Source organism: Ixodes scapularis, unplaced genomic scaffold (assembly GCF_016920785.2).
Source record: "Ixodes scapularis isolate PalLabHiFi unplaced genomic scaffold, ASM1692078v2 PGA_scaffold11__112_contigs__length_91849675, whole genome shotgun sequence".
Lineage (NCBI taxonomy): Eukaryota > Metazoa > Arthropoda > Arachnida > Ixodida > Ixodidae > Ixodes > Ixodes scapularis.
This window is the reverse complement of record NW_024609837.1, coordinates 24,103,938-24,241,829: the sequence shown is the minus strand read 5'-3', so window position 1 is coordinate 24,241,829 and position 137,892 is coordinate 24,103,938. Positions and strand designations below refer to the sequence as shown.

The 137,892-nt window shown below is 46.8% G+C and overlaps 3 protein-coding genes and 2 long non-coding RNA genes across 5 annotated transcripts; 3 read left to right on the top strand and 2 right to left on the bottom strand.

Moving 5' to 3' along the window:
* Window positions 1-9,226: 9,226 nt before the first annotated feature.
* On the top strand, window positions 9,227-16,699 carry LOC121835002. The gene is made up of 3 exons (XR_006077422.1): window positions 9,227-9,718; window positions 10,135-10,298; window positions 16,505-16,699. It is a non-coding gene; the product is annotated as an uncharacterized LOC121835002 (long non-coding RNA).
* An 11,960-nt stretch (window positions 16,700-28,659) lies between these two features.
* LOC115314367 lies at window positions 28,660-45,788 on the bottom strand. Its single transcript, XR_005716435.3, has 4 exons — window positions 45,339-45,788; window positions 39,115-41,944; window positions 31,063-31,197; window positions 28,660-28,766 (listed from the first exon to the last, which is right to left on the bottom strand). It is a non-coding gene; the product is annotated as an uncharacterized LOC115314367 (long non-coding RNA).
* Window positions 45,789-46,219: 431 nt separating this feature from the next.
* LOC121835001 (28S ribosomal protein S11, mitochondrial-like) lies at window positions 46,220-52,194 on the top strand. The gene is made up of 6 exons (XM_042288846.1): window positions 46,220-46,562; window positions 49,027-49,154; window positions 49,955-49,980; window positions 50,075-50,149; window positions 50,324-50,389; window positions 51,984-52,194. Exons 1-6 carry the CDS (start codon window positions 46,321-46,323, stop codon window positions 52,089-52,091), a joined length of 645 nt encoding a protein of 214 aa, XP_042144780.1. The 5' UTR covers window positions 46,220-46,320; the 3' UTR covers window positions 52,092-52,194.
* A 239-nt stretch (window positions 52,195-52,433) lies between these two features.
* On the top strand, window positions 52,434-102,431 carry LOC8029103 (chromodomain-helicase-DNA-binding protein 1). Its single transcript, XM_029994895.4, has 32 exons — window positions 52,434-52,966; window positions 64,414-64,940; window positions 65,317-65,375; window positions 66,175-66,435; window positions 67,223-67,362; window positions 68,355-68,577; window positions 69,290-69,390; window positions 73,022-73,203; window positions 73,907-74,034; window positions 74,805-75,021; window positions 76,320-76,409; window positions 77,255-77,445; window positions 78,133-78,321; window positions 79,046-79,205; window positions 79,746-79,970; window positions 80,438-80,587; window positions 81,384-81,532; window positions 82,144-82,243; window positions 83,217-83,303; window positions 84,311-84,508; window positions 86,917-87,134; window positions 89,066-89,446; window positions 90,283-90,475; window positions 91,388-91,486; window positions 92,705-92,977; window positions 94,020-94,160; window positions 94,789-94,967; window positions 95,576-95,738; window positions 96,188-96,471; window positions 97,134-97,316; window positions 97,889-98,005; window positions 99,916-102,431. The coding sequence occupies exons 2-32, from the start codon at window positions 64,443-64,445 to the stop codon at window positions 100,199-100,201; spliced, it is 5,865 nt and encodes a 1,954-aa protein (XP_029850755.2). The 5' UTR covers window positions 52,434-52,966; window positions 64,414-64,442; the 3' UTR covers window positions 100,202-102,431.
* A 24,005-nt stretch (window positions 102,432-126,436) lies between these two features.
* Window positions 126,437-135,032, bottom strand: LOC120844605 (cyclin-dependent kinase 1-like). Its single transcript, XM_040216467.1, has 4 exons — window positions 134,992-135,032; window positions 134,748-134,906; window positions 127,513-127,636; window positions 126,437-126,541 (listed from the first exon to the last, which is right to left on the bottom strand). Exons 1-4 carry the CDS (start codon window positions 135,030-135,032, stop codon window positions 126,437-126,439), a joined length of 429 nt encoding a protein of 142 aa, XP_040072401.1.
* Between the last annotated feature and the right edge of the window lie 2,860 nt (window positions 135,033-137,892).

Here is a 137,892-nt window from a genome sequence, read left to right as displayed (position 1 = left end):
ACTCGTCGGCAAGGTGTCAACGTGCTGGTCACATCTCGGCATTGGAGGAACCTGCGAGACGTTGTTGGTCGGAGCGCACCAGCGGTCAGATATGGCCGGAACGGATGGCACTTGTTTCAATGTGGGCATTGTCTGTGCTGTCCTGTGGTAACTGTAAACCTGTTCTTTTTTTGTTTGTGTGTGTGTGTGTTTTGCAAGGAAAACCTCGATGGAGGTTGACCTTTGTTTTTACGGCATAGTTTGTTATTTCTAGTTTTACCTGTAGAGTTCTGTTTGCTCACCATTGGCTCATATTTTCAAGACCGTTTAAGATTTTGTTTCTTTAATATATCTCACTTTTTTTTTTTTTTCGTGTTACTTGCTGAAAAGTTAGGTTCTCCAACGATCTGCTTTGTACCAGGCGTTTTCACTCGTCTTATTATCCCCATCCTTTTTTATGTGCTTCAACTTTACCTTTTTCGAGTAAACACACATCTTTTACTTTTTTCTGTTTTAGATCTTACCATCTCTTTCTACGCACATTCTGACTGGGCAGTGGCGTAGTTTTGCAAGGGAGCTAAGGTGGCTGGGACGTCCATGAATTGGGGAGGGGAAAGGGGGGTCAAAGTGCATGTGTATATATTATAGTGTACACTGGATTTCGGGGGAAAGGGGGGGGGGGGTGTGGAAGCCCCGTAAGCCTCATAAGTCTCCCCCCTGGATATGCCACTGTGACTGCGTAACAAGAGACGCTCCAGATGTATTGGTGGTTTGCTCATAATTTACTCCCTCTACTTCTTGTACTACCTGAACATCCCATTGCCTAAGTCCAATCAAACCAATCTACAAAAGAAAAAAAGGTAATGTTTGGCATTTGAATAACCACGATTCAATCAGATGTTTGCTCAAAACAACCGTTTCCATTCTTTTCACCAACGGTACGTCATCCCATTCTCAAGATCTCGCCAGAGGTGTGTTCGGACATCATTTGCTAAATGCCATCCAAAATCTGACATTTTCTCGGTAATTTCTCTTGTCCTTACAGCATGAAATCCTCAAAACAAAATCACCCTTCTCTTTTTCTTGCACCGTAAGCTTCTTCACGGTTCATCTGATTGGCAAAAACTTGTCTCTTTGATCACATCTGTGTCCCCCTTCCTGTAAAGTGAATGTATCCGTCTAGTAGTGCCTTGTGGTGCCTTGAATGGGCTGAAGAGTGTGTTCAGGCTCAAGTACTGGGGAAGTCTTTGTTGTAGGTTTTTTTTTCATCTGGGGTTTGTTTTTGTGTTGACGTACCTTGTACCTGCAATCCTTTCTTACCTCATATCTCAACCAACCAAATCCACGGGGACCCCCAAATGTCTTCCGGCACCTCCCACGAGCGGACGTGGGCCAATTCTAGTTGCGTTTTCCTCCCCCGTCATTTTGTGTTGATGAGAGCTTGTCGAAGGCATTTCCTGGCATGATTGAGCTGATCTTGCTTCTAGCTTTGTAGCATTCCTGATTGCCCGTTTAGCAGGAATGGAAGCGGTGTCTATGCTTTGTCTGCAAGCAGCTACGGCTGCACTTATATTGAGGTTGCTTGCGTTAGCTAAAGTTAGCTTTGCGGGTAAGCTGAGAGTCAGTTTTGCGCTTAGCAGATTTCGTCTAGGGTTTTCTGCCAGAGCTTAGAAGCTGGATCGTGTATACTACATACCAGTGAGCTTCAGTGACTGGTGCATCGAGGGGCACCCCTGTATTTAACTTATTCAACTGTATTTAAAAGCACAATAGTTAGGTTTATTGCTGTTGCATTTTTGCCTTTGTTGGCATATGCTATCTTCTGTGAGCATGTAAAGATTTTGTGGCTGACGAGTGCTAATAAAGCTAAAAGCTGACAAAATGGAAATACTCCGGGGTAATATTAGTCATAGCACTTGATTGAATGACTCAATTCGATTATTCTTTACTTTCAAATGTTTTTTTAAATCCTTTTTTTACTTGCTGGAGTATGGCAAGGTTGTTTTGAATGATTGCATTGTTTATTGCTTTTAATGAGTTGAGGATGCTAGTTTTATCTCCATTGATTTGTTTTGTTTCTTGTATATAGTGTACAATAATAATTATACAAATGTGTTGCATGAAGTGATTGTGTTTTGTTATATTTGTTCTGCTCCGACAAAAGGCTCTCGCATTGCTTTCGTTTTTGCACCAACGCGATAAAAAAGTATTGATGTAATGGCAAGCCTGTACTTACACCACTATATTTGTATATATATATCTATCATATGAACACACTAACTACTGATCCCATAGATTCCCTTCCTATAAGATGGTAATCCAGCGGTGTGTTCTGGAGGGCACCTAATTTATATGCCAAAAATAAAAAGTTGTTGGATGCAACTGTTTGTTCTGTTGTGTTGTCTCGGTACTGTGACGTTGAATTGCGAAAAAGCTTGATTGCCATCGGAGGCATTCTGTAAACTGTTTGGGTGACTGAACTATAGTGGTATTTATAACTAAAAATTAGCAAAAATATGCCAGTAAAGTAAGCCATCATTCAGTCGAGCGACGACTTACCGAAATAACACCGCAAGACTTTTTTTTTTTATTACTATATTTTGTTTTATCTTACGTCTGGACGCAGCGGACGGTACGAGCTACCCTAGCCAATCCCACTCTGTGGACGTAGCCCGTGATACGCTTTCCGCACGTCGCAGTGTCCACTATTCAAGGTCATGTGACACTCACATGGCCTTGTATTGGCTCCGATGGCTCGTACAATCCGCTGCGCTCGGACGTAAGGTGAAATGGAGTATAAGTTTTAGTAGATCGTTCCGATACCCGATAGCCTGCTTTCGCGCATGCAATATCATCATCGAAGCACACAAACATCTACTGGGTGTTTCAAGGAGTGGCCAGGCTCTTTAAATCGACCGCAAAATTAGGTTTAGCCGAAAGGGATGATCAAGTACTGCATTGGCCACAGATATCGGAAAAGCTCGCGCCGCTTCTGAGTCGAAAAGATCGTTTGCTAAGGACGCCGGCTCTCGGCGCCGTATGCTCGTTCGTTGGCGCAGTTGGCATCGCGACAGCTTGCGCCATCTCTTGTCTCTTGTGCGAAACGGCGCCGTATTGTTTGAAGACCGATGGCTTCGCTGCGTTTCCATAGGAGCTAAGCCTTTTTCTCTCTTTGCTTCTTCCTCAGGTAAGTTCGCTCTTCACAAATTTTGCAAAAAAAAAAAAAAAAAAAATGCACCATCAAGGCTCGTTTACACTTGCAACCGAGTACGCCCGAGAGAGACCAGACCGTTTTTAAGCCTCTTCGACGTCTTAGAACCAGCCCCGTTTTTAAGCCTCTTTCAACGTCTTAGCACCATCCGGTTCTAAGACGTCGCAAGAGGCTTAAAAACTGGTCTGGTCTCTTTTGGTCGTACTCGGTTCCAAGAGTTTGAACGGACCTTCAGTGGGCAACAAAGAGCCTGGCCACTCCTTGATACACGTAGCTTATTTAGTGGCACTAGATACACCCAGTATCTTTTGAAATTGCCAAACCAGCGCCGAGAGCAAGACGGTGGCGCCGTCCGGTGGCCACATGTGCAACTACATTGTCTTCGCGCGCTTCGGGATCTTGGAGGCGGCTTCCTCCGATTCGAGATCCCTTCGTGCTGTCTTCGTGCGGAAATCGGTCGCTGCATCAGTGGTCGCCTCTTTCGGAGGCGCAGTGGGGGTCGGGACGACGGGTGTATCAACCCACCTGGCCCACCCGTACAAACCGCTTCGCGGCGCCCCGCCGTCCCCCGCTGCACCTGCGGAAAGGGATTGGGAGACCCGCGGATCTCTGAGGCCGTGTTTTCAGCTTACTGTTGTATTCAATTTAAAATTTTTCGCAAGTTCTATATATACTACCTAGATGGCGCCACTGTCCACCATTGAGCCCGTGCTGTCAGGGTCGCGTCCCCGTGGCGCGAGAATTACTACACATACTCTTGCGTAGCTTTGAATACGAACACTGAACATGTATTTGTGGAAACTCTGCATCATGTTTCGAGAATATGTTGTCTGAATACGAGAAACATTCAATTTCTTTCCAGCACTTGGAATAAAAGGTTTAACGATGATTAGTGAGACCCCCTGGACTAGAAAGTTGATTTCGCGACAATAATAAATTACGCATCGCCGATCTGCTGACAGAATGAATCTTCCAAATGCAGCAATAGCGGCCCGCACCAACGTGCATATAAATAAATAAAAATATAAAAAAATTACCTGCGAAAAAGATTTTCGCGTTTTATTCTTTTTTTTTTTTGTGATAGCAAATTATGGGGTTTTTTGGTTAAATTTTTGGTGTAGCGGTTCAAAAGGTTGGAAAGATTTCGAATTTTCTATATCGTAAAATTCGACGGAAATAGAATTTTCGGCCTTGTTAAACTAAGAAGTTCGACGCTTTTCGAACCGCCAAACTTATTACGCTAAAAAAAATCGATCCTTTTCGAACTTCCGAATTTATTACACTGCAAAACTCGATACTTGTCGAACTTCCGAACTTGATAGACCAAACATTCAATGATTTTTTAACTTTCGTACTTCTTTCACTAAAAAGGTCGAAGCTTTTCGAACTTTCGACCTTCCTACGCTCAGGAATACGATGATTTTTTAACTTTCTTACTTCTTACACTAAAAAGGTCGAAGCTTTTCGAACTTTTGACCTTCCTACGCTCAGGAATATGATAATTTTCGAGCTTTCAACCTTATTTATCAAGAGAATTCGAAAGGTTTTGAACTTTCGAATCCTGCAAAGTCAAAAGTTCGACGAACTTCGACATTTTAGGGTAAAAGTTCTATGTTCGTCGAGCTTCGAAAGACCGGCGGACGGTTTCATTTAAATTTAAAATGTGAGGTACATTCGTAATTTTTTTCTTGAAGTTTTACATGCGGTGCTGCGTTCCTTACAAAAGACAATGCCGTTTATTTCAATGTTCTGAGGAAGGGCGATGGGTTTTGACGATTGTCGTTTGTGCCATTTATGTTAGAGACGTAGAGATGTTAAACTTTTTAAGAATGATCTATGTATAGCCTAGGTAAGTGTTGTCGTAAGATGTGATTATTGTTAGTCAAAATGAGTTTCTAAGAAATGTCCAAACATGTAACTACAGGCAATTATGCGCTAAACTTTTTTTTTTGTCTAAGTTGTTTGGGGTATCGCATTTAAATTAACACCACAGACAGTACATATTATTGCCATTTGCAGAATACAAAATAATATATATATATATTTTTTTTTTTCACATTAAGGAATAAATTAACTCCTGGGAGAACATTTCTAATATTGTTCAAATTCGGCACGTCATTAAAAAAAATTTTTTTTTTCGCTTTACGTTTTTCTGACGTGTTTCTTATAGCCTGTACACATTTTGGTAGGAGAAACTTGTTTCGAAGTTTTTAGCCTCTGAATATGCAAGAATACAACACTTCCGGCCAATTCTTGATAGTTTTTTTTTCTCCAGTTTTTTATCCCCGCATTCATTGTTATGTTTATTTGTTTATTTTTATTAATGGCACAGTTATTTATGTTGAAAAGACATAGCTTTGAACTTCCGAACCACTAAACATTTGACAAGTAGTGCCTTCTGACAACCAGTTTCCGACAATTAATGACCATCTACGCGATCTTTTATGCAGTGAAGAGCGACATATGCATAAATAATTTCAGATTAAGATAAGCTCGACCTGGCCCTCTTTCCCCGTATTGTTTTCTTTAACAGTCCGAAATATCTGGAAGGAGGAAAGGGGGGCTGGAGGGGGGTTTCTCATAACCGGGTAACCAAAAAACTTCGATTCAAAGCTGCCACTGAATAACGATTTTTTTATTATTTTTTTAAATCTTGATTATTACCCGTACTGACCGGCATGACGTTAGCATTTGGGTCTCGGGAGTAAAGTTCAATGGACCTGAACCGGAAGAAAAGAGGGCACCGGGGGGTGGGGGCTGCTGTCACAAATTTATAGATCTGAAGTTGTTTCATAACATTTGTCCCGATTAACCTCGATTTCTTGCCTGGCACTGAAAATAAACACTAAAAAACACCAATTACAAAAAAAATAAATAAAAATTTTTCGCAGACATGTAACGCAAAACGTGCGATGTTTTGTCAAGCGAAGAAGCATAGGCAGGTTAGCATTAGAATTTCGGAGGAGAACACGAAAGTAGTTTGGCATCGAGAAAACTTCAAAATTGAACTTTGACCAAAAACGATACCGAAAAGGAGGACATCCAGCAAAACTGTACAATCATAATCCATAACATAAAAGTTTGAACTGAAAACGAAGGAACCGCAAACGCAAGCTTAAATTTGAATGCAGTTATGTATATCAAGACAATTTAGATGAGCTAACAACGGGGTAAAAGAAGCCGAAAGGAAGATGGCGGATGGTAAAAGCTAGAGCCACTAAATGAGCTGCGCTTAGAGTATCGGCACTGCGTTCCCCGACGTTGTTGTGGGCGCCGCCATTTTGGCTCGTATGCAGAGCAGACACAACTGCCGATCGTCCTGATTCACAAGGGAGGCTTCCTCAGCTTTAGAGTTGGTGTTAGGAAGGTCATTTAAGATTGCTTTGCTCTGTCGCGAACTGTTTAAACATTTGTAGAGGGCGGAGAAGCGTTTCCTGTGATTTCAGATAAAGCTTCAGATAACTGGCAACCATGATTTTAAGACACAATATGGCGAAGTGTCGTTACTCTGAAGCGTAGCTTATTTAGTGGCACTAGTAAAAGCCAAGGGAAATCACCAGCACTCATCATGTACTGACAAAAACAGGAAAATAAAGGAAAAATAACTGTCCGATGAGATAGCTCTTAGCTGTTTCTGTAGGCGAATCAACGTAAAAAGTTTACCGGGGCGCATAATACTACCTGAAAAAAAGGTTAAAAAACTATAAAAAAATAAAATAATTCTTATTTATTTGATATAAATCGGATTACTTTGATTTAAATGCGAAATCATGAATGTCGTTCTTGCGCTTCCTTAGTTCGTCTGCGGTGTACTGGCGTGGGCGGCCACGTTTCGCTACTGCCGAAGTTGCTTTGGGGCCGTGTTTGCACTGTAGTTTGTCCGCTGCTCCAGGTTTCAACTGGTCAGTTGTACCTAAATGAATTGTTCCAGCCGTAAAAGTCGGCGACAAAACGGAGCTACGGCCAGCAGTATTGGTTCCTCTAGAATTCCGGCAATCATTGGGAACCGGGACTCGAGCAATCGGCTCGCCGGCGTCATGAAAGGTTCCGACGGATACGCCGGCACAATCTCGAACAGGAGGGTAAGGACGGAAGCAGAACGCGGCAAATTCTGGGAGCTAACATCTCCGGTCCTGAGAGAAACAACGAGAAAAAAAGCGACAAAAGAGCAGAGAAAGAAAGCAGACGAAGGGTTAGGCTGCTGCGACATGTTGCTCGGTGGCTTGTCAACTTTATTTAATTCTGTCAATGCGCGATTTCGGTGTTTTTCTGCAAAGTAAGAGAGAACAACAAGGTTCATACCTTACAGTGATGTCTTGTCGCCGTGCGTGGAGTGACTAAGTGGTTCTCGACAGAAAAGCTTCGTACCCTAACTAAGGGTTTGTGGACAGCACTTCGTGTCAGGTGAGGTACCTTTTTGCTGTTGCCTAGGACAAGAAAATATTCTGAAATGTGGTTATACAAAGGCGGCTCTCTGCCTCTATGACGCTTCTCCTGCCGCATTCGGCGTCAAGGCCCTGATAGCAGACGACAACGTTGGTTTCGATTTCGAATCTAACCGAAAATGACGTCAGCTGAAAAATGTTTAGGCTAGGTGGCGCAAGCTACCGTTTGATGCCTAAAGACAGGGGCCATTATTAGGAGCAACTTATCCTCAGCTTATCCTGAACTTATCCATGGATTAAAACCATAGAGTTATTATAATGCACGCTAGAGGTTCAACTGGCGCTAGTGTCTATGCGACTTCCGGGAGGCAAATTGAAGCAGACAGCAACCAGTCTACTTTTGCGGTGCTCCTGTGCATTCCTATGGGAAAACGCGCGTGAATTTTGTCTCGTCACCGGAAAATAACATGAATAACTTTTATTACTTCGGTTGTACCGGATAGTATGTACCTTTATTAATATTGTAAAAGTGTAATTGCTTTAATTACAGCATTTTTCTTTACTATTGAACGATGTTACGCTTCGCTATATTTCAAGCCCAAACCTCTGTTCTATGGCAGGTATGTAATAACGAGCGACGCTTCTGAGCTAAATAACGATCGAAAGAAATGTAGAGTGTGTTCAAGGTTCGCTAGCATTCCGGTGGCGCTTATATATTGCTAATATGCCCGTCCTGTCACTCTATGAATATGACTCCGTCGTGCATCTTTACGATCGGTTACCATTCGAATGTAAAAAAATAAAGTACGTGGGCTACAAAATTAAGGTGTGTCTTTTTATTATTTCCTATGGCAGGCAGTTTTTATCGGGCACCTGTTCTCTGACTTCTCCCTACTTGTAAAGATTTGAAGCGAGCGGTTGATGATTTGAACCCAGAACGATGCATCTTCGCACATTATCACGAGCAGAAAGAATAAAGCAGTACTTATTTATTGCAAATCGGACTATATTACGTGGCTTTCAATATATTTTTATCGCTTGTATGCACGAGGAGTTACTTATCCAGTGTTACTGCGCAGTTTTTGCCGTTTCTGTTGGTTTTCCACATGTCCTTCGTTTGGCGGAAAGCGCCGACGCCTGCCGACGCCGTGTTCGCGCTAACAGTGTCCGACAGTGCACACAAATATATGTACGAAACGGTTTTAGCACCGTTTTTCATGCTACGAATTTCAAATAAAAACGCCGTAACTGACCAATTATTTCGTCTGCGTGACCGAAAAATGTTTCAATGTGCCTAGTACGTACGAAATATTCGTGATATTTGCTCTTGTAATCGAGCGCAGCGAGAAAATGCACCCGGAAGTCATTACCGGAAGTCAATTTCAGACTGGTTGCAAAAAGCATTACCGGAAGTCAATTTCAGACTGGTTGCTGTCTGCTTCAATTTGCAGCAGCACACTAGCTCCACAGAGCCGTATATACGGCTCTGTAGCTCCAGTTGAACCTCTAGCGTACATTATAATGCGAGCGCCTATCCAGAGATCTGCCCGTGCCTAGATCTGGGGACAACGCCAGCGTAGGGAAAACCGCCCGTAGGGAATCCGTTCGGGTGGTGGTGATGATGATGATAATTATGTCATATAACACCTGAGACTGTGGTTGAAGAAATTGGAAACATTTTAGTAGAAAGATCGGACACAAAAAGGGACGTCTCAAACCCAGCTAACTGGTTTATTTCTCGACCATCCTATATCATGATAGCTTCACGAATGACTTGCCCACTGGCGCCACACTGGCCTCGCTGTTTTCGACGGTTCTCAGGTTGCCGGGGCGGCTTGTTTGAACTGTTTGAACCACAGGTTTGAACTGTTTCAACGGGAATCATGGCAAATCCACTTGGAGGCTTATTTAAACCAAAGTCCCGCTGGCGGGAAAAGATAACGGACGGAGCAGCACTGCGTGGCCTCGCAATCCCAGCGACCCGACGAGCTCGCGAAGTGGTGCTTGGAAAACGACCCTCCCAAAGCCGACGACGCGCACTCGCACGTACATGCGCAAGCGATCACCTCTGTGGACAGCGAAGAAACATCGTCGCACTGTGACAACTTTGTTGGCGTTCGTTTCATAAAACCCGTTCTATAAGGTATGTGTTCAATCTTCATTATTTTACCTGCGCGGTAGAACCGGCCAATATCTGAAAGCTAAATCAGCCTGCGCGTTAAAATCGTGAAAACACGGCAAAGCGAATCTGCTGCGTCCTCAACTCCTTTTACCGTGACACTGGATGTCTTAGCAAAGTCTTGTGTGTTTATCGCATCATAAATGCAAATGTGCCGTGTCCGCAATCCGCGGTATCAGTTCCCGTTTTATCTGGTTTGTAGCGGATAGCCCAGTGGCTTATCGCGTTTTTTTAAATACATTTTGCTGTCGTATTCCCAAGGCTAGCCCACCCCATGTTTTTCCCAATTTATCTCTTCATTTTGGGTGGGCATCCTTACGGGATTTTACGGTAGTTTTGCTTTGTCCTATGCATAAGTCAATGTCCTTTCCACTTTTCAGGAGCTTGTGTCCACCCTGAAAAGCCTGACGAGCCACGTGCTCGTATTCAAGCTGGTGCCACGAGGTGGGCCTTTCGGGCATGCCAGGGAGGAGGAGAGGCTGTCCCTGAACCGCCTACTAGTACGGAAGGTGTTGCCCTCGGCGTTACCATCGTGAATGTCGACGTAAGTGCATGGAACTTTCACCCCTGGTGCACTGTCCTTTTGAGTTACATGTGACATGCCCCTTGTGACGAGATGTGATCTTCCGTGTTATTGGTAGCCAGGCATTCATGATGCCTCTGGAATGCTGTTCATTGAGTAACAAGGTTGGGCAGATATAACCTAAAAAGCATTTGAAATGATGAATACTGGAATACACAGCAGTGACAGCTAAAGTACTGATACTAAAATACATTTATAAAAAGAGCATTGCAAAACAACTCAAATATGTGTGACCAAAAAAATAGGTGACAAGGTATCTTTAAATACGTTTTATTTGAAGGAGAAATCCTGATACTGAAATATGGGGGGCAGTCAGTTCATTGAACGACGTTTCATTGACAGTTCATTTCATCGACAGTTTGTTACATCGACAGCTCAGATAAGCTTTTTTTCTGTAGTGACTCCCCGCAGAATGTTGCCGCTAAGCAGCTTGAGTGGGTGGCCCCACTGATCTCTACTATAGGGGGCTGGATGGCGCTTAGCTGCTGTCCGAGCCTGGCGCAAGTGAAGCCACCGGAAGTTTGATTCTTGTCCCAAAAGTCGGGCGTGCGCTGGTCTTCCTAGTGCATTCAGTCGATATTTTGGACCATGCTTTTTTGTGTCTTTGATTGGGTTTTAATACTCCCGTTCTGGATTAAATTCCGAGAATGAGGCATTTGAACTTGAGACATATTCACAACTTTATCAACTAGAATCTCAAAATGTTTACATTGAATGGCTTCCCATGATGCTTCTCGGGTCTGCATGCGCTCTTAATGCGCAACAAGCAGGCTCTCTTGAGGGAACAAGCGAAAATCCAGCGCCCTTGACGCTTTTCGAACCAGCACTCGGAAGGGTTACAAAGCCTGCCAAGCGCTCACTTCTGGGACAAGCCGCTCACCTCTGGTGGCTTCATACTTGTTTGCTCAATGCACCATCCAGCCCCCCGTAGTGGAGATCAGTGGGTGGGCCAGGTATGTTAATATTTCTGTAGTGAGCCGTCACAGACGGTCGCTGCGAAATGACGTAGACGGGCGGGCCGGGTAAGTTAATGCGTGCCCCAGTGACATGCACAACGAAACATCAGAACACCGTACAATTAGTGGAACGATTGTCGATGGCATGTCAGTGTCGACGAAATGTATGTCAATATGTCGTTTGATTAAAAGTTGTCGATGAGATGTCTGTCAATGAAACAAAACAGATCCCAAAATGTAGGTTGCCACAGTAGCGGGGTTTGCTGTAAAATGAAGCAAAAAATAATAGTCTGGGTGCAGCGAGCTTCATATTTTGTCACAGGTGTGTTGCAGTGGTGGATGTTACCATGTGAAAGTTAAAGGCACTGATTTGTTTGTGCAAAAAATTGGAAGAATATATGCAAGATTTTCAGTTATCGGTCGAGGGTTGTGTTTCGTTCTCATGTTGAGAGATGGCACAGCACATCACGGAAAGTAGACCGCACTGTGGAGCAACGGGTCTATGGCAGGGTGTCTCGACCCCAATTGCGTTTTTCTGTTGTGGCTTTCATGTCTGCGTGCATGGCTATATTGTCACAAATAACAAATGGTGAGGCGGCGAATAACTGACAAAACCAAACGTTTAACGGGGCAAACTTGTGCCCAAAACAATATAGAGAAAGGCTAGTGTCGCAGGCGTCGAAGCAGCAGGATTGAGCGCTAGGAAGAGACTGACTTCGCTCGCCATGCGGAGTCCCTTTTGTAGTCGCGTGGGCCTCTGGAACATTCGGCCTAGACATTTCGGTGCGTAGAACATTCGTAGCTTGATCAGAAAAGAAATTTCTCGAATTTGCGAGAACGCCAAGTAGAAGGAATAAATAAAAGAACATTCCGCTGCCTGGAATCAAACCCAAATCTTCTGCGCTACAATCAAGTGCAGTAACCATTTGGCCACGTACACGCTCGCTCAGCGACGTGCGTGGCAATATTAGAAGAAAGCTGTGTTACAGCAAGATTATCTTCAGCCTCGTCGGACTCGCCATCACGGGTTTTTCTAATTGCAGCACGTTGCTCCATCTCCCAACAGAAGCACCAAACACTGCTTTCGGCCATCTGCGTCCTGACGCAGGTTGCTGATGCTTTGCAAAAACAAAGCTGCACCTTTCGATTCCACAAGGTAACACCCATCACTAATGTAGTTTGACAGAACCTTCAAGCTTGCCTTGTGCAGGTGTTACTCTTTCCAGAGAATTCTACAGCTAGCTCCGCTACTGGTATCACATTATGCATACTTTGAGATATTCTAAATGTCATATTCTGTGTTATTGACAACCAGGTATTCATGATACCAAGAAAGATCACTCCAGCCATATATATTACTTTTTTACATATAGTATGCAAGCAACACAGACCAAAAGAACAATTGCTACACTCACTTGCATTTGTGGATGAGCTTTTCAAATGATGTCCAATCAGTTAGCACCTGTCGATTTGGGCGGAGGGCCGTGGAGCATTATGTTAGCGCCTGTAAATACGCTCTCGACAGTTGCCGATAAAAATGGTGTTCTGTGGTTTGTTTGTCTTCTAATCTTTGTCCATGCTTTACGCATTGCTTCTTTTACTATGGTCAACCAGCGTGCACAATTGTCAATGCTAACTTCATCTCCACATCAGTTTTTGGTCCTCCTAAATTATCTTGAGGTGTCTCCATGCTCTGATATGGTGAAGTTGCCTTTTCAGTAATGATCTGTGACGTCACGATGGAAGGAATCGCTGTTCTCTTATCTATTGATAGTATTTGAAAGCATAAACTCTGCTCCCCTGCATCGATATGGCACGAAAGTGCAGAGCACACCTGTAAAGCTTGTGCTTGCAGTGCCTTAGATGTTCAGAATCTAGATGAAGTTTCATGGAAAACATTTGTTATTCTTTTAAAATAGAAAATAGCATCTCCTGTTGATTAACCTTATAATGCTTTACATTTTTTAAGCAGACCTTATATGAAACAGTTTCTTATATTTATTATTCTATCATAAAGATAATTCACACTGTTTTTATTCACTGACCTTGTTGCAAACCTTGCAAAAGGAACAAAACAGTATGTGATGAGGTGCACTCGTCATAAACCACAAAATGGCAGATACTCATGGCAAGCTGCGCTTATCATAAGCCGTTAAGATTTTCCGTAATCAATTAATTATACCCTGAGGGTCCTCATGTACAAAGACAGAATGTTCTGATCAGATCCTGGTCTGCAAGGTAACAAAGCCTCGGTGGCCTCTTCACAACAGTCTCCACTCATCTAAAGCAAAAAAAAAAGGCTTTATTTTTAGTTTCCAGTTTATTGATTAATTGAAAACATTAAGGAGCTACATTGAGTTTTGATTGTACTTTTATACCACAAACGCACCCAAAATGAATTTTACTTAGTAAATATAAATACAGTAAAACCTCGTTATAACAAAGTTGAAGGAGCGGTCGTAATTGTTTCGTTATAACCATTAGTTTGTTATAGCCAATGTCCATTTCTTCCCAGTATTAGCAAGCAAGGGGAATTATGATTGCTTTGTTATATCCATTAGTTTGTTATATCCCGTTTTGTTATAACGAGGTTTTACTGTAACCTATAACTAGGCCGTATAATCCTCCGGTGTTTATTTATGAGAAAAATCGGCGGATGTTTTTCATTGTTTATTTATTTTTCAAGCATTGGTGTCTTTTGACCAGAGTTGGGCCAAAGTACTTAATGTACTTGGGAATACAAATGCTGGGATACATCAAAATAGCTAAAATAGTGATACTTATATATATCTGTAAAAATGTATTGTGATATGCATCGGAAATACATTTTAACAAGGAGCAAAATGTATTTGGAAATACAAATGCAGGAATACCTCTTAGAGATGGCAGAAATACAGATACTGAAATACATTTTTCCAATTTGCTTGAGGTGCCAACTGTCATATCATAGGCAACAAATTAGCCAGGAGGTGCAATGAAAATCATTCTTGCTTTGTCTGTTGTTTTACACTGAAGCGATACAAAAGAAAGACATGCAAGTGCCAAACTCGATTACACTTGAGGAGCAGGAGCTTCTCAAATAGCCCACCTGTGAGCCATTGCCCATTCAAACGCAACATCATGTTGGCAAAAAAAAAATAGCTGCTCAACAGTTGGTTTATATTAAATCAAAGAAACATTACTTTCACAGCTGGGAACCACATTTCTTCACTAAGAAATGCGCCGCTCACAGCACATTTCTTATCTTCGCAGAATAGAAAGAGGTCGCATAGACAAATATTTCTGGGAATTGGAATGAACGTTGGTCAGCATAGTAACAATGCCCCAGCGTCCCCTTAAAAAAAAAAAAAAAAAAGTCAAGATTTTTTTTTGGGGGGGGTGGGGGGGGTGGCAGAAGCATGGTGGAAAACATTCTTCAGTTTTGCAGAATAAAGAAGGGGGTTGCTAAGATCCGACGCAAATAGTTCCGAACAAACCTAGGTTCGCATGTTAGCAAATGCACAGCATACCCCTCATAACGCCCTCTGGCCTTCTCTAGCAAAACAAAAAAAGTTGTCATCTTCTTTATCCAGAGGTGGGGGTTATTTCTCAAGAAATGTAACGAAATACATCCCATCTTGATTGTATTGCGGTACTGAGAAACATCCCAAATGCATTTCGATACAGAAGTACAGATAGTGGTGAAAAAAAAAAGTGTTGCAATACAGAACTACAGACACTAAATGTATTTCTGAAATACTATTGCAATACATTTGTATTGCGATACTGCACAACCCTGCTTTCGACTTGTTGTATGATGTAGACTCTAAAAACAGCGATGATCGGTGAAAAAAAAATTGGTTTGGGACAAGTTGCTTTTTTATCTGCCGTCCTCTGACATGAACCAACAAGGGCGTTGTGACTGTTGGTAGTAACCGTCTAACCCACCTCTCGGGCCCTTGTGCTCCAAGGTCAGCGATCCCACTGATTGGAGACCCCAGTTTGCTTAATTCTTGGTAGCAAAACAGGCTCAGCAAATGCCTAGAATTAGGGGTTTCAACCAAAATAGTAATCGCCTAGCGCCAAATCGTCCCCAAAAACGGTGTTTTTCTGTTATAACCGATTTTGCATTTTCGTCATCGGCTGATGTTTCTCAGTATTTTTAGGTTAAAACTGGAAAGTCACAACCTACCGATAACTTGGGTTCTGTGTTTTCTGAGTATTTTTTTTCTCGAATTTGAGGGTACTTGTTTTTTTTGGGGGGGTGGTAATTTTTTGTGCAGATTCAGTGTTTTTTGTGTAAATTGGTTATGACTTCAACCAATTTACACAAAAACACAGAATCTTTGGAAAAAATTAAACATCGAAAAAGAAATACCCCCGAATTCGAGCAAAAAAAGTTAACTCCGAAAACACTGAACAAGATCAGCGTTTTCGGTTCTTATTTATTTTTTTTTTGAATTCGGCATACATTTATTGGTTTTTATTTCGAAATCCAATATTTGGTTTTTATCAGTTAATATACGCCATAAAATTTATCTTTTTTCTTTTTCAGTGAAATGTATCCTATTACACCTGTTCTTTTATAAGCACTCAGCGATGGATACAGTTGTAGACAGGTCAAAAAAGCATGTGTTTAGGTCAGTAAGTTCCTTGAAAGTTCGAAAATCCAAAAAAATAGGTAATTATGTCAGGAATATAACAAGATAGATTAAAAAAAGAGTATACCATTTGTGAAAGTAACATGTATAGAAGGCAGTTTTAAACTCTGACAGAGTTTGAAACTGCCTCTATGCATTGGGAAGTTCTGAAACATTTTTGATAAGAAACTATTCAAATCACTTCTTAAAATCACAGTGAACTTGGCACACGAGGACCGGTCCCCAAGGAGAACAGAAATTTAACTCAGAAGGCGAGCCCGAGTACTGCACCTTGATGTCTGTGTTTACAGTTAGATCCTCCCCTGACTAAACGAAAGTGGACCCCAATAATAAGCAACCAGCCCCATAAAACATTTGCAATGAGTTAACAACCCCCACTCCCTGCACGTACACACCCACACACGAAAAAATATAGCTGCACAATTAGTTCTAAAATACTGACCCCTACCTAAACCTATAATGTTCATTGGCTGCTTCCAAGTTAGACACGTGTGTCCTGTGTGGTTCCAAGGAGTGGTCACAACCCAGCTTTGTTTTATGCTATGAATTAATTCATTCGCTGATGTTTCAGTACCTCTTCTCAACCGAGGCAACATGGTCAACCTCGACAAGCTGGCTACCGACCAGTACCACGTGTGCCGTGTCCGCGGCATCCAGCGTCTTGCATTTGCGCTCGGCAAGGCACTCGCAAAACTTTAAGGTAATTCTATCTTTGGTGGGTGCTGTGCCCCATTCTAACTGTTGTGTCCAGAAGTAGACACACGGAACGACGAGGAAGAAGCGAGCTCGAGCGACCGACGCGAGCCAGCGAGCCAGCCGAACGCTGCCGTCTGCCGATACCGGAATCACCCTGATTGTAAATAGTTGTTCTATATGTACTAAAGGTTTATTCGTAACGGCTGCGAGTACTCCATGGTCTTAGAAACACAACAAAGTGGCGACGAGGAATCAACCTAGACCTGATCTACCAGGGCAAGAATCGACCGAACCAGGTACTGTGCATCATGGACGACCTATCGCGTTCGATTGGACCTTATGAGGAAGGAACAAGCTGGGACGAGTACGAGGAACGCCTTCAAGAGTATTTCGAGTTGCAAAAAGAAAATATCAAGACCAGTCGGATGAAAGTTTCTGTTTTGATCACTGCCATCGGACAGAAAACTTACTCCAGACTTCGGGATCTTTCGTCTCCTGAGCAACCGAGCAACCGAGCAGTACAACTCCTAAGTCGATTCTACTCGCCTAAGCGGTTAGTGATAGCCGAGCGCTTCAAATTTGGAAAGCGGGATCAAAGATCAGGTGAACCTTCAACCACGTATTTGGCAGAACTAAGACGGCTGGCGGAGACCTGTCAATTTGGAGACAAACTCGAGGAGCAACTGCGCGACCGATTTGTTTGTGGTCTCAATCACACGATGGCCCAGAAGCAGTGCCTGACAATTGAAAATCTGACTCTGACACGAGCTGTGGAATTAGTAGCGGGATTGGAAGCGGCTGAGGATCAAATGAAAATTCTCAAGGATGCGCGCGCCACCGCTGAAGACGAGGTGAAACAACTAGCAAGTACAAGCGCTGCCTGCTGGCGTTGTCTCAAAACCAACCACACTCCTCAAGATTGCCGCTACAAGGGCTACGACTGTGACGCATGTGGACAAAAGGGTCACCTGCGGAAAGCCTGCAAAAACAGCAGCGTGCAACAAAGAGGGAAAACGTCAAATCAGCGTGGAAAAGGCAAACGCAAGGGACCAGCCGAGAAAGGAAAAGGAGCGGTGCAACAGTTGAAAAAGGAAGAGAGAGCGGACGAATATTTAGTCCTGCGAACAAACGCGGAAATACTGACTGTACCACCCCTCAAGAAAAGCGTCTTTATTAATGAAGTGACTCTGGAGATGGAGGTGGACACCGGAGCTACGGTGACAGTGATTCCAAAGCGGCTGCAAGGAAAACTGAAGATTCGCACGCTGGAGCCTTTCAGGACCAAGCTTCGCACTTGCTCAGGACAAAGCTTGAACGTCTGTGGTACTGCGGATGTCCAGGTCACAAGCAATCAGAAGACCTGGACGCTGCCACTAGTCGTGATTAATGCAGAGGTGCCACCACTGTTGGGAAGAAATTGGATACAAGTCCTGGACGAGACATGGATGCCAGCACTCCAGGTGAATACTGTGAAAGATGCGCATTGCTTGGAAGGCATCCTGGCCGAGTGTCAAGAACTTTTCAAAGAGGAACTAGGGTGCTTCAAAGGAGTTGAAGTCAATCTGCAGCTGAAGCCAGACGCCCAACCAAAGTTCATGAAAAGCCGGAAAGTTCCCTATGCACTCCAGCATCTGATCGAAACACAGTTAGATGACATGGTAAAAAGAGACGTCATCGAGCCAATAAACTACAGTGAATGGGCAACGCCTACAGTCAACATTCCAAAACGAGAAAAAGAGGTCCGGATCTGTGGCGACTACAAGCTCACGGTAAATCCACAACTTGAAGTGGACCAGTACACTCTGCCAACAGCCAGTGATTTGTTCACGACTTTGAACGGTGGGCAGAAGTTCACTAAGTTGGATTTAAGACACGCCTACGAGCAACTGGTGTTGAATGAGAAGTCTCGCCAGTACGTCACCATACACACGCATAAGGGACTCTACAGATACAAGCGTCTACCTTATGGGATCGCCTCCGCCCCTGCTATCTTCCAGAAACAAATGGAGATACTATTGGGAGGGATTCCAGGTGTCTGCGTGTTCCTGGACGACGTTTTGGTAACCGCAGAGGACGATACAACGCACTTAGAGAGACTGCACGAAGTACTAACGCGCATGAAGGATCGTGGACTTCGGCTAGCGAAAAAGAAGTGCCTGTTCATGAAAGACAAGGTGGACTACCTGGGACATACAGTTAGCGGTTCTGGAATAAGCACAATGAGGAAAAAGGTCCAGGCTGTACAGGAAGCACCGGTTCCCAAGAATGTGAGCGAGCTACGATCGTTCTTGGGACTTGTAAACTACTACGGACGTTTCGTGCCCAAGTTGTCTACGATTCTAAAGCCGCTCACGCTTCTGCTGCATGAAGACATGCCGTGGAACTGGTCACCAGAGTGCGACAGGAGATTCCAGGAACTCAAGGGAATCTTGAGCAGAGCCCCAGTGTTGGCTCACTATGATCCAGAGCTACCACTGATTTTGTCTTGCGACGCTTCCCCAGTAGGAGTTGGAGCCGTGTTAGCGCACGTGTATCCGGACAAGACAGAGCGTCCTATTGCTTATGCATCAAGGACACTTGCTCGAGCAGAGGAAAATTATGCTCAACTGGAGAAGGAAGCTCTAGCGATCGTCTTTGGAGTGAAGAGATTCCATGACTACATATATGGACGTAACTTCATCTTGGTAACCGACAACAAGCCGTTGGCAACCATCCTTGGACCCAAGAAAGGCATTCCAACAATAGCAGCTGCAAGATTGCAACGTTGGGCAATGCTTTTGTCAGCATACCAATATACAATGGTCTGCAAGAAATCAGAAGACAATCTCAACGCCGATGCCCTATCTCGCCTGCCAATTGATGGACAAGAAGAAAAGGTGAACGACTATGCCACAAGTTTTTACATGGGACAGCTAGACCTGTGTCCAGTAGACACGAAGACCCTGCAGGAGGCAGGAGAGAAAGACCAACTGTACACCAAGGCACTGAAATTCACTCAAACCGGATGGCCTGAGAACGTAAGTCCAGATATGGAAGTATACTTCAAGAGGAAGTTGGAACTTACGGTGGAGGAAGAATGCTTATTGTGGGGCCGAAGAGTTGTTATTCCAGAGGCATGCCGAGAAAGAGTACTGCACGAGCTTCATGCGGTACATGACGGCATTGTGCGCATGAAGAGTCTGGCAAGACTGCATGCTTGGTGGCCCAACATAGACAATGACATTGTCAGAACAGTCGAAGAGTGTTCTCTGTGTCAGAAGTTTCGGAACCAACCAGTTCAAGAGTATTTCCACTGGCCGACACCCGAACAACCCTGGGAAAGACTGCATATTGATTTTGCTGGCCCGTTCCTAGGGGAAAGGTTTCTAGTTGTCACCGACGCCTTTTCTAAGTGGCTAGAAGTGGAAATAATGTCGAGCACGATTGCGGAGAAAGTCGTGGAAGCTTTGCGGAAGTTGTTCGCACTGCATGGACTACCGCGAACTATTGTCTCGGACAATGGACCACCCTTTCATTCTGAGGTTTTCGAAGAATTTTTGAGGGGAAATGGAATCCAACACAAGTTTTGTGCTCCGTTTCATCCCGCAACGAATGGTGCAGCCGAACGAGCAGTACAAGTGCTCAAGCAAGGACTGCGGAAACAGACCGAAGGGTCATTACAAACGAAGCTTTCCCGAGTTCTGATGGCTTATCGTTGCACACCACACACATCCACTGGTTTCGCACCATCAGAACTGTTGTTCAAGCGGAGATTTAGAACGAGATTGGATCTACTTCACCCAGAGAAGTTATCGGAGTTTCAAGCTCAGAAAGAACCGAAAAGGAAGTTTGAAGAGGGAGACGGGGTTTTGGTGCGAGACTACCGAAAGGCAAAGAGAAGTTGGATTCCAGGCACGATTCTGAAGTGTCTTGGGAGAGCGCACTACAAGGTCAAGGTGTCCAACGGAGTTTGGAAACGACACGTCAACCAACTTCTTCGCCGACCAAGCCAAGTTGCAGGCACCGGGGAATCCGAGTCAGATACTCTGTTCAATCCCGAACCGGAGGAAAGTACATCAGCGGAACGTGGGAAACCAGATTTAAAAGCAACTGTCCCTTCTCCGGGTGCCCGAACAACGTCTGAAAGCGCGGAACGCCGATACCCCTCGAGAGCACGCAAGCCGGTGTCTCGGTACGGACTGTGATTAGTCTGAGGGAGTGTTGTGTCCAGAAGTAGACACACGGAACGACGAGGAAGAAGCGAGCTCGAGCGACTGACGCGAGCCAGCGAGCCAGCCGAACGCTGCCGTCTGCCGATACCGGAATCACCCTGATTGTAAATAGTTGTTCTATATGTACTAAAGGTTTATTCGTAACGGCTGCGAGTACTCCATGGTCTTAGAAACACAACACTAACCTTTCGAAGTCCACAGGTGTTTAAGATGTGGAGCCTGTGGCCAGTGAGGAGGTGTATGTCTCCAATTTGCCGGACCCTAGCAGTAGCTAAGTTACCGCCGAATTCACAAACCTCATTTCAATTGAGGCGCCCCTCCACTTCCTCAAGGAAGGTGTGAGGGCCGGTGCTGGGGGGGGGGGGCCAGTCGCGACGACAAATAGGCGGCCTAGGCTGCTTAGCCGTCCTCGCGATTGGCCAGTGCCGTCCCTCGTGCCTTCCTTGAGGAAGTGGGGGGGGGGGTGCCTCAATTGGAATAAAGGTTTGTGAATTTGGCAGTTAGTGTCTCTTTTCCCCTATGTGCAATCCCAGCCATTATGAGCTAGAATGAAGAGCTTTCCTACAAGAACCTTTCTAATCCATTATTTCAAAGTTTGTTTATTTCTAAAGAGCATCTCAGTGCCTGCATTTTGATGTGTCATAATACTCTACTCTAAGATCTCAAAAGGTAGTCCACCCCTATTTTTGGCTTGATTTGCTTTACTTTTTAAACACCGAAAGATAGACTACTTCTAGTAATAGTAGTGTTGGGATCAGTGATGGCCTCGACACAAATGCGGCTAGTTAGCTGTGGTGGGATACAAGTGAATGTTGCTGATTGGGAAGTACATACCTCGGGATTTTATGGTATGTGCCAAATAGCTTTAAAAATGAAGGGATCTGCAGAGATGCTTGAAAAATCATCACTTTTCTCGTGGTAAGGAACGAATTCAGGGCCATAGAAGAACTGCAACAAATTGTGTAGTTGGGATAGTTGGTTGGTCATTTTGAAATGGTATCTGTCTGCTTCTTTTTATGTTTACTTACTGTACCATGCAGAAGTAAAATTTTCAGTCGTAAGTGAGCGCTGTGTCTCTGTTCTCTTCGCCTTTTTCAGCCATAGGGGGGCTCACACACCATTGGTTGGGTGGCTTGCAAACCATGTCGCTGATTTCCATTGTTGATGTGCACTTTTTCCCATAAAAAGAAACAAAATCAATCAAAGCATCAAGCGAAAAGTTCAGTGCCTAATTATGAATGCTACAAACGGAATATTTGGAAGCCTTTTTCAGCTTGGGCCATTCTAGATGGTTCAGTTTTATTTTTTTAAAAATTGCTTTGAGAAGCTTTTTACAGACAGGTGAACATTATACACCCAGGGTTCCCAAACCAGGTTTCATAGGCTGGTCTTTTGAATTCCGCAAGCACCCAAATATATATATTTCATTTTTTTATGGGAAAGTGAGGAACTGCATATTTCTACTCAAATGCTATGTATACCATGAAATACCCAGCATCCGCCGATTGTACACTAAGCGCCCACCCCTAAATGTTGTAACATCTAAAAAAATATGGACAGTGGAAATATAGATAACATTGATAGCATATCAAGTGCCCATCTCCCACTTTTTTGCAATGATCTCCGGATTTGTAGAGGTGCCTGAGCGTTACTTTATGACATATTTTAGGGTCGTACAAATATTCTAAAATTCAGAATATTGAAGCGAATGACGCCGTATTCTACTCGCACTTTGAATTGGTGAGGAGTATTCGGCAACTTCAAATATTTTCAAAGTATTTCTTCACTGCTATACACTGCCGCAACGCACCGGTGTATAGCGGTGAAGCGTGATGCATGCGTGGCGGAGCAAAGCACTGAGACTTTTGTGAGCACGATGGTGCAAAGCGGTAAAGCATGACGTGCCTGGTGCAGCATGAATGCTGCAGTATCAAGGAGTGTGGAAGGGGCGCAAGGGAAAGGTGGGTTCCATAGCACCTTTTGAAGGTTGCTAGGATTCCTTGTCACCAGAAGATTCGAGAACACTTGCTTGTAAAGGTTGAGTCAAGGTGTCGGATAATGCATTATCCGGCAATACAATTGGGGCCTCCATGTAACAGGCCAGCATTTCACCATGTTGCTCTTGTCGCCCAGGCGCAGGGCCAGATTACCCATATTTAACTGCTCAAATGAATAGGGCCCTCTGTGAGGGTATCCCCCCCTGACAGGGGGCGTGTTCCAAACCTTACTTGACTGGATCCCAGCTACTCCTGCGGGTCATATCACGTGACATTTCAAGCTGAGCAACGCCAGACGCAAAAAGGTTTTCAAACACCAAGGTATGAAACTGTTACTCTAGAGTGAGATTGGGTAAATTTCGGAACACGGCCAGGTTGATCACAACCGCTGGCCATTGCTGAATCAATGGCAGCTGGCGTTGGCACGAGAGCACTCGACACAGAACACGCACAGTGGTCTGTGTTAACCGTTGCGTACAGCATACATAAATTTTTTTTCTGCGTCTACCCTTCGCCGGAATATTCTGCAGGCTTGATTTGAAACAGTGATACGGTATTCATGCCCATGCGACTCCAAGACTCGTGGTGGTCAGCCCGAGCGGATGCTATGAAGCTCTGTTCGCTCAAGAAATTAGGGTTGCCTTGAGGGTCTGAAGGTTAGAAAGAACTAGCAGAGACATGGGTTATGGTTGGAGACTATGGGTATGACTGCAACAGTCGTAGCTTAATTCAGGGATAGAGTGTTGCAATGCTTCAATGCCATCAGAACGCTACATAATCAGACGCTCACATTGAATGAAGCTGTAAACCTGACGAAATCATTGAGTGATTATGTATCCGGTCTAAGGAAAAGATTCAGTGAAATGAAACAGGCAGCGAAGGAAACATCGGGAACTGCGTACAAAGCAACAATCATAAGAAAGCAAACCGATCGGCACAAATGGCAACCTTCACCCTCAAGATGCCTCACTGAACTTGCACTGTGATACCAATATTGGCATGATTGACAACCTTCCGCATTCACTTAAAACTCGTTTCACTGCTTGCAGCAAAGTCTGCCTACAGTTTACTTTTTATTGCCGACTGCGGCACACTTTCGTTGAAACAGTGGTGATTCCAGGCAATGGATAAATCTGGTCTGTCGGACGATTTCCCCGATGAACTAGAACAGTTCCTTTTATTTTCCGAAAAGGAAGGCTTCTGTAAGAAACATTCCAAAACTGTAGTCTGAGAAAAGCTTCAAGGCTCATTTCTAGGTGTTCATGTACCCATTCTAGATTTTTATTTTTTTATGTTTACAAACTGCAGGGGTGAACAATCTCTTTGTAGGCCCAGATTGACATAACACAGACTTCGATCAATGATGGCCAATGACCGCCTCAGTGAATTGTCCTTGCGGAGTGTGCAGATGGATAGTTTCCGTTGGGTCGAAGTCCAAAAGTTTATAATCACGATTTGAACAAAAGATTCGGAAGATCCCGTGAAAGGTAGACATGATAGCAGCTTCCTTGTAAATTGTAAATAATGATGAAGACAACGGTTGTGCAAATATTCATAACTTTTAAATATTGAAGCGAATAATGCCGTAATCGATTCATACTTTGAATCGAATAGGACTATTCGGTAATTTTGAATATTTTCGAAGTCTGAAAATAGGTCTGCAAAATATTGAGCCTCCCCCCCCCCACCTCCCGCAAAAATTAAGATGCTTTGCCATAGTGCTGTCGTGTAAAGTGTGAAGCTTCATGCAAGCATGTCGGGTGAAGCGGTGGAGCTTTGTGCGAGCGCGCAGTGCAAAGCAAAGAAGCTTGGCATCCCCGACCGAGCTCGAGGGCTACGCCGTGGAGGCATACTTGGTTGATATGATAATCTTATGTTATATTGTCTAAAGGAAACTGGCTTTGTAGTATCACAGAAGCTGCCGTCCTGCCATTTTACAAAGTATCTCCTCATGATCTTTTAGCTTGTTCTCAACTGGTGTCAGCTGCTTGTGCAAGCTGATGAAGCATTTGGAGAAGATAGGTAACTATTTCGGTAGTTGGGACGATGACATGGCAAGCCCAGTTGAAAATGTAACGAGATACATTATTCCCTTGAATGTTGTGAGACCAGGAATATATTTTCACGTGTATTTCTATGCTGAAATTCAAGTACTAACCCACAATCTGGTGTCCTGTATATTGTTACAAAGGGAATGGAAGACCTACATATCATAGGTAAACTGGGCTTGTGTTGCTGTACCGGTTCCTTGACCACCGCTATGGTTCTCTCTAAGAATAGCCTGAGGCAGTTGTGTTCAGTCCCCAGAATATCAAGTAGAGTCACTGCCTGCACTTTGATGGTCTCACACAGTCCATTCATGAGCGTGCATTGTTCTTACCATGTGAGACAACGCCATCAATTTTCTGGCAATGAAATGAACTCGCTAGCATTCCTCTTGCCATTGCAGATTTTTCAAGTGTAACTAGCCCCCCATAATGAGCTGAAGTAGGGTGGTAGATTGGGATAGTTAGTAAGAGCGAAACTAATCATGATGGAAAACAACCTCTCTTACAAAACAAAGTGAAAAAAAAAAAAAAAAAAATCTTTATTCATAAATTGGAGTTTAGCACTGCCTCATTGTAAGGCTCTATCCCTCCGATTGCCAGCTGCCTGGTTGGCATGGGTGTTTGCGTTAATGTAATAAGACTAAAATGCTTCCTTTTCATAAAATAAACTACACTTGAAGGTCATCCATTGTTTTGTTGTGTTAGTGCCTTTACTTCATCCTTGTGTCTGAGGCTGCTTTCCAGTATTTTTATTCCATAATAATCATTTTTAACTGACTCTGTGTGCCTTCCTGGCCACAGACAAGCCACCCCCACAACCAATACCTTAACAGTGCATATGTACTGTATTGTCGGAAGGGGAATTTGGACAGGACATTTTCACCTGTGCCAATGCCAGCGAGCACCTTTTCCTGCAATACAGCGGTGTCTTTCGGTGAAGCAAACCTATGCTGATCTGCGAGAGTATGAGAGTGTGCTTCATTGCGAAGTCATTAAGCTCTCAATTTAACTTAAAGAAAAAATGGGAATATATATACTCAATTGATCAAGCTATCTACGTTGCGAAAATAATTTTAAATATGCTAAGCGCAATTTTGTTTCGAAACCGGGGAACCTGAGCACGGTAACGAGAGTATGTTTACAAACATTCCGGCGCCATGTTGTAACGGTTCTCCGTCGATTTTTTCCTTGCGTTCTAAGTTTTGATGACGCCTTTCCCCGCTGTTATCTTCGTCGTCGCACCTACAGCCCTCAGAGATGGGTAAGTAGATCTGTGTACCGCGAATGCAGTGAGCATGTAACATCTACATGTGTGTAGGCGTTGTAAAATAACATCTACACCGTGGTATGGAACTACAGTGTCAAGAAGCCGAATGGTTGGGCATTCCGCGCGTACAGGCCTCGGAGCTCGAGATAGCATCTGCGTCGTGTGCAAGGAACATGGTTATTCGAAACGTTCAATTGAAACTGAAGATAGCGAAGATCTCTGTTACCTCGATACGGCTACGTGAAAGTGCTTCGCTTATCACGTTGGTCGTAGCTACCAAGTGCGGGAGGTGCGCTGAGACTTTCTGACCGAGTTGGGCGCCTATTAGGACGCAGACGAGTTGAACATGATCACTGTTCTTTTTCAGTTACTTAGGTACGACGGGAGACAGACGTTTAAGCGTTCCGACACGTTATTCCCAGTGCCTACCGTGTTTTCAACCTGATTGACTCGTGAGACGTAGCAATACTTTTAATCAATTTCCAAGGCGATCAGAAAGCTCCAGTGCAACAGCTCCACGTTGGACGACACCTCAGCGAGCTGAAAGTCTGTGAAAACGACCGTTTTTTTTTTTTTGTTTCGTTTGAAAGGCCTCCAGCGTCTGCGGGGAAACTGTCACAACATGTCGTCTGGGTTCAAACAAATACTCTTCAAACAAATCGTTGCTAAGGGCGTTGCTATGGGCTAATGCATGGAGGCTCCCCATGAGGCTAGATTTTTGCTTACAAGTAAGTCAATAATTTTTTGTAAGCAATCTAACTTCTTGATATCTAATTATGATGTTCTTGTCGTCTCTGTGTCGTATTGCAACGAGGAAAACCATTTCTAAAGTATGACACTCCGCTTTGCTTTGATAGCAGACGACACAATAGATTTGCTGGCCTAACTCTGTTGCAGCGGGCGTCTTCATTGAATTGCTTCTGTAAACCATAACAAAAACAAGTGCATCATCATGACCGTAAAAACCTCCGCAATGTGCCTTTTTTTTTTTCCTTGTGAAGAATATAGCTTTGTTCGGAGGGGCGAAAATGCCGTAAAATCAACCTACCTCATGCAAATCAGTTACGACAACGACCCAAGGTGCATTACCGGCGTAGTGCAGGCCACCATGAGAAACAAATCTTACGCCTTCGAGGTAAGTCGTTTTTATTATTATTATTGAGGCTTGTACTAAATACTAAATTAAAAAGCTAGTCCAAACAGAAGAACATATGAAGAGCACAATGAAAAGAAATCATTAAAGATGAATAAACAAAATAACCGGATAGCGTATGGACACAGGCATACTTCTGAACGCCGTTTTACCATAAAAATATTAAGGCGCATTCACACTTTTGCGACCTCTTAAAACTGAGTTTCTTAAAACCTCTCACGAGAGGACACACTCGCGCCATCTATTGGGTAGCAGTGTAAACTTGACAGCCCGGCATATTTTCTATTTGTCGCGCATTATCCTTTCTTTCTTGGCTCGAAAAGCTTTGTCAACGTTATAAACAAGCCTTTCTGATAGACCGACACGCTGTTTACAAACAAGCCCGCATTTGCCCACACCAGGTGTGGGCACTGCGCGTGCGCAGAAACTGAATCCGCGTGACTTGAAGCGTCTGCGCACGCGCAGTGCCGTCCACAGCGCCACCGCAGCTGTGGACGGCACCGCAGGTATTACGCACATTTGAGCTCGGAAATACCGCAAAACCTTCGCTCTTGTTAAATGCAGTTCCAGGGTCGCTGCATAGATGGCGCCAGCGTCTTCTCTCGCCCCAAGAAATTTTGAGAGGCTTTAACAAGTCTCGTCTTTCTCAGTCGTACTCGGTTGCAAGAGTGAACGGGCCTTAAGCGCCATTCACAGTCTTGTGGCCGAGTAAGACTAGACCGGCTTTTGAGCCTCTTGCAATCTCTTAGAATCGGATGCGCTACAGCAGAGCTGGTCCCAAGAGATCGCAAGAGGCTTAAAAACCGGTCTGGTCTCTCTTGGGGCCGCAAGAGTGTGAATGGGCCTTTAAGACTACCAAAAGTTTGATCTGGATTTTACTCTCACTACTACTTGCATGCAACTACTTTATCAATATTATAGTAATAAAATATAAATATACTGCCAGATTTTCAAACAATATGACCGAACAGAATATGGGTTTTACGTGCTCTTGGTTGTGTTTGGCCCTTTTTTTACATCAAGGCAACTAACCGCCAGTGCTACATGTACTCACCTTGTTTTTTTATCCAGTTCTCTCACGCTTTGGGGTCTTGCGGGAATCTGAAGAAATTGCAAGAACCTCTCTTCACGCGATGGTTACAACCAGGTATGAAGCACTCTCACATAGGGTGAGTCCGCAAAAAAAATTTGGGATCTCAACCGATCGCCTGAAGTGCTTTTCTCACAGGTGCAATGCAACCTTTTAGCAGACAATCACCTCGAACGACGACTGGACTTTCAATGAACTATATTTTGCATTGCACCCCACTATGAATTCTTATAAGCGTCTGAAGGTCATTATATTTCAAACAAATACAACTTCAGAATATAGTCTTTATTCACACGATTCCAACGATGGTGCCAGCTTGTGGCAGACGGCATACTTCTTGTGTTCGTAGTCCGCTGCAGGCATCTTGAGGACTGGAAGTTGCAGTTGTAAATATTTCAGAAACAAGCAATTATTGGCACACTTCTGTCTAGACATATAAGACATTCAAGCTTTCTGTATCTGTGAATTTTAGAAGTTTAAATCCTACTCCTGATTTTTGAACAGTCGGGTTTCCGTAGCAAAACCTAGCCACATGTATTTGTCCGCAACATCAACCCTAGCAATGGTTTGTTTGGACTCATGACGTCACAGTTACGGAGTCAATTGCTAGCGTCCATTATTTATTACTTGTTCTACAAACCCAATTTTTTAATTGTACTTTATTCGCTCAATATTTATCGTAAACATACCCAAATCAAGTGAAAATAAAACATGACTCACTAATTATTAAGATTGCTGATATGTGTTTGCAGTGAACAATTTTATGAACCTCTTACAAATATAGGGTAATCCAAGTCGCCAGGCTCGATCTAAAATGGACTGTAAAAATCGACGCCTGCACGTAGCAATCTAAACTTTTCGTCAAAGGTGTATTCCACAGGTCAGTTTTTTCCTGGAAAATTACAAAGCATAGCCAAGAAATTTGCTAGGGTCTACGGCAGGCAGTGGCACAGACGACAGGGGTCCAGTAGGGGGTGTTTGGTGTTCGTGTTGACAGATGGCGCTACCTCCTAATAGCGACGGCTGGCGACCACCGTGGTTTATTAAAATTAAAAACCTTTTTGAAATGTACCTTCGGTTAAAAAATTAATGCCGATAATAAAAGCAAAACTTAAAGTAAAAGGGAAAAAAATGCGTCTGCATAACGACGGTTCTTTTGCAGTCAACGGATATTGTCTACGTGTCATCTGCTTTCTTTCACTGGTCGGCTGCACTTTCGAACGCTGCTCCAGACGCCATCTATCAATACGAACGCCAAGCACAACCCGCTAGTGGACTTGGTCGTCTGGGTCGCTGCCCGCCGTAGACCCTGGCATGTTTCTTGGCCTTATTTTTTGTACAAAGAGAACTACACTTTTTTACAACTCCCTGTAACGCCGAATTAGAGCGCAGCTCTTGAGGAGGAGGAAGGAAGGGTACTGGGGGGTGTCAAGTGACCTCGGGTGGCGGGGGGGGTCACGTGACCTTGGGGTGTCACATGACGTCGGGGGGGGGGGGGGGTCATGCGACAATGCTGATGACGTCATCAGTGACCTTCACTATTACCTTCTTCAGTTACCTTTGTTACCCTAATGAGGGTCACGAGAGTTGCCCTCACAAGGTTCACGATGGTTATCCAGGTCACGTAGCCCCCCGGGGTCACGTGACCTGCGGATACCCCCCCCCCCCCCCCCCCGAGGTTACGTGACCCCCCGTTGACGTCATCGCCACTGATGACGTCATCAGTGACGTTACTGATGAGGTCACCGGCATCCGCATCGTCATCATCAGCGATGGTGTCATCAGTGACGTCACTGATGACGTCATCGCTGATGATGATGACAATGTGGATGCCGGTGACGTCACTAATGACGTCATCACTGATGATGACGATGGGGATGCCGGTGACGTCATCAGTAAAGTCACTGATGACGACGATGGGGATGCCGGTGACGTCATCAGTAAAGTCACTGATGACGTCATCAGTGGCGATGACATCAACGGGGTATCGGCGGGTCACGTGACCTGGATAACCATCGTGACCCTCGCGAGGTAACCTTAGTAACCCTTCTGAGGGCAACTCTCGTGACCCTTGTGAGAGTAACTACCATGACCCTCATGAGGGTCACCCTTTTGAGGGTAACTAACCCTCGTGAGGGCTACGAAGGTTAGTAACCCTCGTGAAGGCAACCCTCGTGAGAGTAACCCTCGTAACCCTCACGAAGGTAACGAGGGTTACTCGCGGTTACGCCGACGCCGCTCGAGCCGGGAACGGGCGCCTAAGAGCTGCGCTCTAAAAAGTGAAAGCCATTTACAACTCCCTGTAACGCCGAATCGGAGCGCAGCTCTTGAGGAGGAGGAGGAGGGTACTGAGGGGAGGGTAGACCCCTCCTCCTCCCCTCATTCTTTAATATGCTCCGGGGGAGTCACGTGACCTCGGGGGGAGGGGGGGGGGGGGGGGGTTGTTCACTGAATATGGGCAGAATATAAATATTGCATGTTCGTCTCCTGCCTTGTCCCTAGAAGTCCTCTGTGCCACACACTAATGACTGTAATGCATCCATGTCCCAGTGACTTAGCAGGCTTGCGTCTATTGCGTAGCTGGTTTGGGAGATGAACCTGTCACAAATGTTCATCCCCATGGCATGAGAAAACCTTCCAATAAACTTCTTGCCCCACCAGCCTTACACTGTTCACTCGCCATGGAGATCTCCGAGGTGAGACACTAGTTCCATGCCACTAAATTGCACAGCCCTGCGGTGAACAAATCACCCTGTAGCCTTGCTGACATCTCCAAGGTCACCGGTCTCGAGGTCCAGGCACCTGCACATAATCAATAATTGCTGTAGCAAAAGGTGACAGAATCCACCAGCGGATGCTACACCACGGGCACTCACTACTAATTGCCAACACTTAAATGTACAAAACAACTCATCTTGAAGTACAGAACAGCGAGCGGAACAAACACAACTGCAAAGGAATCGCACGGCAAACAAATCCCGCAATGCATTTCGTCTGCTGGGCGTGGAAGAAAGAAAAAAAAATTGCACGGTCAGGTGCAGCCACGTGACTTCCGCCACTCACTTTCTCCTCTCGACTTCTCCATGTAATGCGGGGGTTTTGGTTTCGAGCAGTTGCATTTTTTGGCTTTATTAATAAAAATATGTGACTCTGTAGCACAATACTAATTAAATAGTATTCCAACGCCTAACACAAAATTGTAAAAAAAAAAAAAAAATGGGGGGAGGGGGGGGGGGGGTTGTCAGTGTGCCTTTAAAGGGGCGGTGCAACAATTTGCGGACTTTGGCTAATTAATTGCGGGAATTGATCCCGGCCACATATAAAACGAAAGACCGAAAACTATTCTTTCCTACTTGCCCTAGTTTTCATTAAAAAAAATAAAAGAAATTGGTATCTCTGGCACCCCTCAACTCAACATTGAAGCGGCACCCGCTTCGCCAGTGACGTCATTCGGAGTGGCGTTGGTTTCCGGTTGGGTTCTTCTGGCTTCCGTTTCCCCAGCGCTCGCCGGCTCGCCAGGCTCGCCGCTCTCCCGTCGATTCTCGACCAACATGGCGGCGCGGCGGGCAGTCGATGTCAAAGTCGAGGTCGAGACACCAGGAACAATAACGATACCACAATACTACGGACCACGACCAACGCACTCCGTCAAGCGAGGGAAAGACAAAACGTCCGGGTTGCTCGTGTAGCCGCCGTAGGCGCCACGGGCGTCGACGGATGACGGCGACGGCAGGTTCTGTCGACTTGCGGTAGATGACGCCACAAATAATTCATACCCTTTTAGCGGCAATATTAGGCTTTTGAAGCGTTTCTGCATGCCTAAACAACAAGATTTTTTAAACTTAACCTTAAATCAAGCTTACAATTGCCTAACACTATCACTTACAAAAACCACTTCGAGTGACGTCGCACCACAGGTTCCATTTGCGGCCACCATGTGGCCGCGGGTTGGGAAAAAAAGGGTTTCTTGTTTTGCGATTACGCAGCGAAATAGAGGTATTTTGGGGTATGGTAGCACTTTTTCTCTTACTTATGCCGAAGTAAACAATATAAAAAATACAAGCTGCACATTCCTCCAGTGTTAAAATCATTGCACCACCCCTTTAAAGTAAAAGAGAGTATAGGTACTGCCCATGACTGGGTAAGACAGTTAAAACAAATTCTGTACAAATTTTTTGGAGCAGTTCAGGAGCAGAACATGTACATTTTGGAGCAGCTTAGGAGCACAAAAGTCCACATTTTAAGGCAACGTAGAAACAAAAAAAAAAAAAAAATAATAAATAATAATAATTTGGAGCTACGAAATTTAAAGTAAAACATGTCGCAGCAAAAACTTATTATATAAAAAAAAATTGTAAAAAAAAAAAAAAAAAGTTATGGAGGTATTTTGGTGCAGTTTCGGGCAATTTAAGGGTGATTTTGGGTAAGATTGGCCGAAGGATGGCTGGTCAACATTTGCAAGTCAATTGATATTTTTATATGTCATTGCCTAATGTCCAGTGTAAATAAACCTGTTTATTTTTCATTAGAAAAAGAATCTGGGCGCGCAAGAAATCTTAGATCACATAAAGGTAGACGGTCGCATTCACGCGCACTATTGGAGCAGGCATCTTTGAAATTAAATAACTAAAACAATAACATTAAGAGAAGACTAGTACTGTTTAGAAACAATCAATCAGAAACAAAGAAAATTATTTTGACATGGTTGGTGTAACCATTACAAATTATTTTGTTAAAGGGACACTCAAGTGGATTCTGATACCGTCTATTTATTGTCGTAACTCAATCTATAGGCTCTAAGCATCCTAAAAAACCCGAAATGAATTCAAGGATGGCTGATTTCCCTATCGAAAGTCCAATCAAAGATTGTGCCATGCCCCTCTTCCTGCGCCGTGGCGCAGAACACCAGGGGGTGCCACCAGACTGGAAGGCAGCAGGGGAGGGCATGCGACAGCCAGTCACAAGTGACGGCTTCCCGCCGAACTAAATTTTTCGAATATGCGCACTTTCGAAAAGTCAGTCCGCCGGGAAACCGTAACTCGTGATTTACTGTCACGTGCCCTCCCCTGCTGCCTTCCCGTCTGGTGGCACCCCCTAGTGTTCTGTGCCACAATGCAGAAAGAGAGGCGCGGAAAAATTTTTGATTGTACTTTTAATAGGGAAATCGGCCGCTCTTGAATGTGATTTCAGGTTTTTTAGGATGCTTAGAGCCTATAGATTGAGTTACAACAATAAATAGACGATCTAAAAATCCACTTGTGTTCCTTTAAGGTACAGGCTCCCATATTTCGCAGGCAATCGATCGAGCAGGCCTGTTTAGCATTTTTTGGAAGAAAAAGTGTATTGCCATGAATTGATATTATTAAACTTTCCAGTAACATGTACCCATAGATTGTTCTTTTATTTCAAAGGTGCCTGCTCCGATAGAATGCATGAATGCGACTGTCCACCTCAACATGAATACGGTTTTTTTTTGTGACCCCAGCTTTTTTTTTTTTTTGAAGAAACATAAATGTGGGTTCATTTATTTGCAATGCCAGCCCGCCACTCGCCCTCTTGCGTATGAACAGAGAACCAGAGGAGCGGGAGCAGCGGCGGCGGCGGGAAAAACGGTGGCAGGGACTGTCGGCCTTCGTGTGTGAAGCAGTTGTAACGAAAAAAGTGAGCATGTTAAAATAGGAATTCTTGTGTTCCACTTTGCAACAACATTGCACAAAAAACCGCAATGTCTAGTTTCGTTAGGGACTTTTCGTACATCGCATCCGCTGCGGATTTCTAGTCTTGTGCATGGCCGCCAGCTCAATCTATGCTCAACCTGATTGCAAACGCTCCCGCTACTAGTGCAGAGCTTCAGCATACAGTCTACAAAAAGTCTATTCTTTGCCCTAAGTAGGAAAAATCTGGTCACGCAACAGTATGTCAAGCAATACACATCAAGAATGGGTTTGCGTTTCAAGTCCGTTACAAGGAACATGACAATTTGTTTCAAGCCTCTCTTGAAAGACAGGATATGCATACTTGGTTTCAAGTAATTACAAAGGAAATAAAGAAATGCTCAAAGAATTTTAAGTGTGTCTCTGTTAGCCAGCCGTTTGTGACAAGAGCCAATGATATTAGATTAGCTCAGTTAAGGAACTGCTCATAGACGCAGTATGAATGAGCCGTACCTCCCCTCACTCACCACGACTCGTCGATCAACGCGCCACACGGCTGCTATGGTAACTGCAGTGTATTTTATGGAATACATGTGTTTTGAAGCTCAGCATCTAGATGGAGTTCCACAGCCCTCTATGGAGCACCACACAGTTCGTAAACGAAAATCTAGATGGCGCTTCGAACGACGGGAGGCGGACTGAAGCGAGTGAGGGGAGGTACCCCCTTCTACGAGCGTTCCACAAGTGAGGTAATCTAGTAACGTTGACAAGAGCTTAGGACGGGCAGTTTTGCCGAGGGACAGCAACGTTGCAACACACAACAAAAAATGTATGATGTATTAAAATATATATTTTTTAAAGAGCAATAAATAAAACCCCTAAACACGCCAATTATGTTAATAGGCAGTTTCAGCATAGCGTTACTGCAGGCTACCGTGCTCCGATAGAATGCATGAATGCGACTGTCCACCTCAACATGAATACGTTTTTTTTTTGTGACCCCAGCTTTTTTTTTTTTTCTGAAGAAACATAAATGTGGGTTCATTTATTTGCAATGCCAGCCCGCCACTCGCCCTCTTGCGTATGAACAGAGAACCAGAGGAGCGGGAGCAGCGGCGGCGGCGGGAAAAACGGTGGCAGGGACTGTCGGCCTTCGTGTGTGAAGCAGTTGTAACGAAAAAAGTGAGCATGTTAAAATAGGAATTCTTGTGTTCCACTTTGCAACAACATTGCACAAAAAACCGCAATGTCTAGTTTCGTTAGGGACTTTTCATACATCGCATCCGCTGCGGATTTCTAGTCTTGTGCATGGCCGCCAGCTCAATCTATGCTCAACCTGATTGCAAACGCTCCCGCTACTAGTGCAGAGCTTCAGCATACAGTCTACAAAAAGTCTATTCTTTGCCCTAAGTAGGAAAAATCTGGTCACGCAACAGTATGTCAAGCAATACACATCAAGAATGGGTTTGCGTTTCAAGTCCGTTACAAGGAACATGACAATTTGTTTCAAGCCTCTCTTGAAAGACAGGATATGCATACTTGGTTTCAAGTAATTACAAAGGAAATAAAGAAATGCTCAAAGAATTTTAAGTGTGTCTCTGTTAGCCAGCCGTTTGTGACAAGAGCCAATGATATTAGATTAGCTCAGTTAAGGAACTGCTCATAGACGCAGTATGAATGAGCTGTACCTCCCCTCACTCACCACGACTCACCTCTCGTCGATCAACGCGCCACACGGCTGCTATGGTAACTGCAGTGTATTTTATGGAATACATGTGTTTTGAAGCTCAGCGTCTAGATGGAGTTCCACAGCCCTCTATGGAGCACCACACAGTTCGTAAACGAAAATCTAGATGGCGCTTCGAACGACGGGAGGCGGACTGAAGCGAGTGAGGGGAGGTACCCCCTTCTACGAGCGTTCCACAAGGGAGGTAATCTAGTAACGTTGACAAGAGCTTAGGACGGGCAGTTTTGCCGAGGGACAGCAACGTTGCAACACACAACAAAAAATGTATGATATATTAAAATATATATTTTTTAAAGAGCAATAAATAAAACCCCTAAACACGCCAATTATGTTAATAGGCAGTTTCAGCATAGCGTTACTGCAGGCTACCGTGAGCACGGCAACGCTCCAGGCGTGAGCTGAAAATTGTTCTTGAAAGACACAATGCGAGCTTCCGGTTGCAATGCTACACCGCACGGTAGCCTGCGGCGACAAACTTCCTATCAATAACCATACAGCCGTTTGATCCACGTGTTGCAATGCACTAAAACCTAGAAGGTGAGCAGCGAGTTGCGAGCCTGTGACACGAAGAGATCAATACTGTGAACGCTGCTCTTCTGGAGCTTGATGGTCACCGTGCACGGCTCACTTTTTAGAGCACTAATGGCCACCATTATCTTCATCACCCTCAAAAATATGTTGCCACAAACAGTGACGTGGTTGGTGCCTTAAACGCGCTCGCAAACCACAAAGCTTCGCAAGCTGGGGTTTCTGCAACTTTTAAATATCATTATGCTCGTTTTTCTACCACGCATCAATATCTCCGTCACCTGTAATTAAATCCTGCCCTAACTGCTTCGCATTTGTAGACAAATGAATCATTTTTAGCGCACTGACAAGCGTGAACAAGCAGGTGCATGTGAAATCCTGAAGAATCTATCTTCGTCTCTTCCGCCATCTTGGAACTACCACCGCACCACGTATGGGGCGTTGGAGTTGCAAATACCGGATATTAGGCAATGACATAAAAATATCAATTGAACTGAAATGTCGACCAGCCACCCCTTGGTTGATCTTATTTGAAATCACCCTTAATGTTTTTGGCACAATTCAGCAACAGCCGATATGTTTCAGTTCTGTAGAAATCTTCATCACATAAATTACAAATTGGCAAGGTGTATACACCGACGTGCGGCGTGTTCTGTTTACCAACAGGGCAGGAAACCTGCGCATGCGCAGAAGGTATGTGGACAGAAGCGGCCGAGCTCTGTGTTTTTGCCGTTGCAGTATGGGGTGTACGTTTGTTGGTTAGGCTGCACAAGGTGCCTGAACTTCATTTGTTGTGGCATTTTGTGCCAACGAACCTCGTATGTGATGCTAGACTATTTGGGCTAGCTACCGGACCTTGAACGGCAGTGATACAGACAAACTGCATTGATGGCGTTGCACAGACAAACTGCGTTGATAGCGTTACCTTTGACAATTCTAATGGGCGCTTCGACAAAAAGTTGGTGCCACTAAAATCGATGGCTCATGTCGTCATTTATATGGCGCCTTCAACAAGCTAGTCCACAACCGGCATGATTCAGTCATACAAGTCTCTTGATTTGTAAAACTCTTGCAGGAGTATGAATGCGGCATAACCCTTTGAAGGAACAACATAAATTGCTATCTTGACCTATCGTGGTATGATTTACTACAGAAGTGATCTAGATGGTGCATTAATTATATAAAAGTTTGAGCCCCCCACACTTAAGGAAACAACACTTTTTATGGGTGAATGCCTACTCCTTTCTGTGCAATATCATCAAACAGCCTTTTGGGCCACCGTGGCATTTATTACGACTGAAAAACTGAGGGAATGGGAAGGGAGTAAACTTGGCTTATGTATTTTCTGCCTCCCTTTGCCAAAATAGACAGTGGCCTAAAATGTAATTTGGTTTTCATGCGTAAACTACAAAAAAAAGTAGTTTTTTTTTCTTTTTTTTTTGTTCACTAAGGTGAGCTCTGTTCAATAATATAGCTAAAAATGGCCAATTTTATTTAAAAAAAAAAAAATGGATCACGTGCAGGCAAGCTGACGGTTGACACCTAAAACTATGGTCAAAAAAAGAAAAAAAAAAACTAGAAGAGATAGAAAAAACGGACAGGCAATGTCTCAATTATATTCCACCTGTGTGCTAAATTACATTGGTCCGAGCTGTGCACGTTATTACTTTGTATAAATATCACCAATGACGAGTCACATTCGTCAAAGACAAGTTACGGTCAAAAATTGGTTTCGGTTTGTTTTCATCCTAAAAAGGCGCCAGAAAAAAAAAAAAAGTATTTTGAGCTTTTGCAATGTGTTTAGCCTGACAGCAGTTGTTGGCCTGGCAACATGGATTTAAAAATGGCGACACGCATGAGGAATGCTAATGGCGGTGATGGTCCCCAGAAAAAGAGCCGTTTCTTGCAGCAGTTCGGACAGCAGCGATGCTGAAGACCCCGAATTTGTCTTCAGAGTGAGTCTCACATTGCCTGTGAAGACAAGACGGCCTCAGAACGACGAGAGTGACCATGATAACGTGCTTCTGAAGACTTCAGATAAAGTAGGTCGACTCCTTTTACAAGAGGTAGAACAGGTTGCAGGGAAACGCATAGGAATCCTGCCACTGAATGTCAAGAAGGTAGTGTTTATAATATTCCTTTGGCATCTGGGTTTTCATACATAGTTTAAAGTGGATGTTATGTTAATGAGTGCATCATGGAGCATAAAAGGTGTGTTCTCCTGCTGTCCCCAAATTCAGAAACTAGTACATTTACAAGTTTGCAACAGTTGTCATCCGAATTGGATGGCCACCACGGTGATAAGCCAAGCGAGATCAGTTGAAACGTGTGGTAAAAGAAACTCTTAGTATTGGTTCTGCTGGAAATTGTGTAAGTGTCTTGTTGATGGTGATTCACAAGCAAGTACAAACTTTTTGACCAATGCAATTTTTTTGTTGTCAGTTGGTTGACTTTGGTATGTGTGGAAGCGTCGAGTGCATTTCTTCTTTTGTTCGCCCTTGCTGACAGTCTGGGTGTGTGACTTGGTGCAAGGGTTCTTGGCGTTGACTGCAGTATACCGCTATAAAAGGGTGTGGTTTTAGAATAAACCTTCAGCTGTGTTCGAGACGGTGTGTGTGTGTCATCCTCTTTTTAGTATCCTTTTTCCTTCCGGTGTTTCAGGTTTTCGTCTGCAATTCACCAGCTTGCCTGTACTTTTACTCTCCTCTGAAATATCGCTTTTTAAAATGCTGGCAATTGAATCTCACCTAGCCCGTTACAAACTATCCCATGCACACAGGGATGACTTACATGATTATGCTTCCTGTAGCAGATCCTCATGCTTGTGGTCGCCAGTGGTCACTCCCTCTTGGCTCACAAAACAATGAAACAGTGATTATAGGCACTTATTAGCAAGAAAACCATTATATCCTAAAGCGTATAAGTCATATACTAAAATAATTTGGTATGTCACGGGAACTGCAACTTTTACATTCTTGTGCAGCAGTATGCAAAATAAGAAATAAGCATGTAACAGGCAACTTGAGGTAAAATGGTTACACATTAACTTAGAAATAACTTGTATAATTGAAATTAAATTGGCAAGCTCTGGCCATTAAAACACTTTTCCAATTAAGACCAGCTGATAACATAAGCCACCTGTTGGAGAATGGCGAGCTCGAGCACCTCTGGAAAAAGCTGCATATTCTCGTACAGTAATATCTAAAAAAAGCGCCAGTTTCAGCGAGGGGCACGCTCATAAACGAGCATTTCGAGGCGCTATGGTTGCCCGTTAATTTAGAGACAACCGTTCTGCATCAACTAAAATAAAATTGCCAATACCTGGTTGTTAAAAAAGCGTTATGATTAAGGTCAGCATATAATGTCTCGCCTAACATAGCCTGTTGGAGGATGGCAAGAGATGCCCCTCTTGCCTTTAGCTCGAGCATCTCTTGACATTCTCCAAAGTGGAAAGAAATCCAAGCTGTCTAACACGCCATTCCTTTTTGCAAGAGGGACACTGCCCCTTTTTTGTAGTCCAATTGTCAAAACTACTGATTTGCAAAGTAGCCATGCTCCTTGAGGGCGAGCAGACATGCTCGGAACATCCACAGGGGGCTGAGCGGATGCTGCTCCTTCTGTAGGAACTCACCTGGCTACAAGGCCCTCCATGATGTGCTGCTGCTCCAAGCTGGTGGGAGGTTTGCCATGCATGGGACCAGAACCAGGGCGTTTCTTTTTGGTGGGAAAGCACCGTGGTTGTTCTTCCATCTTTTTGTTGTGGGGTACAACCCTAGGTTTTGGAGAAGTCTCATCGGGAGCAGAGTCAAGTACTTGGGCCTTGGTACGGTATTTCAACACCAGGGAGCTTGAAGAGCTTGTCAATTTCTTCCTGGAGAGGGACTTGTTCAGTCCACTCATTGCCAAACATATGTTGTCCTCTGAATTTGGTTGAGTCTTCTTCATCCCTACCTCAATACCCTGCCGAATGTCATCCAAGAGGGACTGTGGCTCATCATCTTACGTAAAGCCTGTTGCTTCACATGATGTTACTGGCATTTTTACACCTGGCTTAATGTCAACCTCCTTCACTGTCGTCACATGAAGCCCAAGGTAAGCTACAGCATGAATATGCTTGCACATTGATGTTGAAATCAGGCTGTCATTGCAAGTGCACTTGTAACTGTCGATAAAGATGTCACAGTCCTTGCAACGGAGCATGCAACTCTGGCAGGGGTCGCCCTTCTCAACATGGTAGCTTCTCTCTGCCTGGGACTGAGACTTTACAAGCCAGCCATTGCCATTTTGCAGCTGCTCTACATCTGATGCTGGAATTTTCATCCTCTCCTGGTGCCTCCGAAAAAGGGCTGCATCATGCCAATCAGTTTTTCCTTTTACGAGCGACTCGAGACGCTTGTAGAGGCGGTACTGGGTCAGTTCGAAGAGGGTCATCAACAGCTTGTCGAGCCTCTGATTGTGAGTTCCATGCAGGTAGTGTGACTTCAGGTCCTTGTACGTTGTCTCCAAGTGGTTGGTAGTATTAAAAGGAATGCCCTTTCTGAAGCAGAGCGCCCACTGTTCTGCTCTGCCACCATGGTAGTGCCCAAAGTACTGAACAGACTCCTGTACTTGTTGAATTAGTTTTGGGTCAGCCTCTCCACTTACAGTAGTTTCTGACAGAGGAAGCCCGTCAAAGCTCGTTGGAATTGACCCTCATCCTTGCAATTTCTCAGCGCCCACAACTCGTCGCAAAGACGGTCACGGGTTTGCTTATATCTTGGACCGACTGCAACTTCAGAGCCCAGTTGTGGCTTACATGACAGGAGCAGAGCATCCAATGTTGGGCACAGCCCATCACTTCCTCCCATGCATTACCTTTATGGCCTTAAGGAGCGTTTCATAGTCTTGGTGCCTAGTTACATTGAGATCAAATATGTGCATGGCATGCCTGACTGATCTTCTGCAACTGTCATGAGTCTTCATTTGCAGATTGTGGCCATTTGTATTATGAGTAGAGTCAATGCACAGGAACTTGGGGCCAAGCCAAGCTTTGTGAAGAGTTCTTTCTGAGGGACAGTCATCAGGGCAAGCTCAAAGCTCTCTTTGTTTTCCTTCTTCCATGTCAGTACAGGACTGGGGAATCTGACTTTGTTCAGTTCCTCCACTGATTCTTGTGCCGTAGCTCTTTCGTCAGAATTTCATGCTCGACGGAGATGTTGCCAATGTCTTTCATTGAGAGCAAATGTAGCCTGCCCACCTCACTGCCAGGGGAAGAATGTGCGTCTACCAGAACTTTACGGGCGGGGATGCCTTGCTTTAGTTTATCAGCTAAAGCCTCCTTCTCAGTCGTAAAGAGGCGCTGGTGCTTCAGTTCCTTCAAGTGGCCGTAGTGTTCTGCCTGGTACTCTACTGTCACCTTGCCATCTTTCTCTGTTGCTTGAATTGTGGCTAAGCATTGCACATTAGTCTTACAAGTGCCCTGGGCTCTCAGTTGTCGTTTACCTCTTGCTCTGAAATGATCCAGAGCGGTGGCAGTAGCAATACATTTTCAGGACACCCTCATCTCGTCCCTTGGGCCCGTCGTGAAGAACGAAGTGAACGTGCTCTCTGCCTTCCTCAGCCTCCCTCCAGTCACTGAATTCTGGCAGGCAGAGAAGAAAGAAAGCTTAAATGAAATGGCCTGAATTAAGAGTGGTATGTCAGTCACATCATATATTCCCCTGCTTTAAAACATCTTCATGTTTGTTTCACTAAATGTACATCCCGATCAGACTTTTAGCTGTAGCATGCGGTCCATGGTTTTTTCGTGCTCTTAATGCCCACATAGTAGGTGCACTCCAAAACACTACGGTCTGCAAGAACAAGTTCACTGCACTCCACATGTGTGGTGTTTGCAAGTGCACCTGCTATGCAAGTGACGGGAAAACAAAACAAAAAATGTTTTGCACATTCATAAGTTCAATGCAAGTGCGCACTACAACGGAGAGGGAGCACAAGTTTCATTGGCTCCGTGTCGACAGCGCATCTTTCACAGAACATATTAAATCTTCGGTTAACCAAACACTACGAATTTTATTCGCGAATCGAATTATCCTAGAGCTTACTATTCAATTTGTATTCAAATATTAAAGTTTTCATACACCCCTAGAAAAGAGTCAAGTCCCATCATAGTGGCAGTCACAAGAGCAGCTGAAAAACCCCAGTATGTTGGTACCATGTAAACTGTAGACGCGAGATATATGCTTACCGTAAAATTCTGAGATGCCCCGGCCCCGAAAGGTAAGCCACCCCAGTTTTTGGCTTCATTTGCTTTTTTTCTTTTAGTTAGCTATGGCGGGATATAATGTGTCTAGTTATAGTGTCGAGTTAGCTATGGCGGGACATAATGAACCGTTGCCGACTGGCAAATAAAGCCATTATTGCTTCACACTGCAAGTGAGCACACTCCTTATTTTGAGCCAATTTTTTATTGATTTTAGGTGGGCTATCTCTCGGGATATTAGGGTAACACTATGACCCCTCTGCTCCACTCCCCAGGTAGCCATACTTCCATCATACATGTCTGTAGCAACAGCCAAAGCCGCTACAATCAGGTGTGCCAGGTTTGTGCTGAAGCTTATGTCCTATCCACAAGCTTTAGCGTCGGTGCACGAGAACATGCACTAGCTGAAGGAATAAAAATTTACATTAGATTTTGTATTAGAAAGGGCTCAGACGTTCATTCAACTCTTTCTTGACCTACCATACCGTAACGTAACGAGGAAGTATGTTACCGCACAAACAATTCAGTGCTAAATCAATTGCATGTGGTAAAATCCTCCTCCAGGACGTTATAAGGTAGGTATATATGCTGGAAGTATGGCTATTCCCATGCACAGGTGTGCTTTAGGAGGTGATCCTGTTGATGTCCTGATGTGAAAGTCGTGTTTGTAAAGTAACATGGCTTAAAGAAAGCTGAAATGGTTCCTAAAAATATAGTTGGAGGTGAATTCTCGCCTGGTTTTACCCCATGAATTCAAATATGAGAATTATTTGGTGAAAAATTATTGGCAAATGCAAGATACCCATGTTTCCCATTCACCAATTACGACGTCAAATATAAGTTTTCGGCTACACTGCGTCAGAGCCGTATATGGGGAGAGTTTGGTCAGTCTATGATCTCGCCGCCGTAACGCCCTCCTCCCAAGTGAGCCAATCAGCACACGGCGCAGAGCGAGAGGCATGAGCGCATGCATGTGAACTTCCGGCTGCTCCCAGCTGAGCGGGGAGGGCCGCCATTTTCGTTCATTCTCCCGGCGGAATGCATGGGATCGGCATCTATATCACGATTATTTCCTTTTACATCGCTGGCTCTGGCAAGAAAATGATATACTGTTATTCCTCAGTGGGTTAAAAAGCTAATAAATGAAGTTTTCTCACCGTAAGGCCACAAACGTTTATTCAGGCGAAGAAGAAGTTGGCCCGTAGCAGACGACGCATAGCCTCAGCAGTGCTCTTCTCTGAGCAGTCTCCGACAGCGTTGCGGAAAAATGGCGGTCTCCTCTCTGCTCCCTTCTTTCTCTCTCGCTCCTTCGGCGCTCTCTTCCTTTCATTTAATTTTCTCCTTTTCGGTGCCTTCGTTGCCACACCCACTGGCCAAACTCTCTCAATATACGGCTCTGCACAGCGCATGCCACTCCATAAGGGGTCCCTTTCATTTCATTGAAACTCGCTTCGTAAAAGTATGTTTCGTGGACAACTTTTCATGGACACGCGTTTCGTAGACACAATCGTTTCATTGATGCTTGTTATGCGAATTGCACGCTGTAGGGACATTTCATCTTGCGTGTATCACTGGGGTACGCATTAACCCACCCACCCACCTGCCTGCCTGCGTTCACGCCGCTTCGCAGCGGCTCATTACAAAAATGTTAACCCACCTTACCGACACTGCACGAGACTGTCGCGGCGACAGTCTCATGCAGCTTATTACAGAAAAAAAGCTAATCTAAACTGTCGATGAAACATTGTGTGTCGCTGAAATGCCATGCAATGAACTGATTGCCAACTCTCCGGGAGCACGCTGAGCGTGCATAGCCTTGATTAGTGCAGTTGGTGTGCAAACTTTTTGAGGACCGTGCACCTGCAGAACAAAAGAGCTCTGTATACGACGTCACAAACTACCACTTTGAAAGCACTTTTCAGAAGGGAACGAAAGAATAAACTCGTACCGCACAGCAAGTTTTAGGCATCTCGAAAACAATTTGCACAAAAGACGAGAGGGACAGGACAAGTGCTACTATCGAAAAGAGTGCAACATTTTGAGATTCAAAGAAAGGCAATGTAGCATTTTGATGCTCCAGAAAGATGAACGAACCCCCTAGAAGAAAAAAAAGGAAAGAAAGAAAATTAACAGACCAACTTTCTTCTCGTACTTTGTTGGGACGCAGCCTGGGAGAAGTGATACCATAGGCGTCCCAAACTCAACTGATCTTTTTATTTCCAAGTGCCCGTTCCCGGGCAGGTAATTCCCGCGCGCGGGAAAAGGGGGAACATATCCGGTTGGCAGGCTAGGCCAGGTTCGTCGGGCAGCCACGCCCGCGCGTGGCGTGATATGATCACCACAACTTCTCTAAACACGCATTTAACAGTCGGCCGATACTAGATGGTAACGCTCGTTGCGTTTCTGTTCTTATCCTCTTATTTTGCAATGTTTTCGAGATGATCAAACTAGCCCAACAATAGTTTTGATTAATTTCCTATACGACAACATATGCTGGGATTTCATGTGCCAACTCGTGCTAATAGAGGAACGAGTGTATTTTATCCCTCTGTGCAATCGCAATAGTCACCATTGGTGCGGATGCAAATTTGTGGTAATGAATTGTCGTCTCTTTTCAGATTTTTTAGTCTTTAAACAAGAGCTTGAATTACAAAACACCCACCTTACCGACACCTTACCACTGTTACAAAACACGGCCCACACCGTGTTTTGTAACAGTGGTAGACATTGTGATCGATTTTTCTTTTGTACAAAAGTAAGCGAATGCACTTACCTTTCAACAAATTGAACTTTAACTCCTCACGCCTCGCGACGAACCCGTGTTTCGCTTCAAAGTAGCGCAGCAAGTCCCCAATGGAACGCAAAAGCCGTTGGACACAGATCGCATGCAAGGCGGCAGCGGACAGTGTGATCCAGCTCGTGTCAGCGTCCCGTCAATGCAGTCAACCTCCTTTAGGTGCCTCTTTAAGTTGTAGATTTTCTTGAAGCACCTGTCACAAATCATGCACTTGTACTTATCTGGGTTGGCGTTATGCCGCTAGCATTCACAAAAGCAACAGAGCAACCACATCCGAAGTTCAAACTGAGAACCGTTGAAAACAGCGAGGCCAGGGCGGCGCCAGCGTGCGAGTCATACGTGACGCTATCATCATCATCACCACCACCCGAACGGATTCCCTACGGGCGGTTTTCCCTACGCTGGCGTTGTCCCCAGATCTAGGCACGGGCAGATCTCTGGATAGGCGCTCGCCACTATAATAACTCTATGATTAAAACAAGTCATCGCTCTAGCCATAGTATTTAACAATCTATTATTTCAGGTTCGAATCGATCTTCACATAACTCTATTTAGCCTTTGTAGTAAAAATCGCAAGTAATTTAGACATCTAATCTTGATTCTAGGCTCTGACGGAGTTAGATTCCTGACTGCCATTTTACAAGTGTTCTCAAAGTCTCACTCTTTGCAAGACTTCATTTGAAATAAAAATATTGATAGTGATACTAATAACAACTACAAAAATATATCAACCTGTAGAAACCATAGGTAGAAACACTCGGTAAAAAATATGTGTACAACTAGCAGCGCCATAGTGTCGAGAACCGTTTTGTAGGCTCAGGGCCAGGCCAAACTTCAAAACAAGCACTCAACGACTGCCGCCTGGTGAGATTTCGTGACCTCTGTCCTGTCCTACCTGCGATTGCAGTCAGACGTGTTTTTCGCGCTTCCCCGATTCCGATCGCGGAATCTAAGCAAAATGTCCCGTTTCAAAACGATTCTGGCGGCTTCGAGAAGTCTCAGTTTGTCCCGAACTAAATTCGCCAGCGTCGTAAACTCTCTTGATCTCGTCGCGGTGACTGGGAGCGGCCAACGAGCACTCTGTACAACATGTCTGCTCAACAAGGCTGAGGACAGGAGGGCTATGATGGCGTCCCTCCCCAAGAAAGACGAAGGCACTCAGGGCGATAAATCGGCCGACATCGACGCTTCCCACCTAACGTAAGTAGAAATTCGTCGATCCGCCCAAGTTCCGCGCGCTTCGCGGCAAATTTTAGCGAGGTCCGTGTCGAGTTTGGGCCATTTTCCGCTAGCTACGTGGCAGCTAACTCCGGCCTCCCTCCCCGATTAGGCGAGTTAAAAATGGCGATTCCTTTGTTCCTCGAGCTCGATGTTCGAGGTAGCCGCACGCGCCGATCACCACCCGAGCAGCGCTCGTCTCAAGTGAGGTTCTCGACGGTAATCGCTTTTCGACGTCGTTTTGCTGTCCCCAATTTCGCGATTTAGTAGTGGATTAGCGGATCCCAGCTGGGTTGGATTTACGCCCTTTTCGGGGTGGGATTTGGGGCCTAGAGTTCGACGCAGAGCTCGGATAACCTGCTGACGTTGCTTTCTGGGAAGCCGACCACTTTAGATCGGGTTGCAGGCGACGAGGAAGCCGAGCCATTTGAGTCGGCTGCGTCTTTTCTGTACTAGAGTCCACCATTTTTTCCCTTCACATTCTAATAGAGCTTGTGATTTCGTTCCGAGTTAGAGCCGACTCTTCAAAGTGCCGCGGGGAAATATTTTTGAAGGCTGTCTGACTAGGGATCGCCGAGCGTTTTTGCCGTGGAGTTCTTCGGGAATTCGAACGGGCTAGGCTTAACCGTTTTATTATATCCTGTTTGTCGTCGTCTTGCATCTGGTTAACAACGACGACGATTTTGTGGCGAGATTTTGTTTCCCCTCGAAGTTCCACAGCCGTGCCGCCGCTCTCGCAGTCGCGACATTTTTCGTAGAATTCTGGCATTTTTTTTTCCAGGATCCTAGATTTTTCTCTCGAAGGCAGCCATCCGCTGGTCGTACGCCGACCCAAGCTACACAGATTTTGAGAACTTGTAAGCGGAGATTTTGCTAGAAGTTTCCTAAGCCTTTTTAAGCATTGTTTTTTTATTTGATTGGCTTAGTGGAAATTAAGCTTTCTGGGGTGGGGCGCATTTTTTGTTTTCCTGTCTGCTTGAAAGTCGTTTTGTTTTTTGCTTGCTATGCTTTTTGTGCTCGTACCGCCGTATGTTCCCAGCTAACTTTGTTCATATTGCGTTAAACTTTTAATAGCAGCTGCTGTGCTCTAGTATTTCAGATCATAAGATGGTCGCGGGAATTGTGTTGACGATTCCTGGCGCGAGATCTAATGTAGGACCTGGAAAATTGCTTTTGTGGGCAGTATGTGCGAGTACCTAGGTATCATATTTCTTGTTGTTATTGCATGTTTGACATTTGAGCTGTGGATTGTGGGTGATTTAATTTCGTTCTTGTGAGAACATTCTATGCTATTCGAGGGTGGTATTGATGATCAAGCTGGCTCTTTCCGAAATTTGAAATGGCGTTTTCTATGGATCGAGACTTCATTATTCTCCAACACTTGCATGTATGACTTGCATAATGTCATGCTGCTTACATGATCATACCCTCACAGGTTATATCAGTAAGGAATTGCATCATTTTTAGTGAGGTTATTATTTCCAGGTTCATAATTTCTAATTGTTTGTGAAATATTCCATGTTCATGAGACTTGCATTGGGGGCTGTGTGATTTCTATTTATTTTTGTTTTAATTAATAGCAACCATCGTGAATTTTTTTTCTGCAGACTCGAATGCTTCTTTTTTTTTTTTGTGTGTGTGTGTGTGTGTGTGCACGCATAGCTTGCTTTATTAGTTTCTCTTGTGTTCATTTGGTTTAAAAACCTGACTTATTCTTGCTTCTCTTTACCACAGTAACTACTCATAACATCTGGCATAGCTTTTGAGGTGTTATATACATCATGATGCCCGATACTGGGAAGGAAACTTGTGAAGTTATCTTAGAAGAGAGACTGAAGATGACAGACAGGCATTCTTCACATACTTATTCGTAACCTTCTGTTTCTTCTAAAATATCTTCAAGTTTTCTTCCCAGTCTCTGGGTGTAAACATCATGACTAATATGCACCAGGTCGCCTGCACATTGGCCATTTTTTCAACTGTATTCATGTTGCATATGAACAATTTCTGGTGAACCCTATTGAGAAGTCTTGTGTCCGTCCGGTCAACGATTAACTGAACTTTGATTATTGGTGGCAGTGGATAAGAAACCTTGGTACCGAATAAGTAACGTGGGGTGCATGTCTTCTGCGAGATTTCTGCATGTCTTGTATTCCCCGTTTGTCGCATTACTCAGTCGCGATAATTTCATACAAATTAGCTTTCTTCATTAGTATTCTAGTATGTTTTCTTGTGTAATTAGCTTTTCTCTTCAGTATATTTAATGTGATCTCTTGTGTATGCTTTTTCACAGCATGCTTAACCTGTGGACCCTGGTTCATCAAGACGTGCTGCTTTTGGTTGATCTAAATTGTTAGTCTTGAGGGACCCTGGTATTCAGCATGACTTCTTTTTGCCTGCACTCATTAAATCATGGTGGTTTTTTTTTTTTTTTTCTTTTCTGCAGCAGGAGCATGTTTCCCGACGAAGACACCCCCAATCTCCTCTTCGATGGCGTCCGGTTCCAAGATCTGCCCATCTGCCACATCAAGTGTAGCCTGAACAACACCATCTTGGCACTGACCGACCGAACAGGTCCGTGATCCAAGGTAACTGCTTTTTTGTGCTCTGGTGCGATGACTTGCACTTTTGGACTTTTCCCTGTTGTGGGTGCCTTCCTCTGGGAGGTAGGGGGGCATTTTTGGTTTGAATATATTACCTTGGAGATCACTCCAGTCTTCATTTTTATTGCGGTGGTTTACTGTTCAACTGTCATGTCTGCATGGTAGTTGGGTGTACCATATGAACTGCTTATTTTTTTTTTATTCTTTGTATATTTTTTATTGGCAATTTAGTCAAAATGTATATGTGCCATTTTTGCTTCGCTCACAGGTTCTGAGAATTAATATGCATGGCAAACTTTGGGGTAAACATCATAACGGTTTCTTGTAGTATATTTTGGTATGTTTCTGTTGGTTGTTGCGTCAGTTAAGGAACAATCCGAAACTTGTGTATATTTTTGTACAGGCTATTTTTAAGTCAATTCATGTGTGAGAAAGTTTCAGAACATGGTGTGCCTTGGTTATTTTTGTTATGTTGAAATATTAATTCCTTTCACTTATTTTTGGGAAGTAGCGAATTGCCATTGAGTTGCCCCACAGCTCTTGCTGTCCCGTTGAACTTTCACCGTGTCTCCGAGGACAAACGTGCTGTGGACAGAAACGCAAAGGCCTAGCCTGCTATGTCAGCCCTCGGTCGCAGCTTTGCAAAGTCTGGGGCTGACACGAATGCTATGTACAGACGACAGATCTTCCTTGAGCTGTACAAAATCAACCCTCCTTCCTCAGCTGTATTCTTGTCAGTTTCTAATGTCTTTTTTGTTTCATCTGTTGCAGGTAAACCGGTTGCCATGAAATCGGGTGTAAGTGTTATGCAAATTCCACATCTTTCACCTGCATTATTTTTGTCTGGAGGCAAGTTGCTGTTGGGTGCTCATTTTACCTTCTCTCAAACAGGGAACTGAAGGCTATAAGAATGCCAGGAAAGGTACAACTGTTGCGGCGCAAGCGGCGGCACTCAGCTTCAGCTCGGTGAGTTCCTCCCACCCAGCTGGTTCTTTTTTTGTTAGTTAATTTTGTCTGGCGTGGTCTAAACGATCCGATTAATCGGCTGCACTTGCGAACCCATACGGTAGCCGCAGGGGTTTGGGTGGTTGCGGAAGAGGTGGGAAGGTCTGATCGTTGTTTGTTTGCACTGTTTTACAGGTTGCCGAACTACAGGCCATCAAGAACATCAGGGTCATTGTCAAGGGCCTGGGCCCAGGAAGGCTGGTGAGTTGTTTCCCCTCTCATGTCCTTTGCTAGTTGACAGCAGGGAGCTCAGTGGCGATCTAAGGTCAAGACCTCTTTGTTTCAGCAAATCTTGTTCGGCAGTCATTGCACGATGTAGCTAGGGCTGTCTTTACTCTTCGCTAGCCTTGGTTGCGATTTGCATTTAAAAACAACGCGGAGGCCTGGCAGTAGCTGGGTGGGCGCTTTTGGCTTGCTCTCTCGATTGGCTGATGCTTTGTATCGCCTGACCACATTGGGTCGGAGTAGTCATGTAAACGTAATCTGAACAAACCCAGAGTTGAGCGTTTAGAATATGCAGCTTGCGATTATTTAGACGGCAGCTTGATTTCGCAGGCGTTCCTAAAAGCCACCCACAGTGTGGGGGTTGAAAGATACACCTAAATTTCACAGGGGCAAAGTGGAGATCTTAAAATGGTCGCAACAGGTGCTACAAACATAATTATCACTTACGCACTGTCCTTGGAGTGATATTCAAGCTTTGGTGCACAAACTCTCGACACATGTTGTGACAAACGCTCGTTTTGATTTCAACCGTGCCACTGCCTCTTTAATGATGTTTGGGGACATTTACGTCTGGTGGCTGTGCGAAGGAAGAGCCTTCACTTGTGTGCTCTAGTTACAAAGTCTGCACTGCACAGTTCCAGCTGCAGGTTTCAAAGCTCTCAATTATTTTGAGGGGTTGAGGCATATGTAATAGGCCAAATCTCAACAAGTCCTTAAATTCTTCTTTCAGTATTTGCCTAAGTGATCAATGTGCACATGAAATGTGCTGCATTGGGTTACAACCTTTTATAGCTGAGACTTCTTGCCTAGTGGCAAGCCTATCTAACAAACCTTGCTGCAAATGCCATTGTTGGCAGCAGTTGTTGCTTGTTTAACCAATCACAGTACTGCACTCCAGGGGCAAAGATCTAGACCTCCGAATATTTTTAATACCAGACATTTGTTATCACCATCAGTGTGCGAATCGAATGCAATAGTAATTTTGTAGTCGTATGGCGTTCAGCGTAGAATTTATGCGATGCATACTCCGAAAATTGGACAATGTTTTTTTTTTTATGCGAGTTCTGCACGCTGCCAGTCGGCTCCAATAATACAATATTAGTGCATGCTCACTTAGAAGTTGACATTGAATGCAACTTTTATTGTTCCTGGCTTGGGCCATAGATCAGGTCCCTTTGTCTCACTAATGGTTACGTCCAAGGTTGCAATGCAGTTTCATGCCCTCTGTACCCCTTTTCAATTAACAAAGGCAACAAACAGGAGTTTCGTTACTTGATTACATACGAGATGCTATTTATGCTGTGGGTGGGCATGTTCCTTTCGCAAAACTCACAAGCAGAGACGTTAACTACCAGAGAATGAACGTTCGGGCAGCAAGGCAAGAAGACTATCTGCTCACGCCTTTGGTGTTAGTCCACGTTAAAGTGAGATAAAGTATAATGGTAGCCAACTGCATATTTCAGGTTCCCATGTTTGTTGCTTGTGCAAGTTCGTGTCCAGACCAAAGTTTATATTACCTTCTCTACTTTAAAAGCTTTTGGAAAAAGTTTGGGGCATGTTTTTTTTGCAGGCATCCATCAAAGGTCTTCAGATGGGCGGCTTAAATGTAGTTTCGATCACCGACCGGACGCCAGCACCTGAGAAGTGTCCTCGTCCACGCAAAGCAAAGAGGCTTTGATTGTCATCACGTCTCGTTGGTTTACGAAAACATACCTTCATCACTTTCATCAGCTGAAAATTGTAGAATATATTTCTGTAAATAAAAGCTTTAGAAGTTACTACATGTTATTGTCATTGCAGTTCTTACTAGTTGTTACTTTTCCCTAGCGGTCGCGATTTTTCTAGCAGACGACATTGAGTCGATATTTTTTGCACGGCGTCCCTTTCTAGACGTTTCGTTTGGGGACTTCTGGACTGTCTATGAAATGCCGCCGTTCCCTTGCGGGTTCTGTTCAAAAAGTCGCGGTATACTTTCTCGGGAGATCACGCGGTGCCTTCAACGTCATTGCGCTGTGACGACGGGGAAGAAGGTTTTAAATATGGCGGATACAATGATCGCTGCTACGTTGCGAAGCTCGGACGCTCCGCAGTTTTCGCGTCGGTAAACGCGTCGCCGGCAATCTTTGCCGCATGTTTTCGACTCCCAAGTCGGCCCGGGCGTCAGCCGACTCGAGTTTTGGCCTTTAAACTGCGCCGGGAAGAAAGTGGGAGCGGTGCGGACATCGCGGAAGTTCCTTCCACCACCCATGATGGCATCGGTCGGCGAGCGGAGGCCATTTTGGCCGAGGTCGAGGCGTTAGGCCTAGCGCGCCTCGTCGTCGTCGTTGCTTCCGAAGTCGTGCACCTTTGACCCGCTCCCCCGGAAGAAGTGTACGCCTGTGATTTTTTTTATTTTCTTTTTCTTGACATCGGAAGAGGACTGCAAAAAACTTCGTTTTCTTCGGATTGTGCCTACCCCCCGGACTTTGCATTCGTTGCACCGATCAACGTGCTAGGACTTGCGACACCACGTCGATTCTTCGGGAGCCGAATCGGCTGCGCACACGATCGAAGGTAGGCACGCTACGATTTTTCGTCGCTTGTTCCGTCACCCCCCACTCCCCCGCCTCTTGTTTATCCGTGGCATATGATAGTAGTGTGTTCTTGATTATTCAGTGACGTTTTATAAAACCCATCACGCGAATTCGGCAACTTAGAAACATTTCGAATTTTGGTCCCGTCCACCTCGCCGGGTTGTGTTGATACCGGTGTGCTTTTCGTCGTCTTCGCTCTCGCTGTTTCGTCGCACTTTTCGATCGAGTGCGTGCTCCTCACATCTCGCAGTATGTTCGGTACCCTTCTATGCCTTTGTCTGTGCCCCCGGAGTCCATATGTTGAACGTGGCTTAGCGGAGGCGGCCCCTTTGCCCGTCGGCTTCGCTGACTTCGCCGTCGCTTTCGAAGAGCGTTGCCTCGGGGCCGTGCTCGATGCTTCATTGCCGACTTCAACCTGCTATAATTGAGTGTAATTGAATGTGTTTCTCGGTTTTGACGAGAGCGTGGAGTACGCCCCTGGCGTGACATTCAGGTGACCTTGTTGATTTTGCGTTTCGACGTGGACCCATTTGAGCAAATTGCGTCTCTTTTTCGGATGTCTTCGCTGATCGCAATTCACCAGCTCGGCGGTAGCGGTGCTCTTGATTGTCGGCGTTTTGTGGAAAGTTCTTATTTCTTTGTAACCTGTGGATCCTTTCGATGATACCTTTTTTTTTTTCCTGGCCCGTGTTGGATTTTGAATTTGCATCGGTTGTTTATGTTGAGCTCCTGAAGTTTCAAATGTGCGTTGTCGGCTGCCTCCACTCTGCTATCCATTGCAACCACTTCAATTTGTGGTTTGTCAGCCCCTTAGTTCTCTTATCGGGATCTGCCGGGCTAGGACTAGCCTCTATTTTCTCGTTCAGCGACGTGATACTTGTCCAAATTTTCGTCTCGATGCGGTGGTGTGCGGCCGATGCGACGTTGAGTAGTACTTTGCCGTAGCTACTGACTCGTGTCAGATGTTTGTCCTACTTTACATGCCAGCTGCTTTGAAACATTTGGATTGATATGACTTCTGCACCGACACTCAATTAGCTATAGCCTTTGTTGACCTTTCATGTAAATGTTCCTTTTGCTGAACAAGTCACACACAAACCAATCTTTTTTTCCATCAGATTAATTGGGCTTTCAAGGCATTCGGCGTTTTGTGACCCATTGGTATTTGAAGGACCCAGCTTCACATAGTTTGCACACACATCATTAGTTCGCACACACATTTTATTGACCACGCTGATGCTTCATACGCTGGATGTGTGCCTTGCACCACGCTAATTACACACTGTAGGAGGCTTATGTGTAAGCTGGATTTTCTGACTTTAGTTTTCTTGGGTAAGGTGGCCCAGGACACTTGTTGCAACTTTTTTCCTTAATTGGACGTCTTTGGATGAACGGTGGACTTCGGCAGCATGCTAAGTGGTGCCACATTGCACCGCTTGGCTCAGGTACGTGGTTTGTTGTTTCATTGCACATTTCTGGAGTAGATTTATTACGTGATTAGTAGGACAGACACAAACTAGTAACCTCTTAGAAAATGTCGCTATCGAAAGGGTGGATGTTCGTTAACGGCTAGACCCATCATAACAGGTGGTAGCTTGTGCCACCTACCGTTTTTGGTGCTATGCCACCTGGGACTCTATACACTGGGCACTTTATTCCTAGTCATTACCAGCACTTTATTCCTAGTCATTACCATTTTAACTCTATTCCTAGTCATTACCAGCACTTTATTCCTAGTCATTACCATTTTAACTCTGGCTCAAGTATTAAAGGCTTGTATAACATACTTTTGGCTGCACATTAAAAAAAAGTTGGTCTCTACGTATCCTCTACTAAGGTCTCCTGGATTCCTAGAAGAGTCTAAACCCCTTTGAAGTTGTCCCAGTTGTGTCTGCTCCTATACTCCGTTCACCTTTAAGCTGAGACTAGAAACTCCACCTTCAGCGCAAGCTTTCTGCCCTCGCAAACACTAGTGTGCAACATGCAGGCACGCCCACCCAAAGCACTGGCGAAGCCAGCTAGCTCTCGCTGAAGGCTGAGCTTCTCGTCTCCGCTTAAGGGTGGTTGGAATATAGCAGTGCATAGCCTTTGACTGATTAGGGATAACTTAGTTTGATGAGACGGATGGATAGCTGGTGACAGTCAAGAATGCAGTAAACTCTCTGCCCCCAGCTCGAGCTTTCTGCCTTCAAGACTCTTCGTTGCCCATGCAGTTACACATACAATTAAGTCACTAGTAAAAATGAACTATGAACATTTAACGCAGTTCTTGGACATCGTAATGGCATTTGGAGAGAAGCATACATGTTTGATGAAGCCTGGTGGAAGGCAATGGGTGTGCTGGAGGCTGAGCTGTTGTATTTTTGGCCCATTGCCAAATATAGTATGTTACAAAGCAAGTCCCTTCAACAATCTCCATTGTTGCAGGGACTTGCTTTGTAACATACTACACACCCACCAAGGTTGGTGCCGGTGAGCCCAAAAAGCCATACTTTGTTTGCCCTTTTGCTGTTAAGGTGGCAGGAAGCAAGAGCCTACTGGTTGCTTAGCAAAACATGCCTTCCTAAATAGAGTGCTCGTGCCATGTAAGCCTGTTTTAAAGGGTTGGGGACATACAATTAAACGAGTGAATTCTTGAAATGGAACGCTCGTAAGCTGCTTAGCCTATACACCAAGGTTCATAATTTTTAGATCCCTAGCAATTGCAATAAATTTACGAATGTCGTCATTTCCATCTGGTGACCAGGCAACGTTGCACCATGTTTTATCAGGTTTGAAGGAACATACAATCGATCCTAGCAGTGTAGTTGTCTTCCATTTCTCTCAAGTCCTAACCCCTAATCTTGTTTTTGTATGTAGCTTTTACTCCTTGCAAGTATGCATAGGTGCTGTTCGAGGTATGGAAACAATAAAATTGATAGTCCACACTGTTGAAGGTGTAGTGTGGAAGTGGAAATGATTTTCCTCCAATCTGCTTGGAGCAGCCATCTTAATTCAAGTATGAATATGTGGGCAGGTACTACAACATTGGCAGATAAAGAGCTTGTTTATGCAAGAGCAATAGCATCCAACAATTGCCTTGCTCCAAACCTGGCAGCAGATTTCTTTGCACGATGCGAGCACCTCCCAGATAAGAAAGCCTAAGTGCCGAATTTTCCTGCGTTGCTGAAAGACATCGTAGGCCACAGATTGGAGACAAGTGCTGCTTCAGCGTACGAGACTCCTTGTCGAACGCCGACACCATAGTAGTGTCCAATCTGAGGCCTATGGTGGCCTTCAGTGATGCAGGAAAATTCACCACTTGGGCTCTCTTATCTAGGAGGTCTCGTACATACACCCACTGTCTGAAAATAGGTTTCAGAATCTACACGGTGTCCATGAGTGCCAGAAGACAGGAAATATAGGGGTATTCACTTGACAACTTGTTTGAGGACGATGGCACGTGCATTCACAGAACGAGCTCATTATTAGGCTGCTGAGACCGGAAATCTTGTTGGTGTGGGATGCACATTGCCAAAGAACTCTGGAAGCTTGCCGTAGGCACGTGCTTGGCATTTGTGCACACATCTGTGGCTGTCGGTGAATACTATGCAGGAGGCAATGCCCATATGCTTGCAGCTTGCCTGGGGTGGGTAATTTTTCAAATTCATGGTTTGAGAAATTTTAACTTCGAAACACTGACTCATTGCTCCAAAGAATTCCGGTTTGCCTGAACTTGTGCTCAATTCTATGGGGAATTTCTACCTGCTCTCAAACTGCAAATTCCAACAGTTGGTCTCTAGACCAGTGAAAATTTGTTGGCAGCTGCCAGAAAAACTGCTTATCTGAGACTCCTGCAAAACTGACGGCACCAAGCGGGAAAACTGGGAACCAGCCGGAACAGGTCGCTTTGTGCCTCTCCGCATGTCTGGCAACTTTTGCGGACACTTGTTGTCGGCGTGGTGGCGAACAATGTAATTTGACGAAGATCTGATTATTTCTTAAGTTGGCCCGAGTGTTCATTAGTGTGGTGAAGAAGCCTCAGTAAATTGTCTCCTTCCATCACGTGTTTGAAAGCTCGTTTATTCCACAGCACATGGTCGCATGCTTTCGATATCTTGGATGGGAGGAAGATATCGCGGAAAAACATTTTGATTTGTTTGTCTCGAAAGTGACGACGCTTGGTAACTGATAAGTGGTTTCTTTATAAGGATGTAGAGCAGTGGACTGAGGACGACAAACGAGATGTTTCACTGGAGGGAACACCAATTTTGTCAAGTGAATGGGAAGGTTCGATAGCTTCTTTTCTTGAGTTTGGTTGTGTTCGATTAGTTTCAAGATTGAGCCACCCACGCTGGGCGGTGCATTGGCTATTAGTGTTGGCTGCTTTTCGCTGAAAAAGTTTCTGGACCACACCGAAGGAGTTGGGCTGATTTCGCAATTACTTGATTCCGTAAAACCTGCTCGCTGCATGCGATTAACGAGGGAAATTGTCTGCTTTCAAAAGGTAGCGGACGCGTTTCGCAAAGTTAGAAGCTGTCGCAACATTATGATCTGTCGTGCCTCCAATATTTATATTATGTATACCCCTGCCGAAGCCAGCAACAATATACATCTACATTGCTCAGGTTGTCCGGCCAGAAAAAATACTCCATTTCTCCGTTTAGGATTCAAAGTCAAGTTTAATGCCCAGAGGGGTTCTGCGTGAATCTCCGATAAAGACTTCAGTTTGTCCGCGTTCATCTCCGTGCTGCCGGCTAGAACCATTTGGCTGATTTTAAGTAGTATCTCTGTCTGTCAAATACACTTTTATTCAGCAGTTCACCTAATAGCTAGTCAACTAAGCTCATATAGCAGCCCAAAGAATATACCATCACTTTAGTGGGACATAGTACATACTATAATACATAACCCGCGTATTCGTCAAAATGACTTTTCGATTGCTACTAAAGCCTGAATTGAAATAAGAGTATCAGCTGCTTAGTGGAGCACCAGCGGGTTAACATGGTTCTTGGCTCAAGAAGCTGTTGCATAATTTTCCTGCAGCCTGTGTTGTTGACTGAGGAGACGCGGATACACACAAAAGCTCGATTTCGCAGACAGAAGTCGCATGGTCGAGGCATACAAGTTAGCTGAAAATTACTCTCGGCGGAACAATTCTGTAGTCGCCGCTTTCCTTAGCTGATCAAAACTGAGTAGAGTCTGCTGCAGTCTCTCCGGACGGAGCCCATAGTTTTGGTTTTAAACGAAATCTCCGAAACAAAAGTTTGACATGAAAAGAACAAAAAGCACCGGGAAAACGAAACTATGCTCTGCAAGTTTATGTGCACTGGCTACACTTAAATTCCTGTCAGACAGGCTAGTTTAGTGCACTTCAAGCGAGTGCACTTCAACCTGTTGATACAGACTCCAAGTGTGTTGGTGTTACATGAAAAAACTTGGTGTCACTCCAAAATGATGGCAATGACGATAGGTAAAGTAACTGGTACGCAAAATATTAAAGTGCATGCGTATTTTTTCATAAATAACTTTGTTGTCTTATTAAAAACATGTTGCCACATATCGTTGCGCTAAGTCACAAGCTTTAATCCAAATATAAATCCAATTTTATGACTATGATCAGCCATTACAAGCCAGGCAAATCCAAAATCTAAATATCACTTTTATTCACAACGAAAAAAAAATTCGGGTGTGTGTATATACAGCCTAGAACTTAGTCTGTCTCAACGGGCAACTTGTATCTCAGCTGTAGATGAGAAATGTAGCCAGTGCAGTAGAACCGCTAGCCTGGGGTTTTTAGCGTGTGCCACGCAGTAGTGATAAACGACCGCACGCCGGTACGATGCTCATCCACATTGAAACGGGCATGAACGGGGATTGAGCCCAGGATCCCTGGGTTGTGTAGCGCAAGCTTTTGCTCAGCGTGCTCAGAGCTGGTGTGCGCGAGCCCACTTGGCCACTCTTAACTCGCCACAACGAAACATGGAGTGTGTGGAGGACGAGCTGGAGAATGATATCCGCAACGTTGGACAGTGGAAGCGCGTGGTGTGGGCACTTCTCTCCGTGAGAGCCGAGCACCTTTCAGATGAGAGGTAGCTGGACTGGATGCCGACGCTCGGGCAAGAATTTTGAGTGATATCGGTCAGCAGCTGCAGGGCAATGCCTTCACCATAGCCGCTCTCATGACCGACAGCCTACCCGATCAGTCGAGAACAATGGACTTCCTGGTGGAGTCTTGCAGGTTCCTCCTGGCCGTCGCTGGCCGTCGCAAAGGGGCTAAGGCTGGAGAATAGATTAGCCGATTGTTTTTGTACAATGCACTACTTTCCTGTCAACTGAGAACAACTGCGCATCTAATATTACTTCTATCGAAATAATGCAAATTTTACGCAGCGTTAGTTTCTTCTGTTATTTTTACTCCTTGAACACTGCTATCGAGATTACACACTCAGTCTATCGGAGTGAGCGTAGTGTGCTCCCCGATCTCACTTCATCGGAAGTGTGTTCTTCAGGCGGGGCTGGGGATTGAGCTCGGGATCACTGGGTTCTGCCCCCCAGCGCGAGCTTTCTCTCCCTTTACTGCGATCTGGTGCGCGCCAGCCCACTCGGCCACCGATACTCCTTAATAAAGGCACATTAAAAAAAAAATTAAAGACATTTACAATTCTCTGTAATGCTGAATTGGAGTGCAGCTGAGGAGGAGTAGGAGGAGGTGGGGAGGGTATGCAACTGCTCCCCCTCCGGACCCTCCCATCCTCCTCTGCTGCTCCCCCTCCCATTTAGCGGAAAATTTTCGCTAGATTTCCAGCTAAATATAACGGGGAAATTTCCCCGCTGATTTGACGTGTGACGTCGTATGACACATTACGTGAAATTTTACGTGTGATGTAATGAGTGTAAAATTTTCCCGTTAAACTTAGCGAAAAAATTTCTCTAAACTTGGCGAAAACTTTTCCCGCCAAATTTAGCGAGATAATTTTACCCTCGTGATGTCACGTGTGACATCATTTTGAGAAACATCCCATATTGCAACGCGCGGTTACGCCGACGCCGCTCAATCCGGAAATGGACGCCTCAGAGCTGCCCTCTAAAACAACGTTACATTAAAGCGCGAAACACATGTACGACGAAACCTTCCGATCCGACTTGCGGACTGCCGGAATGACCTTGGGGGCGAGGGTTTTCGTAGTATCGGAGAGCGTTGAAAACCCTCGCCTCCGACCGTCGTATTGAGTGGTCGGACGTCGGATCGGACGGTTTCGTCGTACATGTGTCTCGTGCTTTATGCACAATTTTTACGCCAATTGGATGATTCTGATTGATCATCGCAAGCCAAGATAAAGAAAGAAGCACATCCAACTTTGGCGTTCCGCTTCGTCCCATGGAAGCCTACGAGGAGGCCCCGACACTGCCTAATTAGATCATAATTATTGTGTTGTCTCGAATAGTTACATGCTGACACAAAAGTAGGCTCTGTTTTTCTCTGCTAATCAAGATAGCCTTGGAATGACTGACTTTGTCGTCGTCTTTTATCAATTCACTGCGGCGCAAATCTTGGTACAGATCAGCCTAAACTCCAAGTGCACCCCACTCTTTGTTTGCAATGCCACTCCTCTCTGTCCTCTCTTTCACGAATTCCTTATTCTTTATAGAATAAAATTTACGTCTCGTTTTTGGTTTTTGTGTTGTATGTTTTACTGTTGAAACATTGCTATTGATGCCACGCACTCGATCGAGTGAAGTGAGTTTGTCAAACTCGCTGGAACTTGAGATTGTTCCTCAGGAAGAAGCCGTGTGGCACACTACAGAAATTACACTAAAGTCGAAGTGCACTTGGTTGAAGTACACTAAATTATCCCCTCTGACAGGGGTATTAACCATCGCAGTTCAAATACTTATAAAATAGGGCATTAAACAAAAGAAAATCTGTTAAAGTGAGTGCGCCACCCGTTCAGGCTGCCCGGCCAAGCCAATGCAACCTGTTCCCAGCCACCATGCTTGTTTGGTGGTGGCGCCCCCTATAGCTCGCTGGAGTCGCGAATAGATGTGGAAGGAATATTGGAAGATGGCCCCTTGGACTGAATTGGCTGCTATCGAGTGTTGATAGCGTACAATGAAACTTCATACAAAACACTGGCACGTGCAGCCTGAACCAGAACACGACCATACAGGTAAAAAGGGTACGGGGGGCATGGAACTTCTCGAGCTACCAAAAATTCACCGTCCGCTAATCGAGACTAACGACGGCGCTGCTCCGGTTCTTTCGCGCTTTTTACCGGGACTTGTAGCACCAGCCACCGGGATTGCGACATCCGACAAAGCGACAAACCAAATTTAGGTTCTTTTCGGATTGAAACTGCGCAGCAAGAAGTGCCCCTCTTTATGAATGGTTTCTTACAGTAGCCCGGAAGAGCCTGCCACAGGTTGCAATAGAATTAGGATTCTGCAAGGATTGCGAATCCTGGTATGTGGTGAACGGGGCGAGGATAGTGTTGTGCCTTTCACTAATGAATGCATTGAATATCTGCTAAGTGGAGGACAATGGGCTCGTGGCTGAGTAAAGGTTCATTGGGGTGCGAGGTTGCGGGATGTTTGTCTAGGGTTTGCTGACGTGGCAGAACATTTTTCGACTCCTACAGCCTGGCTTACCCGCCGGTTTGCACGAGCAGGTAAAACTATCGTGGCTCTTTCAGCTGCAATATCCCCAGCGTGAACAAAGTAGTGGTCAAGAGCCCCCTTCTCTGGAATGTCCTCTTTGGGTGATCTGGCACCTGCTGCAGCTGCCTCCGACAAATTGGACACACGGACCTTTTGCTAACGAGCGCCATCTAGAAACTACAAATGAAGGGCAGCATAACGTGCCTCCGCCCATCAGAATACATTGGCATTGCGCCATTGTGTTGGCTTTTCTTGCTTTTTATGCCCCATACTACCTATGCTCCAAAAAGAAGAGTAAAAAAAAAGACTAAATATGTGAAAAGATGGGTGTTGAAAATGTTGTTAGTGCAGGACGGCCTTCGAAATTGGGGATGGCGGGGAGCAAGGCCAGGGGAGAGTGCATATGCATACTTAGAAGCTTGCTTGAGAAAGGTTGTCTTTACCATTATCACTACTACTACTACGGACAAAAGCAGGTCTCCGAGCTACCCTCTGCAGAAGGGAGGAGTGTCCATCTTTCTCAAATCGAAAGGAGCGAGCGGGGGGACCGACAACCACCTTCTTGGCTGGTTGTCATTCTCTCTGAATCTTTATATCTTTAGGAGTCCCATCCAGCAACGCTTTTAGTTACCAGATTTTTGTTGTTTCTATACTCCATTCGTCGTCAGTGTGAGCGAAGAAGGTACAAGAGCAAGCAAAGTGCTTTGAGTGGGGCCACTATGAACATGTGCTCGTGAAGGGAGTGCAAGGCAACATGCTTGTGCTTGCCGCTCTAGTTTCGCTTCCACTTAGTATAGTGAAACTGAGTCTGGTGGCGTAGCTTGTGGTAAAACTTGAACTGCAGGCCTAGCCCTTGGCGACACAGTTGCGAGACCGCAATCCAAGCTGACTGTTGATGTGGTGCCAGAGTCCAAAAATAGCTGCTAATGTATGGCTAATATGTAGTTGGTACGGCTGCTATTATAGAAGGCACACAAACTTTTGTAAAGGATCTATTAATGCGGAATCTGTTCAAGGTCTAGTGTATGGCTAATACGTAGTTGGTACGGCTGCTATTATAAAAGGCACACAAACTTTTGTAATCTGTTCAAGGTCGTTTCTCTCGAACGTAACGAAAAACCACTGCATGCGGGCCAAGGCTGCATAAAGCATGCATAGCCCGTAGCAGGCAATGTGTAAGCGCACCAAGCGTATAAGAGGCTTACTTAGACATAAAATTATCATACTTGATCATAGTTGGTGTGAGTTGCCAGGCGGTGCAGCGGGAATCTAACCCTGGATCGTGAGATCTGCAGCCCGATGCTTTTGCTCGGTGCCACAAGGAGAAGGCGATTGGGAGTGCAAGCAACGGACTAGATACGACAGGGAAGCTTGCGGTAGGACGGGCGTCTAGCTGTTTCCCGATTGATGAAGCGTGGCTCCCCATGGGATCTCGCGATGTCCTGGGTACCAAATAAATTCAATATCGTCTCAATCATTTTGATAAATCTGGGGAGCAGGCGAGTGCGCCCTGCATTCAATGCGTCGAAAATTGCCCGACTCTCCCCATGACCAAGCATAATGCATCTCAATGAATCCTAATGCAGACACGGCCTTTCAGTTTGTGCCGAATGTAGATGGGAGTGCTGGATGTTTCTGCGTTCTGGGTTTGCACGACTTCCTTTTTTGGCCTGGTGTGCTTGAGGTTGTTTAGCTTTGAGAGAAACTAAGTTGCACGAGAGTTAATAACCACACTGACAAGAAGCTACACTTTGAGTGCTGTTCCCTTGCATTTCTGTTAATTTACTTCCTAACACTAGCCCTGTTTGTAGCTGTAGTTATGGCACAATACTGTAAAACCCTTTATTTTCGCGGCCCCCATTTTTCGCGAATCGGTCACAGATGACATAATCGCGACCACTAAATTTCGCGAATTCCAGACGCCTGCATTGAAAATCTTAAGGACCGAAATTTTCGCGCGCCCTTAAATTTCGCGAATTCTCCAATTCGTGAAATTCGCGAAAATTGAGGGCTCGCGAACATTAAGGGTTTTACAGTAGTTAATTTCACCTTGCAATGTACAGTCTGCATCAAACGTGACATGACTTTGTGGCATCACATGACCTGATATCATGTCATCTGCTATCATAAGGTCATGTGACACTGTGATGTTGGCTGACGCCCCGACTTTGCGGTGTCCATGTTGTACTGACGCAGTACATACGTGTCGCACTAACCCGGCTCGGACAGTAAATGTTCCTAATTCCATAATGTTTGTTACAAGTGGTTGAGAAAGAAAAATGAAAGCCGTTTACAATTCCCTGTAACGCCGGTTAGAGCACAGCTCTTGAGGAGGAAGATGGAAGCGTACTGAGGGATAGGTGACTCCTTGAGGTCACGTGACCTAAGGGGGCTCGCGTGACGTCAGGGGGGTCACGTGACTTCAGGGGGGTCACGTGAACTCGGGGGGGGGGGGGGGGGGGGGGTCACGTGTCCCCAGGGGGTCACGTGACCTCAGGGGGTCACATGGCCTCAGGGGGTCACGTGATCTGAGGCGGGTCACGTGACCTCAAGGGGTCATGTGACCTGGGGGGGGGTCACGTGATTTCGCGGATACGCCGACGGCGACGGCGACGCCGCTCAAGCCGGAAGCGGGCCCCTAAGAGCTGCGCTCTAAAATGTATTTGTAGAATGGTCGAGGAATTCGGAAAACGGGTTGTTGCCGTTTGTTAGGCCTCCACATGTCATTAAGTGAAACTACCTGCGCCTTTTAAGTGATCCCCGCTGATAACGGCTACTCTTGCATTCCAGGGTAGCCCGACCCGCCGGGCTCTCCTGCCATGGAGAACTCGGACGCCGGCAGCAACAGCTCGGCCGCGTCCGGAGACAGCGACTCGGATTTTGGATCGGCTTCAGAGTCTAGCCGCAGCCGCAAGTCCGGCTCCGCCTCGCCACGGCTGGACTCGAGCAACCAGACGGCCAAGACTGGCGAGGAGGAGGAAGAGGAGGAGGAGGGGGAGGAGGAGGACAACCACGAGGAGAACAACAATGACGACGCCAACAGCGGGTCCGCGAAAAGCGACCGCGGCTCGAGCTCTGAAAGCGAAGACGCAGAGTCGGACAGCGACGCTGCGGAGAGGGTTCGGTCGGCCAACCAGAGAAGGACCTCGGAGAGTGCCGGTTCGCACCAGGACGACAGCTCGAGGGATGCGAGGAGGAGGGGGGGCAAGGGAGGGGGAAAGGGAGGCCTGAAGCAGGTGTGGGAGGAGAACCCGGACATGTACGGGGTGCGGCGTTCCGGTCGCTGCCGCAAGGAGCCCGAGCGATACACGGTCGACGTGAGTGTATGGCCATTTTGTGTCCTCTCTTCCGTCCTTTAGTTGTTCTTGGCTCCTCTCGTCGAAAAGAGCATGGGTGGGGGGGGGGTGTTGATGCGTGCCATGGTAAAAGTTTGGGGCACGGGGAAGGTCGTGCCACTCGCCTAAATCATCAGAATTTGCTGCATGCTGGCATGAGTAGTGTATTGCTTTAGGAAAGAGTGTCGTGTACAGCCAGATGTACATATTACCATCAACCTCTCCGTCGCACCTTTAGCTCACCGTGGCACCGTATGCATAGAGTCTTCTGAGAACCAGTTGTTGTGTGACTGGTGCATCTCCTCTCGTCTTAACGAGTTTACATAACTGCGTTTTGCTCTGCGCTTTCTTCTTTTAGGAATCTGAAGGCAGCGACAGCCGGAAAGGTCCAAGATCTGGCGCTCGTTCACGGAAGGCGTAAGTCGTCGGTCTTAGTTGTTCTCCAGTCTAGCCATACAACAGGCTGAAGAACCAATGTGAAAAACTGTGCTGCAAACACAAACATGTGCACTGAGATGTAGTCCAGTGCCTTCGTTACATCAGTTTGCCAGTGCTGTCAGCATTGGTGGTCTTCAGTTATGAGCTTGTTAAAAAGGGCAGGGTGTCCTAGAATGTTAGTATTTGACAGACCTAGCCATATCATTCTTTTCAGGCAGGGATCCAGAAACTTTGCGATGAATATTTTGAGGATAATCTACCGTTCATGCTCCAGTTTAATGCTTGTGAGTGCATGCTACGTGTGATTCTCAAGTTGTTTGTCTCCACTCTTCAGTCTAAAATTGGGATGGCTGCGTTCCCTTCTCCCAAGTCGACAGTCATCGGACTGAGTTTCTTTGAAGTAGAAAGAATTTCCCCTAGCACCAGTTTTGCGAGAGATTAGCGACCTTACAGGAACTCGCCGTTGCCCCATTGTATTGCAGAGGGCAGTCGGAAACCTCAGCCGAGCTGTTTGTTCCCGGTTCTCGGAACTTTAAATCATAGTTTTGTCGGCACGGCTGTATGGAATCTAGATGCTATAAAAACTTTAGCTTTCTAAATGAAACATATTATGAGAACTTGAATGGCCACAGTGCTTGCCACCTCTAGCCTCCATTTTGACCGCATTCATCTTTGACAAAATCGGCACTAAAAGGAAGCCTGAACTGTTCCTTAGATTTTCTCTCGTATGGCTGCAGCCTTTAAATAAAAAGGGAATTCTATGATGTTTCCGGCGCAGTTCGGGCGACTGGCGGTCAAGCGGGAACAGCGACGAAAGCGACAGCGAAGCTGGCGGCAGAGCTCGTAAGGTTCCCCCCAAGAGGCCTCCCCCGCGGAGGGCGCCGGCAACCCAGCAGAGACGTGCCGCCGCCGCCGCCTCCAGCAACCGCGTGCGCTACCACAGTTCCGAGAGCTCCAACGAAGCGTCGTCGGACGACGACGACAGTGACGATGACGAAAGCAAGCGCCAGGCGTCGCGGAGAGGTGGCAAGGCTGTCAGGTGAGTGGCGGCACCGTTTTTCGGTTGTCGGGTGGATTGTGCCCCGCACTATGTTTAAATTAAGTGCAAGCATACCAGAGTCTACGAGAGCGAGCCCTGAACTTTCAGCAGCCCCGCCGAGCAAGCACGCTCATGCAGCGCAAGCATCGTTAAGGGCAACGTGCCCGTAGCTTCGACTTCTCTCTCACGTGGTGTGAAACTAACTGTGGGGACTCGATGAACTCTAATTGCTGCTGTGGGACAGAAATGACTGAACCTGTGAAGTGTCTGGTAATTTTCGCTCGCGCTTTTCTTTTTGCAATTGTGAGCGGCTGCCGTGGAGGCTGTTTCTCACGAGACCCGCTTGCTGGATGTGCCGATTTGTTTTAGGCATTTAAGCATATCGCACCTAAATTGTTTGCCACTCTGTTTGTGGTTCAGGTCTCTTTTCGACTTATGCTGATCTTGAACTTTGAAGTCGTGCACCACATCTACTCGGTTCTAAGTACGCTTTTCACTAAACGTGCGTCATCCAGAAGTGAAGGAGCATCCACATTTGAGCCGGAAAATTGTGTGTACGCCAGTTCGTTCCGGTCCTACTCGAATCGCTAGATTTGGGCCGGTCTTTAATCACGTTTTTGGCATTGAGACTTTGGACGTCGATTGGGGTGTTTCTAACATTATAGACGTCTGCTCGAGCTAACAAAAGAGAATGCATACAATGCTTTGCTCTGCATATCCAAAATTGTTTCTACGAGACTGCAGCAGTGGGAAGTGTGACGCACTGAACGTTTCCTGTGCTTTCCAGCTACAAGGAGCAGAGCGCGGAGGAGACCGGGTCGGACGACATCGTGGAAATCGAGTACGACGAACAGGCAGTCGCCGTTGAGTCTCCAAATGCAGAGACGGTGGAGAGGGTCATCGACCACAGGAGAGGGAAGAAGGGAGGTGAGTGACGCCCTCGTCGCGTCCCGGGATTCACAAGGCTCAATAATTTCTGGGATCCAAGGTCTGCGGTTTCTGTTACCCGAGGGCTTGCAGGCTGTTCTCGATAGAAGAATGGGTTGGGATTCGGTCGTATCAGTTTAGCCTCTCTGATTTGAGGGGTTGGTTCAAGCTAGCTTAGTTGAGGAAGCTATATAGCTTAAACTGTATCGGGATGGAACACCCTGTCTCTAGAAATGTATTGGCAAGAATCTAGACTTGTTTGAGACATGTCTGTGTAAACTATGCATATAAATATCAACCGACCTTGTGGTAGTGCTTTACTTGGATGGTGCATGGTAGCTATATTGTCCTGTAGTCGTCAGAATGTCACATTTTGAACTTCCATGCTTTCGGGTGGTTATTTCAGTTGAGTTGTAGCCAATTATTTGGCACGCTTAATATTGATGGGCAGATGTGAACTTTTTGCCAGAAATGTATGTTGTGTTATTGCATTTCTTTGGAACGCTGTGAAGTGCTGCCCCTGTGTTATATGGTCCTAAAATACATTTATTTAGTTTTTTTTTGGTGCTGCAAGTTTTTCATTGGAACCTTGCGTTTATTTTCACCGATTAGAAAGTTAATTAGAAAATTTCTGCTAATTATTCCATTAATTTATGTTTTTTTGCAATCCTTGCCATCCGCCATGGCTGGCAGATTTTTCCTGAAAAGAGTTTTTATTTTTCTCAACCACCCTATTTTTAAGGATTTTTGAAAGCCTTCGCTGAACCGCCCCACATGTCCTCGACATCAGGGCATCACGCGACTCCCTGACATCAGGGCGACACCCCAGAATCGTGACGGCATGACATGAGTCGTAGAAAGTAACAAAGTTACGCGACCTCACGAGGTCCCGCGACGTCGCACATGCAACACGTGTTAGCTTGTTTTCGAGTTCATCAAATACGATTGAGGCATGCCTAAGTTTTTCTTACGCGGTGACGCGTGCCCCTCAGCGACCGGTGCCTCCACGACGGTGTACGCGGTGGAGGACTACGGCGACCCCAACACCCCGGACACCCCCGACGAAGAGCGGGAGACACAGTACCTGATCAAGTGGAAGGGCTGGTCCCACCTGCACAACACCTGGGAGACCCTGCAGACCCTCCAGGACCAGAAGGTGAAGGGCATGAAGAAGCTGGACAACTACATCAAGCGGGAGGACGAACTTCGCCTATGGTGAGCTCTCTCCCCAAGTTTTTCCCGAGTTTATCTTTGTCCGTTCGTTTTTCGGTGGTACAGAAGTAGCACGCCAACCAGATGTCTAGTGGTCTCCATACTTTTGTCTCGCACACGCTCAGCTCGGAGACGGTGAAATTCATTTAAAGTGCAGATAAGACGTAGCCCTTCCATAAGCTAGTATGTATGCACAATTCTAGTGAGGGAGTGTTTGTCGGTTTATGTGGGTGACCATGGATAATTGAGGTGTTAAGAATCAAAGCACTTAATTCTCTCTGTATTCATGCCAGTTGTCAATACCAAGCATGGCTGCAGTATGGTATAAAGTGTGAACTTGCAAATCGGAGGGAATACCATATAAAGTGTGCATGATTTTGACCCCAGCAAACGGCCACCCCTGAAGGTCCTTGTTCGGCGTAGCCCAGCTAAATTATTAGAGAAGGACTTTCGCTGACTAGGGCCGTGAATGAACACTTCAGTCTTAAAGCATAGAATAGGCGCCAGTGTTTCTTGCACACGCTGTTTCCTTTTTCAGAAGGTGCGTTTATGAGGCTTACATTAATTGCCCATCCTTCCCGCAACTCGGGCGGTTATGCCTCTTAACGAAACAAGTGTGCGCAATCTGCGACCACGATACATCATACCCGAGACTCCGGTAAACGAGGAGCCATTCACCGCGCCCTTTTGTCGTCTGCTTCTTTCCACTTCCCAGGCGAGATCACGCCTCCCCCGAGGACATAGAGTACTTTGAGTGCCAGCAGGAAATGTCCGAAGAGCTGCAGGGGAAGCACATGGATGTGGAGAGGATTATTTGTGAGTGCCGTCCACCCCCCCACGAAGGTGCCTCATTTTCCCCCCCATCTCTCATTGGACGACACACTTGCATGTTTACATTGGACGAGCCTTCTCCCGCAACCCTCTTCCGTCTTGGTCCGTTATCCGGATGACGACGCTCAGAACGCGGCTACGGCCAGGGTGCTCACCGTGTCTTCGTTTCGTTCCTCAGTTTTCGTCTACGGTCGCTGACAGAGTCTGCGTGATGCCGTGGTTTGTCGTGATCGCGATGGTGGTACGGCGCCGGACGTCGACGCCGGTCGTAGAAGCTGCTGCAGGACGCCGGTCCTGCTGCAGCTTCTACAACCGGCGGTCGAGAGCCATGACAGTTCACGGCGTTACGCAGAGGCTCCGTGACAAATTCTGTTGCCGTTTCGGGGAGGCGGTACAGGACGCCGAAAACTGCAGCCGGAGGCACGTTTTGGGCGCCGTTGTCTGGACCCCCCTGCCGTCGTTTGCTTGAGGGAGAGCTCTTGTAGTGCGGAAGGGTAGCGACGACCGTTCCATTAATTATGATTTGTCGTTTAATACTTGGAGAAAGTAGAAAAATGGACGCGTGTCTTTAAGTACAGGAAATGAAAAAAAAAAAAAAAAAAAAAGGAGTTTTTAGAGAAAGGGACGAAAGCGCGAGGGATAGAAACAGACGAAAGCGCGAGGGATAGAAACAGACGAGGCGCCATGTGCGGGGCATGACACTGTTGGCGCTTTGTATGTGTTGTCGTCTTCCTTTTGCAGCAACACATTACAACCGGTTAGGGGCCGTCATGCGATCCAGTGTTCTTTTGAGCTGTTGCCTGTACTAACTGTCCCTGTTGTTTCACCATATAGCTGTGCAGTTCTAACGGCACGTGGGACGTTGCATAGAGCGAATATTGGGGTGTGCACGGAAAGGAGATTTTAGGAAAGGGTATGGGACAGAGGGTTATGGTTGTTGCTACTTTTCCGCACGACGGGCACTCTCTTTTCGCTTTACGGGGGTCGGAAGAGGGTCGGAGGAAAGATTACAGTCGGAGTCAAGTATCCCAAGAAAGAAATGCTTTCGTGTTCCTTAAGCTGTTTTCTGCTTCTGGAGTTCCCAGTGCTTGCAGAGCAGAGTCATGTATGCTGAAGCCTTCGATGCAGGCCTTCCAAAATTTTCTGTGTTTCTCCCTTTAACTATGTACCGATGCACTCACCAACAGTTGTTAAACTGTTTGTTGTTGTCTTTGACACTAATTGCAAGATTTGGGTTCTGACACTTAACGTAAAGTTGTTGCATTTGTTGTTTAAAGCTTGCTCAATAGTCCTGGTTGATGTTTAGCAGTTTATGTACAGGTCTGTGCTTTTCTTGCATCTTGCTCTGAACGCATTGATGCAGGAGTAATGTTTCTGGTTCTTTGGGTGGCTGGTCTCGTTTTCAATGTTTATTATCAGTTGAGTCGCTTTTGTTTTCTTGTGACTTTTGCAAGCTTGTCCTTGGGCACCGCTTTGAAAGGCTTGCCTGGCTGGTGACAGTAGGCTTTCAAAGATTGGTTAGAAAATTTTGACTCTTTGTAGGACAAAGGCTATGATTAATAGGTCAAGAGTCTACATCTATAGGATTGGGTTTATGTATTGCTGAATATTAATTGACGTTGTCAGCAAAATTAAATGGCTGCGGTTTTGCTAAATACTTCTACGCTGCATGCACAGTTTATTCTGTGCGTCTTAAGGCTTTCCTCAATGTCTGTGGTTTTGGCTGAATATTGAGGGCTCTGCATGGAAGGCTTGGGGCTTCTGGTGGGATACTTGACTCTGAATGCAACTCTTGCCAGTGGTAGGAAAGAGCTGCATGACGCATGCTGCATGGCACGCATGAATCAATGTCTGAACTACCGCGATCGCTGTTTGGGCACTGGTCGACATGAGCAGCGTCTGGGCCCACGGAGAAGACATCACAAATTAGACCGAGTGAGATGAAACTAAAATGTGTCCAAGTCGTGCTGTTAGAAGCATTGACGACAGTTTCTGCAGTATTGTGGAAAGGCCTCTGTGTTTCCCGGTTGACAGATATACGGACTAGCTTTAACAAAATTTCTCGTCACGATAGATGCAAAGGTCTTGAGGCAATTTTAAGAATGCTCCTCTTTCTAATCATGTCGACCTGTGTCTTGCAGTGAAGGCAGTGGTTCATGTTTTCTCAACTCGTGGCTTTTGAGTGGGTGACAAAATGCTTAGAAATGAAGATGAGGGATGGCTACCCCAGCAGCTCTACTTATTTTTAATGCCGTTGAAAGCTTGTCTATCTGTTAATTTTTTTGCATCACAAATAAATCAATAAGTTTTTTTTGCCTTGTTTAATTGAATAAGGGCTTCTCATTTACTTTGTACACTGGAACCTTCTTCATTTTTTTGTAAAATTGTCAACTAAACATTTCTGGAGTTGCATATAGTTTGCAAGTCTTAGCTCTGAAAACTAATACTTTGCAGTGTTGTGGTTTTCTGTATCGGTGCACAAACTAATATCGTGTAAGGAACAGCCTGCGCAACGCTTCTGAGTCGAGCTGCTGCCGTAAAAGTTCCTAATCAGCTGGGCGGTACTATTTTTTGTCAACGATATAAAAGGGACTGCTTTTGAATTGATGGCAAGAAATCGATGTAAACATGCAATCACAGTTCCCTTCATCATACTACCCCATCATCTCCTTTAACCCTCCCCTCCCCATTTTTTCGTTCTTTGAGCCTGTGCCATATACTAAATAGGTCTGGAATTGTTTGATTGTTTCCTAAAAAGCTTTTGAATGTTATTAGTGGCTACATTAGGTATTGCCACAATGTCAAGGTACTGTTTCCTCATTGCTAGCATTGGCTCTAAGAGCACCTTGCAAGAGCCTGGCGACGATGAGAAGTAAACATTTGTCTAAGCAGAAGGCAAATTGTTGAAGGCAAAGGTGGCTTTTTTAAGGCTCTATGCTTTGTTAATTCTGGAAACTTTTAAATTATTAATTTACCTCATTTAGCAATGGCAAGGTGATTTGCTTGAGTAGAGTTATCTCTGGGTTTGCCGAAAATGAAGGGTTGGGCCGACATAAATTTTGGTTATATAAGGTTTAGGGCATAATTTGAGTCTTGGAGAGCACTGAGGTTGGTCAAGTTGAATTAGTTTCAACTCAGTTTTATCAGGCTCACAAAATAAGATTTAGATAAAGCATGAAAACCAAATTTTTTTCTGATGGACAGGCTAAGAAGAGGAATTGGTCGCCAAGTACTTGTTCGGAGTGATGTATTCTTGTCATAACACAGCCAGAATAAATTGGGTTAGGAGAGAACTGGCGGTATTTCAGATAAAAAAATACACACAATGAAGTATTTACATTTAAAATAATTGATACCAATATGAAGGGCACCCTGAGGCTAATATATTTTCCGAGAAACACGTTTTCTGACATGGCATGTTATTTTCGGCTTCGAACTGGGTTCGATCAAATTGGGATGGCCAAGTTAAGTCTTGTGCCATGTTAGGCAGTTCAGGGGCCTAGTGGGGGGTAAACCAGGTCATGCTTGTTTGGGCATTAGAGACAGGGTTAGGCTGGGGAAGATGTTTTCGGCAGTGGCGTTGCAACTGTGGCGTGTCCCCTTCCCCGGGATGTAGCGCATGCTCCAGCCAAGAGTGGAGAGGCGGAGCAGATGGACTACCTGTGCAAGTGGGACGGTCTCCCGTACTCCGACTGCACCTGGGAGGACGGGAACCTGATGAAGCGCAAGTTTCCCCGGGTGATCCGGGAGTACCATGCCCGCCAGAAGTCCCAAAAGATCCCCAGTAAGGTGTGCAAGGTGGGTTCGAAGCTTCTCCCGCGAGAAACGCTGGCCGTAAACCGGCTGTAGGCCGGCTGTACGTCGGGTGGTCCCGATTGTAAACTAGTCGCGTTTCAGCTTCAGATTGGGGATTTCTCCTTGTGTGGCCTAGGCTTCATTGGTCAAATTTGGCGGGAAATGGGATCGTGACCGTGCTTCTGTTTTATTGGAGTTCATTTTGGTAAAATTCAAAGAGTGTTTTCAGGAGTTTATATAATTTATGAGTAGTTCGGAGTTTATTGGAGTTTATTTTGTTGAGTCCTAGTGTTCTGAAATATGACGTTTATTTGGTTCTTACTTTATAATACTAGTTACAACTCTCCAGGCTTGTAGATAAAAAAAAAAAGCAGTGTTCACGAATGCATCAAAGACAAATACTGAGTTTATTTATTTTTGGTAAATCACTAGCTCTTTTGTCTTATAAGATGCCCAAGTAGCGTGGTCCAAATTCGAAGCTGGAACAATGGGTACCGCAATTTAGGTTTAATTTTGTTGTGTCCGAGAGAAAAATAACCATTGCTCGTTTTTATGAAGGGACGATGATGATAAGCCCTACGAGCACATTGGTCAGATGTCACCACCCTAAGCAAGGCGCACACGAAGGCATCCTAGTTTTATACTAAATTGTGTCCCGACACTTTCTTTTCCCTTTTGTTAATCGCCCTAAATGTTGGACGACCAGGTGCTGAAGGTGCGCCCCAAGTTTGTTCCCCTCAAGACGCAGCCATCGTACATTGGCGGGGAGCAGAAGCTGGAGCTACGAGACTACCAGCTGGAGGGCCTCAACTGGCTGGCCAGCTCCTGGTGCAAGTGGGTGCCACTCTTGCGACTCATTCTCTCTTCGTGTCAGCATGGTCTTGTTCTGAACTCTGAAATTACTGGCAGTATATTGGGCTCCTCTTGTTTGTTATCGTAATGATTATGAAAAAAGTTCCGCTACAATCAGTCGGTCGTTATTTATTTATTCAGCCACAGTTCTTGCATACTAGTTCTCTGCATTCTCTCTCTCTCACTTTCTTTATATACTGACGAACGCATACTGTTCTTGAGTAGATGTCTTGTTCAAAGCCACCAACTGTTGTCCCTCTTTCCAGCTATAAACATCCTTGACCTTTGAAGGAACCTGTTTGCTAGGTCTTTCCTTATTCAGCGTTTTTACCCTTTCCCTCACTACCTGTTCAGAATGGTTTTCGTGGGACAGCAAAGACCGTTTTGGAAGTTTAGAATGCTGAATTCTACATTCTGTATAGTTAGTTAACAGCTCCACTAGTAAATAGCACCTTGTTGGGATGCGGGGAAAATAAGGTTACGCGTGCGACCGAGTCGGGCCTTGGGAAAATCATTCAGATCATCGACTTTGTCTTGAAAGCTTAAAATAATGAATTCAGCATTATGCAGTCTTAACAACACCACTTAGGGAACTGCAGGGATAATAGGGTGACCCTAGCAGACAAGGTGGTCCTCAAATGACCATCCAGACCATCAACTTTGACTTGAAAACTTGGAATGCTGAATCCAACACCGTGCATACTTGACGGCACCGCTTAGTGACCGCTCCTCCCCTGTTTGGGCGACCGCAGGGAGAACGGGGTGATCCTTGCGGACGAGATGGGTCTGGGCAAGACCATCCAGACCATCAGCTTCTTGACATACCTGTTCAACCAGCACGCCCTGTTTGGTCCCTTCCTGCTGGTGGTGCCCCTGTCCACCATGACCTCTTGGCAGAAGGAGTTCACCCAGTGGTCCCCCGAGATGAACGTCGTTGTCTACCTCGGAGACGTCAGCTCGCGCACCATGGTCGGTGGTCTTCGCTCGCCCTTCTCTTTTCTTTTTTTACGGCGACAGCTGTTAGAACACAGTGTGTTTATGAACTAGATTTCGTGCGAAAAGTGATATGCTCGAGCGTGGCGAGGAGCTGCTGCACGCGGTTTAAAGGGCCGTTCAAACGGGGCGGATTTTTTGCAGTCGCAGCATTTGCTGTGCAGGAAGTGAAGGTCTCCTTTGGTTCCGCTTCGCTTTTCCGCGTTTTCTTTTTGTTGGAGGAAAGCTTCCCTTTGCTCGCGTCCTTGCACAGAGGCTTAGACCGTACACGTCATGGGGTTCTGGAGAACCACTTGCGCGCTCTGCTGGCTGTCGTCGAGGCCTACACTTTTGTCGTGGGTTCCCCTGAAAACAAGAAAGGGGAAGAGACGACAGTGAGGAGGAAAGCCATGCTGTTTGCGTGGTTCGTGTCCGCACTGAAAACAGACGCACGCGCCGCAACTTCAACATTCTTTTTAGAAAAGTGTACGCTATTTGGCCAGTCCTTAAGACAACATAGGAGGCAGTTCATAAGCACACAAAGCATATATAGAAGCCTACTTGGTCATAATTATTCAAAGTTTGTCATAACTGGTGAGGTTTCTGACGAAGCGGCATGGTGGGAATCGAACCCTGAACCGTGCAATCCGCAAGCCGATGACTTTGTCCGACGCCACTGGGACGAGGCAAATGGGAGAGCAAACAGCTGGACTAAGAAAGCCTGCAGTAGTAGGTGACTGTCGACTTGCGCAGCTGACTCTCCGAATGACAAAACTCGCTGCATAATTTTATGACATCACGGGTCACAAATAAAATTACGGTTGTCTCGATCATTCTAATAAACTCAAAGAATAAATGAGTGTGTTCTGCATGCAACGGCATCCAGAACCAACGAATACATTCTATAACCAAGTATAGCTTGTCGTAACGTACGCCTAGTGCATGCATGACACATTCTGTGCTCTCTCAGAGTTTGTCAGAATGGTTAAGACAATTTTTTCTTATTTGTGAGGTCCTGGGGTGGGTGTGTCACATTACATCAGGGTCGTGGCTTGCTAAGTGTACTGAGGGATCATTGTTATGCGTCACTGTGATGTCACAGTGTCACGTGATAGTATGACGGTCACAATAAACTTGTTTTTACAGTTAAGTGGATTTTTACTATGACGCTCTTTTGCACTTGTGAAAGTCTAGAAGCTGTTTGTGGGGGAGGCTTGCGGTTTTCTTAGAAGGAGCATTCCACGGATGTCAGCTGGTATCACTTGGTTGACTTGTGTGTGGGTGGTCCCGTGCAGATTCGAGAACATGAATGGTGCCACCCTGGGAACAAGAGGCTCAAGTTCAATGCCCTCCTCACCACGTATGAGATACTGCTCAAGGACAAGGTGAGGAACATTTCTTATTCGATGGGAGCTAGAAGTTGCTCGCTCTTGCGAGAAAAAATAGTTTTCTATTAAAGGAGGTCGGAACTACGGTCTTGTCTGAACCAAATACCTGGAACCGGTTTGTGGGGAAGTGTGCTAACAGTTGGTTGAATTACCGCTAAGGATAGAATTGCTGCAAGTAGAGTGCAGTCTTCTTGGAACAGTACATTTTTCTGTAGATTGCTGCGACGATAAGTTCCAATGGAAAAACAACACTGTTTTCCTGCAGGCATAGCGTATTTAAATGTTGCTCCTTTTTGAACAATCTACTGGTATGACGGATCTTCTGCGCTGCTAAGGAATGTGTTCTGAGTAGGCTACAGATTTTCTGATGTTTGTTTTTGGCTAAAATTTGCTATACTGCTAAGCCATAATTCATTTTGGTGGCATCCCAAACAGGGAAGTTGTGATCTTCCCTGGATGAGAAATAAAATGAAGTCAAGTAAGGATACTTTTAGTGTGGATCATACTTATACCACAGTTCCTTGTAATAAAAGTCGCTTGAACTGGTTTCTGTTTAGTCTAAAAGGTGGCTTACTCCAAACTTTATAGTAGTGAGCATCATGCATTCAGTTCAAACCTAAAATCGCCTTGTTTCAGTGGGCCACTGTAGTGTGACATTATATTATAACCAGTATCTGGGAGACAAATGTTTCTGGACACAAAATAAATATATAGATAAAATAACATTTTGAAGCAACCCAAGATTGAGGATTATGAAAGTTGACACAGAGAGGAGAGAAAGAATAACAATAAGAATGATTAGAGCCTCCAGGTTAGGAAATGACTCGTGCTTCGACACGCAGAGCTTCCTGGGGGCCGTGAACTGGGCGGTGCTGGGTGTGGACGAGGCACACAGGCTGAAGAACGACGACTCGTTGCTGTACAAGTCGCTGTTTGAGTTTGACACCAACCACCGACTGCTGATCACGGGCACACCCCTGCAGAACTCCCTCAAGGAGCTGTGGGCCCTGCTCCACTTCATCATGCCCAACAAGTGAGGACTCGTTTAAGAAACTCAGTGTTGCCATGATTCCTTCTTTTTCCTCTGGCGTACGGAAGAGTGCCAAAGGCGATGCTGAAAATTTGGGGGGGGGGTTTGAAGATCAGTGGGGAAGCAAACAACACTGGAGCAACGACAAAGATAGAGCGTAGTGCAGTACTGACATGCTTGTCTTGTGTTTGACACCGTTCTCTTTGTCGTCGCGGGATTCTACCAAAGTCTTGGTGCGCGCAAGAGAGCTGACGAGTGCAACATGCAAAAGTCGGTGGCTGCTGCACGAAGTTTTGAACAGGCTTGTTCGCTCGCAATGTAATTGTAAGCACGTGCAAGGCTAGCTCAGTTGGATCGCTAGCCACGGCAGTGCTCCTGGTTCTTGGGCCTGTTTTGCTCACCCTTGCATAGCCTTGCTGTACGGCAAAACGGTTGCATACAGCCTCAACGGGTAACCTCTTAGATTGCGTATAAGCTTAGAAGGTTCTGCAGTATCAGAGCAAAAATCCTCGAGCCATATACCTAAATCAGAGCTGTATAAAAGCTGTACAAGAACCTTTTGGGCGGCGTAATAATTTAGAACTTTCTTACAATAGGAGAGCGAAGGCCCTCGAGCCACATTCCCAGCCTTTCCTAAGTAACGCGGGTGCGTGTCTGAGCGTCTTGGCTCTCTTTGTTTCTCGGGTGCAGGTTCGACTCGTGGGAGGAGTTTGAGGCGGAGCACAAGGAGAGCGCGGACAAGGGCTACACGAAGCTGCACAAGCAGCTGGAGCCCTTCCTGCTGCGCAGGGTCAAAAAGGACGTGGAGAAGTCCCTGCCGGCCAAGGTGGAGCGCATCCTCCGGGTCGAGATGACCTCCATCCAGAAGCAGTACTACAAGTGGGTCAATGTGCTTTTGAAGTCCCCGCGTCAACAGAGACGACTCGAGGCTGCTTTGAGTGCGATTGGCTGCATCACGATGGTGTGCAACCGAGTAGGACGAGAGAATGACAGAGAAGCTGCCAACACGGTGGCGCCGTCTGTCGGGCAGCCCTGGAAACTTTTCCAATCCGTGTTTAACCGGACTGGAGGTTTTGCGGCATTTGCAATATCAGATTTACGCAGCGCCTACGACAAGTGGTTGCTCGTAACGTCAGAATTATTTTGGGCCCATAGTGAAGGAGTGACGCGTAAAAGACTAGAAAATGTATATGCCGGTCGGATGCGTTCCCTCTTTGCGAGCCATTACAAGCTGTTGCGTCGCGGTCGATTGCACTCGGACAATAAGCCTTTAGGGTACGGGGATGCGACGAAGTTACAAGGCTAAGTTCCAGCCCGTGGATTCAATGCCTTGGTAAAGTTGCGTGCAGTTCAACAAAAGCTTTTCTGGACACGGGGGTATTGTTCATGTGGTGTGTACATCCCCCATAATATTTGAGTTTCTTTGCGTGAAAGTGATATTGGGCTGCTCTTCGAGTACCGTCGTTAACGTTGGTTTTTTTTAGCGCAACCTACTTGAGAAGTTGGGCTCTGCCAATCGGCGTGTAGAGGGGAGCACGAAATCCGGCGACTGTGTTCCGTCCTTGAGATGCCTTTGTTCCGGCTCTGTGTCGTGTTGCTCCAGGTGGATCCTGACCAAGAACTACAAGGCCCTGTCCAAGGGGGTAAAGGGTTCCTCCTCGGGCTTCATCAACATCATGATGGAGCTGAAGAAGTGCTGCAACCACGCGGTCCTCATACGGCCCCCCGAACAGCCCGCCGTCAACAACGTCGACGCCCTACAGGTGAGGATCGTGGGGTGGCCATATCACTTTGAGATTATGCTAGTTAGGAAAGAAGATGTTATGGTAGATTTATTGTAACGAGTCGAGTACCGCTTTAATCCGGTTACTGTAATGTAGTTGCCGATAACACTGGTGAAGGTGCCACATTGGTTCAATATTCCCAGCATCCACCGAGCCTTACTGACAGTACTTTGCTGTAAGCTTGTGCAATTACATACTTACTAAATTTTAATAAGGAAGTTGAGGTGATGTTTCAGTGCTAATGACTCAACATAGATTAGTTTTTCTAAGGTTGCCAATCTCTCCGCTGCCTTCATTTATTTTCTCTTTCTCAGTTTTGCTTCATTACGTCCATATCTTCACTTTATTGGCCCTTACGATAGTGTGATTCTGCCATAAATTCTGTTGGTAATGCACTCATATTCCCAGATTGGACTTCTCGTGAAACGGCCCGGATGTAGCAATGTTGCAACAACGGTTTTGCGACGTCTCGAGGTGGCCCAATCTGTCCTAACGGTTGTGACGATTCTTCCCTTGCAGCAAATCATCCGGGGCAGCGGCAAGCTGCTGCTACTGGACAAGCTGCTGTGCAGGCTGAAGGAGACCGGCCACCGGGTGTTGGTGTTCTCCCAGATGGTGCGCATGCTGGACATCATTGCGGACTACCTGCAGCTGCGCCGGTTCCCCTTCCAGCGGCTGGACGGCTCCATCAAGGGCGAGCTGCGCAGGCAGGCCCTGGACCACTTCAACGCCGACACCTCCCAGGTCGGTGGCCTCCTCACGACAGACTCGTGCTCTCAAAGCGAGGTTTTAGATGCGGGGCATTTATAGGGACCACTCTTGGCGGTTTTAGGTGTGTGCCTGGGATGCAACCTCGACGATGGCGTCACGGTGTTTGTAACGGTTGGTGTCTGTCAGTGGTGCTTGAATGATGACGAGTGCTAAGAGAAGAAACTCTGGGGTCATTGGTTTTTGTGTGACACTGCAACATCACGTGACAGTGATGTCACTTGTGACATCATACATGGGAGAGTCACGTGGCATTGTGACGTCATTTGACACTAACATCACAAGACACCGTGATGTCGCACCAGTGAGTCTCAACTGACAGTAGGCATTGTCCGCACTCAGATTCTCGGTCGTCGTGCCTGATCATTGCAACGTGTCTCCTTTGCCTAAACTACGCTCGCTTCGACAACATTTTTTTTTTTTTTTCCTTTTATTTCGGCCAGGACTTTTGCTTCCTGCTGTCGACCAGGGCGGGCGGCCTCGGCATCAACCTGGCCACGGCAGACACGGTGGTCATCTTCGACAGCGACTGGAACCCTCAGAACGACCTCCAGGCGCAGGCCAGGGCCCACCGCATCGGTCAGAAGAACCAGGTGCGTGACTGACGACGAGGATATCCCTAGAATCGGTACCCGCGCACACACTTTTTTGCGACGACCGACGCGCCGGGCGAAGATCGCCTTTTGACTTGCGCTCTATGGATGCAAGGCACTCACTCTGAGCAGCGGTTAGCCAAAGTAAAACAATAATTTCGGAGATCCACCGGTGACGACGTTTTGAGGGGGGGAAGGGGGGGGGAGGAGGAGGTACAGGTTTTCTCTTCTAGGTGGTGTCGGTGCTACAGAGAGCGAGAGTTTTGTTTTCTTTACCGACAAGTTATGTCAGAATTGACCTCTGAATTGAGCGTTTGGTTGCTTTTCTAAACTGTACATTCAGCTTACATCGTCTACCGTTGACCGTGGTTTGTATTATGCCCGTTTGCAGATACCTCTGCTTTGATCTATGTTCGGAGAGGCCGTTCTTTGTTATGCAGTGCTGAGAGCTGTATTGTTATATGGCAAAGAAAGTTGCCAGCAGGGTATTTACAGAGCATTCCTCCGTTTGTCGCTAGAGGGTTCGGTTTTATGGGGTTTTTCGCACTAAAAGGTGGTGCTCTGTCTATAGGCGAGAGTATGATGCGCATAATTTAGATTGAGCTCGATGACGTCCCCGATAAAAGGACTGCACCTAGACAAAGTGTGTCTGTTAGTAGCTGCATACTCATTTTACATTGTTGCCTTAGACACAGTTCAATTTTGCGTCGAAGAGATGTCTTGTGGCTCGCGTTTGCGAGCACAACTCTCGGGGTTCTCTCTGCATTGAGACGACTCGTTGTTGTGGGCATTTTAGGTGAACATATATCGCCTGGTGACGAAGAACAGCGTGGAGGAGGACATTATTGAGCGGGCCAAGCGGAAGATGGTGTTGGACCACCTGGTGATCCAGCGGATGGACACCACGGGGCGCACCGTGCTCTCCAAGAGCAATGCTCCGTCCAGGTGAGTTGGCGACGTCCCGCAAAACGGTCGGCATCTGGGTTAGTTCGGAGTTGCGTCGCCCGGGGCTTGAATTGCGATGTCGGGACGGGAGTGCGAGGCTTGGGTGTAGAATGCTTTTGACCTATCGTACAAACCTGTTGCAACAGATAAATTGTCCAAGGTAATGTGGGGGTTTCCTTAAACTCATTTTTCACTCCGAATTTGAAATTTTATCTCCAGGATATTTTTTGAGGAATGTCGCTCTGGAAACTTTCATGCGCATTTTAAGCCCACGGATGGGGTGTCATTTATGGTGTGGACCCTTTTGATTGGCTGCAAGTAATTCCGCACTAATTGTGTGGGCTTATATGGAAACATTACTGCCGTTTGTGCAATTGTGCGGTTGCGGAAGGTTTTCTGTAGATACGGTGGATTATTAAATGAACTAAATGAAGGATGGACCATTTTATTAAATAATTATTGAGACATGCCGGTTATGGTAGTTGCACTGCTGGCAGATGCCGCTACAAATTGCTTGCATCATTGTTTCGTCCAGTTGGTGCTCACACCTTGTGTAACTTGTGGTTGCGTGAAATGAGAAGGAGTTGATCGATTCTTGCATTGCCCCGCAGCAACACCACGCCGTTCAACAAGGAGGAGTTGGCAGCCATCCTGAAGTTTGGAGCGGAAGAGTTGTTCAAGGAGACGGAAGATGGGGATGAAGAGCCTCAGGTGGGGTGTTTGCTCCCTTCTTTTCCCGCAAGGGGCGAAAGTAACTGCAGCTCTCTTTATTTGGCTCAAATCTTGCGCTCACTCTCACGTAGTAGAACTCTGTTGATGGGTTTATCAGGAGACTGTGGTAAAAAAAATCTATGATCTTGTAAAATGTTGAAACTTTGAATGTTTTTGGGAACCTATAAATGAGACAAGAAGCAACTTTCATACAGCAATTTATTTTTTGGGGACTTCTACGTCCATGGAGAACTACTATATTTATTCAAATATAGGCTGATGTTTTTCTTTGCTTTTTAAACTCTCCTTCAAAATTGGAGGCCACTCTATTATTGCAAAAAAAGAATGTTGACCCACGAGTTTGAGCAAAATTTCTTAGCCCATTGGCTAAATCTTAGCACGCCCGTGTGAAGCGGTGAAGCCTCATGCACTTGCTGGTGCAAAACGGTGCAATCTGGTGCATTGGTACCGTGCGGAGTGCACAATTATGAATCTGCCTGAAATTAAACTAGCGGAGTCGGGAAAACCAAACTCAACGGAAGCGCATGTGCACCAGAGAAGGAATTGGAAAAATAAACAGGCCATTGCGAAAGCTCGAGTTCGTTTCAAGCCTAGTCCAAGGTCGTGCCTGTTTGGGCGAAAAGCAGTGTGCAGAAATACAGAAAGGTGAAAGGAAAAATGTAAAACGAAGAGAAAGGAAGATGGTGGCCACGACCATCTCACCAGTAGTTTCTGGACGCAAGAACCGCGAAGGCAAGCGCACCAAATGGGAAAATGATACGCGCGTCACCGTGCGAGTTTGACGGAAGCACCGTTCACGATTGTAACAGCGAGGAACATGTATTAACGACATTCTACCATACTAGTTCGGGTTTCTGGGTTCGCTTTTGAGCCGCAAGCGATCAGCAACTGTTATGAATGCTTGTCGTTCCACTTGTGCGAGCAGTTCTTGACGATTTCTTTTCCTTGGCAGGTGGACATAGACGAGATCCTGCAGAGGGCGGAGACCCGGGAGGAACAGCCAACGACGGTTGGAGACGAACTCCTGGGCTCTTTCAAGGTATTCTTATTTTGAGCTTAAAGCCAGAGGAGGCCCTTCATTTTCTCGTGTTTTTGTTTGGGAAACAACTACCGTAAAATCTCGAGCAAGCACCCACTCTGAATTTGGAGACAATCGCGTAAAACTGCGGGTTGGGCACTTTTTAGGTTAACGATATGTAAAGATGTCTTCTGTGTACTATCCAAATGTTACAATATTGACAGGTGGGCACTTATTGGGGCATGAGCTGTTGCTCTGTATTTTACGGTATTTTCAATTGCCGTTTTTGCTTGGCTGCAGGTGCACTGATGCGTCTCGGGGATCAGTGAGTGTTCTGGGCACATGTTTTAGTGGTTTTATTAAGAGTGGGGCCTTATAGATAATGGCTAAAAACTGATTGGTCGGAAATCGGTGATGGGCCTCTTTAGTTTTGTCCGATTTCACGGGTGTTGGAGCTCAGTAATATAGTTCTGCCTGATCAGTGCATTTAGTAAACCTGTGAATTGTTCGAGAAGTACACTAAAGCTAGGACACCGATCAATTAATTAATTAATTATTTAATTTGTTTAAGCATTTTTTGCTTTTCTGTTTATTTTTGCCAGTTTAAACTTGATCAACCTCTGAAAGATGTTGAGGGAAATTAAGAAAAAAAACACAGGCAAGCTAGTCAACTAACTCCATAAAAAAAGAACCCAAGACTGGGAACAAATGAGAAAAAAAAACATTCTTTCGTTGTGCATGTTTGTGTTCTAAGGTCACCCCATGGAAGTTAGATGGTGCTTCTTGTGTTCTTTGTTATCTTTTCTGTAAGGAAGTTGGGCGATGGTATAAACGTGACGGTTTGCAATAAAAATGCTAGCCGTGTTTTGAGACTTTGTGTGTGTGCTTGTCTTTTTTTTTTTATTTGTTCCCAGTTGTGGGTTTTTTTGTTACGGGGTAGAGGGAAAAGTGAAAGACTTCGGGTTTCGCTTTGGCCTCTCTCTCTGAAGGACGTTGGTAGAACGCCGATTTTTCCGTGGTCTCCTCAGGTTGCCAGCTTCAACTTCACGGAAGAGGAGGAGGTGGGGGCGGCGGTGGCCGGTGCGGAGGAAGACTCCTCGTCGCAGAGCAAGGACTGGGACGACATCATTCCCGAGGCGGAGCGCAAGAAGGTGGAGGACGAGGAGAGGCTCAAGGAGGAGATGGAACTCTACCTGCCCCCTCGGAGCAGGAAGTCCTTGCACCAGGTGAGGAGAAAAAAACGTTGCCGGTGTGGGGTTGTTTTACAACAATAGCTGTGACAGACTTACCGGCTGCCTTCAAGGCTTCGGCGTTGTACCAGGCGGAAGAATCCGTCTCATGTGCGCTTGCGCCGCCACGTGAAGCTAGGCAAAGCACGCGCACTAGGCTCTTGCCAGCCAGGCGGCGGTGTCTTCTATGATTGGCAAGTTGTGTCGCCATGCCGTAAAATATTGAAAGCACCCATCCCACTTTCGCCGAAAACTAGGTTAGTCTAGATGTGGGTGCTTGTCCGGTCAAATTGGTAAAAACCAAGATGGCGACCCATAAAAAGCTTTGAAGGTGGAGTGAACGGAATTGGAGAAAGCACATTTATTTTTGCACAACATTCCAGTCGCCGCCGGTGGTCTTGTGGCCACCAGAACGGGGTGAATATTTCAGGCTGGTGTCGTCGCTTTGTAGGGGTGGTGCTGCTTAATGTATAATTTGCGAAAATTTAAAGTTTGGGAAATGTTAATAGTTTGCGCTTCCGCGGTATATTACGGTCCATTCCTCATTATAGAACACGATTTGCGTGTGCCACAGATGTAAAGCAACCTACCACTTGAAACGGTACCCGTCTGGACTTCATTTTGGGCATAGATGACGACTCGCGTGTGCAGTGTGTTCCCTCTCCCACATAGGTCAGTGACCACAGGGCTGTCTTGCACGCGATCGAGTAAATAAATAGTGTATATGCAGCTGGTCGCTGTCACTTTACACGCTTGAGCAAAAAGCTGCGGATTTTTATTCTTGTTGTTGCATTTATGCGAGTTTGTTTTTCAGATACTGGGAAGAGTTGCAGTATAGCCCAATACTAAATTTGTGCCCGTTTTGAGTCAAAAGTGGTATATATATATATCGACGCCGGTTCACACATTGTCTTTTAGTGCAGTTGACTGCGTCGCAACTGTTTGTGACAACTTGTGATGAGAGCACGCTGCTGTTATTTATCAGGTAGCTCTGGAACGCTATTTGCATGTATTTGACGTATCATTCTTTTATACTAGCGCAAGACAATTTTCAAATTGTTATGAGCGACCATTACTGAAAAACCTTCAGTCCAGTTGTACACTGTTGCAGGGTAGATTGGGTTTGATCCGTGAAGAGAGAAACTCCCAAAATGCTTACGCGTTGTGGGGATTGTGATCCCTCAACATTCTGTCGCGTCAGCGTTTTGGAGCGCCGTGGCGGCCGCGCCGACGTAGCGAGAGGTGGCGCTGCTTACCACTGTGAGTGGCTTCCTCCTCTCCCCCTTGGGGCGATTTCCGTAACAGACCCCCGCACAAAGGAGATCGACGTGTCGCTCCTTGATTGGCCACTTCGCCCCCGCCGTTATCTTAAAACCAGCGGACAGCAGTCTCGCTTGTCTCTTCTTCCTGGGATTCGGCGGCGGTGACAACGGGGAACCTTCCGGCGCACCGGTGAGCGTTTACCCCGTCCTTTGTACCTTTGTGAACGACCGTTCGGCCGTGGGCGATCTCCACACCGACGGCGTTCACCAGCTTATTGCTGCTGTGTTCTTGTTATTTGTTTCATTGTAAATAAACAGAGTTTATCACCGTTACCAACGTGACTGGTGTCTTTTGCGCTCAACGAGCAGCATGCCACGCGAGTACGAACCCGCTTCGCGGTAGAGCGTCTCGCCGCGAACGTGGTACTCCCAAAGGCAGTGGCCCTAAGGAGAACCCCAATTTGGCGCCCCACGTTGGGCGCCAAATTGGGGTTCTCCTTAGGGCCACTGCCTTTGGGAGTTCCACGTTCGCGGCGAGACGCTCTACCGCGAAGCGGGTTCGTGCTCGCGTGGCATGCTGCTCGTTGAGCGCAAACAAACACCAGTCACGTTGGTAACGGTGATAAGCTGTTTATTTACAATGAAACAAAATAACAACAAAACAGCGACTATAAGCTGGTGAGTGCCGTCAATGTGGAGATCGCCCACGGCCGAATGGTCATCCACAAAGGTACAAAGTACGGGGTAAACGCTCACCGGTGCGCCGGAAGGGTCCCCGTTGTCGCCGCCGCCGAATCCTAGGAAGAAGAGCGAAGCGAGACTCCCGTCCGCTGGTTTTAAGATAACGGCGGGGGCGAAGTGGCCAATCAAGGAGCGACACGTCGATCTCCTTTGTGCGGGGGTTCGTAACGGAAATCGCCCCAAGGGGGGAGAGGAGGAAGCCACTCACAGTGGTAAGCAGCGCCACCTCTCACTACGCCAGCGCGGCCGCCACGGCGCGCCGAAACGCTGACGCGACAGAATGTTGAGGGATCACAATCCCCACAGCGTACATTGCGGTCGTCTTTTATGTTTGTGCTACTTGTGCCGTCGCTAACACAACTTCCTCCCCATCTCCTTCTGGTCGGGGGTCTTCGTTGGCAGACGGCGAATTCTGACAGCGAAGATGGCGGCCGTTCGGCGCGGAGGCGGGACCGGGACCGGGGCTCAGGAGGCGGGTCGAACGGCTCCGACGACGAGGGACGGCCCCGCAAGAGAGGCCGCCCCAGGGTGATCCCACGCGACACGGTCAAGGGCTTCACGGACGCCGAGATCCGTCGCTTCATCAAGAGCTACCGCAAGTTCGCTGCTCCCGCCAAGAGGCGAGTGTGCACGAGTCTGGAACCTGAGATTGTCTTCCAGGATTGCTTCTCCTGTCTGGGGTTGTTGGAGTGAAACTCCGGTAGTAAGGCGATGTAGCAGTCGCTGATATTAGTTTGGCTAGGAGTTCGAGCGAATTCAAATGGCAGTCGTTAACATTAGGTTGTGGAAGTCGTTTGAGTGAGTTTGGATACCAATTGTTCGTTGTGAGCTTGAGCGAGTTCAGATGGTAAACCGTTGGAACTAAGCTGGTTGCGAGTTTGAGCGAGTGGAATGGCAGTTGTCGACGTTACGCGAGGCGTTTGTGAGCTCGAGCGAGTTCAGATGGCGATCGTCGACATCCGTTTGGTTGCGTGTTTGAGCGAGTTTGGACGGCAGTCATTGACGTTGTGTCATTGGTGAGTCTGAGCTAGTCAAAATGGCAATCGTTGACATTGAGCTGGTTGAGAGTTCGAGCGAGCTCAGATGGCAATCGCTAACGTCAGTCGGCTGCGAGTTCCTCAGTTGTCTCACCTCCAGAATGAGCTTGTTATCTTCGGTGACGCGTGGGCGTCTTGTGAGCTTTGAGCGTGCACGCGGAACCAAAGCACGGCAGGAGGCAGCGAGTGCACGTACGAGGCCCAGCTTCCGGAAGAGACGGCCCGTCATTCTCATTCTGCTGGCAACTCTAGTGGCACGCATCGAGGAAACCCACACCCCGCTACAGTATAGACCACTTACAACGTAACCGCTTATAGTGCAGGACCGGGTATAACGCGGTTTTTTTAAACCACCGGTTCACCTCCCATAGAACTCCATGTAATTACATACCGCTTAAAATGCAGGCGCGCGAAGGGAAATACCGGTTATAGTGCGGTTTTTAGCACTGCCCGCCGACCGCACCGATGACCGGAGCAGCGAGCTCGCTTCCCTGGGCGACACTAGATAACGGCGCTGACGGCGCGAGCCGCAAACTGCACTCGCGGGGCAAGGAGGTTGCTGGAAAACGCGGGGAGAAGCGAAGAGAGAGGCTTCAGTTGCCATAGCGACGGAGGGACGCACGCACGAGTCGTTCACGTGCGTGCGTCCCTCCGCTGCGTTGGAAACAAAGAAACAAACAACCGCAACGACAGACCAATCCCAGGTCGAGGAGAAGTGTTCGCGCGCATTCCATGCCGGTCGCGGGCGTCGGTTGTGATCGTCGTCGTAGACGGCATGCATCTCATCGTTCTGCGTAAAAGCGCTATCCTTGACTCTGAATTTTCGTTGTGTGTCGCTATAACCCAGCGCGTACTAGAAGGGAAGATCCACCTACTCGTGCGGCAATGTGGCGGCGATGTGGCGGCGCTCTCAAGACGGCAGAAACGCCCGTGTCGTCGTGTTTGTTTACTTGGACTACAGTGGTGATTTCTAAGCATTTGTGTCCTCGAACATCGCCCGGATTTCTTATTTGGCGCATTTCATGCGTGTGCTCAAGTTCAAGGTATTAGTGGCACGTACCGTATGAAGGATACGAATTTTCACGCGTTTTCATCTCCGGAGAAAAGTGATTAGGGTTAGCAATCCTGAACGCTCGCGACGTCCGTCCGGAACCCGCGACGCCGTTAAAAGGCTGCGCCAGGCAAAAGCCGCTAATTTCTTTTAAAATGTGTGACACACTTGAGACGTAACTGTACTAGTCTATTGAAATAAAGACTTTCCTCAAACTAAGCTTATTTTTCCATCTAACATAAAATAAATTCTTTTACAAAGGTAAGTTTTCTCATGGCATGTATTTTGGCCTGAAAAATTGATGTTTTGGTTATAGTGCGGTACCGCTTATAGTGCGGATTTTCGCGACTCCCGAGACATACGTTATATGCGGTCTACACTGTATTCCCATCCCTTCGGCGATTGTGGTGGCGTCGACGAAACTCGCCAAGCTAAAATTCGTCACACCCACTTTCCCTCTCAGGCTGGACGCAGTCGCCCTGGACGCGGAACTTCAGGAGAAGCCGCAGGCGGACCTGAAGCGCCTGGCCCACCTGCTCCACTCCGGCTGCGAGCAGGCGATGAAGGAGAGCCAGGCCGCGCCACTGCCGGGTGGCGCCGACGCCGGGGACAGCAACGCCGGCGGGACCCCGGCCAGACGCCGGCACCAGCGCACGACGTTCAAGCTGTCCGGGGTGTCGGTGAATGCCAAGTCGGTGCTGAGCAGCTACCAGGAGCTGGCGGTGCTGGACGCGGTGCTGCCGTGCACGGCCGAGGAGAGGCGGCACTGGACGCTCGACCTCGCCACCAAGGACCCCCACTTCGACACACCGTGGGGCGTGGCGGAGGACTCGAGTCTGCTCAGGTGAGGGACGACTCGTATGCCGTAGTTTCGCTTATTATTATTGTTATTATTGTTCTACCTGCTACTCTGCCGGATATGGTAAATGGGAAGCTTTACAACTTTTAATTGATCAACCATACTTCCTGGTGAACCATACTTCAAATCCATGTTTTGTTTTTTCCGGATTTTTCTTTTACTTATGTGCATATAAGTGTGAGTCCTAGCTATGCAAGATGTGGGACTTGTCGACATTTGAGACAAAGGAAGAATGGCAGAGCACGCGCCGGCAGCTTGCCTTTCTGGCGGTCCGAAGACATTTTCCAAGTGCAATGGCATAGGTTCGCGGCTGCAGCAACTCTACGCAGCTGCAGACCTATGCAAAGAAGTGCGACTTGTACAAGGCTATGACTTGCATGCCAACATTTGGTAGCATGTCGGAACGTAGAAGTCGGAACCGTTGCTTTGCTCTGGGGCTTCCTCGTGAATGGCGCCACCCAGAAAATGTGCCAATATAAAAAAAGCGCAAAAGAAAAAAGATAAAATTAAGAAAAAAGCGTGTGCATTTGACGGAAGTCTGGAAGTTGTTTGTTCGGCACGTGCTAGGAGTATAGCTTGTCCCCGGCATCGTTCCATGTTTGATTGCGTGATGCGACCTGCGGGGGTAGCTCGGATCTACTCGAGGAAGACGTTTGTTCGGCGCCCGCGTTCAGTCGGCGAGGAGTTTAGCGGTGCGTCGGTTTCTGGCCGGCACTTTCCTTCTTTTCTGTTTTAAGGGCGCGAAACCAGAAACGGTTAGGTGCCATCCATATCACTCCTTTCATGTTGAAACAAACTCTCCTCAACGAACGGGCGTGCAGGGGCATCTATGAGCACGGCATGGGCAGCTGGGAGGCGATCAAGATGGACGCGGGCCTGGGCCTGACGGACAAGATCCTTCCAGACGGGGAGCAGCTCAAGCCCCAGACAAAGCACCTGCAGAGCCGGGCGGACTACCTTCTCAAGATGCTGCGCAAGGTGCACGCGCGACAGGTGGCTCTCCAAGAGGGCAAGGTGGGTCCCATGGGCCAGTACGGGCAGTCGCGCGACCGCAGGGTCGATTGGTGGCGGTCTCGTCGGAAGCCGCTGTTACGAGATTTATTCCGTAAACCGGCTTTACCAAAGCGAGAGCCCACTGCACCTTTCATGTTATTGGAAGTCGTGTCCGATCTCGGGAGTTACTTGAACGGATAATAATGGGGTGTCTGCGAATCTGGAAAACTGGGGATTGTTGGGGAATTCGGCGAGTCTTGTAAAAGTCGAGAATCTACACCCCAGTTGGGAAAATCGATCGGGAAAATTTAGCTTTCCTTTTTTGAGCGACTGCAAATGACGTGCATCTGGTGCGAGGTGCGTCGCGTGCGACTTGACCAGCGTGCTCGTGGCTAAATCGCTGCTCGGAAACTAGAGCCTCGGCGGAACCTGAATCGCCTCCTTTTGAAACGGGTGCATCGAGACTTCTCCGCTTACGCTCGCACCAGTACGTTTGCCCGGTGGATTACTTAAAATGGGACATTTATTCGGGGAAAAATATAGAAGAATAGACTCACAAAATAAGAGGATCTGGTGCCTGGCCACTGCCCTGTCGTCTGTCAGATATGTCGGGTTTTCACGTACAATCTGCACTTCAAACATGTCCCGTTTCCTTGGGCGTTGGTCGGGAAATTTAGATAAAAATAGAAGAGGAAAACCCGAAACAGTTAGAGAATTTGGAAACGTCACTTTGGGAGACTCCCCGAATAAATAAATGAGACGGTCGCCTAAGACATGTTTTTAAATTCTGCGTGAATTGTAAAGTGATGAGTCAAGAAAGAGCAGTTTACTTACTGACCCGGGCTGCTTCGTTGGTGACGTTTTGTGCTGTCGGTAACGATCCGTCCCGCATTACCGTTGCGAGTTGGTGGTAACGGTGCCGTCTCTTGGTAGGAGAAGCCCAAACGCGGCCGAAAGACACGTCCAGAGAAGGTTCACCTCAGCAAGGCCATTGTTGACAACGACGACAGTAACGACAGCGACAATGCCTCGGTGAGTTTGATTCATCCAATCTGTGCTTTGTTGCGCGACAGGTAGCAATCTTCTTCGAGCCCCGTTAGATGTAGACATCTGCTGTGTCTGCCGCTGTTGCGCTCTTTCTGCGGTAGCGTCATTCTCTTAAATTAAATTAACTCATACAGTGAATGCACAGTTGGTGTGCTCTAGCTGTAATACGCTGTTTTTTATTGCCCCCTTTTTTTTTGTGCAGAACACAGCACAGTTAAGACAAACGAGCGGTCGCCATTTTGTTTCCCTGTTTGAGGGGCTGTTATCGAAACTACTATAATCCGTTTAACCTTACGACAAATTATAGGGAGTGCAACGAGCGATTCAATGCTGCGCTAGCGTCATGTGACATTTGGGAGGGGCGCAGCAACGTATGGGGGACATGGTCACGTGATACGTTCACAGCGCTGGCTCGGCTGGGATTATCTCGTCGGCTGCAGTTCGTCGCAAGGTGAAATTGAGTACAGTGTGGTAGAAAGTTAAATTTTTCGTCCCACTATATTTTCCCCATGACAACTAAGTTTTCGTCACTTGATTCTAAGCGACGGGGGGCGGCACCTGCAAGCCATTGCTTGCGCACAAACATCGCTCGACATGAATAGACAAACGACCTTTCTAGACTTTATTATTTGTAGACAAAACGATGCAGATACGCTCGATTCGGATTCATGGCCGAAGGCCAGTTACGGATACGTCGCAAATAAAAAGTAATGCAGAAGTGTACGGCTCTAGGCACGCACTGTCGAGAATAAAAAGTAACCGCGTAAGAATTTGGTCAACAGAATCGGTAGGTACCACTAAAGCCGTGGTCACACCGTCGATACGTCGTACAGGAGACAGTTTTGCAGACACTGTCCGAGGCGCACTCCTTCTTCGTACGGTGGCCCTGTCATTTCAGTCGTTCAAAAACCGCCTTCGGACACGTTCGAAGCATACACACTTGCAGAAGCGAAGATGCTTTGCACATGCCCGAGGCGCTTCTGCAGATCATTCCATCGCGTCTTGACTTACGAGCAGCTTGACCACACAGTTTGAATATGTGCTAGCGACTACTACTAGATCACACGTCTTGGTGGCGGCAAGCGATTAGATTATGTACGTAGGCGACAGTGTCAGAGAACGGGGGAGGACGGTGTCGGCCGCTCCGAGCGTGCAGCACTCGAGCAACTCTGAATGAGCCCATGCGGTACGCGTCTGTTGCAGTCGACGAAACTGCCACGCAAACCCAAGGTGAAGGCGGAGGACGAGACTCACCAGAGCAACGCCGCGGCAGTGATCGACGGAGTCGCCAAGGGAGTCACCCCCGGGGGGCCAAACGTTCCCGAGGCGAAGCCCGGCGCGGAGGGGGGCCCGCCCAAGGCCAAGCGGAAAAAGAAGGACAAGGAGAAGGACAAGGCCAAAGACAAAACCAAGGCCAAGGATAAGGAGAAAGACAAGGATAAGGACAAGGAGGAGAAAAAGAAGAAGAAAAAAAAGGTGGGTGCGCTGACCGAAGTATCTGACGGCACGACGCTCCGGCTTCTCCGACGTCCTTCTTTTGCCACTTTGGGACTGGTTAGGGTGCGCGGGCGAGATGGGACGCTAAACGCGCTCGTCTAAGACCCGTTCCGGGCACCATAGTCGCACCCTGGCGCGAACCGATCTTGCGTCTTTAAGCGGTTGTTTGACACACGGTGCTTGCTTTGTTGCCGATTGCGGCACTAATTATACGTTTGATGCTTTGTGTACAATGCTGCCAATGAAGCTAGTGTGTGCCTGTTTTTTGCGTTGGCATTTGAATTGCACGTTCTATCGCGTTAATAGGATATTGGCTGTAGCAATGTATGAGATTGAGTGTATAGGTGAGCTTTGTGGGGCGAGGGAATGAACAGCAGCTGGGCCCGTCAAGTTCAATTTTATGTTTCGTATTATGTGTCTAGCTTGTTTCGAAGTTGGAAGCGACCGGCTAGAGTGATTGCTTCCTTTTGCTGTCACCCTTATAGTGAGTTTACTTGTACATTTGGGACGAGGGTTTCTCGTGCTTTAGTGTGTGAATAACCACGAAGCCCCTCTAAATCGAGGAATACATTTCATACACTGTAACTATTATCGCTGCGCTTCTAGCGTACCATTTATGCAAATCATTTTGTTCCCGTTCCTTTTTTTACATTGAGAAATCTGTCATTTATGCCTTTTCTACAAAATTTAGGATTAGTTGTCTGATGCCTAGTGTAATGCTCTATATGCCTTGGTAGTTTCGTCTGATTTCGAGTTCATTCCCGAATTCATTTGTTACGGTATTCGATGCTTGGGATAGAAGGATTTCTGAGCAGCGAGCATTTTCTAACGAAAACGGGATGAGCGAGACGCACATTTAGAGAAATGCACATCTGTATGTGCCGGTTAGTTTTTGGAACTTCGTCGCTACTTCGCGGCAAAGTTTGAGAGCCGGCGGGAAATCGGTTTGGCGGCGTCGGCTCGCTAGAAAGAGTAACGCCTTGCAGCCGGCCTCATTGTGGCGTTATCTCGGCCATTTCAGCACGAGACCCCCACGGAGGGCGGCACTGTGAGCAAGACCAAGGGTGCGAGGAAAGACCTTCCGGCGATGCACTACACCGCCAACGCCGCCCCGCAGGTGATAGAACCGACGGGCGACCTCGATCTCCAGCTGTTCAACGAGGTGAGCGGGTTGGAGGTGTCGGCTTGAAGGAGCCGCTTTTACGGCGACGTGAAGGCTCGCGACGGTCTTCAAGGGCATTTTGTGTACGCCTTAGTTCGTTATGTGGCGCGTCGCACAATGTTGCGATTCTCCGACCAAGGTTTGGTGGAGAAATTTAGCGGAAAATCAGTGTCGCACAACGTTAGGAGGTCGTGTGACATCGCAGTGCGATGTCGTGTCACTTTGTCAAGCGACATGACGGTGCCACACGAGCACTGTCTTACTCAATTTTGTGGACGTTGCTGGTGTTTGTGTCACAGTATGCATTGTGTCACAGTATGATAGATTGCCACGCGGCAGTGTAACTGTGCGGCAACATGCGGTTGCACCGCCGGCTCCGCACGATTTCCAAGAACAACTGAGCGAGCGGCGCGTGCTGCGCTCCCGTTCATTATTGGACGACGTCCTGCGCAAGCTGTGTGTGCATGCTTCGTGTCCACGCTTAGTGTGCACGCCTGGACAACTGCGCCCTCTCGTAACGAGTCAACAAGTGGATTACTACCTATGGCGAGTGTTTTCGCCGCGTCCTAGTTCTATGCTTGTTTCTTTCCGAGTCTCTAGTAACGGCGTCTGTTTTCGCCGGTTCCAGTGCAAGGAGAAGATGCGTCCCGTGAAGCGTGCCTTGAAGCAGCTGGACACCCCGGACTCGTCGCTCAATGACGACGAGCAGGTGAACCACACGCGGCTCTGCCTGCTCAAGATCGGCGAACACATCAACGAATGCTGCGCCGAGTACACGGACCCCGAAAAGAGCAAGCAGTGGCGTTCGTAAGAGCTCTCTCCTTTTCTCCACTTCGCTTGGCTGTCAACAGGTTCATGTTTTTTCTCGTACCCTTATTTGACCGCATCTGTGCCATACCTTCGGAGGGGGGAACGTGGCCTCGCAATCTCCCAGTTGTTGCACCAGCTGGAGGGTACGCGGTTGGAAAACTGGTGCCGTAGGTAGAGAAAACCAGTGATAGTTTCTTTTACTTTTTACTCGGATGAGTTTGTTCTTTGAAATTTTTACGCGAAGCTTCCACCACCTTCGGGCACCTCTGCGGTAAGTCGTAGTGCAATACTTTACTAAACGATTTATGCGGTTACTTTAAAGGCTCCACCTATATTCGGGACACTGCGGTATCTCGAACCTGTGTAGCTCATTCCCTCTCTTTGTATACCGTTTGGTTTTGTGTAGCTCGTGCCACTATGTAGCTTGGTCATCTATGGGCTCGCAAACAAAGACACTGTTATTATTATTATTATTATTATTATTATTATTATTATTATTATTATTATTATTAAATATTATTATAAGGAGGAGGAAGAGGGTAGAATGAACCTGTCGTGCTGTGGAGACGCCCAACAATGTGTGAACCCTCGGCGTTTGGGTGCAGGCACCTGTGGTCCTTTGTGGCCAAGTTCACAGAGCTGGACGCCAAGGCCCTTCACCGGCTCTACCGACACGCCCAGAAAAAGAACGAGGGTGGGGACAAGCCGGACAAGTCCAGAGAGTCGGACAAGAGGGACCACGACAAGCGGCCCAAGTTGCACGACGAGGTAAAAACGCCAATAACTCGTCCAGTTTTTTTACAGTTTTCTTTTTTAAGTTCTTGTTTGGTTCCAATGTCTGCTCGGTTCTTAGCTCACGACTGACTGTATACTCCGTTCACCCCTAAGCTGAGACTGCTGTGGAAGCTATGGTCTTGTGGGACCAATCAGCCATCTCCCTTTCGTTGCGGGAGTGTGGTCACGTGGCGAGAGAGTAAAGTATGGCTGGTCCAATGAGGACGTAGCCTCCGCCGCAGTCTCGGCTTGGGTGCAAATGGAGTATAGTTGCTCATGTGAGGAACCTCACCAGTTCAAGAGGAAAACTGACAACTGGTTGGTTATCACACTGTGAACGTGTGCTAGCGCACTACAACGTTCTGCCAGTCCGCTACGCGCGAGCTACGTGTCCCGCAGTTGCCTTGGTGAAACGGGCGTTCTCTTGTTTTCCGGTTGCGAAGGGGAGTCAGCAAGGCAACCAACACGGCGGTTTGCCAAACAGTCAGCACCAGCACGGAAGCCAGCACGGCAGCCAGCACAGCAGCCAACACGGGAGTCATGGAAGTCAGCACAGCAGCCAGCACGGCAGCCAGCACGGCGGCCAGCATGGCGGCCAGCACGGCGGCCACGGCGGCCAGCACTTTGGCCAGCACGGATCCAAGAGGCACGCCGAGGACGACCACGGGCGGCCCAGCAAGAGGCTCCACGAGGACAAGGGCAGGGACAGGAGGAATGAAAACTCGAGGTGAGAAAGGATACGTGGGTGGAAAAATCAAATGACGGAAAATTTCGCTCCTCCGTGGTTTACTCGAAAGAATTTTGTGGCTAAAACACGAAGGCCACCAAATTCTCTCGTCGTAGGCAATCACGAGGCACTCGGTTGCGCTCGAGCACAAATGTGTGAACCAGCTCTTTCACAACACTTCCTGTGATGTCGTTGCCATTTCGAAAATGCTTGATAGCTCGGCGCTATTGCAGGTTGCATGCCAGAGAAACGCCTCACTTGGCACATACTTAACAATCCTAGGCGCCTAACTTAGGCCTAATATGGTTTTGCTCCGAGGCATTACTTAATGCCAGAGCACTTCCTTTTTTTTACTGGCCATATAAATGTCCAGAGACACTGGATGACGGCCAACCTACCGCAAGTGAAGCCTGACTTTGGTGCTTGTTTGGTGAATTGGGGCAAAAGATAGCCAGTCTGTGGCCAAAGAAAGTAAAATATGACTCTTGGCTTCTTGCTTTTCAAAGGCACTAGATTCCCAGACAAAAACAATGTTTCGGCGCTAAGATCTTCACTACCCAGGATAGGACGCAGTTGGAGATGCGTTTCGGTCACCATAGGCACGACGGTCTGCTGCGCGTGCGCGACGACCGACCTCTCAGCTCTGGCGCGTCCGGTTTCAGCAACAGTCACGGCAAGGGGATGAGCGGCGGAGGGTCGTATCGGGACCGCGGCAGCAGCAACAGCTACCAGAAGGGTTCTTCGTCGGGCAACAGCTACAACAACCCGCCCCACCGGACGTCGTCGTCCAATGACCACCGCTGGAACCACGAGACGCCCTCTCCCAACTGGGACTACAAGGACAGGTGAGGACGGTCCCTGCACCTTGTCCTTGCGCTTCGTTTTCTCGCAAGTCGGAGCGCAGCCCGTGCCTCAAGCCGACGGGGCCAGTTCGGCGGTTCTAAAAGTGTCAGTATCGTGGCGTTCGTCATACTTCTGTGCCCGTGGCGTCGCCTGCATTACCAATTGAGCGCGGCAATGGTGCCGCGATCTGTGGCACGTCGTTGTGAAGCGGGGAGGCTTGTTGCGTGAGCACTGGTACGAAGCGGCGAAGCTTTTTACGAGAGGCGGGGGAACAGCGAATTCATTATTCGTAATTTTCGAGCGTTCGAGAAACTCGAGTAGTTTGAATTATAGAAGTGCACCGGAAATTGAATAGTAAACATTATTTTCAAATTATTCGAAGTTTCATAGATTCGCACACATCCTAGTTTCTACTCTCTGCATTTAGGTTTTTGTGCTTTAGCCTTTGACTGGGCTCTTCCTTGTGGGGAAACGAAGCATGATTTCGCCTCTTGCCATTTTTTCTTTGTGTCATGTTGTTTTGTCGATTAAGGAGCGAAGATAGAAAAAACCTTTGCCTTTCTTCTTTGTCCAGGTACAACAATGACTACAACAAGCACGACGCTTACCGACATTACGGCGGCAGTGGCAGGGGGGACGAGCCGAGGTACAAGAGTGAGAAGGATCCCAGGACACACCAACCTGATAGGAGGTAATTATAATAATAATAATAATAATAATAATAATAGTAATAATAATAATAATGCTTTATTCAATTTGTGCCCCGAGCAACCAATAAGTTACATTATGGTGGCACATAAAATGTGCCACCACATCATAACCTACTGCAGTCGAATCTCGTTAATTCAAACTCGAGGGGGACCAAAAATTTGTTTGAATAAAGGAAAGTTTGAATTACCAGGAGTTCCCTCCCATAGAGAGGCATAGGATGGGACCTGCATGTTAGTTTGAATTATCCGCAAGTTTGAATTAAGAGAGTTTGAATTAATGAGAGTCGACTGGTTGTGATGTCCTCGACTGGTTGTGTTTTGTACTTGCGTGGAAGTAAGGAAAAAAAAGAAGTGTACAGTCCTTTCTCTTTACAACGATAGCTGTTGTAATTTGATTGTGATTTGGCAATATCAACAACGTTCACCACTGGAAATGACGTCCATTGTTGATGTTGTAGTTGTTGTCGATGATGTAGTTGGCGTAGCGGGGCACATGGCATCCGTCGTCGATGTTGCCAAATCCTCGAAAAAGATTGCCCGCCGCCCGCGGGAATCGAACCTGGGTCTGTCGTGTGCAAAGCGAAGGAGTTAACAAGGAGCTACTCCACGGTGTTAACAACCTGCTTTATACTTGGCGTTTTTGTAGTACCCGATGGCCACTGCACGCGCTATCTGGAGAAAGAATAGCCGAGTAACAAATATTCATCGTAGAACTGTCTATGCCAAGAGCTCGTGCCGGGAGACACACTTTCACACGCCCTGTAACAAGAAACGAACCAAAAGCGTTCGGAATAAAATGGTCAGGAATCAATCTTGTTCCGAATGCTTTTGTTCACACACCCTCCGGCTTGAACGCAATGTCGATGCCCAGCGACTTTGCCGTGACGTGTCTCAGCTGTCGCTGTGACCAGGGTTCTCCCCAGGAATTCTTCAGGGGTGGGGAGGGGCTGAGGAGGAGGAGGAGGAGGAGGAGGAGGAGGAGGAGGAGGAGGAGGAGGAGGAGGAGGAGGAGGAGGAGGAGGAGGAGGAGGAGGAGGTTGCAATGTGGCACAATCTGGTTTGCCGACAGAACACATTTTGCGTAGACTCTCTAACTTTGTGGCCCTATGTGTGGCACCACGCCATGATGATAAAACAAAAACCAAAATGCTAAAGAATAAAAAAAAAAAAAAAAAAAAACGTAGAGGGAAAAAGGGGGAGGCGAGCGAAGAGGCAAGATAAAGGAATTCGCAGTGCAAGGAAGCATTAAGCAGTGAAAAAATATCTTCTCTCTCTTCACTGCTCACTGCCTGCAGAGAGAACTGCTGCACGGTGCACGTTCCGGTGTGCGTTCGTTGCGTCTGTTTATTTGGGGTTTCTTTCTACTCGGCCAAGCACCTCCCCTCCCCCTCGCCCTCCCCTCACTGTTGACTGCTGACGGCACTGTGCTCTCCCTGTTTGAAGAAGTGGCGGCGGTCGGCAATGCAATAACACGCGATAACGTGGCAGTATGCGGGCCTGCTGAGTGCGGCAGTCTGCAGCCATGCACACATGCAAAATCGCATCGTCATGCTGCAGCATAATCGAGCGGTGGGTGGTCAGTCGGAGCAATGGGCGGTCACTCGGAGCGGTGGACGGCAAAGCCACTTCTGCCCACCGTGGGGAGAACCCTGGCTGTGACTGTACCGTGAATTAAAGCGGGACTCCTCAATTTTTTTAAAAAGTATATAGCTAGAGTCAATTTTCTTTCTGTTTTTAGACGTGCAGTGATTGTCAATAGGAGGATGATATGGCTTGGCACGTTGTACTCTTGCAATGAAACACTCTAAGATGAGAACGATCCGAGAGATTCATAGCTCCTCGCAATGTGCACGTCTAAAAGGCACGGTGCTTTTGTCATATTTTTTTTCAGGTACCACGCAGGGACCGGCAGCACAGGCAACTTCTCCTACGGCATCCCGGCTTCGGTTCCGGGAGGCTATGGCGGCTACGGCGCTACGGCGAGCGTGCCGTCTGCTGCCAGTTTACAACCTCCGCCACCAGGGGTGTTGGGGGAACACAGTCCTATGGGGCCCTACAGTCCATACCAAGGTCACGGCGATTCGTGGAGGAGGAAAGAACGGAGTAACAGCGGCAGCTATGGCCGCCCTCCCAGCCACTATGACAGGCCCTCGGACGCGCCACAAAAGCACGCCTAAAGCGGCTTCACCAATGATTGGACACGTTGTGCCAATCTGTGCCGTCACCTTGTACAGGAGCGTCTCTGACCCACGATCGATCTTCTAAGGCACGTGGATCGTGACTGGCTGCCTCGTGGAATGCACGTTTGCCATCACTTGTCGTGAGGTCGAGTGAGCTACTCGTGATCAGTTCTCATACTCGTACTGATCGGAGATGCGTCGCTCGTGAAAGAATCGCATCAGGAGCCCGATCCCTGCGTCACGGCTTCGGGGAAAGTGTTTCGCTTTCGAAACAGACTTTGAATCGCAACTTCGCGAATGGCGTAGTTGTCACTTGGTGAAAACTTTCTGAGGGTGATTGCCTGTCAATGAACAGGCTCTCTGGAGTGTAGGTGTGCACTAGAGGTTTTATGAGGGTACATTGCTGTCGGAGGTTCAGCACCTGTGATATGGTTGCCTGCTAGGTGAATGCCTTCGGTGATGAGATCGGTATCACTTTTATGAGAGCGTCCAACTTGTAAAGGATCTGTGAAGGCATTTGACGCTCTCACCACAGGTAATTGTGGTCAGGCCCAAGAAAAGTAGGTATACAGAATCGAGTATCTTGCTAATAAAAATTGAAGCTAGTAAAATTAGTGCCACACCTAAGGAAAGATTGTGCCACAAAAAATTTTGTTTCTGAGGAAGCTTCACTAATGGAAGCATTTTACTTGCGAGGTATTTATGTTTCTTCACCAGTTTATTGTGCAAAACACTTTCACTGTATCACTCATGAAAGAGATACACTTGCAGAAGAATCTAGGTTCCGAGACCTTCTCAAAGTCTGAAATTTCTCTCTTCGTAATATGTCGCCTCACAGAAATGCTCCATTTTGTTTTGTGTGTGCACCATGCAAGTAACTGTCGTGAGTTGCATCAAAGGAACAGACAAACCCCCTAGTCTTTTAACCGGTCTTTGTGGTGTCTGCATCCAGACAACGGAGACCAAACTGCAGTCTATTTTAATGGAGAAAGGCTATCAAGAAAAGATGCTATCTATTGACCGGTGGCTACGCAGGTGTGAGAACGGCAAGTTACGTTTGTCAGTCCTAGCACCTGTTAGTTGTGAGGGAAAACTGATCTTGTCTTGGTTGCTTGCTCATGAGTTGAAACGTGTTTCTGTGTGTCGTTACCATAACTATAGTTCTGTATCGGACTGTCATGTGCAGACTTGCTGCTGTTGTCACACACGCACGACTTCCCTATATTTCTTAAAACGAAAATCGCCTTTGTGGGGTCGTTCTTCTGAGCAGAAGTGGGGGTCTTGATTTTACCATTGTAAATACTACTACTGACAGAGGATTTGGTCCATGATGCGTTTCCAAGACGTGCTCGAGGTTGGTGTCTTTGTGAAACGATAGCAAGCGGGAGCTTAATATAACCTCAAGTGGCCAAAGACTGTCTCGTGGGTGCTACGCCCTTCGAAAAAGACTCCTCCCTGTTTATCGTTTGCGTACCTGCTGCTTTTTTTTTTCTTTCATTTTTTCAACAAAATTACAATATTTGTGGAGGTTTTGTCTTGGGAACTGCCAGAACTGTGCACCACGTTCTGCCACGTGAATTGTGGTGGACTGTGTTCAGCACCTGTTGAACTTAATGGTTCATCGGCACACGTCTAGTTCAGTTGTTTCGGAGGCTCTATTACGCCGCACAAGCGGTACTGATAATTCTCGGTTGCCATTGTGTGGGCCGCCGTCTTCAAAGTGATGTGAACATGTTTTAGGTTAAGGTGAATGCTGCTCAGGTATAGTTTGATTGCGTGAACTCTGTCGAATCGTGTACGTCGTTTTGAGCCTTTCGTTGTGGCCAGAAACTTAGAAAAGTGGGCGAACATGTTTTTATGGAATCAAAAGCAAGTGTGATGCTACGAGCGACGGTGTACATAGCTGAGTGCGTGCGTGATTTCGAGTGTTCAAGTCGCAGCGATGCGATTGTGGTGATACGTCGACTGGTGATGAACCCTTCTAGATTTCTCGAGGACCAAGGACTCGTCCCGTTTAGGTGTACAGATAGTGTCTATTTAGTAGCTTGTTTTCTTGGACTCTTTTTGTTATAATTTTTTGTACAAAGATGTGACTAAAGTGATCAAAATAGAATTTCATTTCTTACGTTGTGTTGTGCAGAACTACGTTGTACAATAGGAGGTATTGAGTGTACTTATTATTTTTTTAATAAAGTACAGATCTGTTGTGGGCATTTGCAATGTGAAACAATCTAGTGTCTGATTCCTCTGTGACAGTGACAAGTTGTCGCATAAACAGTGAAGTCATTCTTTCAGAAGAAAGGAGTTGGGAGGTGCAAACATATTCCCGGTTTTTTTCTGTGGTGTGGCGTCACTTGATGCTACGACATCATGTGATACTGTGACGTCTTGTGGTACCGCGATGTCACATGACACTAAACTCTCTAAATTAAGTGGAGAAATTCCCCACTAACCTTAGCAGAGAAATTGTCCGCTTAGTTTAGCAAAACTGTGAAGACGTGTGGCACAACGTCACAATCTTGGATTCCTGCCTCCAAGCGGCTAAGAAAGATGCTGTGTTTACAATCCACGCTGCAGAGTATGCCCGGCACTTCGCTGCCAGGACAGTAAATTTCCCGGACACCAATAAAAAGTGAGGAGATGAGAACGCAAAACTTGAGGGCGCCGAGGGCGCTTCTCACAATGCACTGGTGCATTGCGGAGAAGCTACACCCTCGAAAATCTTTCTGTTGAGAAAAACACTTTCTTTCAGTCTTTAGCGTACATATGCGGCGTCCACGCGGGATGAATCGCCACATGTCACATTATTCACGCGAAGTTTTGTGGTGTAACGAGCCTCGATAATTTCGCTGACGCTGCTCAAGTAGTCAGACATTGCCAGGAAGACGTAGAATCAACAATTCAAACGCGAAAAAGGGCAGAGGGACTCACACCGACGCCTACAACCTCGCATTCCAATGGTTTGTTTATGGGCGACGGCGAGCTTCTTGCCCACACCCCCATCGCGCATGCGCGGCGCCGGTGGCGTCTGCTAGGGGCGCTCCGGTTTGTTTGTAAACATACCCTTGATATCAAGAAATGCCAGCTCTGGCTGGCATTTCTGGATATCAAGGGTGCCTATGACCATGTGAACCAAAGGAACCTGTGGGACATAGTGGAGAGCTTAAAGGGACACTGACAGCCCCCCAAATTTTTTTTTTAATTTTTTGCCAGGCGCTCTATTATGGTGTCGGAGGACTACCCAATTAATATTTTGCAACACAGTAGCGTATTTTTTTAATAAAGCCAAAAGACGCAACTGCTCGAAACCAAAACCGAAACCCGACGGGGGTCGGAGAAGTGAAGAGAAGAGAGTGAGTGGCGGAAGTCACGTGGCTACACCCGGCCGTGCGTTTTTTTTTTTTTTCTCCTCTCCATAGCAGACGACACGACATGCGGCGTGCGATGCGGCGTGCGGGAACTGCTCGCCGGGCAATTCTTTTGCAGTTATGTTTGTTCCGCTCGTTGTTCTGTACTCCAAGATGAGTTGTTTTGTACGTTGAGGGGTCGGAGATGAATAGTGAGTGCCCGTGGTGAATTTCCATGATCGACTCCGAAAAGAATACACCCAAGATGTTGCGTGAAGAGCTGGCTCACATGTCCTGCGTCCGAAAAAAAAGTGGCACTGTGCGACAGAGTTTCCGAAAGATCAACGGGATCGGGACCATTGGCTGGCTGCAATTCCTGTAGAACATATACGGGCACCTCAAAAAGCGGGCGCTACCTGATTTATAAGCGCCTTGCATTTTGTGGAAAGTGATTACATTGAGTTCGCAGGTGTCAAAAAGGAAATCACATACCATTTAATTCAGCGAAGTTTCGTCCGCAACATTTGTTTGTTATTTTTTGTTTGTTTCTTCAGTGATGATTGTAAAAAAAAAAAAAAAAAAAAAGATATGTAAACACCGGGAAATGTTTGAAAAAAAAAAAAAAAAGTTTCACGGGGAATCGAACCCGGTCCTACCGCATGTGAACCGGACGTCTTCCCTCTTCCCCACTAAGCTACTTTTTTTTTTTTTTTTTTTTTTTTTCTTTATTGCATGGGAATAGAGGACGAGAGGACACATCGTAGGTTACATAGGCAAACATTATGATCTAGAACACTTTGATATTCATTAAGCTGGAGAGCAAAGGCAACCAGTCGGGCAGAATGTCGCGACACTCGTATATACTTTTGATTTGGGCTACACACTGAGTAAAATAAAAACTCACAGGTTTTGGTGCCTGAATGGCGTTTCTTACATCCATCCGAGATTTCCAAATACTATATAAACCCAAGAGCATAATGAGATCATACGGCACAGTGTCTTCCGAAGAAACAGGCAGGAAACGTATTGAATGCGGTGAAATGTTAGTCTTTTTTCAACGTGCGCTGCAGGACATCCCAGAAGAAAATTTCGTCCCAGCAATCAATAAAAACATGTTCTGTAGTTTCTGGTGTTTTGCACAGTAGACAATTCACTGTCCATGGAACGAATACCCCTTTTTCATTTAGCCATACTTTGGTCGGTAATACAGAACAGTGCAACTTAAAAAAGAAAGTTTTGGCTGCTGGAGGTATTCCCATCTTTTTTACGCGACATAATACATCCCGACCAGGGCAGCCTTCATAGATCGTGCGATAGATTGGTGTTGGGAAAAGAACATCCACAAGGTCTCTATATAGTTTTTTCCTTGAAACAGTTCCGAGATATCCCCTAGAAAATCTGACACTTAAGAAGTTGAAGGCGTCCACAACTTCTTTAAGGTACCCCACTAACCTTGGGGTTCGGCTTCCCACCGATGACACCAAAAATGATGGCAGGTGGGATGCCAGTGTCGTTTGAATCATTTCACGAACGAAAGGAGTCTCTTGATCTCTGAGAAAAAGAAATCGTGAAACCAATTGACGGATAAACAGGTGCGGCAGGCCGATGCCACCTTCTGGGATGCGCCGGAAAAGGTTGTCCCGTCGCATGGGCTCCCAGGTGGATTTCCATACAAACACTGCAAATATTCTGTGAAATTTTTGGATGTTCCGCCTTGCACAGTGCAGTACTTGCAAAACATACCAGAGTTTGGCTACAAGAAAAACGTTGCAGATTGTAGACCTTGTGAAGATCGACATATCTCGGTGAGACCAGCGCTTAGCGCGTTGTTCCAGGTTGGTCGCCACATCCGACCAGTAGGCCGAGCTGTTTCTGATGTGCTGTAGAGGCACTCCTAGGTATTCGCAGGGCGTACAGCTCCATTCGATACCCTCGTATTCAGGGGGCGTCGTTGCCCAGGATCCGTGCCAGAACCCTCTGCATTTTTGCAGGTTCACTGCAGCACCAGTGGCCGCACAGAAACTGCGCGTGAGCGCTACAGCGTGACTGACACTTGCTTTGTCCCTGCAGGGGGGCTATGTTCGACAAATGTTTCGTTTCTCCTAAAAAGAAACGGAAGTGATGGAACTGACGATATCGCGTCTGATTGGCTAGAGGCTCAAATGACGAAAGTTCCCTCTTTCGTCATTTGAGCCTGCAGCCAATCGGAAGCGATATCGTCAGTTCTGTCACTTCCGTTTCTTTTTAGAAGAAACGAAACATTTGTCGAACATAGCCCCCCTGATGTAGGCAATGTCGTCTGCGTATGCCAAAACTTTGGTTTCTACACCGCGCAAGGCGTAACCTTTCACCTTCTCGTTTTTGATGATACTCAGACATAGAGGCTCTAAATATAGAGCAAAAAGTAAAGGGGATAAAGGGCATCCCTGCCGCACTGACGACTCAACCGCTATGCTTTCCGAGACATTATTATTAAGTATTAGACTGGTGTGACAATTAGTATACGACATCTTAACGCCCTGTAAAATTATTTTCCCAACACCAACCTGTTCCAGAATCTTGAAAAGCACATTATGTTGAACCCGATCAAACGCCTTCGCCAGGTCGATTTGGAGCACCGCGACTTGACTGACTTCAATGGACACAGACTCTAAAATGCTACGGACTACGTGAATGTTACTTTGTATTGCTCTTCCCTCAATTCCGCATGTTTGGTGGTCCCCTATTAAGTCAGTGATTACCCGCTGTAACCGAGCTGTCAAAGTTTTAGCCCAAATCTTATAATCTACATTACACATCGTAATAGGTCGATGACCACCGACGTGGCGGAGTTCGTTTTTGTCCTTACTCTTCGGAATTAAAACTGTGTGCGTACGTAGAAAGGAGGGGGGCAGCGTATTTGATTGGTATGCCTCTCGAAATAGTACTTGCAAAATTGGGCAAATTACATTTTTATGCATTTTATAAAACTCAGAAATAATGCCATCGGGGCCGGGAGTCTTTCCGTTAGGAAGGCCATCGACTGCATTTTCTATTTCTGCCAGACTAATGGGGTCTTCTAGATCCTTTATCTGTTGTTCGTCTAGACGCGGGAGCAGGGATATCAGCCTGGTGAGGCATTTGGTGTCTTTTATATCTTCGTTTTTCCCAAAGAGTAAACGGTAGTGTTCGACGAACACGCGCTGAATCTCCTGTTTATCTGTAACTATTTTATTGTTATGCTCTATTTCTAAAATTTCCTTCGTCACGGCGTGGCGTTTTTCGTCTGCCATTGCTTTTTTTGTAGGTTGCTCTCCTAGGAGATATCTTTCCGCTCGGGAGCGCACGACCGCGCCTTGATATTGCTCTTGATATAGGCTGTCTAACTGAGCCTTTACATAGTTTATATCTTTTGCTCCCTGTCCTGGGTTTATAGATTCAAGCTCGTGCAAAATACGCAAATCATTCAGTAGCTTTTTTTCTTCTTTATGTTTATGGAAACTAATTATTGTCGATCTTTCTATTGCCAGTTGCTTCAATTCTTCCTTGAAGCGCTCCCACGCCGCACTAATGTGTTGCTTCTGGCTAGCTACTTGTTTAAGCAGTTGTCTCGTGTCATTTGTAAACGTTTCATCTCTAAGCAGCTGAGAATTAAGCTTCCATAGCTTCCAATTGATGCGTTTCGGTTTTCGAGATTTCTGGCCTATTGTTATGGCAACCATGCAGCGGTCTGTAAAATAAACTGGTTCTACAGCGTAACTGTTTAATTCGTTCATGAGTTCTAAAGAACAATAAATCCTATCCAGACGGGCGTGTGATGCTTGCTGGAAATGCGTAAAATAAATGGTGCGTTCTCGCGACTGGAATTCCGCCACGTCGGTCAAGTCGCACTCTTCAATTAAGTCAAGTAACAAATGCTCGCTTTTGTCGAGACGCGTTCTAGCGGGAATCCTGTCCTCGGTTTTCCCGACACAGTTAAAGTCTCCAAGCATGATGACTTTCCGATCACAAAGTGCATGGGAACGCAAGTGGTTAAAAAAAGTAACTCGATCGCTGACGTCGTTAGGGGCATAGACACAAATCACCCTCCACTCTGTATTTGAGGCGGTAAAATCACACATGACAAATCTGCCAGAAAGGTCGCTCGTTACCGCTAATTGGAACAGTTCAATGGACTTCATCAATTAACAAAAAACACCCCCCTGAAAACCCAACGGCGTGACTTACACACACATCATACTTATTCAAAAATAAAGGTAATGCCTGCTCCACCTGCTCTTCACTCGATAATTTTGTTTCTTGAATCGCCAAAATGTCAATTTTTCTATCCTCAAGTAAACGATGCAACTGATATTGCTTTTTCCTGGAACTAAACCCTCTAACGTTTAGAGTGGCAAAGCGAAAACCTTTGGCCGTTTTGTTTTAAGGGGGATGTGATTCCTGAACCTGCCGGACTGATTGTTTCACAGTAATAAGACGCTTACATGCGGTGGTGGCGGGAGGTAAAACTTGTTTTCTCTTGCCTTCATTCCCTTCCTTTGGTGCATTGGCGTCGGCGGCGGAAGTGTCCATTTGGTCACAGTCACGGCGGTCGTCCCTGTTGGGCCGCGCACTGCTGTCCTTAGGCGGTAGTGCCTTCAGCTGTTGCTCCTTGCTGGTTGGGCTACTGCTGAAACTGGAGTCCTCCGTAGCTTTCGTGCCTTCGGCCCTCGAAGAACTGGCTGCAGCTGACTCAGCGTCCGGGGTGTTGCTAGTCATCGCCGTGCTTTCTGGGGCTAGGGGTGTGCTTTCTGCTTGAGGAGTTGACGGAACTTCACCAGTCGCGTCCACAACCTCAGAGACGTCCATGAAGTGTTCTTGGTTTGTGTCCTCATCACTGCTGCCCCGTAATGCAGAGGCGTACGTTGAATAGCACTCACTGCTCTCGTGACCGAATCTGTGACACTTAACGCACTTCGGAGCGCGGCATTGCCTCCGAATGTGGCCTACTCTTTTACATCGTAAACACAGTGGCGGTCTTCCAGGTACCAGCAGAAGTGACTGCACGCCATACACCTTGAGCATATGGGGCAACTCCGCAGAGGTCACGGCGTCGTGTAGCGTCAACGAGACTTCTCTGTTTAGGGTCTCCATAGTTTCCATGCCCTGCACTCTCCATTTTTCTCTCGTGATTGTCCGCAGCTTGCCATATGGCTCGAGGGCTTCAGCAACCCGCCGGTCCTCCAAGTATGTTGGGAGCCAAAGCAGCTTCACCTTGATATCCTTCGAATTCGGGTCGATCACGAGGCATTTTTTACCCTTTACCTTGAGTTGTCCAGCCGCCTTCACCTTTTCAGTGGCTGCCATGCTTGTCAGGGTCAACATCCATACGTGGCTCATTTGGTACTGGCCCAACGATACCACGTCGCAGCCATCGACGATTTCCTTGAGGCCGTCACGAAAGTCGACGGCTCTGTACGGTCTGCCAGCGAGGTCGGCATGCAGAAACACGGAATTCATGCACATCTTTCCGTCCGGAAAACGGGGAAGCAGAATACGATAGTCATCGGTAACGCCGGCGGCGGCATCGGTGATTCCTCGGCTCGCGGGAGCCGATAACGCGCTGTTATCAGAGCGCTGCATTTTCCGTCCGCTCTCGATGAAAGCCGGAAGCGAACTCCTCCCCACTGAGCTACTGGGGGATCTCTTTTCTGGTGGATCTCTTTCCTTTGTAATAATGCAGCCGGTAAACTGTAAGTTGGAAAGTTTGCTGTCGATTTTTCCCTAGCAAAAGCACTCCCGATTCGAAGTCGGGAAGCACCACGCTTTGGGGACATTCGCACCTAGTAAAGAAATCGTACGCGTGCATATTCAACTCGAAGTAGACACGTCGTGCTTGACGTTTGCGCGAGCGATGTCTTCAAGGGGCACTGACACATCAAAATCATATTTTTTTTTATTATCCGAAACGATTGAAAACGATGCCGGGACATTACCCTCAAAATTTCAAATTTGGGAGTTCAGTATTTGTGAAGTAAAAAAATAATTTCCAAATGCCGAATTCGAAGTTCCCGCGCGATCGGCGCCGGTGCCTTGACGTCAAAAATCGCGGAGACCTGAGAGTCGACTTTCTTTCACCACTCCCTGCTGTTGCCATGGCGACCCAAAGCGAGGAGGAAAGGAGTGAGCGGCGGCGTTACGGCGGACCGGTTTTGAGCGGTGTCGCCTGTTTTCCGTTGGAGGATACAAATCCAGGAGACGGCACCACAACGAACTCCCGATTTTTGGTATTTCAGAAAGAAGGGCCGTAGTGCGTTCGCAATTGCGTTAAACAACATGTTTTACGATTGCCGTAATTAAATGTTATAGAGATGTCGCCTACAAAGCTTCTAAATTTCCTGATTTTTGACGTCACCGATCAAAAGAAGCGAGGAGGCGAGAGGCGGGAAAATCAAACGCCAAAAATAAAAAGGCGCGCGCGCGCGCGGGAAAATTTTTTTTCGCGAAGCGGTTTTTTTTGCGTGTCTATGACTGCAACTTGCATCGTTTTAGACAATAAAAATAAATACGACCTTTGGGGTGTCAGTGCCCCTTTCAGCCACGAGAAGGGAGCGACGGCTCGGCGACGTCTTCGTGCAAATCGGCTTGGTGGCCGGGCGTGTCGTACGGGATGAATACCAATTCTTTTGATCAGTCCCAAATTTCTCTTTTAAAGGTAGACAGAATTCGCCGGTACCGCGAACGACAGTTCTGAAATAGAGGTCCCACGCCCGCCGTCCGCTGCCATCGCCGTCCCCGCGAGTCCCACGATACGCGAAACGACGAACGCACAGAATGCTTCCGGTTGCCTGTGGAACTTTCTTTTTCAATCAACGTATTTACAGCTTTTTAGAAGCCACAAAAATGGGTTTCATATTTTTTCTATTTTTAATATTGAGTGTGTGCCTTCAGTGACCCACGACTTTGATTAAATTTGGTGGTCGCATCGATACCTTAGAAAACGGCCCGTGACCTCGAAAAAGAGAGTGAGCGAGACTCGAACCGGCCAGTTCTTGATCGGCGGTTTTCGGGCGGAAAGAAACCGAATTTCGAGCCGCAAATTCTGTTCTGGGTAGTTGAGCTCTCATATGACACGTACAACTAACCTTAAAGGGGCGGTGCAACAATTTGCGGAATTTGGCTAATTAATTGCGGGAATTGATCCCGGCCACATATAAAACGAAGGACCGAAAACTATTCCTTCCTGCTTGCCCTAGTTTTCATTAAAAAAAATAAAAGAAATTGGGGCACCCCTCAACTCAACATTGAAGCGGCACCAGCTTCGCCTGTGACGTCATTCGGAGTGGCGTTGGTTTCCGGTTGGGTTCTTCTGGCTTCCGTTTCCCCAGCGCTCGCCGGCTCGCCAAGCTCGCCGCTCTCCCGCCGATTCCCGACCAACATGGCGGCATGGGCGGACGGCCTGAGCGACGTGGAGCGCAAGATGCTTGCGACGCGGCGGGCAGTCGAAGTCGAGACACCAGGAACAATAACGATACCACGATAGTACGGACCACGACCAACGGACTCCGTCGAGCGAGGGAAAGACAAAACGTCCGGGTTGCTCGTGTAACCGCCGTAGGCGCCTGGGGCGTCGACGGATGACGGCGCATGGCCTCCGAGATCCCGAAGCGCGCGCGCTTCGGGATCTCGGAGGTTATGGACGGCGACAGCAGGTTTTGTTGACTTGCAGTAGATGGCGCCACAAATAATTCATACCCTTTTAGCGGCAATATTAGGCTTTTGAAGCGTTTCTGCATGCCTAAACAACAAGATTTTTTTAAACTTAACCTTAAATCAAGCTTACAATTGCCTAACACTATCACTTACAAAAACCACTCCGAATGACGTGACACCACAGGTTCCATTTGCGGCCACCATGTGGCCGCAGGTTGGGAAAATAAGCGTTTTTTATTTTACGATTACGCAGCGAAATAGAGGTATTTTGGGGTATGGTGGCACTCTTTCTCTTACTTATGCCGAAGTAAACAATATAAAAAATACAAGCTGCACATTCGTTCAGTGTTAAAATCATTGCACCACCCCTTTAAGGTGATTATAACATGGGAAGGAAAGGCGACAGGGAAAATAGAGATAAGACGAGGCGGCAGGGGTGCCCGTTATCGCCTTTGCTGTTTATGTTGTATCTGAGAGGGTTGGAGGATAGACTAGAGAAGAGTGGGCTTGGATTCGACCTTTCGTACAGTAAGCTAGGCCAAAAAATTCAACAATCCTTACCGGGATTGATGTATGCAGATGATATCGTACTAATGGCTAACAACAGGACAGAGTTGCAGGAGTTAATGAGCATCTTCTGGTAGGGAAGGAGAGGAATTAGGTTCAGAATTCAGTAGTGAAAAATCAGCAGTCATGATTTTTAACGATGATGAAGTTGAGAGGCTGATGATACAGAATATCACAGTTGAGAGAGCTAGTAAATACAAGTATCCAGGAGTATGGATATGTGATGGTGCAGAATATCTCAGTGAGCATGAAAAGTATATAATAGGTAAGGGCAACAGAAATGCAGCTGTAATCAAAAATAGGTGGTGAGAGATTTGGAAAGAGGTCATGGTGCCTGGCTTGACTTTTGGAAACGCAGTGCTATGCATGAAATCCGAAGTGCATGCAAGACTAGAAATAAAACAGCGCGGAGTAGGTAGGCTGGCTTTGGGGGCACAGTGCAAAACGCCAAACCAGGGAGTACAAGGAGACATGGGATTGGCGTCATTTGAGAGCAGGGAAGCGGTGAGCAAGATAGAATTTGAGGATCGATTGAGGCAAATGGATGGGGACCAATGGGCACGAAAGGTTTTCAGCTATTTATACATGAGGAGTATAGACACAAAGTGGAGACAGCGCACTAGAAAATTAAGAGGAACGTTTTTAGGCTATATATAGTGGAGATACGGAAGAGCAAGTCTCAATTAGGGCCACAGAAAGAGATCGGTGGCTAGAGGGAATGCAGACAAAGACGGCTCTGGAAAGCTATAGATTAAACAAAACAGTTATTGCCAAAGAAAGCATATATGACAATTCTAGGGGAAGCTCATTGTTGTTTGAGGCGAGGACGGGTGTTCTGCGAACCAGAACATGCAGAGCGAAGTACCAGGAAACGGATACAGTGTGCACTGCTTGTGGAGAGGAGGACGAGACGGCTGAGCACTTGATACTTTACTGTAAAGGGCTTCACCCTATGCCTACCGAAGACAACATAGATTTAATAAAGTTATTGGGTTTTAGAGACAGCGAAGGGAGAGTGGATTTCAAGACTGTAGATATTACCAAGCAAAGATTAAGTGAATGGTGGCAGAAAGCGAGAGAAAACTAGGTATTTTCTCATTAACTGATAGCAAGGTTTTTTTTATAGCCTCACGTTCTTTGCAGTGCGGAGTGAATATAGGTTTCACATTTAAATATTTTAAGCTTAGGTAAAACAAAATGGCTAGGTGGCGTAAGCTACCGCCCGATCCAAAGGGCTCAGCCGGATTCATCCATCCATCCATCCAAACATGAGTTGGTGTGCAACGTTCCATCCATGCCATCCCCAGCTCTTGAGTTAATATCACATCTCAGAGCCCCCTACTCGTCCCTGCGCAAACATTTTTTTTTTATTTCCCCGCAGGGGGCACCTGTGAAAGCAGGTGTTTGGAGAGTGGCGTCTCCACGGACCCCGAGCCTTGCAGGGGGCGCCTGCACCTTAGGTGCTAGGTGCTTGGTGAGTAGCGTCACCACGGACCCCAGTCACGTGGGCCACCATACCCGCACGCAGGGGGCACCTACTTCAGTAGGTGCTTGGTGAGTGGCGTCACTACAAACCCCGAGCCATGTGGGTTCGCCCACCCACGTCTGGCTGTGCGTGGCGTGTACCCTTGTCCTGGGAAAAGGGGACCCTGGTGGTTGAGCCGAGCCCGGGGTATGTTTGGACCCTTCAGGGCACCCCGGGCGAGGCAATACACCGCTTCGGCCCCTGCTTCTCGTAGACGGGTGTCCTGGCTTGGCCCGACCAGGATGATTCAGTCAGTCGCCTCTTCTACCCTCTTCTTCCTTCTTTCACTTTTCCTCCCACCTCTTTCTCTTTTCTTCTACACTCTCATCCTTCCTTTTTCACCTTCTTAGGTGGCAAGGGCCAACCTTGAGCAGAAACAGGTCCTGTCCCTGCAACCACACTAGGGTATGCCTTTCTTGCTATGGCACATTACCTACCCCCTTGTTGGGCTCCGTGGTGGGCGGTGCACCCGGGCACTGAACTTTCTTTCCCCATCTTTATGGGTCTGCAAAACAAAACCTTCCTCGATCGGGCTCCGAAAAGAGTCCGCACCGAAGCACGTTCACTTGAAGTTCCATTAGTAGTTACTCCGCAGTATCCAAAGTTTTTGGTGATGCACTCAGAGGCTGAGAAACCGCTAAGTAAACTGTCCCCTTTTCTTGTCGCGAAAACTCTAGAGGGCGTTGTGGGAAAGACTTTTCAAGCTAAGAAGATGACATCAGGTGACCTCCTCGTAAAGGTTCACACAAAAATCCAAAGTGATGCTCTACTAGCATTGAACTCGGTCTACGATTACAAAGTCACCGTAACCCCCCACCGCACACTGAATACAGTACAAGGCGTAATTTCTGAAGAAGACCTGTTAGAAACTTCAGAAACGGAAATTGTAGAGGGCCTCTCCAGCCAGGGTGTGATCGCCGCACGGCGCATCACACTTCGACGTGACGGCGTGGAACACAAGACAAAACACATCGTACTGACCTTTAAAGTGACCTCCCTTCCACAAGCTGTTAAGGCAGGTTACCTGCATTGCCGCGTTCGGCCATACGTGCCGAACCCGCTGCGCTGCTTCAAGTGCCAGCGCTTCGGCCACGGATCGCGGAACTGCCGTGGATCTGACACGTGTGCGAGGTGCTCTAGCAAAGAGCATCTCGCAGATCACTGTGAGAACGATCCGAAGTGCACTAATTGCGAAGGGAAGCATGCTGCATACTCTCGGTCTTGTCCTCTCTGGAAGCAAGAAAAGGAAATACTTACATTGAAGGTCCAAGAGAACATTCCATACCACGAGGCAAAGAAGCGTGTCTTGTTTGCCTCACGTGGCTCATATGCAGAGGCTGTGCACAAGGGACTTGCACGGCCGATGGTGTCCACGGGGACGCAGACATCTTCGGGTGACCTGCGTGTCCCGTCGGGGTCCCCCTCCACCTCGGGAGTGGTGCGGCAAACACCGCCCCCGACAGGGCTTAAAGTCTCCTGTAAGTTGAGGGGGGTCCCTACAAAAAAGGTAGGGGGGGGGGGTTCTGACGAGATGTACTAGATGCACATAAAATAAACCCCACTGCTGACTTCGTCCACGCTGTACCTGTAACCCTCAAATTGCTAATCGCCAAATGTCACATCCCTGAAAACGAGCTATTTTATTGCAAGATATGAGTTTGATTTCACTAATGTTGGGGCTGTGAAGGAGGGTCTTGGACCATCCTTTAAAAGTCAGTGGGGGGTCCGAGACCCCCTGAGACCCGAGCTCTAGGAAAGATGTGGGCGTGCCCAGACCCAGTAAGGAGCAGGGCTTGGCGACCCTTGCTCCTCCCACTGCCCTTCGCCCCAAAGGACGGGGTATGGCACTCCGCCCTTCTGGTACCCAGAGGAACCCTGGCCTGCCAACCAAGCCAGCGGCATCCAAGGGTCAGCCACTGGCGACAACCACTGACGAGCCAATGGATCAAAGTGGGCTCAAGTCCGACGAGGACAGGTCCATGTCTGGATCGGAGTGTTCCCTTCCTGGCACTGGTGGATCCACCAGTGAGCAGAAGGGTGCCACTAAAAAGAAAAACACTCCTCGTATGAAGATTGATTTTAAGACCTGAAAATAGATCCCTTGTCCGTATGTACTTAATCTTTCCTATATTTTTACGTTTTTAGCTTTTTAGATTTCACTCTTTTAAAATATGGCTTGCATTATGCAGTGGAACTGCAGAGGTCTTTTCTGTAATTTAGATGATGTGAAGCTCTTGCTGCAGGGGTATGAACCCTCTGCATTTTGCTTGCAAGAAACTTACCTCAAACCTTCCAACAGCAACTTTCTTAGATCATATCAAGTCTACAGTAAGGACCGCGTGACTACTTCTGGCGCTTCCGGTGGGGTTGCTATTGTTGTAGACAGTGGCACTCCTGCCTGTGTGGTCCCCCTAGACACGCCTCTGGAGGCCGTTGCTGTGAGGTTGCTACAGCAACGCCTTATTACAATTTGCTCCATTTACACACCCCCCTCATTTGCCCTGGAACTCGCCCAACTTGAAACTTTAGTCGATCAGCTACCTGAACCTTTTATTTTAATGGGCGATTTTAATGCACACAACCCCCTCTGGGGCAGTGTCCGAACTGACACTCGAGGTTCTGTTGTGGCGCGGTTTTTATCTCTCAGAGAGGTATGTGTACTAAATACAGGAGAGCCAACATATTTTAGTTCTGCTAATCACTCCTTTTCTTGCATTGACCTCACTATTTGTTCCGCGGCACTTTTTACAGATTTTATTTGGAATGTATTGGATAATCCTTATGGAAGCGATCATTTTCCGGTGTATCTTACTCCCTCGGAAGTCCTGCCCAGGCTGCCTTGTCGTTCCCCCCGTTGGAAGATCTGTTCAGCAGATTGGGACCTTTTTCAGTAAAATATCCCTTCCTCCCTGGATCTTTCGCAAGCGGCCTCCATGGACGAAAAAAATGCTCTCATAACAACAGCAATTGTTGAGGCAGCCCGTCTGTACATCCCACAGACATCCGGCAAGCTGCCGAGACGTCCAAAACCATGGTGGGATAACGAGTGCGAAGAATCCCGAAACCGCCAAAACTGTTCTTGGGCAAGATTTAGGAGATATCCCACTTCTAGAAACCTCTTGGCATTTAAGCAATTACGTGCAAAAGCCCGCTATATTAGGAAACGGGCAAAAAAGAGATCCTTTTGCTCGTATGCACCTTCTATTAATAGTTTCACGCCAGCGAAGATTGTCTGGGACAGAGTGGGTAGGATGGATGGTGACTACCATCCTTTCTCAATTCCCTTGCTGTTAGACGAGAAGGGAAAAACATTTTCATCATTTTATGAACAAGCCAACGCACTGGGTAGGCACTTTGCATAAGTCTCTAGTTCTGAAAATTACACTCTAGAGTTTCTGCAGTTTAAGTCGAAGCGTGAGAGACTTCCAATTCGTAGGTCAGAAGATTGCACTGAAGAATATAATTGTCCTTTTTCCCTTGTCGAGCTTCGTCGAGCCCTTGCTGCTGCAAAGCATACATCCCCTGGGCTTGATGCATTTCACCCTAGCATGCTTTCTCATTTACCTGAAACATTTGTAGTCATTCTCCTCCAGTTTTTTAATATCATCTGGGCGAAAGGAAAGTTTCCTAGCACCTGGAAGCAGGCTATTGTCATCCCCATTTTAAAACAAGGAAAGGACAGAAGTAAAGCCACGAGCTACAGGCCAATTGCCCTTACTAGCTGTTTAAGGAAAACATTTGAGCGGTTCGTACATACTAGAAAACAAGAAACTACTAAGCAATTTCCAGTGTGATTTCCGCACTTCCAGGTCTACTGCTGACCACCTGGTACGTCTTGAGACGACGGTCCGCGAGGCTTTCATAAATAAGCAATTTTGTCTGTCTGTATTTTTCGACCTTGAAAAAGCTTACGACACCGCCTGGCGCTATGGCATACTCCAGGACCTTATCTCGATGAACATAAAAGGGAGAATGTTCAACTGCATTGCTGACTTTCTGCAGGATCGTAGCTTTCAGGTACGCCTGGGAGCTACAATCTCCGACCCTTTCCCCCAGGAGAATGGCGTGCCGCAGGGCTGTGTCTTAAGCGTCACTTTGTTTATTGTAAAGATAAATTCTCTATCTCAAGTAATTCCCCCCACGATCTCTCATTCTCGTTATGTCGACGATGTCCAGGTTTGTTTTTCTTCATGCAACTTAGCTATTTGTGAGCGTCAAGTTCAACTTACCGTAAACAGGATGAGTAGGTGGGCTGACCAGAGTGGCTTTCGGTTTTCTGTCGAGAAGACTGTGGCTGTTTGTTTCTCTCGGAAACGAGGAATGTCTCCCGAGCCATCATTGTACATTAAAGGTACACCTATTCCTGTTAAATCGGAGCATAAGTTTTTAGGCCTAGTATTCCGTGTAAATTAACTTTTGGCCCACATATAAAGGAACTAAGACTAAAATGTCAGCGAAAGTTAAATCTTCTTAAGGTCCTTGCACGCCGTTCTTGGGGTTCCGACCGTGTCTGCCTTTTGCTAATCTACAGGGCCTGTGTTTGCTCAGTTTTGGATTATGGAAGTATTGTTTACGCTTCTGCCAAACCCTCTACACTTAAAATGTTTGATCCAATCCATCACCAGGGGATCCGACTGGCAACCGGAGCCTTTCGAACATCCCCCGTGCCCAGCTTGTATGCCGAGTCAAATGAGTGGTCGCTTGATAAACGTAGGTTTTATCGAAGCACGCAGTACTTTTTAAGGCTCCGTACCCTTCCACTGCACCCAAATTTTTCTTTGATTGAAAGCATAAAATATGAGCAGGCCTTTCAAAACAAGCCATCCGTAACGCGTCCCTTTGCACTTCATGTGAAGGATGCTGCAGCGACTCACAGTTTTGACATATCCTGTTCTGTCATGGAAACTGAACAAAGACTTGCTCGTTGGGATGACCTAGCTATAACATGCGACCTCTCTTTGACAGAATACAACAAGAAAGTGGTCGCCGCTAGTGTTATAAAGCAAGAATTTTTTGAGATTGCTAGTCGTTACGAGACGGACAAAAGTTTTTTTACTGATGGGACGAAAGGTACTGGCTATGCTGGCTGCGCTACGGTTGGGCAGTCCTACCAACGTGTTAGACGAATTAATGCCAATGTGTCTGTGTTTACTGCTGAACTTCATGGACTCTTATTGATGGTAGATGAAATAATCAAACAAAAATATAGATTATCTGTGATATTTACAGACTCGCTCAGTTCCCCCCTTGCCCTTAACGCTACAACATCCTGGAAGCATCCCCTTGTTTCTCTGCTTCGTGTTAAATTAATGAATGCTATAAAGCAAAACATCACTATTCACTTTTGCTGGATTCCTAGCCAGGGCCGTAACCAGGGGGGGGGGGGGGGGGGTTAGGGGGTTCTGACCCCCCCCCCCCCCCGAAATTTTTTTCTGGGTATGGCCCTGGTCGGTGCACTGGCAGCCAGCCGATTTTAATCTCCACCTCTGCGCACGCGCAGTGGCGCCGGTCGGCTACCGGGTACCAAACCGGGACCGGTTCTCCGGTTCGCTGTAACTCTCCATTATATGCCACCGATGCACATGATTCATAGGCGAAAATAAGACAATAGACACTTTCAAAATGGCCGCCGTTGTCCCCGAAAACCCCCCCCCCCCCCCCGAAATTTTTTTCTGGGTACGGCCCTGTTCCTAGCCATATAGGAATACACGGCAATGAGGAAGCCGACCGAGCCGCAGCTACCTGTGTAAACAGGTCCATTGAAATTCACACCCTCCCAGTGACAGACTATAGAAATACACTACGAAATAAAATCAAAGATTCCTGGCGAGCAGAGTGGGACTCTGATCCTCCTCAATAAGCTACATAGAGTTAAACCTGTTTTAAGTGAATGGAGCAGCGCCAGACATCGAGATAGGTTCTATGAGGTTATCTTATGTCGACTGAGGATAGGCCACACACACTTGACTCACGGTTACCTTTTAAGAAACGACGACCCACCGATGTGCGACTACTGCTCAGAAACCCTAAGTGTACTTCACATCCTTTTAGTATGTCCACAATTTAATAACGAACGCCGCTCCTACTTTTCTATCTTTTTCAGAAAACAAATACCTTTTCACTTGGCACTTTTGCTTGGAGACGAGCCTGTTACTCCGTACAGACAATTTTTTAATTTTTTTAGAAAAGTTTAATATTTTACATCGACTCTATACTACAGCTTTTTTTAAGTGATATTTGATATTTTGATCCACTGCAATAATAAACATTTAGCCTTGTGATATTTACTTACCCTGTGTTTGGCGCACTATGGCCTACGTTGCTGCTGCACCAGAAAACTCCAAATTCATTCATTCATTTTTTTTTGCCCTACACGAGCACGTGAGCTCACGAGCACGTGCACGAGCACCAGAAAGATCGATGTGAGCACGGACGCCCGACGGACAAGGTTAGACCCTAAGGAGCTTCGTCCCTAAATTGGATCTTTGCATTGCAAACTGTGGATAGTCCGTATGGTTCGTGTCATTGTAGACCGGCGCCCTGTCAAGCTGCGTGCATCATTGGTGTGTACCGCGTAGCTGGTCTGCAGTACATACAGGTTTAACCTTTACAGCGAAGCTGTTCAGGGCTAGTTTCCCCAGGATCGTGTCCGCCAGCAAATAAATGTTGACACAACACTCCGGACAGCCACTGCTATCTCTGAGCGATAGCGGCAACCAGACAACCAGCTTGCCAGTTGTCTAGTTGCCGCTGTCGCTCTAAGATGGCGGCAACCTTTCCAGACTTTCCACTATGGCTTGCCGACTTGTGGCCAGCTTTGCTGGTCTTCCTTCTTCACCAGAGTGGAAAGGCTAAACGTTTTTTTAGTTACCTTTTACGAGCAAAGGCCCCCATCTGACTGAATTAAATAAAGTTTGAATTCAAGCTTGCTAGCTTTAGCAATGAATTGAAAGTTTTGGGATAATTTTAAAGGGCCACTCCGAGCAATATTTTCGAATTTGAGATTACGACTGTTTTCAGCTCGGGCAGTGTCCCTGAATTACAAGGTATGCATTTTTTTCCCGATATTGTGTGTTCTCTAAATGTCACAGCTTTGAAGGGGTACTGAAACGAAATTCAAGCGCTCAGGTTTTAGCTGGATACTACAACGAAATTTCGGCGCTCATTTATTGGTCTATATGTGTTCAAAAGAGCAGTATCACATGGAACATACCAATATCTTGTTAAAAAAGTCTCGAAAAGGAAATTTAAAACGAATTAAACGATTAGCAAAGAGCACCTGGTGGATGTCGCTAACGCCTCGTTTGTAATGCTCGTCTAGGAACCTTGACAGCTAGTGACGGAGGTTGTCTCGTCTCCGGCCACGACGAGAGAAGGGGGGAAGGAGGAACTCCCCTCTTCCCGAGAATCCCTTTTGTGTGTCGCAGAAGTCGCTATTGTCCCCCTAGAAGATTATAGAAGATTAACCCGTCACTCAAAATTCGTGCAAAAGCAGCCGCTCCGGTGACTGGAACGACTAGGCCATCCTCTCGACGTCAGCCTCGCCGTAGCTTTGCCCGTCTTGAGACGACCTACGTCACGATTGCGTTGGATGTCACGTGCTCTAAGCTGGGCCTTCTCCGAGCGCTTGCCAGAGTGGGCCGTTTATAACGAAAAATACAGCCCACCAGGCTCAGTATACCTTACGTTGTAATTTACGGATATTGTGGATCATATTCAACCTATTTTTTAACACGACGGGAATATTTCAAATTTCGTTGAAGTATCCCTTTAAAGGAGCTGCGCAACAATTTCAGAGCTTTGCTTAAATAATTTGGGAGTTGGTGTCTCGACCTTTCTGAAGTAAAGAGCAAAAAACCGCTTTTGCCTGCATGTCCTAGTTTTTATTTAAAAAAATGGGCAAAGACTGAGGTTTTTGGCACCTCTCAACTCCTTCACCATCTTCCGAGTCACGTGCGCTGTGACATGATTGGGGGACGCGCTGCGGTGAAGCTCTCTCTCTAGAGCCATCAGTGAGCAGTGAGAACTCACCCGCTCGCGACCACGTGACCATGTTCTTGTGCAGCGCGATGAACATGGCGAAAGGAGGAAAGTGCCAACGTCCGGGTCCGGCCATCCCCGTCCGCCTCAGCCTCCGTCCCCCTGCGGCTTCTGGCGGCTGTTCGCGGTAGCCGCGGTAGGAGATAGAGCTGACGGTTTTGTTGACCTCCGATAGATGGCACCACTAAAACTCCATATAATAAAAGTTTTGTCGATGACACCAGGTTTGTAATGCATTTCTGTTTATGTTGAAACGACAATGTTTATAGAAAAAAATACCTTTTATCGAGCAGGTACTTGCACACTTGGGAAGTAATCCATTACAAGTAACATATTACTTGTAATCCGTTACTTTCTTAAGTAATTCGGTAATTGCCACGTTACTTTTTTTTCGGAAGTAATTTGTAATGTAATTTCGTTACAAAATATTGATAACGGATTACTTTAATTACTCGTTACTTTAAAAAAAAAATATGAGCACAGCGCGGTCCAAGCCAACGCGTTTTGCTGCCCCTGCTCTGCCTGGTCTCCTCTTCTTCTATGTCCCTCATTTTTTACTCATTCCTCCTGGGATGATAGGGAAACACATTTCCGATGGTGACACATTCAGTGACGTCTGTTAAAGTGGTATACCATATGACGTAGGTTACCTTGCGTGGTAGCTTTTTTGTCACTTGGTAGGGCCCAGAAAACTTTGTGCGTGTTACATGGATGCCTTTCCTAACGATGACAAAGTCGTCCACTGGAATGTCAGGGACTGAACGAAATCTTTTGGCAAAGTTTTTCTTCATTATTTTCCTATAGAGCTCTTGCTGTTGACAGGTATTTTCTTCCGTCAGCATTATATCATCCTTGATGCCACGTTCATTAATGGAACTGGGCAAAGCAAATTTGGAGCAATCTTAGGAACAGAAAAAAACTGCAGTTTGGAGCAGGCTGGGAGCAGCAAACACGAGGTCTTGGAGCAAGTTGGGAACAGCATACGGGTTTTAAGAATGTCGAAATAGAGACTAAATGTCACCTGGTTCTCAACACTAAAGAAAATATGGCATGCAAATACCGTAATATCCCAAGTCATCACCTATCCCCGAGTCATCACCCACTTTACTTTTTGGGCAAATATCGATTTCCAAAAAAAAAAAAAAAAAAAAAAACACCGAGTGATCGCCCACCCTAGGGTGCCTTCATGTGCGCTTTGCTTGGGGTGATGACATCTGGCCATTTTGTTTCGAACGCTTATTTTTATTTTTTGTTCTGAAGCGCGCGAAAGAGCGTGTCCCTGCACGCGCTCGTGGCGCTGACTGTGCTACGGCGACATTTTGTTTCCTGCGATTTCTTTGTATTTTACCCGTGAGCGCGTGCTGTCGGCATCGGGTACTACAAACGATGGCATCACCCTAAACAGAAGGACATTGAGGCACCCTAGCCCACCCCTACCAATACCCCAACGCGAACTCCGCGATCCGCGAACGTTCATCCTACCCGAATTACGCGGCCGCAGACTTTACGGTTGGTGGACGTCCCTGACAAAATAAAATGAAGGATGGAAACGCACTCCTCTTTATTTAGGCATTTCCTCCCCGATTTCTGCTACCCCGAGGTCGCAGTACATTCAAGTATACAAAAGTGCCAAAAACGACAGAAACAATGAAATGTGAATAGAAGTGTGAAAGAGAACTTGGAGAAGAGTGGGAGGGGAGAAAAGTATCCCTGTCGTTTTTGGCGCTTTTATATATATGTGAATATGAACCAACTGGGGCCCAACTTTCTACTTTGTCGTAGTAGATGCGTGCGAAAGGAAAGCGATGGAGATAACAAAATGAAAATTTGTTTTGCTTACAAAAGTTTGTTAGGTAAAAAAAAAAAAAAAAGTAGGAAAGATAACATAAGTAGTGACCCATTCAGGGATCGCGATGGCAGCGAACGTCCCATATCCTGGACTGTGAACGCGGTGTAAGGTCAAAGTCTGTCTGCAGCAAAGTATAGGTCACCGTGAACCCGCTCCTTCTCCCAGAACGTCTCGGCCGCTGTTGGTAAGGTTAATTGTGTAATGTTTTAGACAAACGCCAACGCGTAAATAAAGATTTGCTGTAACGCGGCACGCAGACGCTTGTAGAGCGTCCCATTTTGAGCTCCGTGTTCGTGGTGCCGTCCACGCCACGCAGTAACGCCGCCTCAACCTGTGTTGATAGCATTCCGCGCACAGATGCATGCATGCACCAAACAAGAAAGTTGTGCAAGAGCCTGCTCCTTCCAATTGACAAGGCGCGATGCCAAGGTACTTGCCAACGCGATCGCCGACTTTCCAGCCTCTCCACCATCGCTCTCCGTCGGTTCTGTTGCCCGCTCGCATTAACTGTTCCACGGAGCGAGTTGACGTCATCAGTTTGAAGCGCGAAAACGGCACCTAGTTTCCCTGGTCCCAAAGGAGCGAAGTAAAGCTGATGGATTTCGCCTTCGGTTCCATTGGCTGGCGCGCGTCGACAGGGCTTCCATTGACCGCTACGCTCGTCAGTTTCCACGACCGCTCACCCCATGGCGCTGCGTGTCCATCAGCAAGGTCAGCGTGCCCAGGCGAGCACGCGCGCTGACCGGCGATGAAAAGTATGCAGCAGACGACAAAGGGAGCGGACGAGCGGCTTGCATGCTTTCGCATTCACAACTCATAAGAAATGGTTATAGTGAACCTCAAGATATTTTTTTTTCTAATGAAGAAAACATAGCGGGTGTTAGAAATGTGCTATCACGAAAAAAACGTTTGAGCTGTATGCCGATCGGCGATATTCATAGCGCGCACGCAAGCAACGGACTTTGCGATAGTCAAACGTTTTTTCATGAGCATTCTTGCATTTATAACAAGTTTTAGGTTTAAATTATCTCTTGTGGAGCCGTGCTAGATATATACCGAAGAGTAGGTGTGTCTAAAATTTTATAAACTTTTTGTGCTTGCCCACAGAGACATGGCCCACCCCACTTTTTTTTTATGAATTTCAGGTGGCAGGGGGTGGTCGATGTCTTAGGATATTACGGTAAGTGCATGCGAACATAACGGTAGTTTCAATAAACGTTTAGGCGGACATATTTTGACAAAATTGCATGCGAAAATGCACAAACATATGAAGCAAAACTGCACACGACAGTGTGACAAGTGATAATCCCAATTGAAAAGAGGTCAATATAAACATTTACAAATAGCTTTCACTGCTCAACATAGATTACAGATCTTCGGATTCGGATCCACTGGCGTCCCATTTGGGCGTGAAGTTCCAATGTCAATGTTGTTAACAGAAACTGCAAGATGGCTAATTTTGACGAGGCTCGTTTATAATTTCAGTTTGGCCACACGCTGGCACAATTTTGCTCTTATTTCTACTTTTGTATCAGTGTAGCGCATAAAAAATAATTAGGCACTACAGTGGCGGAATCGGCGCAGCAGTTCCATCCCTGCAAGTTGTACATCTGCCGGCAAATAAGCTGCCAGTCCAAAGGCCGCGTAGTTGGGACTACAGCCTAGCGCTGTAGTATGTGAGCGGTTATGATGGGCTACATTTCCAACCACCGACAAAGTTTGGGTACATGAGCAAGTACTGCTTCAAATCTCGAATCAGTCTTTCTGCGAGGCCATTCGCTTCCGGGTGATATGGGGCAGCAAAGCGCAGCTCGATTCCCTTTGATCTTGCCCATTGCTTCAGTTTTTTGCTCCAAAACGCAGGATAATTCTATGAAGCAATCACCTTGGTGTTATTAAACATGTCTCTTCCTAGCATTGAGATGACGCTGCTCTTCTTTTCCTGCTCGGGATGCAGTGATGTGCGTACACTCATCTATGACTATAAGAAATGCTTGGGTCCTAGCCACTCCCTCACCCTTCTTTCTTAATTTGGCGAAATCCAGATAGACTATGTACTTCGAATGGGACATCCGAGTGAATTGGCAAAGCCATCTCCTTAAATTGTTGCTTCTGCTCGACTTTGTTCATCTGGCATTCGTGACATGAACGCACATGCTGGTAGATGTTTTGCTTCATTCTAGGCCAGCAGAACCAGTGAACCAGTTTACTATACATTTTCCAAAATCCATCATAGCCGCCTGATTCTGGACTATCATTGTTTAGCCTGAAAATGGAACTTACAGCCGTGACTGGAACTTGAAACTTGCCATTCCTGAAGTTTAGATCTTCGGCTCCCTTCCGCAGTCGAGTGTAGAGGACCTTCTCCGTCTCATGCCTCATCTCGGAAATCGACAGACGAGACGATGCATCTGCATCTTTCAGGTGAACTCCTGGCCGATGAAATACTTCAAACTCAAACTGTTGGGGTTCGTTTATCCACCTAGCTGTTTTTCCTTTCAGTTCAGTCATGCATAAGAGGTACGTTAAAGCTTGGTGATCTGTGAAGAGTTTGAACTTGGGGCCCTCGAGGTATGAGCGAAAGTATCGCACGTCCTTGAGAACAGCTGGGACTTCTTTTTCTGTAGTTGTGTAATTTACTTCAGGCTTAGAAAAAGTATACCAGTGATATCCTATGACGGAGAGCTGTTGAGATGTCGCTTGGTCGGATTACGCTGATAAAGAACAGCACCTGTACCATAGTGGGATGCATCTGTATTCAGCTCAAAAGGAAGGTCAACATTGGGTAAAGACAATACAGGATCAGAAGAAATCGCTTGCACCAGATACTGGAAGGATTCTTCGCATTGGTTGGACCATTCGAATGGTACATCGTGCTGGCTTAGTCGCGTAAATCGCTTTGCAAAAAAAAAAAAAAAAAAAAAGTTGAGGTTTTTACAAAATGTAGCTTTCTAAAAATACCAAATAGAGCTTTACTCGATCTGCCATTTTGTAGGATCTTCTTTTTTTGCTATCCCTGCTCTGCCTGGTTTCCTCTTTTTTTTATGCCCATCATCCAGCTGTCACATTGCAGAGTCTGCTATCGACGCTTTTTCGTCAGCACTCTCATTTTTTCATTAGTCTCCAATGAATATGAAACGACACGTGCATGAGGCACCAAATGGCAGATTGATGACTTCATGATAACCTTTCGGGGCAATGTGGAACCAACCTAGATAAATTTTGTGCTTGACTTACGTTGTGTCATGTGCGGCTTTGCGGTTGTAGCGAACAAAGAGACGGCGTTTACGCTTGTGGGGCGGTAACTTCTGGCTCGTGACCAAGCGTTTCCCAGTTCTCTGCTCTCACAAAACAGATGAGAGTTAAACAATTTTAAAAAAATGAACCCCACAAAAAAGTGTGCATTCCTTTTTTCGTTAGAGCAGATTGAATGCGAAAAATATGTGTGGACATTGGCGAGCTGTTCTGTGGTTCCCCCCGACTTATGTTCACTAGCAGACGCGTGGAAGTCCAGAGCAGCGCAGTGATCGCCAAAGACTACCCGTCTCAGCCATTTGAGATTTGCGGTGAATCCAAAAGGCGACACTGGCAGTATCGTGTGAAGTATACTGTAAAAAAGCTTGACTTAACTTTTTTTTAAAGCTTTGACTAGGTGGTGTGAGCTGCAACCCGATTAAAATGGTTCAGCTCCATTTATTTATCTATCCAGCCATGTGTAGGGTCAAAAGCTCATTGACTGTGATAGTACACCATTGCCAGTGGCTGCTGAGACTATATAGTCCGTTGCAACTCAAGAAGGTAGGGCGAGAGAAAGGAAGGCCGGGGAGGAGGAACACTGGAGAAGAGAGGGAGACATTTTTTCTTCTCTTTAGTGTTCATCTGCTTCCCACCCCCCGCCTTTTCTTTCCCTTGCCCTATCTTGCTGAGTTGCAACGGACATAGTAAGTTACAGCTCCAGAAGGTAGGGCGAAGAAAAGGAGGGCGGGGAGAAAAAAGCAGACGGAACGCCGGAGAGGAGAAAGGGAAACGTCTTCCTCTCTCCAGCGTTTTATCTGCTTCCTCCTCCCCAGCCTTTCTTTACGTTGCCCCACCTTCTTAAGTTGCAACAAACTATAGTAAACAGCTCTGCATCGACAACACCTCAAAACATAGTTATTATTAGGAGTAAAGAATGCCACAAGTGAAATCTATAGCACTGCCTTTCTGGGCATTATACCAGCGAAATGAGCTCAACAAAAATAACTGACATCCCTGGCCCCAAAAAGAAGAGTCCAATTGCTTCTCAAAGCAAGTGGGGGGAGGGTAGTACCTTCAGCAACTTCTTTTCTACATTCTGGCCCTTGGGAATGGTATCCAGGAACTTTCTCAGGTCCATGGAGAGGAACTCGAACACCAAGTAGAGCTTGCTTTCTTGTATGAGGATGTCTTGCAAGCTACCAAAGCAGCTGTCAGTTTTCGTGTTGGTTCGGAAAGATAACGGCCCGAGCCGCGAACGTCCGACAAATAAGGCACTCGTCGCCAAAATAGCAGTGCCAAAGTAACAAACTGAAACAGCAGTACCACAAATCTAGGGAGACTGAAGAAAGGGGAATAAAAAAAGAACAGCCTTCTAGACTAGAATTTCTCAAACTGCGGTCCGTGTACTATAGTTTGAGGTGATATCTGTGGAGATTGCTCGGTCGGAATTGTGGCAATCGTCAATGAAGCATCAAACACAATGGGGTCTGAGAAAAATGCAAGCAGCAGTATTGAGCAGACTGAGTCTGCCTACTTTGCATGCAAATGCAGGTGTAGTCCATTCAGATACAAGTGTACAACTCTGTGTCTTGAGCTAATGTGCAGAATGACCCCCGAGTGCAGTAGGGAGTCTGAATTTGTAAAAAGGTTAGGGAAACGCTGCTTGTTGCGTTTTTGAAGACCTTTATTCAACTGACACCCTCCAGCACCGCTCGTGCCTAGTACAACTCAGAAGTCCCATACGCACCAGGTTTTCTTTTGCCCGGCTACCGCCCCCGCGCTCGTAGTGCCCTCTGGACACCACATCTTTCCCCTCCTTTTTAAACAAACATACCCAGCTGCTAAAATCCGGCCATTAACAGTAAATAGTTTAGAAAAGTCCGTCGCCTTTTTTTTTTTTTTCACTCTTCTATTAGCCTTTGAGGCTTGCGCCGATCTCGCACGGGATACCGTCGCTCTCCGTCACTATTATCTGCATCCATGAGCGTCTCAGCATCCTGGGTGTTGCTTCTTGGCCTCGGGACTTCGGATGGTGCAGGCAAAGAGGCCTGTGGAAGGCATCTGTCGCCTGCGCTGTCTTCTGGTGTGCTGTCTGTCTAAGCCGTGGCAGACACCCCTCCCGCTTCGTCTGGACGCGACTCTGAAGGTCCGGAGCCTTGCGACGGTGCTCGGAGCAACTGGTCCTGATGCCTTCGCCATACCCGTCCCGGGGAGACTTGCACTTGGAAAGACACTGGACCAGTTTGGGCAGCGACTGTTCCTGGCTGCCACTTGTGACCACTTCGATAATCTCTGGCATAGACTTTGTCTCCTGCAGTGAAAGCCCGCTCTTGTCCTGGGTGTTGCCGCTGTTGGCGGTAGTGTGCGCTGGCCACACAGTCTGCAACTGATGGTTTCAGGAGGTCCAGTCTGGTGCGAAGATGCCGCTGTAGCATCAACTGGGCCGGAGACTCTCTTGTTGTCGGGTGCCGGGTGTTCCTGTACGACAGAAGAAAACGTGACAACCTTGTACGGAGGGGATGGCTCGAAGTTCTTTTCCGCAGATAGTTTTTCATGGTCTGAATAAACCGCTCAGCTAGTCCATTCGTAGCGGGATGGTATGGTGCAGACGTGACCTGGGCGATACCATTGTTCCTTAAGAAAGTTCGAAATTCTTCCGGCACAAACTGAGGCCCATTGTCAGAAACCATGGTTGTGGGCAGGCCAAACCGTGCGAAGCAATCTTGTACACACTGGATTATGACCTTTGACGTCGTAGGCTCCAAGACAAACACCTCTGGCCATTTGGAGTGAGCATCCACGAGCACGAGGAACATTTTACCCATGAAAGGTCCCGCCAGATTCACATGCAGTCTCTCCCATGGGTGTGTCGGCCATGCCCAAGGGTGCAGGGGAGCAGCGGACGGATTGTTTCGGTGCAGCTGACATATGGTACACCCTCCAATTTCCCTTTCAATGTCTTTATCCAGGGATGCCCACCAAACATAGCTCCTAGCCATTTCCTTAGTGCGCACGATGCCATAATGGTCCCCATGAAGTTCTTCTAGGACCGTTTTCTGCAGGGTCTTCGGAATCACCACTCGTAAACCCCACATGAGGCATCCTTGGTGGAGTGACAGCTCATTGCGGCGTACGTGGAAGGGTGCATACTCTGGATCGGTTGGCTTGCGTTCTGGGCCCCAACCATGCTTTACTCTTTCCACGATCTGACTTAGGAGGGGGTCTCTGGACGTCGCCCGTGCAATGTCTTTACATCTAAGAGGTACATTGTCGAAGTACTCACAGTAGAAGGCGAACGTTTCGTCGACGGCGTCTGTGTTGGGGTTGTCCGTTGCTTTTGGGAGTCTTGACAAGCAGTCTGCATTGGCATTTTCCTCGGAAGACCGGTGGACGATGGTGTAGCGGTATGCGGCTAGCTGACAGGCCCACCTCTGGAGCCTCGCTGCTGTCATTGTAGGGATCCCGGTCGTTGGGCCTAGGATTTTCTGTAAGGGAGCGTGGTCAGTGATCAGCGTGAAGTGATAGCCGTACAAATAGTAGTGGAATCTTTTTATTCCAAAGATGATAGCTAGGCCTTCTTTTTCTAACTGAGAATAATTCTCGTGCTCAGTCAGGGTCCTAGAAGCAAAAGCAACTGGCCGCTCTGTTCCATCTTCAAACGCATGGGACAGGACTGCCAGGGGCTCCGGAAGCGGGGAGGCAGGGTGGGCTTGAGCCCCTTCTGTCCTCAGGACCGAGCTGCCGAGCCCCCCTCCCCCTCCCTCTTTTTTTTTTTAGTTTGTGTGTTTGCAGGTTATTTGGCATGGGCCTTCGGCCTATCTGCTGTACCTCCGTCTCTCCTGAGCCGAAATAAATGAAATGACTCTTTATGTATGCTGACCTACCGCCCTCCTCACCACCGCCAAACACAAAAAGCACCGGGGTGACGAAGAGGCTTGCTTGAAAAGTCAAAACCAGAAGAAAATGACAGGCAGGACTCATGAGCCTGATTGACAACCAGTTTAAAGCGAGCAAAGAGGGGACAGCGAAATGAATGAATTCCGACAAGACGACGTCGGCGAGCGCTTGTCTGCTTCCCCCGTGTGGAAGCAAGGAGCCCAGAAGATGCATGGTGCTTCTCTGGCCCGCGGACAAAACAGGCAGGCGGTACTACCGCGGCGCTTAAAGGCCATCATTAGGAGAGGGAGGGGGGCTGGTGAGCTTGAGTGGGGATTCGGGAGTGCTTAGAAAAGGCGAAAGTCTACGAGCTCCCAAATTTGACAAGGCGCCTTCGATGGCGAAAGCTTTGCGCGCATGCGGCGTCGTGCCCGCAGGGTGGTGAGGCATGAGGCGACAGATGTTTGCAAACTCAGGACAACACAACACGAAGTCTGAAACACAGCTCTTATCCTTCAGTACCTTCCTTTTGTGATGCCCCCAACTTGCATTGACGCCAGGAGTCCGAAGCGATCACGGTCGATGTACTTGATCCTGAGGTACACACCGATGTATGCAACCTCTGCCTCCAGTTGAGACATCCGATGGCCCAACTCGCTGTGTTTGAGACTCCGTGTTGTGTTGTCTTTTTTTCCCCCGAGTCTCGGGGTTTTGTCTAAAACTTTTAACACTTGTTTGTCTACGTCTGCGTTAATACATCATGCTTCCCCGAGAATCCCTAAATGAAGGAAGGTTTTCATTTTTAGACATAGCCAATTTGGCATAGGCACAGCTGCGGTTGACATGTAACAGTTGGTATAGGAAAGAAAAAATAAAGAACACATGGCGCGGCTGATTTCAGTGGTTATCCAATCATTGTATGAGTTGTCAGTGCAAGCTTTTTACTGTTACTTTACTGAACCATTGTTTTAATTTGTTTTCCATGGATATGTGCGTGAATATGCGAACGCGGTGCATTAATATGGTTTCATTCAAATGTGACAATTAATGTCAACCTGAAACCAACCTAACCTTGAGGATTTCGGAGATGTCGAGCCCCCCCTCTAAAGAAAGACTTCCGGAGCCTCTGAGGACTGCCCCTATTCCATACGCCGATGCATCGCATGCCAGTATAATGGGTCGACGCGGGTCAAAATATGTCAGGACAGGTGCCGACGTCACCAGCTTCTTAAGTGAATCAAAGGAGTCCTGACAGTCTGTGCTCCATTCCCATGCAGCCTTCTTCTGCAGTAGACGATTCAGAGGATACACGGTAGTTGCTAAGTTCGGTAGAAATTTGCCATAGTGGTTAGCAAGCCCAAGGAATGAACGCAACTCTGCCTTGTTCTTTGGAGTGGGTGCATCTCGAAGTGCTGCTGCCTTATCCTCCATGGTTCGTAGACCATCCCGACTAATCACATGACCGAGGTAGGCAACTTCCGTTTGGAAGAATTTGCACTTTTCTTTCTGAAGACGCATTCCCTTTTCTTGTAATCGTGTTAAGACTGCTTTCAAGTTTTCAAAATGCTCACCCTGCGTTCTGCCAGTCACCAGGATGTCGTCCAGGTAGCAGGTGGTCTGCGGCAGCCCTTGAAGCACTTGATCCATAGTTCTTTGAAAAATGGAGGGTGCAGATGCTATGCCGAAGGGAAGACGGTTCACTTGGAACAGCCCCAACTGGGTGTTGATGGTGAGGTACTTCCGCGCTGCAGGATGCATCTCCAGCTGTAGGTAGGCTTTTGACAGGTCCAGCTTTGAGAAAAACTTCCCTCCTGCCAGCGTTGCAAACATCTCTTCTATCCTGGGGAGCGGATAGTTGTCGACCTCCAAGCACGGGTTGATTGTTGACTTGTAGTCGCCACAGATTCTTATGTCTCCATTCTTTTTGACGACCGGCACGATGGGCGATGCAAACTCGCTGCTGTCCACCGGGGTCAGGATCCCCGCCTCCTTCAGTGCCATCAGTTCTTTAGAGACAGCTGCCTTCAGGGCGTGGGGCACTGGTCTTGGCTTGAGGAACTTTGGAGTGTGCCCACTCTTCAGCTTGAGGTGAGCTTCAAACCCCTGAAGACGGCCCAGATCGTCTGAGAACACCTGAGCAAAGTCCTTCAAAAGCGTGTCGACTTGTTCCTTGCTCCCCTTCTCCAAGCACTGGACAGCCTTGATGCTTGTCCAGTCGAGCCTCAGCACCTCCAGCCAGTCACGTCCCAAAAGCGGGGGACCCTTGAAGTCCACGATCTGCAGCGGTAACTTGTGAACCTGGTCTTGGTACTCCACTTCAACCTGTGCCTCTCCTACCGGCTTCACCTTTTTACCGGTAAATGCTCGAAGGACGACTCCACTTCTTCCCTTCACTAGATTGGGAAACCTTGTCTTGTACAGGTCTAACGGGAGTACCGACACCGCCGCCCCGGTGTCTACTTCCATCGTCAGCGGAATCGTGTTCACCTTCACTGTTACTTGCAGAGGCCGCGGACGTGTCCCCCGAAGCTCGAACATCTCGACCTCGTCTTCCGTGTCGACGTTCAGCGTCTTGACTTTTTCCCCTTGATTCCTCCGGCCTCGTGTCGGTGCTCCGCGATGCTGAGAAGCTGCTGGCCCGGACTGCTGGCTCCTGCACACTCGTTCAAGGTGTCCGCGTCTTCCGCACCTACGACAGTCTAAGCCTTTCCACCTGCAGTTAATTGCTGTGTGATTCGTAAGTCCGCAGTGCTTGCATTCGGACTTGTCCTGGTCCACCTTGAGCACCTCGGCGTCCGCGCTCCGGCAATGTAAAACTTGTGCGTTCGCGGAGGCGGCTTCCATCGCCACTGCGATTTCTAGCGCCTTCTTAAACGTCAGGCCAGCTTCCGACAACAGTCGCTTTTGAATGGAGTCGCTGATAATGCCGCATACCATGCGGTCACGTAAGGCTTCGTTCAAAGTGCCGCCGAATTCACATGTCTGCGCCAACTTTTTCAGCTCGGCTACGAACTCGAGGATACTTTCATTCTCGTTTTGGTTTCTTTTGTGAAAACGGAAGCGTTCCGCGATGACAAGAGGCTTCGGCGACAGGTGCTCTCGCAATATGGCTACCAGCTCGATGTACGACTTGCTAGGCGGGGTGTCCGGCGCCACCAAACTCTTTAGCAGAGCGTACGTCTTCGCGCCAATGAGGCTTAGGAACGCTGCCACTTGCCTTTCTGGTTTGACGTCGTTTGCGACGAAAAACTGGTCGAGTCGCTCGATGTAGGTTGGCCAGTCCGTGCCCGCTTCGTCGAACGGTTCAATTCGACCGAGGGTCGCCATGGCGTCGCGGCGTCACCGGGGAGTAGTGCGGCGGGCGACTCTTCGACGGGTCTCGCGTGGCTGGACGCTCGTCGCCAGTTGTTGCGTTTTTGAAGACCTTTATTCAACTGACACCCTCCAGCACCGCTCGTGCCGAGTACAACTCAGAAGTCCCATACGCACCAGGTTTTCTTTTGCCCGGCTACCGCCCCCGCGCTCGTAGTGCCCTCTGGACACCACACTGCTCAAGACAAGTTTTTATCTCGTAGACCAACAAGGAAGGAAACACGTAATTTCCAGTTCATTATTAACCCCTTAACCATTTTGGACAAGCCTAGCTCATCAACATAAAGACATCCCCTAACCGTTCGGGACGAGCATAGCTCATCTGCTTTCGCCGATTCAAGCACTTCGTTTTAAACGATCTAGGCTCGCTCAGGGTTTCGATCGCGGTTCTGGTAACAAAAAAAAAAAAAAGGCTCGAGGTACACTTAAGCACTTCTTACGAGTTGTGAATGCGAAAGCGCGAAAGCATGCACGCCGCTCTTCCTCTCCCTTCTGTCGTCTGCGACGTACTTCCATCAACAGTCGAGCGCGCGCGCCGACCTTGGTCGTGGAGTGGTGCAGCCGCTGCCTCGCGGGCACACAGCGCCATGGGGTGGCGGTCGTTGAAACTGACAAGCAGCGGCCAATGGGAGCCTTGTCGACGCACGCCAGCCAATGTAACTGAAGCCCATGAGCTTTACTCCGCTCCTTTGGGATCGGGGAAACTAAGTGCTGTTTGGCTAGGCTATTCGCATGGTTTCATAGCTGGGAGCTGGCTTCACTTGGAGGAAGGATTCAAGGCGCCGTTTGGCGCGGCTTCAAAGCTGATGACGTCGGCTCGCTCCAAAGGACCAGCTAATGCTTTCGCATTAAAAACAAAAAAAAAAAAAAAAAAAATCATTTTTTTTTATATTTTTTTTTTTGCGATTATACGTTTGGTTTTAAAGGCAAGAAATCTGATTTTGAAGACAAGCAGTTGAGGGTCAGAAATTTCGAAAAACTAGAAACGGTTAAGGGGCTAATGCAAAACCTTCACATAGGAAAATCGACTAAGGCAAATACTGAGGTAAGGTCAGTTACCTGGCAATATTTTGGTGTTTGAGTTCCCTGAGAAGTGCGATCTCGCAGATGGCGGTGTACGGAACACCGTCGTCCTCGTTCTCGAGCCGAATCTTCTTGAGGGCCACGATATGTCCGCTCTTCTTGTTCTTGGCCTGGTAAACGACGCCATACGTACCCGCAACAGTAAACCTAAATAAAAACAAAAGAAGAAGAAAGAAAAAAGGAAAGCCTCGCGCACGACAAAATTAAGAATGAACAGACCTTCGCCGATTTTTTCACTTTTGTGTAGTCGTCCATTCCCATTGCGGCGCTGAAAACAAACCACGAAAAAAAAAAATAAAACAGTTTAAATTTAAAGAAGAACAAAAGATGCGTAGGATAGCCAAAACAATGCCTAGATGGAGGCGAGCGTACACAAGACATCTCCCCAAAATTCGTGAAGCTCGCTGCTCTTCTAACCAGGGGCGGATTCCAAAAGGGAGGGGGGGGGGGGGGGGGGGGGCCCGGGGGCGGCCGCCCCCCCCCCCCTCACCCCCCCTAAACAAAGTCGATTCTCCCCCCCCCCCCCCCCTCCCCCCTTCTCGGAGGGCAATTCGACATGGGTGGACCCTCCGGTGCACACGAAAGAATGGGAAAATAGTGTCCTTACAAATCCCCCCCATAAATATACACCGAAAAAAAAACACAACGTAAATTGAATTGTAAAATATTCACCGAAAAAAAGTACGCTGAATTTTGAAAAAATAAAAAAACCGAAAACGCGGAACCCTAGTTATAAGGTATGTTTGGGCATATTTGGTTGACGAGTATCTTGTTTTTAAACAGCGCGACAAGACAATGACAAAGTAAGGGCGAGACAGACGACAGCGCTATCAACTGAAGGTTTAGTTCCACCGCTCCTGTCTGATAAAAAAGAAAAAAAGAAATGTTTCCTTACTGGTGCACGTTATGGACCGACTATGATACAGCATGCAGTGTATAATGTAACTAATAAGGTGCTGAGACTGCATGTATTTTTGCCTTTTCTTTCGCTCTCTGTTTATTTGGCTGTTGTCCGCGGTGGAAATAATCCTTCAGTTGATATTCAGCACTGTCGTATGTCTCGTCTTCACTTTCTCCTTTTCTTGTCGCGCTGTTTTAAACCAAGATGCCAAGGAAGCTTTGATCACACCGCTAGCCCGACAAGACGCGTTTAAAGAGTTGCGCCTTTTTCCTGCGGTGCTGCGCGTTGGTGTAACCCCGCTAAATTTAGCGGGAAAATTGACGTCACCCGACCTCAACACCGATTCAATTCCCCGCTAAATTTAGAGGGGAAAATGACGTCACATGACTTAGTGTCACGTCCCCTATCAAAAAATTCAGTTTGATGATAATGCAATTAAAGGCAAAAGTGCAAGCGAGCGAATTTTTTTGGTCGCGCACCAGTCACCTAGCTGTGTTTGGAGATTTGTGTTAGTCCTTTGTCCCTCTTGTTCCCCTTCTCCAGGGTTTATTTTTTCAAATTCAGTTTCTTCGCTAGATTTAGCGGGGAAATTGAGGTCACGTGACTTCAACAGCAATTCGATTTTTCACTAAATTCAGCGGGAAAATTGACGTCACGGGACCTCAACACAAATTCAGTTTCTCCGCTAAATTTAGCGGGGAAAATGACGTCTCATGACTTGGTGTCACGTCACCTGTGAACAAATTCAGTTTCTTCGCTAGATTTAGCGGGAAAATTGACATCACGTGCGGAGGAGGAGAAGGGGACGGTATGGAGGAGGAGGGAGAAAGGAGGAGAGTGAGGAGGAGGGACTAGATGTAGGATGAGTAGGAGGGGAGAGGAAGAGGAGGAAGAAAGGAGGTGGGGAGAGGAGGAGTGGGGGACGAGGACGGGATGGGAGAGGAGTGGGAGGGATTGAGGGGAGTACGAGGGGGTGACGAGGAAACGGTACGGAGAAGGAGGAGGATGGGCATACCCTCCCCTCCCCCTCCTCCTCAAGAGCTGCGCTCTAATTTCGCGTTACAGAGATTTGTAAACGTCTCTAAACTTTTGATCTCGAGAAAGCATAGGATACTGCTTGGCGGTAAGGAATTTTGAGTTACTTGATTGACATTGATATGCAGGGCCGCAAGTACCATGCCACTTGGAGCTATTTAGGTAGACGCACTTTCCGGGTAAGGCTGGGGTCTGCACACTCACGATGGTTTGTAGAGGAAAACGGTGTTCCGCAGGGTGGCGTCCTAAGTGTTACCCAGTTTACTATAAAAACCAATTCAATTGCGCTTGCCATCCCGCCATCACTTCACTATTTGTTATTCGTAGATGACCTCCAGATCGCTATTTCCTCATGTAACTACTCAGTCTGCAAGCGCCGTGTTCAACTATTAATAATGTGACAAGATGGGCTGGCAATAACGGTTTTAAGTTCTCCACCGAGAAAACTGCTTGTGTTTGTTTCTCACGAAAACACTTGACGTGTTACCAATGCCTTCGGTAATTGTATGCAACGCACCAGTTCAGATAAAAACGGAGTATAAGTTTTTAGAGCTTATATTTGACTACGAACTCTCTTTCAGTCACCATATCAAAACGTTACAACTTTTTTTTTTTTGCAGCCAGTCACACTTACACTAGCTATTTTAATAAGTTGTAAAACTCGGCTATCAAGCCGCTCGTGAAATTTGGTAGCGTCGGGTCAACGTAAGTGCGCTGTACGTCCAACTGAAGTTTTGGGGTGTCGTATATGTGACAAGGGGTGTAAGAATGTGGCTTTTTTCTAGTGTGCACTTTTACTCAGCACACATGCCTCTTCATTTTGCTGTTCTGCTTGGAGATAAACCTTTCATAGATCATACATATGTTTTATATTTCTAAAAAGCATTGGAATTTTTCGCCGACTCTAAACTACCATTGCAACTTTTAACTTTTAGAGCGCAGCTCTTAGGCGCTGGTTTCCGGCTTGAGCGGCGTTACCGTCGCCGTCAGCGTAACTGCGCGTTGCATTATGGGACGTCTGCCATAATGACGTCACACGTGACGTCACGAGGTCACTCGTGAAGGTCACGACGAAGGTCACGACCTTCACGAGGGTCACAAGGGGAAAGGAGGGATATAGATAAGGAGTGGAGGAGAATAAGAGGAGGAGGAGGGAGGACGACGAAGAGGAGGAAGGCAGGAGGA

What these genes read in the sequence shown, in the direction of transcription:
- LOC121835001 (XM_042288846.1), top strand. Translation starts at nt 46,321, where the DNA reads ATGTCCCGTTTCAAAACGATTCTGGCGGCTTCGAGAAGTCTCAGTTTG. An exon ending in GGCACTGACCGACCGAACAG is followed by an intron (nt 49,155 to 49,954) that starts GTCCGTGATCCA and finishes CATCTGTTGCAG; the next exon opens with GTAAACCGGTTGCCATGAAA. An exon ending in CGGCACTCAGCTTCAGCTCG is followed by an intron (nt 50,150 to 50,323) that starts GTGAGTTCCTCC and finishes ACTGTTTTACAG; the next exon opens with GTTGCCGAACTACAGGCCAT.
- LOC8029103 (XM_029994895.4), top strand. Translation starts at nt 64,443, where the DNA reads ATGGAGAACTCGGACGCCGGCAGCAACAGCTCGGCCGCGTCCGGAGAC. An exon ending in AAAAGAAGAAGAAAAAAAAG is followed by an intron (nt 92,978 to 94,019) that starts GTGGGTGCGCTG and finishes CGGCCATTTCAG; the next exon opens with CACGAGACCCCCACGGAGGG. An exon ending in AACTGGGACTACAAGGACAG is followed by an intron (nt 97,317 to 97,888) that starts GTGAGGACGGTC and finishes TTCTTTGTCCAG; the next exon opens with GTACAACAATGACTACAACA.
- LOC120844605 (XM_040216467.1), bottom strand. Translation starts at nt 135,032, where the DNA reads ATGGGAATGGACGACTACACAAAAGTGAAAAAATCGGCGAA. An exon ending in AAAGTGAAAAAATCGGCGAA is followed by an intron (nt 134,907 to 134,991) that starts GGTCTGTTCATT and finishes GTTTACTGTTGC; the next exon opens with GGGTACGTATGGCGTCGTTT. An exon ending in TAGAAAAGAAGTTGCTGAAG is followed by an intron (nt 126,542 to 127,512) that starts GTACTACCCTCC and finishes TTGTGAGAGCAG; the next exon opens with AGAACTGGGAAACGCTTGGT.